The following is a 142,647-nucleotide window of genomic DNA, read 5'->3' as shown; positions in this document are numbered from 1 at the left end:
CCAGAAGCTGAGGGAAGCTTTGGGAGGGTAGGGAATATTACTACAACGAAAGACATCCCCCACATATATCAGGCTGAAGGAAGGAAGACACAGAGAGCCACCATGGAATCTCTACAGGGCACAGCTGGACTTAGAAATCTGAATGGGAATTTTGCCGCTCACTGCAGCAAGGTGAGTAACAGGTGGGAGACAGCAGAGGGCAAGGGTGGGGTTGGTTAGAGCTGCATGAACGCGATCAAGATGCTTGAACCCAGGTGGTGGTGGTGGGGAAGGGAGACAGGCGACAGATTTGGAAAACAAGTTCAAAATATTTCTTGAGCACTTTTTTCATGGCCTCTGATCTCACCATGTCTGCTTGGAGCCATCCTTCCAAATCTTCGTTGGCAGCTATGTGATCATTTCATAGCGGATCAGATCACACCACCCCCTGCTTTAAGTCTTCTTGACGGCTTCTTATTGCCCTTGAGGTTAAAGCCAGAGTCTTCAGCCTGGTCTGCAGGCCCTCCCTGTTCTCTGCCTCTGCTCCCCATCTTCCTCCTCCTCCTCCTCCTCCAGGTTAACACCTATTCAGGTCTCAACTCAAGTAGACTTCCTGACCTCCAGGGTGCGGTTAAATTCTCCTATGTCGGGCAAGCACCACGTCACTCTCTTGGTGGCCTTTGTCCCAGCTGTTCTTTCACAGTCATGAGTAGCCCCCTTTTCCACTAACATATAAGCTCCACGAGGGTCAGCCCTGTGTGTGTGTTCACTCCCTCCGTGCACCCCCAGTAGTCGGCACAGAGCGTGCTCAGTGAACATGGGCAGAGACAAGGAGCCAAGGAGCCAAGGAATGAGCGTGTGTGTCCACCAGCACCATGCTGGGCTCTCGGGGAGACGTCCACAGGCAGGGACCGTTCAGGAGCAGAGAGCCAGCCCGAGGAGGGAGCTGTCCTCCTGAATCCTGTCCCTGCTCCCTGCTCCTCCTCCCCAGGGTCCACAGCCCTGGAGCCGCTCAGAAGCTGACATTCCCTTGGCAACGTGGCCACCAGCCTGGCATGATGAGATGCTTTAGCTGGACCTCGCCGGCTGAGCCCAGCCTCAGGGAAGCTAAGGCAGATGCCATGGCAACGCCTAGCTCCCAGGAGACCCTGGACGCTCTTTGGGGATGCCAAATCAGGCTTCTCTGTTCTCTGGGGACTGAGCCCAGGGTCCAACCTGAAAGAGACAAAGTCTTTGAGGGAGAAAAACCACGGTCAAGCTGGCCAGAGATGCGTCACGGCAACCAGTTGTCTCTGAGAGTTCAGGGGGCCATGGATCAATTAGTCCCACCTAGAGGCCTGACCACATGTCTGTGGTGTGATTGTCATGGTGAGGACAAGACTCCTAGGTGGAGAGGAGGAGTCACCATTAAAGCAGGTGATGGAGGAAGGGGAGGGTAGGATGAATGGAGAGAGAAACATGGAAGCATATGCACTACCACGTGTGAAATGGATAGCCAGTGGGGATCTGCTGTATGACCCAGGGAGCTCAAACCAGGGCTCTGCAACAACCCAGAGGGGTGGGAAGGAGGAGCGGGCAGGAGGGAGGCTTAAGACGGAGGGGACACGTGTAAACCTGTGACTGCTTCATGTTGAAGCATGGCAGAGACCAACACAATATTGTGAAACAATTTCCTTTCAATTAAAAATAAATAAGATTGGGGCAGGATGAGGGAGAAGGTCATGAAAAATTCTCGTGCAGGGGAGGGAGAGCCAGCATGGCGCTGAGGAAACAGGTGAGCATCCTGGCTTCAAGTCTTGGCTCTGCCTCCTAAATGCCTCCACTTCTCTGAGTCCCTGCGTCCTCACTTACACAGCAGGGATCGTAATAAGACTTACCTTGCGGGCTATTGTGAGGACCAGGTCTGCTGAGAGACAGAAGTTCCCTGGGACACGAGAGCGCCGCTAAATCACAGCTGTCTTCGTTAGCGTCGCCGTGGACACTGTAAGCAGGACGCTGTCAAGACGTGTGATGCGCTCTCAGGTGGATACTCGGTGAACTGGGCTGGCGGCCTGTTAGAGTGACCTGCCAAGGTCCTGATTCCGATACAGGGGCTGAGACCAAGGTGGGGGGAGTCCTCGACTGTGGAGCCCTTGGTCTACCTGATCTCACCTGTCTTCACCACCACCTGTGGGGCAGGGATCACTGCTCCTACTTCCAGAAAGGGATTTCCAGGTCCAGAGAGCTACATAATTTGCCCAAGTCCCATCATGGAATGAGTTTGTGGATTCTCACAAATGAAGCTGAGAAGGAACAGTAGTAGCCGCTAGCCCCGCGGGACATAGCAGACCCCTGGGGGCACCTCTGGCCTCTTCCTGCAGCCCCTTCCCACCCCAAACAGAAGTGCTCCTTGAGAAAAGGGAGCGCTCCAACACTGTTGGTGGGGATGCAAGTTGCTGCAGCCACTGTGAAGAAGAGTATGGAGATTCTTCAAAAAACTAAAAATAGAGTTGCCATATCATCCAGCAATCCCACTCCTGGGCATATATCCAGACAAAGGTACCATTCAAAAAGATACAAGCGCCCCATATCTTCATAGCAGCACCATTCACTGCAGTGAAGATGTGGAGACAACCTGAATGCCCATCAACAGATGAAAGGGCAAAGAAGGTGTCACACACATACACACACACACACACACACACACACACACACACACACGGGAATATTACTCAGTCAAGAAAAGAACAAAGTCATGCCAGTTTCAGCAACATGCATGGACCTAGAGACTATCATACTAAGTGAAGTAAGCCAGAAAGAGAAAGACAAAATGTTACTTATATGTGGAATCTAAAGTATGACACGAATGAACTTATCTATGATTCCTATACATAGAGAGTAGACCTGTGCTTGCCAGGGAGCAGGAGTGGGAGAAGAACGGACGGAAGTCTGAGACTGGCAGATGCAAACTATTGTACATAAAGTGGCTAAAAAACGAGGTCTTGCTGTATAGCACAGGGGACTAGAAATATATTCAATATAGGGCATCCCTGGTGGCTCAGATGATAAAGAAGCTGCCTGTACTGTGGGAGACTCGGGTTCGATCCCTGGATCGGGAAGATCCCCTGGAGGAGGAACTGGCAACCTGCTCCAGTATTCTTGCCTGGAGAATCCCATGGACAGAGGAGCCTGGTGGGCTACAGTCTATGGGGTTGCAAAGAGTTGGACACGACTGAGCAACTAACACACACACACATACACACACACACATCTTGTAATAAACCATAATGGAAAAGAGTATGAAAAAGAATTTATATATCTGGTATATATATCTGAATCACTTTGCCATCCAGGAGAATAACACAACATTGTAAATCAACTATACTTCAATAAAGTAAACTTTAAAAAAAAGAGAAATGCTTCTTGATAAGGAGGAAGACTAGAAATTGTTTTATCTGGACCATGCTCCTAGCTGGACCTGGACCCTGGGTACCTTTGCCAACGTGGGCTGTTCCGTCTGATTCCATAGCAGGGATTCAGGAACTGGAGCAGACAGGCACTCACCTTGGGGATGTCTGGGGCATCCAGGAGTTAAATAGGTGAATGGGTATCCTTTGGTTCTTAAGCATCACGCCCTCCTTTTTCACCTTGAAATAACACGTTCAGCATAGGCCAGAAACTTCCTGCAGAAGCCAGTTTAAATTCATGCTTTTTGCTTATGTTACACTGGCCAGTGAACACCTGCAGAAGACAGGAATGATGCACAAGTTGTGAGAGACAATTCTGCTTATGCCTTTTCCCAGAAATAAGTCATGTTGTTTCGTGAAGGCCCTTGGCCTCTGGAAGAGCCAGCTTTCAAAAGGCGTGCTCAGCTTGACTCCCTGTTAGAGGATGCACCTCGGGTTGGAATACAGCTGCAATTAATAAATCCAGATGGCAGTGAATTTACCACGGAGAGCCAAGGGCCACCAAGAAGGGGAGCAACCAACAAGTGTCATCAACAGAAATATACAAAACCCACAGGCGTGGGGCGCCACCAACTGGGTGGGACCTCAGAACCCCGCAGAGTGCCTTCCCTTAAGTGTTTCTGGAAGTCTCGGGGAAGACATAGCCCAGCACACTCCATGCGAGACCATTTGTGGTCGCCCGAGGGCTGGATGCAGTTTCTGTGGGTGCTTGAAACGCTGCCCTCGAGAGCACTGTGGTCCTGTGGGCCCCACACTGAAGCCTCAAGATACCCAAATGGCCTTCCTCCTCCCTCTGTCTTCACTGTGTTGGAGCCATGCTGGGGTCCGTTCCAATTGGGGAGGATTTATTCATGTAAGGACCATTTACTGAGCATCTGCTATGTTCTAGAAGATTCACTGGGGAATAAACGTGGCATGGTGTTTGTTCTTTGTGGAGTTCATGGTCTAGCAGCTGATGATAAACACATGAACAGACAAAAAATTGCAAGGAGAGCTACTAAAGAAGTCAACAGGATGCCATTCAATGATATAAACTCATTGGAGGTTGTACTTTGGGATCAGGTAGTCATGGAGGACCTCTCTGAGGAGGTGACATTTATGCTGAGACCTGAGAGCCATCCTGCCCAAAGTGAGGGATGGAGCATTCCAGGCGGAGGGAACAAGGTGGGGCGAGGCCTGAAGGCTGGGCCTGAGGAGTTGAGAAGAGGAGAAATGGGTGGGACTCCGGTTGAAGAGAAAGAGGTGGAGGTGAGATTAGAGATGGAGGCTGGGCCAGGTCATTCAAGACCAAAGTGAGGCATTTGGATTTTATTTTGAGCATGATGCAATCCCCAGAGGGTTCTAAGCAAGGCAGGGATGTGAGTTAATTTATATTTTTAAAATGTCATCCTGTTGCGCAAAGCAAGAAAGGAGGCAGAGAGCAGTGAGGAGACTGCTGCAGAGTCTTGGGGATTGGCCAGGGGAGGGGGTTGGAGGGGAGAAGGACTGGGGGGCCAGAGGGGGAGGGGGAGAGGTGGGTGGACTTGAGGGATATTTTGGAGGGAGAATCAGCTATGCTTGCTGATGTCCATGTATATCCTGATTTTTTTTTAATTTTGGCTGTGCAGCACATGTGGGCTCTGGAGAGCAGGGGCTCAGTAGTTGCAAGCTGACTTCATTGCCCTGCAGCATATGGAACTTTACTTCTGCAACAGAAAGCCAAATCCACGTCCCCTGCCTCGGAAGGAGGATTTATAACCATTGGACCACCAGGGAAGTCCCTTGATTAATTCTTACTGTAAAAATAACATATAGTCTTTGTCTCAGCATTTTTCTCCACCAGGCACTTTACCAACCTTTCTACCTCTTTCTACTTCTAACCTTGGGCATTGACTCAAAGCTCAATCTGCCTTCCCCAAGAAGAGGTACCTTAAGTACCCTGCCTTAGCCTTCACTCAGCCAGGACCCTCCTCGCCACCCAAATCAATTCAGTTCAGTCACTCAGTCATGTCTGACTCTGCGTCCCCATGGACTGCAGCATGCCAGGCCTCCCTGTCCATCCCAACTCCTGGACTTGACTCAAACTCATGTCCATTGAGTCGGTGATGCCATCCAACCATCTCATCCTCTGTCGTCCCCTTCTCCTCCTGCCTTCAATCTTTCCCAACATCAGGGTCTTTTCAAATGAGTCAGTTTTTCGCATCAGGAGGCCAAAGTATTGGAGTTTCAGCTTCAACATCAGTCCCTCCAATGAATATTCAGGACTAACTTCCTTTAGGATGGACTGGTTGGATCTCCTTGCAGTCCAAGAGACTCTCAAGAGTCTTCTCCAACACCACAGTTCAAAAGCATCAATTCTTCGGCGCTCAGCTTTCTTTACAGTCCAACTCTCACATCCATACATGACTACTCGAAAAACCATATCCTTGACTAGAAGGACCTTTGTTGGCAAAGTAATGTCTCTGCTTTTTAATGAACACGTATAAACTCATGCATGCTACAGATGTTGCCAACCCTTTCTAGGCTGTTTAGAAGAAACCAAAACCCAGAGAGGCTCAGAGACTTATTCCAGATCACACAGCTACCACATAATACGTTTTAAAACCCCCAATGTAGTTCTGTTGCCATTGGATCCTACATAGTAATTTTAGAAAGTATCACCTAAGAGAGATCCTTAAGGAATTTGCTTCAATAAATAGCTAAGAATTCATTTATTCAATAACCCCACTGAGCTATTGTGAGTATTGGTTACCTGTCATCTGTCACGTGCCCAGCACCCAGCCAGCCTCTGAGGTTATGGAATCAATCAGATAAAGCCCTCTACCCTTGTGAAGCTTTTGGTTTTGCGGACAGAGAGGGTGTTGGGTCAGAGGATGTAAGGGTGTCTCCAGCGTAAAGGCCTGCAGGGCAATAAGACAAGTGCAGTAACAAAGACACAGACGTGCTCACGAAAGCAAAGCAAACGGTGCACAGACCCCCTGAGCACACAGCAAATCCTTCCAAAAGGCTTAGAAGTTGCTTGTTCTCAAGTTCTTCAAATGTTTGCCTCACAAGTGCACTTAGCCTCTTAGTTTGGACCATCCAGCAGGGCAGGCTCTGTGAGGCTAAGGCAATTGCTGACCCTGGCTCATCTGAATGGCCCTGGATTCCAAACTGGTCCTGCAGCTTTTCTGTTCTGTGCTTTTGAAGCTGTGTTTGCTTCTGAATGGTCTCTTGTAATACAGGCTCCTTGAAGAAAGGGATCACATCTTTGCTTTTTCAGCGTATTCACCTTTCAGTCTTCCATAATGCTAGTTGGTATTGGGGAGGGAGCAGAGAGCAGAGACAAAGACAGGCATGGTCCCCGCCATCACGGAACTTGCAACTGGCCATCAACCAGCTCAGTCCACGAAGGGTCCTGCTGGGTTGTTCCATCTACAGCTTTGTGCCTCTGGAATCTTATCTTCCGCCGAGTGTTATCTGAGCTCCAAACTCATACATCCAACCACAACCTCTGCCTGGTTACATGATTTGCCCTGAAACCTTTACATTCAAAACAAAGTCTAGATTCCCACTGATGCCAACTCCCGCCTGGTTCTCCCTGCACCTTTCCTACCGCTGTGCATGGCACCATCACCATCTATTGCACAAGCCCATAACCTAGGAAGCACCCTTGCCTCTGCCTGGACTCCCACCCCCAGCCATGCCCTGCTTCCCATCACCTCTGTCACCAGCCCTGGCTGCTGCCATCTTGCACTTCTGTTACCACCATAGCTTCCCACTGACCCTCTCTCAGCTTTGAATCCATTCATTACACAGTGCCTAGGTCAATCTCATAAAAGTAGACAGAAGCATATCTTCTTGTAGCCTTGCAGGGATGGTCCGTTGCTTTCAGAGTAAAATTCCAACCCCCAGTGACCTGCACTGGTCCTCGTCACCTCTCAGCTTCCCTCTCCTTTGCGTGGGTCCCTCTCACTCTGCTCCAGCCTGGCTCATCTCCTCTCTTCCTTGGGTCCTTGATGCCCCTTCCCATCCTTTGCTCCTGCTGCTCTATCACTGACTGCTCCTCTGCAACCCCATTCTTTCAACAGCTGGATCCCTCCTCATCCTTCAGGCTTCAGCTCAGATATCAACTCCTCCAAGAAGCCTCCCCTGACTTCCCAATCCAACACACCACCCCCTACCCTGGTGACTCTGTGTCCCATCACTCAAACTCTTCCCTTTATAGCATCAACTCTCTCATGGTTTCAGGGACGTAGAATGTGGGACTCATGACAGCAGGGATTCACTATGGAGGCCCCGGGGCCCCGAAGAGACGCTCACATATTTGTTGAATCCAAACAGAACAGCAACAAAAATCTTCCCAGGGCTATTCTGAGGATTACATGAAACTGAAAGCCCCTGCCACGGGGCCAGGTTCATTGCAGGCTTCCGCAGGCTCACTCAGGGTCCCAGGCTGGCCTGTAGATTTCAGGCACCAGAAATGCATTATCCTCATCTCCCAGGGGGACAAAAGCATGAGAGATGAGAGGGCAAGAAACATAAAAAAGTGCTTCTGACCACACTTGAAAGAATTTATTTTCTTTGTTTGCCTCTTCCCCCTCTTTGCTGTGTGTCTATTTTTAAAGAGCTGGAAGGGCGCTGCAAGACGATCGCTCCAGAGATGCAGTCCTCCCTCGCTGCCTTCCACTGGCTCTCAAGTAGCCACCTGTTCCATGCCATCCGCATCGAACCCAGCCCGTGCCTCTTCCTGGCCCACTCAACTACACCCTGGGGACCCTGGCCAGACCAGGCTCTGTTCCTGCCCCCAGGATGGCTTTGAAGCAAGGAGCTGTGTCTGCCTGTTTGTTTGCAGCTAAGCTCCTTGTACGGTAACAGATCATGAATAAGAAATAAGACCCTGATGGCAGAGCAGACATCTCCCGCCAGCACTAACTGTCCCCCGCCCAGCAGCATCTGCAAACTCCAGGCAGCCCAGCTCCTGGAGAGGCAGCAAGGTGCAGGCAGTAAGCACCAGAGATGGAGGCAGAAGCTACCTGAGCTCAGCAGGCAGGAGTCAAACCCCTCCCTGTGTTGGGAGCTATGTCTGGGTTCCAGCCCCGGCTCTACTGCTAAGCCAGGAGACAGGAGGAAGTCCCTTCGCTTTTCTGTCAGTTTCCTTATCTGTACAGTGGGTAGAGGAATACTCCCAAATTGGTACCTAGGATTTACATTTTTGATAAAAATCTTTCCTTCTAATGTTTTTATTTCACTTGTTCAGTGAAACTTATTTACTAGGTGCCTACTCTGTGCCAGACACTATGCTAGGCATGGAAGATACAGCTGCCCAAAGAGATAAGGTATCGGCCTTCACTGGGCTTGTATTGCAGGGAATAAAGACATGCACTCAGTTCTCCCATAATTAAACGCTAAGTTACGGCTGTGACAGGTTCTAAAAAGTCTACAATGGACAGGTACTTGGGGCAACGAGAGCCTGTAACTGGAAAATTTGACCTTGAGGGTCCCCTGAGGAAGTGATGCTTGAACTGACATCAGAAGAAGTAGAGATGTTAACTAAGAAAGGAGGGAAGAATGGCCTGGGAAAGGGGAACAGCTTGGACAAAACATGGGTCAGGAGTAGCTCAGAGACTGTGAGGGCTTGCAAGGAATCTGATCTTTCTGGGGGTGCAGAGTGGAAATGAAGTGGGAAAATCGGCAGGGACCAGACGTGGTGGTCCTTGTTGTCAGAGGTAAAAAGGAATTGTGTCTCCATTCTGAGAGCAATGGGAAACATTTGCTGGTTTCATCAGGGTGTCCTGAGATCAAGTTTAATGCTTTCAAGGTTCACTCTGGCTGCTGAGTGGAGAGTAGACTGGCGTGAGGGGGATGCTGAGGGAAAGCAGGAGCCTGAAGTCTGTTGAAGGCAACCTGGAGGAAGATGAGGGTGGTTTAGTAATGACCGTGGCAGCAGAGCTGGAAAAAAAGTCCAGGTAGCTGGTTGCATGGCGCTGGCTGGGGGCAGTGGAGTGGGAAGGGGTGGGGGAAGGTGAGGATGGATAGGGCTGCCATTCACTGGGGGAAACAAAAATTACCATCTCTACTTTAGAGATAGGAGAATCAAGCCTCAGAAAGGGGAAATGGTCCCCCAAAATAGCAAGTGATGGGACCAAGCTCACAGCCAGTCTTCCAGGAGACCAGTAACAGGTATCATGATTAGGTGAGTGCCAAGTGACTAAAGACTGGTCCCCATGGCCAGGGCTGGCCTCTGCCTCAAAGTTCTGGCTGCCAAAGGTGAGGAGGGCAGCGTCCAGGCTGACCCAGTCCCACCCACGGCAAATGCTGTGTCCTCAGCCAAACCCAAGGGTGTCAGCCATAGCAATAGGAAGAGAGCAAGCCTGAGGGCCAGCTGGAGACAGGACCCCGGGGAGGTGAAGATGACAGGCCCTGAAGGCACGCAGACCTGGGTACCAATCCTATTTTTGCCACCTGCCACCTATGTGCCCCCTGATGCTGCCAGTGGCTTCCTGGCATGTGACCAGAACTAGAGAGCATTGCACCAAGACTGTCAGCCTTCGTGAAAACCCAGGCTGGGCTCACCAGAGACACAACTGCCCTGTCTCTCCAAGGACATCCTCTGATGTGGCAGACTCTCGTGGGGATGAGAGCACCAGGGATAAAGGGAGGGTATCTTCCCCATGGCAGGACATCAAGGCGGAGGCAGATGGAAGGGTCTGCTCAGTGGGGGAGGACCTTTTGATCATGACATTGAACTTTCCAATGCATGCTGCTAAGTCGCTTCAGTCGTGTCCGACTCTGTGCGACCCCATAGATGGCAGCCCACCAGGCTTCCCCGCCCCTGGGATTCTCCAGGCAACAACATTGGAGTGGGTTGCCATTTCCTTCTCCAATGCATGAAAGTGAAAAGTGAAAGTGAAGTCGCTCAGTCGTGTCCGACTCTAGCGACCCCATGGACTGCAGCCTACCAGGCTCCTCCATCCATGGGCTCTTCCAGGCAAAAGTACTAGAGTGGGGTGCCATTGCCTTCTCCGTTCCAATGCATAGTGATAATTAAATGCAAACTGATTTTACCTTTATTGTTTTTAAACTCTCTACACACAAAGTAACTCTTCTTGGCCAGACTCAGAGGAGATGATTCCCGCCACACTTGCCCCCACAATGATGGATGCCAAAGCCCCCTCACCCACTGCCACCTTCTCTGGGGAGACGGGGAGAAGCGTATGTGACTCTTTGGGACATGCACATGTAGGGTCATGCACTCGTTTACTCACTTATTCAACAAATATTCATGAAGCCCTGCTATGTGTCAGGATGAGCATTAGATGCTGGAAATACAGGTATCTGTTAGACATGATACTGCCCATGAGAAGGGCTTATTCATTCATTTCCCCATTCATGCATTCCTCCAATGTGATATTAATTGAATGCCAACTGTGCCCAGCATGGGAACTGAGGCCCCTCAGGCAGATTATCTAACTGGGATGGTTACACTTTCTTAAGGAGGTGCCTTCCAAGGTTGCTTCAGCTCTCCTTTTCAGGAAAAGTGGAAGACAGCTAGATGAAGGGAAAACTCATCCACCAGATGGAGGGATCGACACTGGCTAAAAACCCCAAAGGTATGAAGCAACTTGAGGTTCAGGGAACCACAGCAGTTCTACGTGGCTGGAGGAAAGGTTCACATGGAGACTGGGCAGGAGCAGGGCCAGAAAAAGGGAAAGATCATAAAGAGCCTTGAATGCTAAGGCAAGAAGGGGAACTTTTTACTAAGAAGCCATGGCAGAGTCACTGAAGGGTCTCAGGCTGGGTGGAGAAAGGGGATAACAGGTAGGGACAGCCCCCATCAGATATCACAGAGACCTGGCTGCAGCCGGGGGATGAAGGGGAGCACAGGACACTCAAGACAGGGAGCCCAAGTCTGTGAGGAGGCCAGTACTGAGGCAGGTGGGATGGAGAGCAGGGGGGTGTTCCAAAGACATCAGGAAGAGGAAATCTACAAGAGGTGGCTTATCAATTAACTCCTGTCAGAAAATGCTGCAAACCCAACCACTCCAAACTCAGTGACTTAAAAAACCATTGATCCCAGATCAACTGAGAGCTGGCTGATCTTGCCCAAGCTTGATCAGGCTTGACTGGACTTGTGCATACATCTGCCGTTGGGTGATATCAGCTGGGCTTGCTCGGAGCAGCTTGGTCCTGCTCTGTGGGTTCCTCATCCCCCTCCTGGCACCAACAGGCATGCTCATCACATGGCAATGAGGTCAAGGCACAAAAGAACAAGCCTAACCAGGCAAGACTTTTATAAGCTGTTAGTTATGTTATAGCCACCAATATCCCATTGGGTAAGTCAAGGAGCTGAGCCCAAGATGAAGGGATGGGAACTATATTCCATCTTTTTGGAGGACGAATTGCCAAGTCACATGGCACAAAGCAAGGATTCAAGGAAAAGTGAAGAACTGGGTCGTTCAAGCTGTTTCCTGTCCACTACAAAGCCTGGGAGGAGAGGAAGAACATTCATAAATTCTTTTGCCAAGAATGGGACCCATGTCAGTCTCCAAAGCTTGGACTTATTGCCCTCTAGACCTCAAAGCTGCATCAAGAATTAAGTGTGAGACAGAGATTGTATCAGATGCAACGTCTTTGTCGCCTGCCCACCCTGCACAGAATGTTCCAGGGGAAGAACCGACCCTCAGCCCCATAACCCATCCAGACTTTCTCTGATCTTTCTGCCAGCCCTGCCCTGAGCACCCCCCTACTGCTTACCTCCTGGAGGACTGGCATTCCTTCTCACTCAGACTGTGTTGATTACACATTCTGGAGCCTTGTTTTCCTCCGTGTGGGCAGAAACCGTCGCACAACTGCTCCAATCCTGCAAACAGAGGGGCGGGTAGGAAAAGAGGTCTGTGTTTGGGGCAGGTGAAATCTGCTGCTGCTGCTCTCCATCTCACTGGGATCCTCCCTTCCCCTTTGCACTCTTGCCCTCCTCTCGGGCTGCCCCTCCAGGCCATCCGCCTGCTTCCTCCAATTGCACAGCAAATGCGAGGAAGAGTTTCTCTCCACTGAGAGTGACTCTAAAGGAAAGAAGCAGAAATGGCCTGTACCCTGGGGAACCTGAGGGGTGTCATTTCCCTCTTCTGGATCTTAGTTTGTTCTTGTTTAGTTGCTAAGTCATGTCTGACTCTCTGCACCCCCATGAACGACAGCCCGCCTGCAGCCTCCTCTGTCCACGAGATTTCCCAGGGAAGAGTACTGGACTGCATTGCCATTTCCTTCTCCAGGGGACCTTCCCAGCCCAGGAATCGAACCTGTGTCTCCTGCATTGGCAGACGGGTTCTTTACTGCTGAACCACCAGGAAAGCCCAAGGATCTTAGTTTTCACACCTATAAAACAGTAACATTGGTTTCAGTTTAGTTCAGTTCGGTTCAGTCGCTCAGTCGTGTCCGACTCTTTGCGACCCCATGAATCGCAGCACGCCAGGCCTCCCTGTCTATCACCAACTCCCGGAGTTCACTGAGACTCACGTCCATCGAGTCGGTGATACCATCCAGCCATCTCATCCTCTGTCATCCCTTTCTCCTCCTGCCCCCAATCCCTCCCAGCATCAGAGTCTTTTAGCAGACATTTAACGTTTAACAGACACTCATACACTGTTTACTAAGTGTCCCGCTATCTTAAGTGCTTTGCAAATATTTGCTCATTTAATTATCATAATGACACTTCAAGTCATCTCTATTTTACAGTGGGAAACTGAGGAGCATAGAGCCAGGGAATGACAGAGTCAGGGCTTCAGCCCAGGCAATCCAACCCCAGAGCCCACATTTAACCACATATTACTCAGCCAGGTGGTGCAGTGGTGAATAATCCAGTCGTCAACCCAAGAGATGCAGGTTCAATCCCTGGGTCAGCAGGTGCTGGGAAACCAATACAATGGTTAAAGTCTTGAAGGTTTCAAGCAGAGGCAGCTCCAGAGAGTAACTCCAAGCTGGCCTCCTTCTCTACCCCCTAGGGCACATCCAAGATCCTCTGTCTCCCACCACCTCTCATGGAGTCACTCAACCTGGCTGACCTTGATTCCCAGAGAGCTTTAATCCCAAAATGCAAACTCTAGGCTGGGGAAGGCTGAGTGGAAAGGATGGCCAGAGAATATGGAACCTGAATGGTAGGAGAACAGAGACTTTGAACTATGTGGGGGCTGAGAACTGGACTTTGGGAACCTAGGGAATAGGGAGGCTTGGAATTCTGTTTCCAGTAGTCATGTATGGATGTGAGAGTTGGACTATAAGGAAAGCTGAGTGCCGAAGAATTGATGCTTTTGAACTGTGGTGTTGGACAAGACTCTTGAGGGTCCCTTGGACTGTGAGGAGATCCCACCAGTCCATCCTAAAGGAAATCAGTCCTGAATATTCATTGGAAGGACTGATCCTGAAGCTGAAACTCCAATCCTTTGGTCACCTGATGTGAAGAACTGACTCATTGGAAAAGACCCTGATGTTGGGAAAGAGTGAAAGCGGGAGGAGAAGGGGATGACAGAGGATGAGATGGTCGGATGGCATCACCAAGTCAATGCACCTGAGTTTGAGTAAGCTCCAAGAGTTGGTGATGGACAGGGAGGCCTGGTGTGCTGCAGTCCACGGGGTCACAGAGAGTCAGACACGACTGAGAGACTGAACTGAGCTGATGCTCTGTAAGCCCAGTACCTAACCTCCAGGAAACTGGGACTCTTTGAGCTGAAAATTGGCTCAAAGCCGCTGCAGGTACCAGTGCTGGCGCTTCTCTACGTCAGTCTCCCAGCCTGTCTGGGGCAAGGCTGACCCTGCCTGCTGCGCCAGCGATGGTGGGATGAAATAGTGTGTGTGCAGAGGCTTTAGGGGACAGCTGAGTGGAACAAAAGCTGGTTGGGATCGCTTGTGCCTCGCCCCACCTGACCAAGCTGCTGCAATCTGAGTCTTGCTCATCGTTCTGTTCTTTAAGCCCTGAACCCAAAGCCTAGTTCATCATGGGTTTCAAATTTCAGTTTCAAACTGAAGTGAATCATGGTGAGTCTCCATTTTGACGAAGGCAGCATTCCATTCCCAAAACCATCATTTTCTACTCAGGACCGATCTTACACCCCAGCAGGCATTCAGAGGTGACCCAGGCAAAACAACCAACTTGGAGAAGTTTGTTTGCCTACAAGCTACCTTCCTGTCCTCTCTGCCCCTTCTCCATGCCCTCTGCCCAGCAATACCTACCACCCAACACACCACACACACAGAATTGCTCCCTCCAAACTCTTCTCCAGAGTTCTCTTGCTGGGGCTGCGCTCTCAGCTGGCTGACACCTACACAGATGTCTACCAGGGCTTCAGGCAGACATTCAGCGAACGTCTGATGGGACTCAGAGCACTCGAGGATCCTAAGACATGACTTCTTAGTGGTGGAATCACTGACTATCAGACTCCTGGCTGAGATCGCGTGTCACACTGGCAGGGAGCTCCTGCATCCAACTCCGTGTCTCTGCTCCCTTCAGACCTTTCTATCCCACTGCACCCACCACTGGCCCCATTCCATCCTCAGATGTCTCTCTCCTTAGGCAGAGTTCAGAAAAGGGATAGGTCCTCTGCCCTGGATGTGTAGTGGAGGAGACAGGGTGGAAAGATGGAATCAGACAAACCTGGCCTTGAATTTCATCTCTTCTACTTGTTCTGTTGCCTTGGGCAAATTGCTTCGCCTCTCCGAGCTCATTTTTAAAAATCTTTGTTTTATATTGGACTGTGGTTGATACACAATGTTGTGTTAGTTTCAGATGTACAGAAAAGTGATTGTTATACACATACATACATCTATTCTTTTTAAAAATTCTTTTTCCATGTAGATGATTACAGGATATTGAGCAGAGTTCTGTGGCTATGCAGTAGGCTCTTGTTGGTTATCTATTTTAAATATAGTAATGTGATTATGTCAATCATTCTGAAATGAAGATCACAGCGTCTTTCTCCCAGGGTTTCGTGCAGAACAGCAGCATGCACCTCTTCCAGGCCTTGCTTGCCAGGGCCTGGCACACAGTGAGAGCTATAAAAGGCCATTGGGGTGTGATGGGGGGTTCCCAGGCGTTGGCATCTGACAGGCAGGAATTTGAATTCCTACTCCGCCACCTTCTAGCTGTGCAGCCTTGGGTTAAATCACTCCAGACCTCTCTGATCCGCTGTTTCTCTATGAGGACAGAAGGAGAAGGGGACGACAGAGGATGAGACGGTTGGACAGCATCATCGACTCAATGGTCATGAGTGTGAGCCAACTCCAGAAGAGGGTGAAGGACAGGAAGCCTGGCGTGCTGCAGTCCATGGGGTCACAAAGAGTCAGACGTGACTGAGCGACTGACCAACAACAACATGGGTTTTTGATCGTTTAGTGTCATCCTATACCTAACTCCAGACTCCAAAGCTAGGTTTCACAATCCCAGCTAGCAGACCTCTTGGCTTCCAGATCTGCTGTCCTTGATCATAAGCCTCTGACTCACTGGGCCATCCAACTTTGTACTCAGAGCTCGTCTCCAGTCTGATGCCTCCTAGAATTTACCTGAAAGCCTAGATGCTTCCTTTGTGGCTTTGGCATGACCAGAGGTAGGAGGTAACATCTCAGGACTCTAAGGCTGGATGGGCACGGCCAAAGGTCTCGGCAATAACGTGCCTGTGATCAGCAAGATGACCAGAGCCATCTGCTTGGCTAATCGTGGCCACAGCAGGGCAGGGGCAGAGCGTGGAAACAGATGGTCAGGGTCTATCATTCGGTCCTAGAATGCTGGGGGACACTTGCTGGGGGTCAAGGAGATACAGATGAGGCCAGTCTGGCTCTGATCTCGGGCAGAGGGCCCCCCCAGGGCCCAGACAGGCCCCATCAAGTGCTGCCCTGTTCCCCAGGGAGGGGCTGCCCGCAGGCCTGTGACTGTTGGCCAGGCCCTTTCCATCAGTCCCAGCAGGAATTAGCAGAGGCTGCTAAGTGGCCTCGGCCTTCTCCTGTGCTCCTGAGAAGAGGGGAGGGAGAGGGCGAGGGGGAGCCGCACCAGCGGTGTGCGCATGGGGTGATTGTCATGGTTACGCTCTGACAAAACAAACGGCCCTGCTTCCTGCAGGCCACCAAACAGCCACTGCATGTGGGCATCGATCAAGCCGCTGCCGGGGCCACGGGCGCTGGGCTCGGCACCGGAGCCCTGCCCTGAGTGCCCCTCCAGCAGCTCTGGGCTCCGAGAGGCAGCGGCTGGGGCTGTGGACAACAGGGAGCATTTAGCCAGCCACCTGTTGCTTTGGGGGTGAGGTAAGGGCTGGCCCAGTTTGTGTGAGGATGAGGACGGGGCCGCTGGGCTGTCCCCAGTGTGTGCGTGTGTGTGTGAGCGTGTGCGTGTGTGTGTGAGCATGTGCATACATCAGCGTGTGTACATTGTGCGCGGGCACTAGTGGGATGGACCCGCCGGACACAGGGCTCATGATGCTCCAGCGATAGAAGTGAGAGCTCACCGGACCACATGTTGCTGCCGGGTCCCCTCCCCTTTCCTCCCCCCCCTCCACTCCCCCCCTCTTTCTGGAGCGCTCCCCGTGTGTGTGTGTGTGTGTGTGTGTGTGTGTGTGTGTGTCTAGTTCTCTTTTTCTTATCCTGTGGATGAATCTCACCTTCTCCCACCCTCTATGTGTTTCTGCACCCTCTTCCCCCTCTCCACCCGCCCTGACACCTGTTCCACCGTCTCCTGCCCCCCTCCCAGTCTCCAGGGCCCTGGGGCCATCAGGAGCTCTGCGGGCTGTCCTCCCCTGGCTGCTGGGCTCGTGCCCGCTGCCCTCCGGGTACCGGGCGTGTGACTGTCCCCAAAGCCAGCCGCTAGCTGATCCGAGAGCCCTTCTCAGAGCCCCGAACCCCCAGGCTCCTGCCAGGTAAGTGGGGTTCTGGGAGGGAGCAGGGGTCCGCGGCAGGCTGGGGGAGGGGAGGGGAGCCTGGCACCCTCGCGCAGCAGTGGCGTCTGCCAACACGTCAAGCCTGGGCTGGAAGTCCCGTCATAACATCTCCCGCATCTCCAGCGGCGTTGCCAACAGCCCGAGCCGAGGCTCCCTCTGCCCCGCCCGCCCCGCGGCTCAGACCCAGGCTCGGTGGGCACCGGAGTGGGGGTGGGGGAGGGGGGATGCTAGACCCTCCCCACCTCTCCTCCCAGAGCCGCAGGCACCTTCCTGTCTCTCTTCCTGCTCCCCTTCCTTCCTGTCTTTTCCTTTTTTTTTTTGAAGATTTAAGAGCGGGCTAAGCGCCCTTCCTCCTCTCCTCCTCCCTGGATTCCCCGGCCGCTGGGATCTGGGCAGAGGCTCAGGGGCGCTGGATGAATCCTGACGTCCTGCCGAGGATGGAGGGCAGAAGGCACCCGAGGCTCCCTCGCTTAGCTGGAATTGGGGGAGGGGGCCTGGCTGTAGGGGAGGGGACCTGAGCGCGGGGGGCGGGGGGAGTAGGGGGGCGGGGGGGGGGGCGTGGTGCCCGCAGAATGTCTGCTCTAGACACCTGCGGAGCGGGGATGGGGGGGGGGGCTGTGCGTCCCTAGAAGGTGTGAAGGGTAGGGAGGGAGCCTCAGGGGTTGGTAAGGGGAGGGCATGGTGCGTGGATAAACGTGCTGACTTGTTTAGGGGCACGTGTGTGGGATCCCTGTGTCTGCTGGTGTGCAGGGACAGTGTGGGGTGTATCTGTGTGTGTGTGCGCACGCGTGCCCGTACATGCACACGTGCAGGCAGCTGTGGACTGAACTTGACCCAGAGGCTGTCTTCCAGGATTCCCAAGACCTGACAGGTTGGCTGCAGGCAGTACTTGTCACCCAGCCTCGGTCAGCATCCCTCCCCAGGGACAGAGCTTCCCCTGATTCCAACCAAACCCTCCCCACCGCCCCCACAGGTGGTGATCCAGGGCACCAGGGAGGCAGGCACTGTGCCCTGATGGCTGGCCTGCATACCCCACTGCTCTTTTGACGTGAGACAGGCCAAGGGTCCTGGGCTTAGGGGGACAGGGATGCTCCCTCCCCAGCCTTAGGTAACTCCAGGTCTAGGAAACCAGCCCCAAATCCCAGCCAGATAACTGCCTAAGGGACTCCAGCCATTGGCCATGGGTTTGTTGCCTGGTGGATGGGTGCTGCTGGTGGTCCTGGCCCGGAGGCAAGAGCAGCGTTTCCCTCACTGAGCAGGACTCACTTGCTCACTGACCTCCCCTCACCTGATAGAAGATGCTGATGCTGTTCTGGGGGAAAGGGCACCTCTAAGGGAATGGGGACAGCGAAAGAGGCACCCGGGGAAGGCACCCTGCCCCTCCAGGATCCTGGCCTCGGGTTCCTGCTCAGGTTCAAATTGTCCTCTCTCCTGGGTGAGCAGGTCTCTCTTAGCACCCCCTGGCCAAACCCCTCCAACTACGTGACCCGAGTAACCCATGGCCAAGCTGACTTAGGTTGCTTGTGGTCTCATGGACGTTCCCAGTTCAGCCACACTGGGAAGGTGGCTTGGGCCAGGCCAAGCAGAGGGTCACCAGACATGAGAAGTCCACAGACTTCCCTCAGGGCCTGGGGAACAGTCCAGAGGGATCAGCGGACAAAATATGGCTCCAAGTCACCAGAGATGCGCAAATCTTTTCACCCCGTGTTAAACTCCTTAAGGGCTTCCCTGGTAGCTCAGTTGGTAAACAATCTGCCTGCAAGGCAGGAGACCCCAGGTCGATTCCTGGGTTGGGAAGATCTCCTGGAGAAGGGAAAGGCTACCCACTCCAGTATTCTGGCCTGGAGAATTCCATGGACAGTCCATGGGGTCGCAAAGAGTCAGACACGACTGAGCGACTTTCACTTTCAAACTTCTTGAAAATCATGTGTCCATGGGGCACTGCCTGATGCAAATCCAGCTGGAACCTTTCCCTAACCTGTGTTCTTCTGGGGTGATTTAGCCAGCAGAATGGCTGGCCCATGAAACCCTCTAAGAGAGGGGGCTGGGTGTTCCGTGTGGAGCTGAGAAGGCTTCCTGGAGGAGGTGACATTCGGGTGGGGACCTGAAGGAAGTGGTGGGGAGATGTGGATACATGGGTGAATGAAGAGGGGCAGGGGAGCATTCACACGTGGCGGGAGGTGTGAGGACAGGCAGAGCTGGGAGGAGCAGGAGTCTTGGTCGGCTCGTTTTAAGTAAATCAGTCAGCATGAAGAGAACCACCTAGGGTGGAAAGAGGGAAAGGAATGAAAACCCTTCATCACTGGGGGCCCGCTTTACACTAGGCTCTTTGCTGGGCAGTGCAGTCCCAATTGTGGAGAGCAAGATGCATCCGTTATCCGGGATGAGACAAAGCAGTGCCCATGACATGAATTCTTCAATTTGAGGTCTCTTCGAGCTAGCCACGAGGAGACCCCGAGGAGGCTTGTAAGAACCTGAAGCCCAGAGCTTAAGGCCGAGTGGAGACAGGCAGGCGGGAGCCATCTGCTCACAGCTTGGAGCAGGGCAGGAGTCAGCCACTTTGAGCGAGAAGAAAGGAGAAGGCCAGAGGCTGGACCCTGAGGAATTTTTGCCTCCACTGACCAGTCCCTTGCCTCACTTTAGTCCTGGCCCTGAGCAATGAGCCTCCCAAAGAAACAGAGAAGCAGCTGGAGGAAGGGGGCCAGTACGGAGGGTCCTCCCCCTTTGTGATGTCTCCTTACCGGGCATGTTCCCCATGGGGTTTTAGTTCATTCTCATTTTACAGATGACGAAACTGAGCCTTGGAGAGGTCCAAGAGCTTGGTTGGAGGTCACATAGCGGACAGCAGAGACATTTCAGCGGGAATGAAGTGAGGAGGTGGGCAGATCCCACAGACAGTTCCTGAGTAGGTGCTGGGTGTCTGGAGAGGAAGCGACAAGGGCAGGCACTCTTGCTTCTTCAGAAGAGATGTTAGGACCACTCTGCCGACGGCGATGATCACAGCAGGATGTGGCTGAGCCAGCCTGCGTCCCAGGGGCTCAGAGCGGGGAGCAATCATCCCCAGATACAGCATCGGGGGAGGCTTCAGGGAGGAGGTGGGACTTGAAAGGGTCAGAAGGATCAGCAGGTTTTGAAACATGTGGACACCTCAAGTGTGCTCTGGGTTGAGGGAAGAACATGGCAAGGACATGAGGTTGCGGGGGGCAAATATTCTGTCTTTTCAGGGACAGAGGGCAAGAGTGGAGGAATGACACCAGACCAGGCTTCAGAGGCAGCTGGGAGGTGACCATCAGGGAGGCTGGATCCGACATGCAGTTCAGACTGTTGACAGTCCAGGAGCAGAGAGCATGGTGATCAGGTCTGGACCTCGGGGAGTGAGTTCAGGCTCAGGTGCTCAGTCGCCTCCAACTCTTTGCTCCGAGAAGTTGAAATTTCACAGCTCTAATCCTCACCAGGATCTGGGTGGGGAGGGGAGGGGGATTCCAGTCCCCAGTTTGAAAACCCTTCGCTGGATTCTTCTCCCTCCTCCTCTAACCATACTAGGGGTCAAACTGCTGGACGCAGGGCATCGGCCAAGTGGTTCCTTCCATGGGTGCCCCTCTGGAGACAGTGAGGTGCAGAGAGTCGGGATGGCAGCTGCAGGGGATTCTCCAGCACAGACACAAAAGGAGCCTGGAGGAGGGATCTTCCTGATCCGTGTGTGCAGACCCTTTGCAGGGATCTGAGTAGTCACCATCTGAGACCCCACAAATGTGAGGCTGTAAGTTACCCAAAAAGTCATAGCAGAAGAACGTTAATGAAACAGCCGCTTGAGTTGTTGTCCCTGTGTGACCGTCTCTCCTCGCCAGCATTGTCCCTGCCCATCACATAACATCTACGTCCGCCAGACCCTCTTTGGTTGTTGGGTGGGGTCAGCAGCTGACCATACAATGCCACACATTGCATGGTGAAACTGCCGTCCTGTGAAAGTTGTGGGTTTTAATGACTCCAATCAAAGGGGAAGATGGAGGACTCTTTTAAGTAAGTGTTAGTCACTCAGTCGTGCCCAACTCTTTGTGACCCCATGGACTGCAGCCCACCAGGCTCCTCTGTCCATGAGATTCTCCAGACAAGGATACTGGAGTGGGTTGCCATTTCCTTCTCCAGGAGATCTTCCTGACCCCGGAATCAAACCCAGGTCTCCTGCACGGCAGGGAGATTCTTTACTGACTGAGCTACAAGGGAAGCCCCTTGTAGGACTCTTTTAATCCCACCCAAATTCATAGACAAATGAGAAGTTGGCAGAGGTAGGCCAGTTAATAACACAAGAGAAAATTGGTCACACTGAGTTTATGATAGGAAACTTCAAGCACTCTGCTGAGACAGTGAAATATGAAATCAAAAAGTCACATCATTCTAGCATATAACGTTCAAAAATGTTACTGCCCCAACCACACTTGTTTTATTCTTTGTAAATTTTTTTTTTTTTTTGGCCACATGGTATGTGAAATCTTAGTTCCCTGACCAGGGCTCAAACTTGTGTCCCTGCAGTGAAAGGGCAGAGTCTTAAGAACTGGACCACCAGGAAGTTCGCATGATCACTGAAAATTTTAGCATGCGGTTACACTTGCAATCTTATTTTAATAATTCAAGATTTTATTTTTAAATTTTTAGTTTCATTTCTTAAAATGAAATCCATGTTGAAAACTTTTTTCCACCATTTCCTATGACATTTTCTACCGTGTCTTAAGTGGATTCACTTGGCCTCTTTCTGGTCAAATTATTGGGGAGATTTGGAGATCTTCTGTGGTCAGTGTTTAGTATTTGTAAAGTTTACGAATGAATGAGTGAATGACTATCCCTGCAAGGGCCATGCACTTTGCTCTTCAAGTCTTTTGCTTCTGCGTTGCCTGCCTCGCCTTAGGGCATTCTTTCATTTATTTAACATTTAATGAGTATCTGTTGATTGCCAGGCACTGGGCATACAACTGTCTACTAAATATGCAAGACTCTGCCTTCATGGAGCTTGTATTCTAGTGGACTCCTTGGCCAATCTCCCCTTTCCCCACCTCTTACTCTCTTCTCAGTAGTGTGGCTTCTGTCCTTGGGACCATAATTACTCAGAGACCCACCCATGGACTGACTCGATAGTAGATGAAGTGATGGTGCAGGAACAAGCAGCGGTGCTCTCATTCTGGCTTGAGCCACACATCTGGGGTCACGCACGCTCTCACTTTTAGGTCCAGGATAACAGAGGCTCCTCGCGTACGCGTGTCTCTGTGGTCACCACAGCAGGAGGTAAGATACGGCCAATTGCACACTGGCTATTACAGCTTCCACCTGGACGTGACCCACTTCACTTCCACGCTGTTCATTGGCCAAACAAGACACACAACCACACCTTCAGAGGGGCGGAGAAGTGTAATGCGCCTTGTGTCCAGAGGAGGGGGATGAGAAAGATCTGCCTAACAACACGAAGGACACGCTCCGGTTTCCCCGAGAGAGGGGCAGCAGAGCCTTTGGGAGGATGTTAACAGCAAATTGCGGGAAGAGAAAAGGTGATCTTGGGCTGGATCCCTTTGAGCATCTTCACCCGCAGCCCCGGTCACTAACTCTGATCAGCAGATCTGAATACCTGTGGCCAATGGAGCTGGCTTCTGCAACTCTCAAGCCCCAGCTGAGCAAAGCAGTAGGTTGGTTTTAACACTGTCTTAGTCAACCTGTGCCGCTGTAACAAAAATACTGTCAACTGAGTGACTTAAACAATTTACTTCACATAGTTTTGGAGGCCAGAAGTCTGAGATCAGGAGACCAGCAAGGTCAAGTTCTTGAGGGAGAAATACTTACTGCTTTACAGACAGCTGGGTGCCTTCTTGCTGTTTCCTTGCAAGGTGGAGAAAGACAGCTCTGGTTTCTTCCTCTTCTTGTATAAACCCATCATCAGTCAGTTTAGTCGCTCAGTTTTGTCCGACTCTTTGCGACCCCATGAATTGCAGCACACCAGGCCTCCCTGTCTGTCACCAACTCCTGGAGTTCACCCAAACTCATGTCAGTCGAGTTGGTGATGCCATCCAGCCATCTCACCCTCTGTTGTCCCCTTCTCCTCCTGCACCCAATCCCTCCCAGCATCAAAGTCTTTTCCAGTGAGTCAACTCTTTGCATGAGGTGGCCAAAGTACTGGAGTTTCAGCTTTAACATCATTCCTTCCAAAGAACACCCAGGACTGATCTCCTTTAGAATGGACTGGTTGGATCTCCTTGCAGTCCAAGGGACTCTCATGAGTCTTCTTCAACACTACAGTTCAAAAGCATTAATTCTTCTGTGCTCATCTTTCTTGACAGTCCAACTCTCACATCCATACATGACCACAGGAAAAACCATAGCCTTGACTAGATGGACCTTTGTTGGCAAAGTAATGTCTCTGCTTTTGAATATGCTATCCAGGTTGGTCATAACTTTCCTTCCAAGGAGTAAACATCTTTTAATTTCCTGGTTGCAATCACCATCTGCAGTGATTTTGGAGCCCCAAAAAATAAAGTCTGACACTGTTTCCACTGTTTCCCCATCTACTTCCCATGAAGTAATGGGACCGGATGCCATGATCTTCGTTTTCTGAATGTTCAGCTTTAAGCCAACTTTTTCACTCTCCTCTTTCACTTTCATCAAGACGCTTTTTAGTTCCTCTTCACTCTCTGCCATAAGTGGTATCATCTGCATATCTGAGGTTATTGATATTTCTCCAGGCAATCTTGATTCCAGCTTGTGCTTCCTCCAGACCAGCGTTTCTCATGATGTACTCTGCATAGAAGTTAAATAAGCAGGGTGGCAATATACAGCCTTGACATACTCCTTTTCCTATTTGGAACCAGTCTGTTGTTCCATGTCCAGTTCTAACTGTTGCTTCCTGACCTGCATACAAATTTTTCAAGAGGTAGATCAGGTAGTCTGGTATTCCCATCTCTTTCAGAATTTTCCACAGTTTATTGTGATCCACACAGACAAAGGCTTTGGCATAGTCAATAAAGCAGAAATAGATGTTTTTCTGGAACTCTCTTGCTTTTTCAATGATCCAGCAGATGTTGGCAATTTGATCTCTGGTTCCTCTGCTTTTTATAAAACCAGCTTGAACATCTGGAAGTTCACGGTTCACATATTGCTGAAGCCTGGCTTGGAGAATTTTGAGCATTACTTTACTAGAGTGTGAGATGAGTGCAATTGTGCAGTAGTTTGAGCAGTCTTTAGCATTGCCTTTCTTTGGGATTGGAATGAAAACTGACCTTTTCCAGTCCTGTGGCCACTGCTGAGTTTTCCAAATTTGCTGGCATATTGAGTGCAACACTTTCACAGCATCATTTTTCAGGATTTGAAATAGCTCAACTGGAATTCCATCACCTCCACTAGCTTTGTTTGTAGTGATGCTTTCTAAGGCCCACTTTACTTCATATTCCAAGATATCTGGCTCTAGGTGAGTGATCACACCATCGTGATTATCTTGGTCATGAAGATCTTTTTTGTACAGTTCTTCTGTGTAGTCTTGCCACCTCTTCTTAATATCTTCTGCTTCTGTTAGGTCTCTACCATTTCTGTCCTTTAAGAGCCCATCTTTGCATGAAATGTTCCCTTGGTATCTCTAATTTTCTTGAAGAGATCTCTAGTCTTTCCCATTCTGTTGTTTTCCTCTATTTCTTTGCACTGATTGCTGAAGAAGGCTTTCTTATCTCTCCTTGTTATTCTTTGGAACTCTGCATTCAGATGCTTATATCTTTCCTTTTCTCCTTTGCCTTTCTCTTCTCTTCTTTTCACAGCTATTTGTAAGCCCTCCCCAGACAGCCATTTTGCTTTTTTGCATTTCTTTTCCATGGGGATGGTCTTGATCCCTGTCTCCTGTACAATGTCACAAACCTCTGTCCATAGTTCATCAGGCACTCTGTCTATCAGATCTAGTCCCTTAAATCTATTTGTCACTTCCACTGTATAATCATAAGGGATTTGATTTAGGTCATACCTGAATGGTCTAGTGGTTTTCCCTACTTTCTTCAATTTAAGTCTGAATTTGGCAATAAGGAGTTCATGATCTGAGCCACAGTCAGCTCCCGGTCTTGTTTTTGCTGACTCTATAGAGCTCCTCCATCTTTGGCTGCAAAGAATATAATCAATCTGATTTCGGTGTTGACCATCTGGTGATGTCCATGTGTAGAGTCTTCTCTTGTGTTGTTGGAAGAGGGTGTTTGCTATGACCAGTGCGTTCTCTTGGCAAAACTCTATTAGCCTTTGCCCTGCTTCATTTTGTATTCCAAGGCCAAATTTGCCTGTTACCCGAGGTGTTTCTTGACTTCCTACTTTTGCATTCCAGTTCCCTATAATGAAAAGGGCATCTTTTGGGGGTGTTAGTTCTAAAAGGTATTGTAGGTCTTCACAGAACCGTTCAACTTCAGCTTCTTCAGCATTACTGGTTGGGGCATAGACTTGGATTACTGTGATATTGAATGGTTTGCCTTGGAAACAAACAGAGATCATTCTGTCATTTTTGAGATTGCATCCAAGTGCTGCATTTCGGACTCTTTTGTTGACCGTGATGGCTACTCCATTTCTTCTGAGGGATTCCTGCCCACAGTAGTAGGTATAATGGTCATCTGAGTTAAATTCACCCATTTTAGCTCATTTTAGTTCGCTGATTCCTAGAATGTCGACATTCACTCTTGCCATATCCTGTTTGACCGCTTCCAATTTGCCTTGATTCATGAACCTAACATTCCAGGTTCCTATGCAATATTGCTCTTTACAGCATTGGACCTTGCTTCTATCACCAGTCACATCCACAACTGGGTATTCTTTTTGCTTTGGCTCCATCCCTTCATTCTTTCTGGAGTTATTTCTCCACTGATCTCCAGTAGCATATTGGGCACCTACCGACCTGGGGAGTTCCTCTTTCAGTATCCTATCTTTTTGCCTTTTCATACTGTTCATGGGGTTCTCAAGGCAAGAATACTGAAGTGGTTTGCCATTCTCTTCTCCAGTGGACCACATTCTGTCAGACTGCTCCACCATGACCTGCCCGTCTTGGGTGGCCCCACGGGCATGGCTTAGTTTCACTGAGTTAGACAAGGCTGTGGTCCTAGTGTGATTAGATTGACTAGTTTTCTGTGATTATGGTTTGTGTGTCTGCCCTCTGATGCCTCTCGCAACACCTACCGTCTTACTTGGGTTTCTCTTACCTTGGTCATGGGGTGTCTCTTCACGGCTGCTCCAGCAAAGCACAGCCGCTGCTGCTTACCTTGGACGAGGGGTATCTCCTCACGGCCACCCCTCCTGACCTTGAACGTGGAGTAGTTGCTCTCGGCCCTCCTGCACCCCGCAGAACCCATCATGGGGGCTCCATAATCATGACCTCATCGAAATCTAGTTATCCCTGGGAGGCCCCACCGCCAAACACAATCCCACTGGGCATCAAGGCCTCAAAATATGAACTTAAAGGGGACACATTCAGTCCACAGCATAGAGGAGGCTGTGCCACAGGAACTCCAATTCTGTTGTGATACTTTCCCTTTGAGCCTCAGTCTCCTGATCCTTTAGTTCAGTTCAGCTCAGTCGCTCAGTCATGTCTGACTCTTTGCAATCCCATGGACTGCAGCACGCCAGGCCTCCCTGTCCACCACCAACTCCTGGAGCTTGCTCAAACTTATGTCCATCGAGTCAGTGATGCCATCCAACCATCTCATCCTGTCGTCCCCTTCTCCTCCTGCCCTCAATCTTTCCCAGCATCAGGCTCCTGATCCTTAAAATGGGGATAATAATTTATTTTGCCTCTAGTTAGAAAGCTCCAATTAATTTATGGATGTGAACACGCTTTGATTATACATTGCTTCCTATGAGGTGTGGATACTCTTAATCATTCTTCTAAGGCTCAGTGGTGGAGTTGAGAGGATGAGCTGGTCAGGGATGGGAACCCCTCACTACTTTTACTTCAGTCCTTTCGATTCTTTGGACCTTGAAGCCTTTCCTAATATATCCCCTTTCTAAGAGATTCCTCACAAGCCTATTGGGAGGTCTGGCCTTGACCAACTTTATTCCTCATCCCATCTTCCCCAACACAGGCCAAAGCTGCCCACTCACCTTTAACACTCAGCCCTGTTTTGTTCACACACCTTTAGCTTGGCCCCTGACACCCTGTTGCTGAATCAGGCACACTGTCCAGACTTGAGGACCCCTTACTCCAGGCCAGGTACTGTGCTTGGCACATCACTTCATTTTGTCATAATGATGCCAGGAGGTAGGCCTCTAATGTACCCGTTTTACAGATCAGAAACCTGAGGCTCAGAAAGGTGAAGTCACTTGTCCGTGTGACTCAGAGATACAAGTCAGAGGCAGGCTTCCAACCCAACTCTGTTGGGACTGCAGAGCCTGAGCTCTTGACCCTCAGGCTGGTGGACTCCTACTCACTTGCCTCTGGTTGGTTTCATCTCTGTTGCTGACAGCCCCACTCTGCATCAGGAAGGCTTTTCTCTTGCTTCTGTGGATTTAGCTCCAGCAGCGTAGTAAATGCAGAGGCACTGGAGTGAGACTGCCAGTTCAAGTCCCAGGCGTACCACTTACTAGCTCTGTGACTTTGGGCAAGTTTTTTAACCTCTCTTAGGTTCAGTCAGTTCAGTCGCTCAGTCGTATCCAACTCTTTGTGACCCCATGGACTGCAGCATGCTAGGCCTCCCTGTCCATCACTAACTCCCGGAGTCTACTCAAACTCATGTCCATTGAGTCAGTGATGCCATCCAACCATCTCATCCTCTGTCATCCCCTTCTCCTCTAGCCTTCAATCTTTCTCAGCATCAGGGTCTTTTCCAATGAGTCAGTTCTTTGCATCAGGTGGCCAAAGTATTGGAGTTTCAGCTTCACTCAGATCATCTGTTTAAAAAATAGTAATAATAATATAGGGTTAGGAGGAATCAGTGTGGTAATCGACATCAATTACTTAGCATAGTGCTTGACCCAGGGACAGCTTGTTACAAGGGTTGGGAATGTCCAGATCATTCAACTGGCTCCCCACTCCCTGCCAACTGTCAGCTGGCACTTTACCACATGGAGTCCTAACAAAAAAAGAGACACCGCAGACCTCTTCCGAGGTTCTCCTGCAAGTAAGCTGCCCCTTGAGATCCATTTCGAGGCCGCTGCCTGCATCCTCTATGGTCCATTCACCTCTTGGTTCAGATGACTTCCTGTGGGAGTCACCTCAATGGTGCTGATGCTGCAGGAAGAGAGCCGCGGGGCAGATCCAGCATCTGTGCCTGAAGCGCAGGGAAGGATGCGCCCATCCCCGCTCCCATCCCTGCCCGCTACTGCTGGAAGGAACGTCAGAGGGGCAGGAGCCAGTGGGACGTGGAACCTATGGGTTTTGCCCCAGTCTGAGCCAAAGGATCACAGGCACCGAGTCAGAGCAAGCAGGGTCCCTGGGGGCCACTGACTGGGCCTTGGCACATGGACCTGACCAGCAGACCCCAGGGAGACTCCATGGGCAACCCAGGTTTTGGAACCAGACTGCTTGGATTCAAATCCTGACTCTACTATGACTTGCTGTGTGACCTTGAGAGTTACTTCACCTCTCTGTGTTTTGGTTTCCTCTGCTGTGAAGTGAAGCTGATCTTCCTCATAGGGTCTTTTTTTATTATTATTGTTTTGGCTGTGTTGGGTGCTTGTTGCGGCGGTGTGGGAGCTTTCTCTATTTGCAATGCCCAGGCTTAGTAACTCTGCTACACGTGGGATCTCAGTTTCCTGACAAGGGATCAATTCTGTGTCCCCTGCACTGGAAGGCCAATTCTTAACCATTGGACCACTGGGAAGTCCCCATAGGGTCTTTATGGGGATTAAATGAGATATGCCCCCAGGTTGGGCAGAAACACTCAGGACTGCCTCTGGGCAGGGACTCAACAGTCAGACGTGAAAGTGAAAGTGAAGTCGCTCACTTGTGTCCGACTCTGCCACCCCATGGACTGTAGCCTACAAGGCTCCTCCATCCATGGGATTTTCCAGGCAAGGATACTGGAGCGGGTTGCCATTTCCTTCTCCAGGAGATCTTCCTGACCCGGGGATTGAACCTGGATCTCCTGCATTGTAGGCAGATGCTTTACCATCTGAGCCACCAGGGAAGTTAGACGTATGGCCCGTTTAAAAAAGGAATCTTCAAGTGAGGGGCCAATGCCCAGGCTTCAGCTGCCTTAAAACAGCAGAGAACTCTCTTCTTTCTAGAGAGAAACGTGGACTGTCAATTTGGGAAAGGGGTACGGGATTCATTCGCCAGGCCCATCTCTTCATGATGTTAAATGAAGATGCCAAGACTTGGGTGGAGTTGGAAAGTGACTTCTTATTTCCTTCTGCAAAATATTGAGGGAATGATGCGGCCTTATGGTTAAGACATTGATCTCTGAAGCTAGAGTCCTAATTCCAGCTCCACTTATAAATATATCACCTTGAACAAGGGATCTAACCGCTCTGGGCCTCAGTTTTCTCATCTGCAAAATGGGGATAATATCCATGCCTTACTTCACAGAGTTGTCTGGAGGGTTACCTAAGCTAATTCATGAGAAGTATTTAGAACGATGCCTGGTAGGTCTTCATTGCTCAGTATCTTTAGTATCTTTATTCTTTTTTGAATAACTGTTGCAGCCACTGCTGTGCATGCTAGGGGATAGAACAAGGAACCAGACAGCTTTGGTCCCTACCCTCAAGGCGTCCACCCTCAGGGGTGCTGGACAAAGACAGACACTAAGCCAGCAGCCACCTGTGGTGCCAGAGCTGAGACGTGGGCAGAGGCTGTATGTGTGACAGCAGGGTCCCAATCCAGGGCCCACGTGGAGTGGTTGGCAGAGCTGGCACTCAGGCCTGGGAGCCTTGACCTGTCCAGTGGCCTCAGTCTACACAGCCTCTCTCATGTGTGAAGTTGCAGCCTCACAGCTTGGCATCAACCAGCCTTGGACCTCAAAGGGAAACTGAGGCAATGAATATATTCTTCAATCCACACCTTGACTGGGTGCCTTAGGAAAGGGGGTCCTTGGGGTGGCTGAATGGCAGGGATGGGGGCTAGGGGTGGCCATGGCCACAACTCTTCAGTTCAGTCGCTCAGTCTTGTCCAACTCTTTTTGACCCCATGAACCACAGCACACCAGGCCTCCCTGTCAAACTCCTGGAGTCCTCCCAAACCCATGTCGATTGAGTCTGTGATGCCATCCAACCATCTCATCCTCTGTTGTCCCCTTCTCTTCCTGCCCTCAATCCTTCCCAGCATCAGGGTCTTTTCAAATGAGTCAGCTCTTCCCATCAGGTGGACAAAGGGTTGGAGTTTCAGCTTCAGCATCAGTCCTACCAATGAACACCCAGGACTGATCTCCTTTAGGATGGACTGGTTGGATCTCCTTGCAGTCCAAGAGACTCTCAAGGGTCTTCTCCAACACCACAGTTCAAAAGCATCAATTCTTCAGTGCTCAGCTTTCTTTATAGTCCAACTCTCACATCCATACATGACCACTGGAAAAACCATAGCCTTGACTAGAAGCACCTTTGTTGACAAAGTAATGTCTCTGCTTTTGAATATGCTGTCTAGGTTGGTCATAACTTTCCTTCCAAGGAGTAAGCATCTTTTAATTTCCTGGTTGCAAGTGATTTTGGAGCCCAGAAAAGTAAAGTCAGCCACTGTTTCCCCATCTATTTGCCATGAAGTGATGGGACTGGATGGCATGATCTTCATTTTCTGAATGTTGAGCTTTAAGCCAAGTTTTCCACTCTCCTCTTCCACTTTCATCAAGAGGCTCTTTAGGTCTTCTTTACTTTCTGCCATAAGGATGGTGTCATCTGCATATCTGAGGTTATTGATATTTCTCCCAGCAATCTTGATTCCAGCTTGTGCTTCCTCCAGACCAGTGTTTCTCATGATGTACTCTGCATAGAAGTTAAATAAGCAGGGGATAATATACAGCCTTGACATACTCCTTTAAATGGGAAATGCCAAAAAACATAGGTGCCCAGATGCAGTCTGAGTTTGGGGGAAAAGTAAGATTAGGAGGAAATCCCAATGGAAGAAGGACATGAAAGTGGTCATCAGCATTCATGGAGAACAAGACACTGGGGTGAGCAAGAACTTGCTTGTAACCCTCACAGTGGGCATCCCTGGCTGGTGGCTCAGTGGTAAGGAACCCACCTGCCAATGCAGGAGACACAGGAGACGCGGGTTTGATCCCTAGGTCAGGATGATCCCATGGATGAGAAAATAGTGACCTGCTCTGGTATCCTTGTAGGCTTCCCCGGTGGCTCAGAAGGTAAAGCATCTGCCTGCAATGCAGGAGACCTGGGTTCAATTCCTGGGTCAGGAAGATCCCCTGGAGAAGGAAATGGCAACCCACTTGGGTATCCTTGTCTGCAAAATCCCATGGACAGAGGAGCCTGGTGGGCTGCAGTCCACAGGGTCACAGAGCATCAGACAGGACCGAGTGACTCATACCTCCACTTTCACTTCTCCTGAATGTCACACGGCAAAGATTCTCATCAGTAACTCTACCCACTGGCGCTCACGAACCTGGAGGTTTCAAATCCGAATGTGCCCCTTTCTCCCTCCTCCAGCAGGTCTGGACGCAGCCTCTTAGCTGGAAGTCTCCCAAGGTGTGGGCGGCTCAGGCCTCGGCCACATGCACAGCTGGCCGCCCTGGATGCCCGTCCTGGCAGCACTCCAGGTCCCTCAGGCCGCATGGGTACGCCGAGCGCCGCTCCGACCCGACTGACCCGACCGTCCCCCAGGCCCTCTCCCACAATGGGACCACAGCTGTGTCTGGGATGGAATCCTCCCGGTGCTGGGCTGAGATAGAGGGACTCCTTCCATCGCCAAGGCCTCTTCCTACCCCTCCCTCATCGCCCCTAGCCATTCACTCACCCACTCATGCACTGAGTCCACAAACGGAGCACTTGCTGTTCGCTTCCCTGAGTTCATTGTCGAGCAGTCTATGTGCCAGATGCATGCTGGGGAGAGAGAGTGCCTGCCCTGAGTTCTAGGAGCTGACCACCTCCCTGCTCAGGAGGGTGGCGTCTCTGCCTGGGGGTGCAGCCCTTGCCTGCCCAGGCCCGCACCGTGTCCCACACGCATTGGCTGAAAGGACACGCAACACACAGATAATGAGATGGCTGATGCAACAGGGGCTGACTGCGCTGGGGGTGGGAGTGGGGTAGTTCTATTCAGCACAGGACCCCCGAGACGGCTTCATGGAGGTGGTGGTATTTGAGCTGGGTCTTAAAGGATGAGTCAGATCTCCTCTAGAGGAGGGGGTTGGCGTGGGGATGGCATTCCTGGCAGAAACTGGCAGCCTCAGAAGAGATATGGAAGCTGGAAAAGTCAGGCTCGTTTGGACGAATTCAAAGGGTCTTAACTGGTTGGAGCGTGGGGTGAATAAGGTGGGGAGAGGGGATGCCAGAAGCACCAATTTGTTTACCCATACCAGGGGGATATGAACCCAAGGTGGGAGGTTTAGATGAAGTGGGACCAGAATTTGAGAGCCCCAGAATTCTAGAAGCTTAGAACAATCAGATCGGATCCTAGGAACCCATCAGTTCTGCCCCCACTTTGATGGGAGTGTCAGTGTTGGTCAGTGGGTGGGGTAGTCCTTAGGGGACAGACCCTGAGTGAGGGCATTATGGCATGGACTTCCGAGAGGCGTCGACCGCAGGGCAGAGGAGGCGTACCCCCGAGCCCGAGGTGAGTGGGCCAGCTCGCCGTCTGCACCTCTCCTAGGCCTGCCTGAGGCCCCTCGGCTGGGGGCCTCCGACTCTGTGGACATAATCCAGGGGCGATCTGACTGGGGCGAGGGGTGAGAGGCCTCCAGAATGACTTTCCAGGTGGGGGGAGGAGGCCTCCCTTTAATGACCCGGGATGAAAGGAGATGGGGAAATGTCAGCTTTGTTGGAAGGACTGATGCTGAAGCTGAAACTCCGATACTTTGGCCACCTGATGGGAAGAACTGACTCATTGGAAAAGACCCTGATGCTGGGAAAGATTGAAGGCGGGAGGAGAAGGGGACAATAGAGGATGAGATGGTTTGATGGTATCACCAACTCAATGGACATGAGTTTGAGTAACTCTGGGAGTTGGTGATGGACAGGGAGGTCTGGCGTACTGCAGTCCATGGGGTCACAAAGAGTCAGACATGACTGAGCGACTGAACTGAACTGAACTGAACAGCTCCAAGGGCAGAATCAGAGGAGTTACTGAGATGAGCACTTGGGCAGAGACCCAAGGACATTTCCAGTGGAGCGGTCTGCCCAGGGGTCAGGAAGTGGCCCCTTGGGGAGGGCTTATGAAGCAGGGGAGACAGGAGAAGCCCGCAGCCCCACCAGGACCTGCCTGCTCCCACCCACTCACTTGACAGGCTTTCTCTCCTTTATCGTCCCAGTTTCCTAGGAGTGGGGCAGGGGAACCGGAATGGGCCCATTTTACAGATGTAGACACTAAGGCACAAAACTGTTAAGTCACTTGCTTGAGGTTACACAGGAGGTACTTGGCAGGGCACAGCTGAGTAACTGGTCCAAGCTCGCCCAGAAGTAGCTGTCCAGGGACTCTATCCCCAGGCAGTAGGTTAGTTCCTGGGACCTCGCTGCGGCCCCAGAAGCGTCTTGCTTTCCAATTTCTTTCTGAAACTGAAAAAAGTAAATGTCCCCTGGCAGGGAAGGCATGCAGCCACACTTCTTGACCCAGGACCCCAGTGCAGGCCGTCATCACGACTGAGGCCAAGCAGGGCCCAGCACTCTTTTCCTGGCTCCTTCCCCCCTCAGCCGCCTTCCCACATCGCATCTGAATCAAGTCACACCGCTGCAGTGATCTGTCAGCCAGCCTCTGCGCTCCGCCTGGAACCCTGCACCCCAGGCTGTTCCAGGACAACCTGGAGGTGGGGGGGCGCTGGTGGGGCTCACGATCCCATTGGGGTCCCGGCTGCATCTTGAGAGGCATCAGAGCAGAGGAAGCCCAGGGTCCCTGGCACTCACAGCCCTAGCTCACCGGAGTCCTGGACTTCACTCCTCCTCCCCCTCCCTCCCGCCTTCCTTTCCGCTTCCCTGTGCTCAGCATGGACCGTGAAGCAGCTGGGGAAGGGAAAGCACAGGTGCATTTTTTTTTAATATTTACTGAATTATTTAGCTGTGATGGATCTTACTTGCGGCAGGCAGGATTTTTAATCTTCACTGCAGCATTCAGGACCTTTTGTTGCAGTATGCAAACTCAGGACTTCCCAGGTGGCTAGATTAAAGAATCTGCCTGCAAGGCAGGAGCCCCGGGTTTGATCCCTGGATCAGGAAGATCCCTGGAGAAGAGAATGGCTACCCACTCCAGTGTTCTTGCCGGGAGAATCACGTGGACAGAGGAGGACCACAGTCCACAGGTCACAACGATTTGGACACGACTGAGCAACTAATATATTGACTTTCGCTTTTGAACACTTAGTTGAGGCCTGTGGAATCTAGTTCCCTGACCGAGGATTGCACCCAGGTCCCCTGCATTGGGAGCATGGTGTTTTAGCCACTGGACCACCAGGGAAATCCTGAAGTATAGGCTTTCGAGGAAGGCTGCTTCCTATCTCAGCCATCCTGACCCCTCACCAGCCATGTGGTCCTGGCTTCCAGATCCCTAACCCTCAGCTTCCCTACCTGTAATGTGAGGGTGCGTGTGAGCATTAGTGATGATCACAAAGCCCTTGATGACCCTAGGAGATGACTCCATTTCAGACCCCTCCTCTGCAGGGAACTGGGTTGCAGGAAAGGGGAGGAGCACCCCCTGTTCTTCCTGTGCCCACAACCCTCAGGGGGAGACAAGCCATTGCAGATGGGTAGTTACAGAGCTCCACGATGTGCGAGGTGGCAGACAATGCCCAGAGACTGTGGAGACCCCGAGGAGGGCATGTCTGATGGGCTGGGCTGTCAGGGAAGGCTTCGGGGAGGAGGTAACAGGGGAAGTGGGTCTTGAGTGGTGAAGAGGACTTTGAAAGGCAGAGAGGAAGGTCACGATCATTGCCGGAAAAGGCTCCAGTGTAGGAAGGGCACGGTGAGAAGGTCAGTGTGTTTGGAGCAAAGGGAACACTCGGGACGTAATAGGAGCTGACTCGGGGTGGCGGCAGGGAGCTGGCGGGGAGGAGCCTTGAGTGCTGTTCAGGAGTTTAACCTGCAGGACAGACACAACGGGGAGCCATGAAGCTCAAGGGAAAGGGAAGGCATGTGTGTGCCTCTGTGTGTGTGTGTGTGTGTTCACACTTGCTTGTGTACCTATGAGATGAGGGAAGGGACTGGGAGGAAATCAGCCTGGAGGTTGAAGGAGCAGGTAGGAGCTGGTAGAGATGGTCCAGGAGAGAACACTGAAGCTGCTGCCCCCATGGGGGTGGAGAGCAGAGGATGTCAGGAGGGTGTGGGCAGAAGTGCCAAGACTCAGGGAGACGCTTTCTGCAGGAGGCAGGGTAGCCTCACAGTTAAGGACCTGGGCTCTATGGTCCTTCTGCTTTGGTTAACGCCCAGCCCAAGGTTGGGTGGGCTTAAGGAAGTTGCCTCACCTCTCTGAGCTTTGGTGTTTTCGATCTGTAGCACATAGATGGTAAGAGTATCTGCTTCTGAGCTGGTGGTGGTGTTTTAGCCTCCCAGTCATGTCCACCCAACTCTTGGTGACTGTTCTTTGGAAGAAATGATGCTGAAGCTGAAACTCCAGTACTTTGGCCACCTCATGCAAAGAGTTGACTCATTGGAAAAGACTCTGATGCTGGGAGGGATTGGGGGCAGGAGGAGAGGGGATGACAGAGGATGAGATGGCTGGATGGCATCACCGACTCAATGGACGTGAGTTTGAGTGAACTCCGGGAGTTAGTGATGGACAGGGAGGCCTGGTGTGCTGCAATTCATGGGGTCGCAAAGAGTTGGACACGACTGAGCAACTGAACTGATGGACTATAGCCCGCCAGGCCCCTCTCTCTCTGTGGGGTGCTGCCCACATTGTATTGGGTTGACCAGAAAGTTCATTCAAGTTTTCATACAGAAAAACTCAAATGAATTTTTTTGCCAAGCAGTATACATAAAGCACTCGCAATGATATTTCAGCTACTTGACAAATATTTATTGAATATCTAGTATACCCCGTAATATTCTTTGGGTGGCAGACAGAGCCAAGAAACAAGCTAAAAATTCTTGCCCTCACTGGAGGTTATACATCATCTAGACAGTTGGGGAGACGCATTAAACAAATACAGAAGCAGAAGATACAGTCTATCTGAGGATGATGACTGCAAAGGAAAAAAACAAATAAGAAGAGAGAGCTGGGACGTGTTGAGAAGCTGCTCTTACAAGTGCCAAGTGACTCAGGTTCTGGAGATGGAGTGACCACGGGCTGTGCCTCAAGTTCAAGGACTGCATGGCAATGGGAGGCTGAGCTGGAGTGGCAGCAGAGGCTCCTGAGATGTGGGGTTTGGAGGATAAAAGCCCGAGACGCTGCATGCACGGTTCCCACAGCAGCTGAAGTCCCCCTGGGTGATGGCAGGGCTTGAGGAGCAGGGAAGCCAGGAGCCTGGGGCCAAGTGTTTGCTAAAAGGAGGGCGTGGTTGGAGTCTTGAGGATGGCAAGCAACACAGAGCGGGTGGGATGTAGCCGAGAGATGTCAGCCTCCCAACCTGGGGGGTGCAAGAAATAAGCACCCCCTGCTGGAAGGAGGGAAGCAGGTCCTCGGACAAGGACACGGACAGCCTGTCAAGGAGCCTGCCGGCCGCCAAGTGGTGGGCAGTTAGGAGAGGGAGAAGCTAGCCAGGGGTTGGTTCAAGGGCAGGACAACAGAGCACCCTCTGCGGTTGGGTGGATGGTCTGTTCAAAGACAGGCGGGACCGCCGTGCTGGCTGGGAGGGTGTATCTGGGCCCCTGACTGATAAGCTCTGGGAGGGAAGCCTAAACGATGGATTTAATTCCAACATTTTCCCTGAAGAGCTGCCCTGGACCTGGTGGTCAGGGGATATCTCTCCCTCCCCTGGAAAAATGGGAAACTCGGAAATGGCCAGCTTTGCCCTGTGACCATATGTATCGATTGATTCATTCGGCAATATTTATTCACCACCTACTAACAGCGCCAGCACTCCTCAAGCCACTAGGGACGTATCGGTGAGAAACACAGGCCCCCAGAGTCTGCCCTCGTGCGGGGAGATGGACGATAAGCAATAAACATAATAAATGCTTTACATGGAGTATGTTAGTAATATGTGCTTTGGGGAAAATAAAACAGCAGGTTGAGGGTTTGGAAGTGAAGCCGGGGGAACAGGTTACAAGTTTAAACCCAGGATTAAGAAGAAGGCGTCCTTTGAGCGAAGACTTGAAGGAGGGAGGGAGCTAGGGGAAAAGCATCCCTAGAAGTGGAAACACCCAGCTGGAAAGCTGTCCAGTGGGGGAACAGCCAAGCAGAGTCAACAGTGGGGAAACCAGAGAGGAAACCGGTGCGGGGCCTGGATTGGGGTCTCCAGGGGCGTGGAGAGCTGGCAGGGTGGCGAACTCTGGGACCACATGACTGGACCCATGACTTCTGAGGACTGCTCTGGCTGCTTTACTGGGAGTGGACGTCACTGCGGGACAAGCGGAGGCAACTGTGGCAGAGACAAGGACTCGGGTTTTCAATCTGTTGGCTTGCAGCTGTATTTGGGATCTGTGACCTCTGTTAGTTCATATCCCTCATCTGCCTTGTCCTCCCAGCATGTAGGTGAGCACTAAAGGTTAGTGTCCCTGGGAGACTGCCTGGATTCATTCGTTCATTTCACTTTACAAATATTTATTGAGTGCCTGCTACGTGCCAGGCACTGTGCTGGGTACTTTATGCTTACTCGGTTTAACCTTCAGTGCCAGGGAAATAGGACCTATTGGCCTTTCCACTCACCTGGGATTTTTTGTTGTTGTTGTTTTTCCTTTTTTTTTTTTTTTTTTTTTTATTTGTGGCTGTGTTGCACAGCACAGGGAACTTCCCCAACCAGGAATCGAACCCACACCCCCTGCATTGGAAACATGGAGTCTTAACCACAGGTTCACCAGGGAAGTCCTCACCTGGTTTTATAAAAGAGGAAATGAGTAGCCAGGGATTAAAGTGGCTCCCTCTCTTAGAAATCCTCTTCGTTACCTTCTCTGCACCCGGTGTTCTCTTCATGGCTCCTCTAAGGTCGAGGGGCCCCTCCCATTCTTTCTGCCAGTCCATTCATCCCCTTTTCCCTTCCCTCTCACCTCACCAGCCCATTTTCCAGATCCTGCATCCCAGCAGTTTGGGGAAAGACAGGTGCTCTGGCCAATCAGGAAGAAGACGAGGAGGGTAAAGGGCTGGCTACACACTGACCCATGAGATCAGCCCCTGCCGCTCTCTGGACCAGTTCACACCGCTCTGTTCCTGCAGTCGAGCCGGGCTTCTCACACTGTCCAGGGGACGCTGGTGCCTTCCTCCCCGCGAGGTGTCTCCTGGGTGATGCCCACCGGAGCCCCAGGCTGGGATGATTGGAGGGATGATGCTCAGCGTTCCTGGCGCTGGTCCCCATCTCTTGCAGGGATGCCCCTGGGGTCCTCCAGGAGAAAGTCCCACCCACGCATCCCTGGCACCCATATGTCCTTGGGGGACCCCAAACTCTTGTGCAAAAAACAAACACACCTCTTTGAGACCTTGATGTCCTCACTTGCAAAGCAATGCACTTTATAAGGTTGTGAGAATTAGATGAGATAATAGGTGTGCCTGGCACAGTTTCAATTTTCAACAAATTCCAGCCGCTGTTACTATTACTTCCCCCACTCCTCGTCCCCTCTACCTGAGGATTGTAAGTTCCTTAAGGATGGAGCCGTGTCTTATCTTTGCATCCCCAGTGGCTAATTCAGGACCCAGAATACAGTAGATTCCTATCAATGCTGGAGGAATTGATAAAGATGACGCATGAAGTAGACCCCGCAGAATTTCAAGTGCACTCTTTCCAAGAGGGCAAACGGGAAAGAGTCAGCGCTCAGTGAGTCTGCCTGCATTAGTGATGTCCATCACCCAAGCCCCATTCCCTGGGGGAGAGTGGCCCCAGGAAACTGGGTGGGCACAGGGCGGTGTGGCATGACTGGGCTGGTTGAGGCGCCCTTGGCAAAGCTCCACCCCGTGCATGCGTGCTTTGTCGCCCAGTCGCCTCCAACGCTTCATGACCCCATGGACTGTAGGCCGCCAGCTCCTCTGTCCATGGGATTCTCCAGGCAAGAATACTGGAGTGGGTTGCCTTTTCCTCCTCCAGGGGACCTTCCCGACCCAGGGACTGAACCCAAGTCTCCTGTGTCTCCTGCATTGCAGGCCGATTCTTTACTCACGGAGCCATCGGGGAAGCCTACTCCCCACCCCAGGATGAACCCAAGCTGAAGTTCAAGTTCCCCACACATCTGGAGGCTGGCTCGCCATCAGCCTTCTGGACAGGAGGGAACCAGGAAGAGGAGGTGGAGGGAAGGAGTGTGGAGGGCCAGGGAGGTGATTCTCTCAGGAACGGAGCCCCACCATCTGGTTCTGCCCCCGGCTTTGCCCTGGGCTTTGAGACAGAACTCCCGGGAGAAGGTGGCTGGGAATCCAGCCCTCTCTCCTGGCTCCTTATCTGCCTCCTGCTGTCAGACAGCCTGCCGCAGAGATGCCAGGGGGCTGAGAGCTGTCTGGGCTGGAGCCACAGACAGAACATAATTAAAACAATACTCCTGGGCCGGCAGAGAGGGTGGGAGCACCCGAGGATCCTTGCTTGGGAACACAAGGAGTATGGAAAAGCACAGAGTTCCCTTCTCAGAGAAAAGACAGGGTCATCAGCAGTCACAGAACAGCCTTGCAAATAAACGGCAACAGGCTACTAGCCCGCTGTGGCTCCCGCAGCCATCACCCAGAAGAAGACCCAAAAAGGACCTCAAGTTCATATTCCACACCCTTTGGACAGCTTCTCTTCCTGCTCCTTCCCCCACCTCTCGAAGGCAGTTGATTGCTTGGGAGGGTCTCAGGAACCTCATAGAGAATCGGCACCTGCCCTGAAATGCGCTCAGCAGTCACTGGTGTTGGCGTGATGACAGCCATCTTTTTGTTGTTTCTGGCTGTGCTGGGTCTTCTTTGCTGCACACGGGCTTTCTCTAGCGGCAGCGAGGGCGGAGTTCCTCTTTGGTGCAGTTTGCAGGCTTCTCACTGTAGCAGCTTCTCTAGTGGTGGAGCACAAGCTGTCGAGCAGGTGGGCATCAGTACCTGTGGCCCATGGGCTTGGTTGTTCCCCAGCACGTGGGATCTTCCTGGCCCAGAGATCGAACCTGTGTCCCCGGTATTGGCAGGCAGATTCTTAACCCCTGGACTACCAGGGAAGTTCCCAACCATGCTTTTATTTATTCATTCAGCACTTAGGATGCCATGCAAAGCAACAATAGACCAGGAGCGTGCTCTCCAAAGGGGATGATACTTCTGCTGCTTGGTCCCTCAGTCGTGGCCGACTCTTTGTGGCCCTGTGGACTGTGGCCCGCCAGGCTCCTCTGTCCACAGGATTCTCCAGGCAAGAATCCTGGAGTGGGTTGCCATTTCGTTCTCCTAAAGGGGAGGATAGACGTGAATAATGTAATCTCATGGAGACAAGATGAATCCCGACAGATTGCTGGAAGGAGAGAAGCTATGTTCTGTGAGAAGCCTGGCATGGTGGACTGGCTTCCCTGCAAAGGGGGCCCTGAGTGGACACCTAAGGGCAGTGGGAGGTGGCTGGTTTATTTTGGCTCACGGGCTGAGCCTTCCAGATAGAGTGTGGCAAGGACAAAGGTTTGAGAGCACACAGGTCACATCTGAGGGATGAGGTGGAAGCTGGGAGACCCACAACGTGAATCCAGCCAGGCCTCGTGTCTGCAGACCTCAGTTCCTCTACTGTGAGGTGAAAACAGAGGGAATAATCACGCCTTCTCTTCTGAGGGGTGGTCGAGCATCACTGTAGGAAGTGGTTGGGGGGAAATGGAGAGAATGAGGCTCTGCTTGCCTGTGGAGGCTGAAGGGGGAGAACTGAGCTGGGCGGCATGACGGCAGGGGGTGCCTCTCCCCACTTCTTGCCTTGCCACCTCTTGCAGGTCCTGAAGGCCGAGTAGCCCGCGAGATGCCGGGTCTGCTGAACCAGATCACAGGGGCGGCCCTGCCCCTCACCGCGTCCGACGTCACCTCCTTCGTCAGCGGCTACGCTCTGGGGCTCACCGCCTCCCTCACCTATGGAAACCTGGAAGTCCAGCCCTTCCAGGGTAAGGGTCCCTGCGGGGGCTTCCCCAGGGCCACGGGCATGCTTAATCCCCCGTCCTGACACGCATCAGCTAGCTGACATCAGACAAGTCACGTCACCTTTCTGAGCCTCGGTTTACCCACCTGCAAAGTAGGAATACCATTTCTGCCCAACAGGTCTTAAAGCTGGGGGCAAGTCATGTCAGGATTTGAACCCAGCTTTGGGCTCTGCCCCAGCCCTGTCCCAGCCCTACTGATGTCCACAGATCACGCCCACCGGTCAGATAGTCAGTCCTCCACATCCCCCAGGGAGTCTCACAGGAGGACAGGCGTCCGGACTCCCTGGAGGCCCAGAGCTCCCAGTGCTAAGCGTGGCTCTCGTCCCCATGACCTTGGGGAAGCCGCAGTCCTTCCCGATGTCAGGATGCTCCTGTGTCTGTCTGGATGCCAGGGTTTGAGGGAAAAGCAGATGAGGTAACACGTGAGGAAGGGCAGCGTGGAACGGAAAACAGTCTGCGATGTGAGTCATCAGTGTTTGGCAGTCAGGAGTGTGCACCCACGTTCCCCTGCAAGGGCTGTTGTAAACTGCGCTCTAGTCTTTGCATGTAAGGAAGGGAGTTACCAGAAGCCTGGCCAGGAAGGTCCTGAATAAAGGATAGTTATGCTTCGCATCCCTTCTCATCCACAGTGATGGGGGCCTCCGAACTCCCAAACTTCACCTCTTGGGGCACCCACCCTTCAACCTGACCTGAGTGTCTGAAATCCTCTGAGTTCCCAAAAGAAACCTACAAGGGAAACTTTCCTCCCCACAGAAATCTTGCAGGCAGAACAAAGATCATGTCCCTCTGTTTCAGGAAGCCTACAGAGGATAGCTTAATGTGAGACCGACGGGGAACCAAAGAGACTGTATTACTTGAACAGCTTTAAGACAGTCCTTTAGCTTTCCATGTGCGGAAGAACCAGTGCCCCCATTTTATAGATGAGGAGACTGAGGCTCAGAGGGATGGGAAACTGGGATTTATGGAGAGCTCACCATGGTCCTGCCACTGTGCTGCCCTGGGTTAGTGGGCTGATTAAATGAGATAGGATCTCAGTCCTCCGAGCGTGCTCCCCCAGCCATCGGCATCACCCAGAGCTGGTTAGAAACACAGAATCTCAGCCTGCCCCAGAACTACTAAATCAGAATCTGCATTTTAACCAGACCCGCCCCCCTCCCCCAGGTGACTCGTGTTTTCTTGAAGTCTGAGAAGCGCTGCCCTGAGACATAAAAATGTAGGACACACACTATGGGGGTGGAGCTTAGTGAATGGTGGCTCTTTCTCCCATTTTCACAATGACCCTGAGTTTGACTCTATCATCCCCATTTTCACACGGGGCTCTGAGGTTTCGAGATGCTGAATGTCACCAGACTGGGGCAGAGGGCAGGGCTCAGATTAGAAGCCTAGTCCTCTTCCTCCAAAGACCAGCTCCTGGGCACCACGGGTGATAATCCACCACACAGGAGTGTCTTCTTAGACCCACACAACAGCTCACATAGAAATCCAGATTGCCACTCTCTCTTGAAAAATCAGAAACCCTGGCCACACCAGTGAAGCCAGGAGGATGGGGGAATCTAAAACCTGGGAGGAAGGAGGAGGCAGATGCTCTGGGGAGGAGGTGGTCAGGACGTTTCTCAGAGGCCCCGGGTCCATGTAGGCATGAGCGCCCCCTTCTCCCAAAGCCTCAGCAGAGACCAGCCCCAGGCCAGGGCCATCGGGGGGCCAATCTTGACACCTGCCCCACGGTGAGTGCAGTTCCTCCCTGAAGTGGGTGGATGAGGCTGCCTGTTTTAGAGGTTCAGTCTCTTCATTCTCTTTTCTACTCCCTGGGGCCGCGAGGGTGGGGCAGGTGGGCAGAGTGCTGGGTGGTCGTGGTGAGCTTGCAGCACGGCGCAGAGTAAGAGATGGCTGGGACAGCAGAGCAGCGGTCCCTTTACTATCCCGCCGCTGACACGGAGCCTGCCACTCTACGCATCCTGTCCAGCCCTAGAGCCGGGGGGCAGCCAGCCCGAGTCCCCTCGGGAGCCCTCTAAGTGGCAGTGAGCGCCATGGTGTGCTCAAACGGCAGACCAGGGGCTCTAGGTCCATCCCGGGGGGCGGGCAAGCCGAGCGGCGCTGGTTCACCCCGTGACCCCAGGCCCTGCTCCGCCAGGTCTCTTCGTGTACCCCCTGGACGAGCACACCACGGTGATCGGCTTCGAGGCGGTCATTGGGGACCGTGTCGTGACGGTGCAGATCAAGGACAAAGCCAAAATAGAGGGTGGCCACTTTGAGGCCACCGGCATTCGGGCTGCGACTGTCACAGGTAAGAGGGCTGGAGGGGCTGTGGCAGGACCTGGGCGTGGCTGGAGCCTCGAGCAGACCGAAAGGGGAGCAGTGGGATCGGGTACAGAGAGCGCTGTACTAAGAGTCGGGAATCCTGTGCGACCGTGGCCCAGTAATTAACCTCTCTGAACTTCACCTTACTGTCTGTAAAACAGGCAACTGTTTCTCCCCTCACTTGGGAAGAGTGGTAAGGGTCAAAGGAGGCAACCGAAGGGTATTTAAGAATCTCTAAACACCAGAAAAGCATATTATCATTCAAGCTCAAAGGTTGTAGAATGAGTCATACCAGGATTTGACTGCCAGTCCTGTCGCTTGCAAGCTTAAATAAGAAATGAAGACTTGCTTTGTAAAATGTAACTAATAATCCATCGAAATCTCACAAAGAGCGTGCAGAACGCTCATCATGGTCACTGGTGCAGAGTTGGTGCTCACACAATGGCTGTGGGTTCCTGCTACGGACGATACTGAGGCTCAGAGCGGGAGTGCCCAGCCCAAGGTCACAGAGCATGTTAGTGGCAGAGCCAAGGCTTGAGTCCAGATCAAGGATCATATGATAGAAAAGATTCTCACCATTGGCTCTGTAATGGAAATGAAGTTTGTTCACCTGATCATCAATGTTCAAGAATCTTTGAACACCCATGCTGTGTAAGATGCAAAGTTGCCCCCCAAGAGTTTAGGACTTATCCCAGCCTGGAAGAACAGCTAGGGCATGCCAGGGAGTGACTATGATAGGGAGTTGAACGTGGCCATGCCAAAAACGGTCCAGATCATGTCAGAGGGGGAAAAGAAGGGGCCACATTGGGACCAGGGAGGTTTTCGTGGAGGGGTTGGGTGGGTGGATAAGATGGGCTTAGAAATAATGAAGGATGGGCCTTTCCGATGAAAAGAAACAGCACGGATTCTGAGGGAGGTGAGATGCTCCAGTGTAAATCCTAGGGGGACATAGAGTCTGAAGATGGAGATGTGACCCTCCATCAGGGATGAGTGGGTCCTAGCCTCCCATTCCCGGCAGGGCACAGTGTAAAGTACACAGGCCTGGCGTCAGACGCACGTAGGTTCAGATCCTGGTTCAAGAAATTAGTTGTTTGTTGAATAACTTGAACTCATTGCGCCCCCACGCTAAGCCTCAGTGTTCCCATCAGCGCACAAGCTCCTCTAACCCAACACACAGCAAGCTTACAGGGGATGAGAGAGAAGCGGCTCACGGCCCCTGACTCCAGGCCTGGCACGTAGGAACCATTCTGCAAACGTTCCATTATCCCTCCTTCCTGCCAACCAGGAAAGGTGGCTCTGGACGAGGATTTGGAGCGGATCCTCTTTGTGGTCAACCTGGGGACCATCGCCCCGATGGAGAATGTCACTGTGTTCGTCAGCACCTCCTCGGAGCTCCCGACGCTGCCCAGCGGGGCTGTGCAGGTCCAGCTGCCTGCTGTCTGTGCCCCGACCGTGCCCCAGTTCTGCACAGAGAACACCAGCGCCCCCAGCCAGCAGGTCCACGGGTGAGGAGCCCCTGCCAGACAAGGCCAGGGTCTTGGAATGGGGGATCAGGGTGTGGGGGAAGATAAAGGATAGGCGGTAATGTTAAGCTCTGTAGCTGCCACCTCTTGAAGACTGTCAAGGAATCTCCTTGAAATGGCTGATGTTGGTACTGATCAGAAGTGTTGGAGTTGGGATCAGAATATCCAGGCTTGATACTTTAATGCACTCAAGGGGCATTTTTGGAGCACCTACTATGTGCTAGTGGAGAAGGAAATGGCAACCTATTCCAGTATTCTCGCTTGGAGAGTCCCACGGACAGAAGAGACTGGCTTGCTACAGTCCATGGGGTCACAGAGCATCAGACACGACTGACACGGCTTAGCACGCACTATGTCTAGACACTGGGGTGGGTGTTAGGAACACAGAGCGCACAAACGCACTCGGTTCCTGAACTTTTCGGAACTTGGTGGAAGAGATCATTATCCAGCCAATAACACGACTAAGGTGAACTATTTGTGAACTTGCATGCATAATTAATTATGTGAAAGTGCAATGGAAGAGACGTTCATTGGCTAAGAATATAAAAGAGGGACCCAACCCCTGGGGGTCCAGGGGCCAGGTCAGTCTTCTCTGAGCAGTGATATTTCAGCTGAGGGCTGAGCCAGGAGGCAGACAGATAAGGCACAGGGAGAAACGTTCCTATAGGTGGGAACGGCAGGGGCAAAGGCCCTGAGGCAGCAAGGACGGGGCCCCAGAGGAACTGAGGCACAGGTGACATGAGATGAGGCTGCAGAGATACAGGACACCCTGTGGCCCTGACCAACTCTGGATTGCTCCCCAGAGCAATAAGGAGCCATTAACAAGGGTTTTCAACAGGGTCGGGTAGGACGTTGCAGCACAGTTTCTCTGTACTCTCCCCAGGGGTAGGGAGGAGGGCAAAGGGGGTCACAGCCTGAGGCACCTGCAGCTGAGATCAGGGATCCTCCTATTTCCCCCACTGTGGACCCGGGGGACCAGCGTCTCCTCCACAGGGAGAGAGGAAGCCCGGTTTAAGAGGCCTGCTGCATACGGGAGGTATCTTTTGATGCATCTTATCATTTGTTCTCCCCTGGTGGCTCAGCGGTAAATAACCCGCCTGCCAACGCAGGAGACGCAGGTTCAATCCTTGGGTCAGGAAGATTCCCTGGAGGAGGAAATGGCAACCCACTCCAGTATTCTTGCCTGGGAAATCCCATGGACAGAGGAGCCTGGTGGGTTACAGTCCATAGGGTCACAAAGACTCAGACATGATTTAGTGACAAAACAACAAACTCTTTAACTCCCCCTCCCCTACTCTTGTTCTGAATCTTTGAGTCAAGTTGAAATCTGGGAAGATATAAACACTGTACATATCCAGGAGTTTCATACATATACCCGGTAGGGCTCTGGGGACAGCTGGGAGCACGTGCCCACTGGATCACAGAGGACAATGTCAATTAGACTCCTGGACACCGCAGGTTAAAGGGATGATCTGTGACTAGGCTGGGAAAGGGGAGAAGGAGAAGGGGATGACAGAGGATGAGATGGTTGGATGGCATCACTGACTCAATGGACGTGAGTTTGGGTAAGGTCCAAGAGTTAGTGATGGACAGGGAGGCCTGGCGTGCTACAGTCCATGGGGTTGCAAAGAGTCGGATACAACGGAGTGACGGAACTGAACTGATGGCCAGGCTGGCGGGGAGGGGTTACTGCAGCCTCCCATAAGGGGCCAGCCTGGAGGGCACTCCTCAGTCATTCCACAAATTAAACACTTACTATGGGCCAGGACCAAGCACACAGATGGGCCAGGCACTGTTCTGGGTGCTGGGAATACAGCAGTAAACCAGAGAGGCAAGGTCCCTGCCCTTAAGGAGCTAGCATGCTAATGAAGGCGACGGACAATAAAGAAAGAAGCTCATAAATATGTCGCATGTTAGGTGATGAGTTCTATGGAGATAAACGCTACTGAGGCTGGAGAGGGACAGGATGGGGCGGGTGCTCGTTAGAAGAGACAGGGCTCAGGCACCATCTGAGAGCTGGACCGTAAAGAAAGCTGAGCGCCAAAGAACTGATGCTTCTGAGCTGTGGTGTTGAAGACTTCTGAGAGTCCCTTGGACTGCAAGGAGATCCAACCAGTCCATTCTAAAGGAGATCAGTCCTGGGTGTTCTTTGGAAGGAATGATGCTAAAGCTGAAACTCCAGTACTTTGGCCACCTCATGCAAAGAGTTGACTAATTGAAAAGACTGCTGAGTAAGATGGAGGGCAGGAGGAGAAGGGGGCGACTGAAGATGACATGGTTGGATGGCATCACTGATTTGATGGACATGAGTTTGAGTAAGCTCCAGGAGTTAGTGATGGACAGGGAGGCCTGGCGTGCTGCAGTCCATGGGGTCACAAAGAGTCAGACACGACTGAGCAACTGAGCTGAACTGAGGCAACCTCTGAGGCCTGATCTGAATGAAGGGAGCAAGCCGTGGAAATCATCTGGAGGAGGAACATCCTGAGCTGGGAGTAGAGCAGGCAGGAAGTGCAAAGGCCCTGAGGCAGCTCCAGGCTTGGTGTGTTTGAAGAGCAGCAGGAAGGCTCATATGAACAAAGCAAACGGGAGAGGAGTGCTGGAGTCAGATCATGGAGGGCCTCGAAATCTAGAGTGAGGACACTTGCTGGCACAAAAGAGAAGCTGCTGGCACCATCCAGGGTCAGGCCAGGGAACACCAGCTCGTGTGCCAGCTGTGTAAACGCTGCCATCGTGCATTTGTAAATGCAAAACACCTTGTAAATGCAAGCCTGGTACATTTGAGAGGCAGGACTAGCAGAGCTGGGGACATTCAGACCTCGGTGGATCAAGGAACAAGAGGCTTGGGAGTGCACAGCTCCCCTGGGGTGGCCCTGATAAATTTTTGATTCCTGCCCATTCCAGCAGGAAAGAGTTAACAGAGGCACCCTTGGGACTGCAGGGGATGCAGACACCTGGCTGCATCAAATTCTGATGAAAAAGTGGCTTAGATAGAGTGACATGAGAAAAGGTAAGAAAAACAGACCATACCAAATGCTAGTGAGGATGAGGAGGGAGACTCTGGTTCACGGCCGGTGGGAGTGAACACTGGCCCAGACACCTTGCAGTGCAATCTGGCGGAATTTGGTGTGTGCCCTTTGACCCAGGCACCCCAGAGAAATCCTTCCATACGTCCAAAAAGGGAACACGGATGAGGATCTTCATGGGGGTGGCCTGTGGACGCCGGGAGGTGGAGGCAGGAAGAAACCAGGACAATGTAACAGAGGCCCTCAAGTCGGACCATTGTTGTTGTTATTTAGTCGCTAAGTCACGTCCGACTTTTTGCGACCCCGTGAACTGTAGCCGGCCAGACTCCTGCATCCATGGGATTTCCCAGGCAAGAATACTAGAGTGGGTTGCCGTTTCCTCCTCCAGGGGATCTTCCCCACCCAGGGATTGAACCGAGTCTCCTGAATCGGCAAATTCTTTACCGATGAGCCACCAGGGAAACAAGATGAATCACAGCAGCAGCAAAGACTTTGGTTTTCAGACCTTTAAAACGCAGCATTGGGTGAAAAAAAAGGGAAGCTGCTGAATGAGATTCCTAACACAGTGCCATCTTTTCAGCCAAATGTCATGGTGTCTTTTACAACGCTCTGTGCATATTCAGAACAAAAACCTCAGAGGGCAAGGCTGTGGAGGGGAGGGAAATAGAGCGGGATAAGAGCCCGGGTCGGCACAACAGACAGAGGGCCAAAGACGATCGAGCAGCAGATGACTCTGCTAAGCACTCACGAGAGACAGCTGTGTTGTCATGGTCCCTATTCAAGGAGAAAACCGAGACTCAGAGGAGGAGTGGCTCAGGCAGGGGTCCCCAGCTCCCAGAGACAGAGCAGGGATTCCAGATGTGATGCAACACTATGTAAACTGTCCCACGGCTGAGTCCGAGAGACCCGGGTGAGGATGTACGCTCTGCCAAGTGCGAGTGTGGGAACTGAGGCCAGTGCTCCCATCTTGCTGAGTCTCCTCCCCGCTCCCCTCCTCCTGGCCCCTTTCCCAGCAGAGACAAGCACTGCTTTGGCAGCCGGGCCCTGGACTCCTGGAACAGACTGTGCCTGTCGACTCTCCTGGACACCGACGTGTCCAACCCCATGGAATACGAGTTCAACTTCCAGCTGGAGATTCGTGGGCCCTGCCTGCTCGCAGGTGAGCGGAGCTACCTAGACCCGGATAGGGCTGGAAAGAAGATTCCAGATCCCGGGGTGGGGAGAGGAAGGGAAGGAGGGAAAGCTAGCCGGCCCAGGTGGATGACAGCCTGCGGCCAACCTGCCGCCCAACAGGACTCTTTCCCAAGGACAGATTTCAAGACTGTCCCCACGCCCGCCCCCCATGGCTTCCCTGGGGAAATGTCCACAGGGCCTAGCAGTCCAAAGTCCGAGGTCAGAGGTCCAAGGTCCTCTCCGGGAGGCCACAGCCACAGAGATGCTTCTCGGGTCCTCCCCTGGGGTGGAGGTGGGGGTCCTCTCAGTGGAGTAACTTTCCAAATCCAGCCACCTAGATCCCACCCTAGAGCTTCTGATGATGCCACTGGTCTGGGGTGAGAGCCCTGGGCACCGGAAACATTGAAAAGCTCCCCGGTGATTCTAACTGGGAGCCAGAGTCAGGCACCACTGTTCTGATGGTTCCCCTCCCCCTCCCAGTCAAGGTTTTAAAAGAATGTGGTTTCGATCCATGAGTGTTCTCCCAGAGCAAGCCGACATTCAACACGAGAGGCATTTATGGAGTGCCCTCCGATGGAGCGTGAAGCTCCTTTTGTCTCTGTGGCCTGAGAGGAAGCCACCCCTTTAACCCCCACTGGGTCCCAGGGTCAGGGCAGGAGAGGTTATCTGACCCTGTCTAGCTAAGCTCCCATTTTGCAGACGGGGAGACTGAGAAGGGCTGTCCACAGTTTTGCATCCCGGAAGGCCAGGAGCCCCTGATGGGGCTGGAGTGGCAGTCACCTCCAGCCTGGGTCTCCGGGTCCCCCCACCAAGCTCCTCTCTCTCTGGGGACCCCTGAACCTATCCCATCTTTCTGCGCCACTCAGGGGTAGAGAGTCCCACCCACGAGATCCGAGCCGATGCCGCCCCTTCCGCAAGCTCGGCCGAGAGCATCATCGTCACCCTGGCCAACAGGCACACCTTCGACCGGCCCGTAGAGATCCTCATCCACCCCAGCGGTACTGTGCACGCAGCGGGGGCCCCAGGGCTGCCGGTGGGAGGGAGGAGGTGCTGATCCCAGGGCACACAGACTGCCCCCGCCCCAGGGAGAGGGTAGGCTACGTGGCAGAGGAGAGACCAGCCAACTACTGGCTTCCATGTAAACATGGCTCTGATTAGCAGAGTTGAGTGTCTCCTGCCCCATTTCAGCGCCTGAGGCCCCACTGTCTCATCCACCCATTGGTGCACTTTGCTCTCAGGCCAGCTGAACACCTAAGCTTGCTTGGTGAGACCCCAACAGTTCTTTACCCCCAGGGAGCAACTCTTTTATCTCTTTAAGAATTGATAGAATGTCAAGATGCAAAAAGATTGGAGCCCAGGATCACTCCCATTTTACAGATGGGTAAAGTTGAGTCACGCACTCTCCTGACTCCCAGCTAAGGATCTTCATGGCCCCACATGCCTCAAGCGACCAGGGTTCCCATCCCCCTCTTTCAACTGGGCGTCCTCCCCACAGCAAAGATCCACCCCTCACCCAAGGTCCCCTACGTTGCCCTCACGCTCAGACAGTGCCATCTCATCTCTGCAGAGCCCCACCTGCCACATGTCCTGATGGAGAAAGGGGACATGACCCTGGGGGAGTTTGACCAGCACCTGAAGGGAAGAGCGGATTTCATCAAAGGGATGAAGAAGGACAGCAGTGCAGAGCGAAAGGTGAGGGTGGCTGAGCAGCGCCAGCGGTGGCAGACCTGGGGTGGCTCTGGGCACCGGGCCTGCGCTGGGCCAGGGAGAAGCCTGAGCCTCAGGGCGGGGGTGGGGTGACTCGCCTGAAGTCACACAGCAAGCTGACGATCCCACCTCCTGCCAGGTCACCTGCTCCCAGTGCCATCCAGGTGCCTGAAAGCATGAAAGTCACTCAGTTGTGTCCAACCCTTTGCGACCCCTTGGACTGTACAGTCCCTGGGATTCTCCAGGCCAGAATACTGGAGTGGGTAGCCTTTCCCTTCCCCAGGGGATCTTCCCAACCCAAGGGTCGAACCCAGGTCTCCTGCATGGCAGGTGGATTCTTTACCAGCTGAGCCACCAGGGAAGCCCAAGAATACTGGCGTGGGTAGCCTATCCCTTCGCCAGAGGATCTTCCTGACCCAGGAATTGAACCAGGGTCTCCTGCATTGCAGGTGGATTCTTAACCAATGAGCTATCAGGGAAGCCCTTCAAGATGCCTAAGCTAGAAAAATTTTAGGCTGGTGGCAGAAATGACCTTGGTCTTCTTCAGGATAGTCTTCCCCCAAAAGGCACCAAGGGCCCTACGGCTGGGTGCCCTCCCGGCTCCATCTCTACTTCTGGGTCTCCCTTTACCCATCTGCTGAATGGGTCTCTTGATTTGCCTTCCTCTGGGGTCATTGCTTGCTATTAGGTAAAGAATAAAGGCAGAGCCGGGGAAGCCAGAGAAACCCTCTCCCTCAGCCCGCCCCTCCCCCATGAAGTTCAAGGGTAAGGGGGTCCTCAGCAGGGGCCGGGGGTGGGGAGGGGGGTAAGAGGATGCTGAGCCTCAGCCACAAGCCACCCCCGCAGTCTCCCTCCTGCTGCTATCACCACACACCGCCCTGGGTCCTGAGTGCCAAGGTAGGCTCAAGAATCAGGGCACACTGCTTTCTATCATCTCCCTTTTTAGGTGAGAAAACTGCAGCTTAGTACCCACAATAACTGGTGAGCTGGGAAAAGGGAGTTGGCTTTCATGACACTGAGGCTAAGGACATTGCCCCGCTCATGTGGGGTGGTTGTGCTGAATTTAAGGGCCTCTCTGGCCCCTGCTGGTCTGACGGGCAGAGGACGGTGGAGAGGAACAGACAGGAATGCAGAGAAAACCTACAGCTGATATCCTCCCCTTTGGTAGAGATCCCACCTGAAGGTCCCCGCTTGTAGGGAGGTGGGGGATGGCGCAGGGAAGGTACAGATGGCTCAGTGCCCACCCCCACCTTGGAGACCCTGCTGGAAACATCTGCCCTCCCAGAGGTGCCCCCAGATGAGTCAGTTGGGAGAAGAGGCTGGAGCCAGGTTCTCAGAGTAGGGGTGGCAATGCCAGGGTGCCACTGGGCTCCGAGAACTGCAGCATGCAGGCAGGGGGGATCAGCAGTGAGCCTCCCTGCCTGCCTGCCTGCCAAGCCTTAAATCAATTAGCTCTGGGACCCCCGGAGCAAATGAGAATTAATTTGCCACCTTGGGTTGGTTATGCAAATACCCTGTATTCTCATGAGCTTCAGGGATGACAGCCATCAACCCGCAGCTGCTAAGAAGTGATGAGTTTATTGTAATTGGATAATGGCAGCTCAAGGAGACATCAGAGAATCCTGAGCCCGAGGCCCCCACCCCAATCCTCCGAGAGGCAAGAATCAGGCTCCTGTCACTGATGTGGCCGTTGCTGCCTCGGGCTCTGTCATCTAGAGAACTCTGTTGGGCAGTAGCTTTTGGCTAAGGACCTCGCTGTGGGAGGGAGGACCTGATCCCTCACCAGGGAGGGAGGACCTGATCCCTCACCAGGGAGGGAGGTGAGCACCCAGAAGCATCAACCAGGGAGAGCTGGGTGGGCTGAGCTGTCAAAAACTGTGATTTAACAAAGTGGGGGCAAATGACACAGAGGGAGACACAGATGGAGATGCAGAGAGAAGCAGAGACGAAAGAGAGACAGACTGAAAAATTTTTAAAAATGATGTACACGTGTCAGTAGCAGACAGAAAAACCCACGAGATTCATCTTCTCATTTATTCATTCAGCAAACAGTAAGTGCCCTGTTAGGCATCAGGCTCTGTTCTAGGCACTGGGAAGACTGAAAATGTCACATCCTTTCCTCCTGGCGCTTACATTCTAGCCCAGGGAAACAGACAAGAAGCAAACATACGAGCAAGATCAGTTACGCAAGGACCAGGGTCTGTGAAAGACCTGAAACAGAGTGATGAGGCCTGGGTGCTGAAGCCAAGTGTTTGAGGAAGCTTATCTCAAAACGAGACCTGGTGGGTTGTGAAACCCTGGGAGGAGGTACAAAGAACTGGAGGCAGAACAATGGTGATGTGCTTGGAAGACAGAAATGTGCCCCCTGTGGCCTGAAATGTGGGGCAAACACAAGGTGGACAGGCAGGCAGGGGTCAATCCATAAGGGGCTTCATGAGCCCTGGTGCGGGAATGAGAGGACGCTGTTGCTTAAGCATGAGAGTAACAGGAATGATCACACTGCCTGCTCTGTATGGAACAGATCACAGGGAGAGAAAAGGAAAGAGGCCAGGAAGGGGCTACTGCACAGGTCCAGGCAAAGGTCCTGAAAAAAGAAAGTGAAGTGAAAGTATTAGTCACTCAGTCATGTCCGACTCTATGCAACTCCGTGGACTGCAGCCCACCAGGCTCCTCTGTCCATGGGATTCTCCAGGCAAGAATACTGGAGTGGGTTACCATTCCCTTCTCCAGGGGATCTTCCCGACTCAGGAATCAGACCCAAGTCTCCTGCATTGCAGGTGGATTCTTTACCATCTGAGCCACCAGGGAAGCCCAAGTTGGGTGTTTACAGTGGGGACAGGGAAGAGGACACGTTCAGAAGGTATTTGAGCTACAGAACTGGCGGTCCTCTATTGAGGGAGTAGACACACAGAATGAGGAAGAGGGAGGGGTCAAGGACGACTCCTGGATCTTTGCTTTAACCCACTGGGCAGGTGATGATGTCATCTATTGAACTGAGGAAGGGACCCAGACAGACTGAGAAATAGACAAAGAGAGACGTGTACACACAGAGACAGTCAGAGACAGAGAAAGATGGGGTGGTGAGAGAGGGTGGCGGTGAGAATGGAGAAAATGAGATTTGGTGCAGAGATGACTGCAAGAGTCAAAGACAGTTCAGTAGCAGCATGACAAGGCCAGCTAAGAGAATCCATGAAAAGATACGGAATTGTGGTGGTATCCTTCCTTTAATGTTTCCTGAGCCCATGTTTATACCAAGCTCTATGTGGAGCCCTGGAGATGCAAGAGACTCAAGCATGATCTGCCTTCAAGTAGCCCCCAAATTAGAGGGGAGACAGAGAGATGAGCAAAAAACTCACAGTGTGAGAAATGCCTGGGTCCTCAAGGCAAATAGCAAGAGCAGCGATGGTTGCTGTCCAGCAACAGTTCCTCTGCTGAGTGGTGCCCTACAAGCGTGGCATTTAGTCCATACAACTCAGTGAGGTATGTGCTCTTGTCCTCATTTCATGGGCAATGAAACTAGGTAATTAAGTTCATGTAAGATGGGGGCAGGATTTCCAAAGAGGTAAAACTTGAAGCGTGAGTAGGAAGTTTATCAGTGGGAGAGAATCGGTAAACCAGAGAAGCCAAGGTGAGCCCGAGAGTGGCTTATCCCTGGATGTGAAAGGGAAAGAAATGGCTATTCAGCTGAGGGCCTGCACGTGTGTCAGGGCCTTCCCATCTGCAGGCCAGCCCAGTTCATCCTCAGAACCACCCTGAGAAATGGACCTTATTTGTCCCATTTTCCAAAGAAGCAACAGACCCTGAGGAGGGACTGACCCAACATCACACGACTGGACAGTGATAGCTGAGATTCAAACCCGGGTCTTCCCACCTCCAAAGTCCCTGTTGCTATTGCAACCTGTGAACATCTAGCAGAAGAGCCAGGTAGGGTCAACCTGGAAGTCTTATACGCAGAGGATGAGTGGAATTCTGATCAAACTTGGAGAGTGATGGGGGCCACCAGGGTGAGCCCCCAGCTCTGGGCCCCTTGAATGCTCAAGTGAGAGTTTTCCTTTCTCCTCCAGACAGAAATCATCCGGAAACGCCTTCACAAGGACATCCCCCACCATTCTGTCATCATGCTCAATTTCTGCCCCGACCTCCAATCAGTCCAGCCGAACCTGAGGAAGACCCGTGGGGAGTTTATCTTCCTTGTCGACAGGAGTGGCAGTATGAATGGGACCAACATCCAATGCGTCAAGGTACATTTACAAGGACCCCACCCCCAGGATCTAGGGTTCCAGGGTAACCAGCTTCTCAGCACTTTCTCCTTCCACACCTGAGCCACTTCCTTAAGTGACTATCTCTGGCTAAGAGACATGACGAGCAATTTCTTTTGTATCAGTTTAGACAGAGATCTTTCTGCTCAGTAATATGAACGGAGGTTAGCTGCTGTCCATTTTCAAGGGATGAAGGCATCAGTAACTCCCCTCGGAATTCTCCACAGCTTGTTGTGTGCCTGCTCTGGCTAAAACGCCTCGCTAAGTACTCAGTGGAGAGGGATGTAGAGCAGAGAGGAAGGAAATTAGCATTTGCTGAGGACCTGCTATGAGTCAGGCTCTGTGCAGCCACTTAATGCACAGCTTGGTGTTTAATCCAGACAGTAATCCTGTGAGGTTGGTCCAGTTGTCCCCATTTTCCAAATGGGAAAACCCATCCTGAGAGTTTCAGTAATGTACCCAAGGTCATGGTCTAAAATTAAACCCCTATCTTTCTGTCTGTTTCTACCATGTGACATCAGAGATTCATTAGATATGGCCCCTGCCATCAAGGAATGGGTCAAATCCAGTGAAATGATTTGATTCATCTTTTCTTTTTTTTTTCAAATGCCTAATATGTGCAAAGCCCTGATGCTTGGAAATCCGGAAAGAGTGAAAGTGTTCATTGCTCTGTCATGTCCAGGCAACCTCACAGACTGTAGCTCACCAGGCTCCTCTGTCCATGGAATTCTCCAGGCAAGAATACCAGAGTGGGTAGCCATTCCCTTCTCCAGGGGATCTTCCTGACCCAGGGATGGAACCCAGGTCTCCTGCAGTGTAGGCAGATTCTTTACTGTCTGGAAAGAGGGCAGGTTGTAAATACAGTTCTGCCCTCAAGGACCTGACAGTGGAGAACTCCCTGGTGGTCCAGTGGTCAGGACTCCATGCTTTCAGTGCCGAAGATTTGGGTTTCAATCCCTGGTTGGAGAACAAAGGCCCTACACACCATGTGGCATGGCCAAACCAAACAAAAAACCCAGAAGCTCACAGTCCAGTGAGGCTCACAGCCCTGTCAACCCAGCGCTCCTGGGAGTGTGGTCTTGATGGTTTGAGAGTTCTGAAGGAGAGCAGGTGAAAGAAGAATAACCCCACACACACATCCAGAAGCAGCCCGGCTCCTTCAGAAGATCATTCACCTCAAATCTGGCATTACCCAACTCTTCCTTGTGTTTTCAGTTGTGCAGATGTCTGCCTCCTTCTCTGGAATTATTCCCTTATTGAGGGGAAAGACCAGATCTTCCTCGTCTCTTTCTCCCCATAGGGTCTAGCTCTGTGTTTGTGCATAAAGAGCCCTTGGTCGCTGTTTACTGAACTGAGTAAAGGATTACAGTTCAAGAGAGCAAGGGGTGAGTGACCAAGGAGAGGGCTCTGCTGTTGCCTGAAATTTTATCCCTCCCCCTAGCTTGTCCTTGGAGCAACCTCTTGTTTCCAGGGCAACAAGATCAGCAGGGAGGGATGGGGTTAAGTGGGATCCATGACGGCAGCTGTCTCCTCGGCCTTGCCATGACTGGGTTTGCTCTTGAAGTATGACAGAGCAGTCATACATCAGATCCAAGTTCCTGTTTGAGGCCTCTTGACACTCAGGTGCAGGACTACCCCTGCCCACCATCAAAGGCAAGCAGCAAAGTGGGGAGCTGTCCACAGTGCTAGAGTGCTGAAGCACACGGCAAGCCTGTGTGGCCATGGGTATTCCATTCCACAGCTGTACCAATTTGTAAGACATCTCTTCAGCTACTCTAGAGTATCATGGGATCACATACCTAAAACATCTCTTAGAGAGTATTTAATCCCCTTTCCCCACCATTTTCCAAGTAAAGAAATTGAGTTCACAGAAGGCTAAGTGTTCTTCCCAACATCACAGAGCTGGTGCAAGAACCTAAGCCTTCTGGATCTTGACTTGGTGCTCATTTTCCTTACATTGCTGGCAGGGGATTATACAGACTCTTCCACTAAGAAAACCTCTCTTCTCTGATTGTTATTCTTGCGTCATAGCTCTGTGGGAAAAGCAATGCCTGGGTTGCAAGGTCACTTCTGCCACAGACTTGCTATGTGGCTTTGGACAAGTTGATTCTCAACTCTGGGCTTTATTTATTCTCCATAAGAAGGGAGGATTCATTCAGGGAGGGCAAGCATATGTCACACATCATTCCATTCCCCTCTCCCAAGTCCAGACAGACATCAATAATTGACCATGATGTCTAACGGTTTATGATGTCCATCTTCTTTGTGAATTATACCTTTTATCATTAAAGAATATTCATCTCTGTTTCATTTAAAAATAAAAATATAATTGACCATGACATTTTATTCAATGCTGAGCCTGGTCTCAATCTGTATATCCTTCTTAGCTTGGTGTTCCAGGCAGTTACTACCAGTTCAACAGAGTTTGTTGATGAGTGGAAATCCAGTTCCTGAATAAAGACCTATTGTCAGAATTCCCTGACAATAGCTTTCTCTAGCTCTGATTCGTGTCTCAGTCCCTTTCCCCTTGGAGTCACTCATGCTTTCTTTTCCAGTTCAGCTCAGGGAGCTCAAGGTCATCCTTTCACAAATGGCTTTGTGTTGGCACAACTCATTCTGCTAAATGTGCCCCTGTTAGAAAAAGTCACAGAAATTACTCAAGCCACATGTCCCTTTCCCCATTGACAAGGAAGCCATTTTGGGGTTGCTTAAGTCTTTAGGTGGCCCATTAGGTTGAAGTTTTAGGAAAAGCTAGGCTTCGGGATATAAGAGAGAATAGAAATCTAAACAGTCACGCCAAAAGGCAAAGTTCAGCCAATTTAATTTCCTGCAGCTGGTCTCCTTCTTCAGCTACCAATTGCTGCCAAAAACATGGCTTTAAAAATTGTAATAGGTGTGAGCAGAGACAGTCTATATGGATCAGCAGAATCTCCTGCTAGCAGCAATACACATTAGCAGCTAATGAAAAAATAAACAGATATTGACTTCTTTTGCAGAAAAACAAAATGTATTGACACAAGTAATAAAAGGAGAGGGACAGAACAGTGATGTTAATATTTACAAAGCGGGGTGGGAGAGGGGCTGCAGGGCTGTGGAGCCTGAAAGACCATATGGTGTGAAAGTTGCCAGGATCTACTTGCAACTGTTTGCTTCTAGATTTTGGAGTATAACAGTTTGTTTCTGTGAAGCTATGCCGAGATCCCTGGGATGCCATCAATAAACTCTGTGAGGGTGGGGAAAAGCCCCTCATTCCCGAGTTCTGTGCCAAGGCAGAACCAACATGACTAAAGATCTCAGTGCTGTGCTTTGAAAGCCTCAGCCCTGTTTTTAGGTTTTATGGCCCAGTGCAATTCCTCAGTTTCCTTATCTGTAAAATAGAGGTATTTTTATTAATATGTATTTGATAGGGTAAGTAATAATAACCATTTACTGAATATTCTACTGTGTGGCATGCTGAAGTTCATAAAAATAACATAACTAACCCAAGGTCAGGTTAGTAAAGGTGAGATTGAAAGTGTATCTTCTTAACCACTATGCTGTAATATATATTATAGAGATGAAAAGAGATAATATAAAGTGCTTAGCACATAGTGATTGCTTGACATTGATCATTGCATTATAACCTCCTCATCATCAATACCATCATTTTCCCGCTTGTCATCACCACCTTCTCTCTGCGTCATTATTTTTAGAATATACCTTGATGAAGGTCTCCTGGTGTTGCCTAGTCAAATAGGGTCAGACCCTTTAATGTTCACAGGCTTGGAGTCAGAGTGACACATTTGAGTCCTGGCTCCACTAATTTACAATCCAGATGCTCACAAACAAGTCACTCCACCTCTCTGTGCCTCAGTTTTCTCTTGAATAAAATGAGGATGATATCGTGCCCGCCTCAAAGCATTATTGTGAAGATTATGTGAGATAATGCATGTAAAATACATTCTGGGCATTCAACAGATGAGCTAAAGAGACTCTCCCTAAGAAATGTAGCCCTAGTTCATGACAGTGGTGGGGGGCGGTTTCTGATGAGGCCCTGGATGAGAGCCAGACAGAAGCCTGTTCCATGGCCAGCGAGACCAGGCCATGTGTCTCCCTTAGATGTCAATTTTGTTTTGGTGGAAAGGAATGCATACTTCCGGCTCTCCTTACCGCTCAGGGTCAGTAGGAGGTGAAATGGAACTGGCAAACTATAATAGAATGGCTTTGAGAAATCAGACTTGCTACACGGATGAGGAGTTTTATGATGATGGCTTTGGCCCAGCCTCTGGTCAGCATCAGTGAATTTCTTGCTCTGGGGGAGGAAGCGTTATCGGGTGCAGGCAGAGGGCGAAAGGTTCCCTTGGAGGCTGCCTCTCTGCTGGTATGAGAACACTGCTGTGTAATGACCAAAGGAAGAACCCCTTCTGGAATCCTAAAAGTTCCTTCCTTCCCTATTAGGATGCCATGCTGGTGGCTCTTAAGAGCCTCATGCCAACCTGCCTCTTCAATGTCATTGGGTTTGGATCCACATTTAAAACCCTCTTCCCTTCCAGTCAGACCTACAGTGAGGTAAGGAGGGGGCATGGTTGGGACGAAGAGGGGTTGGGTGGTGAGGAGCAGAGGCAAGGGAAGAAAAGGAAAAAGGAGGTAACCTCAAGGCCTGCCCTCAGAGGACCCTAACCCCGTGGAGAACCTAGCTGGTGAGGCCAGGAGCAGAGAACCATAGGGGAGGTTCTCCCCTTGCAGGCCATCTGCTGACCTCCCCCTCCCTAAAATAAGGAACAGGTGGGGCAAAGTATGGGTGTGCTCAGCGAGGGAGCACAAGGAAGAGGGTACCTTAGGCTTCCCACCCGCTGAAGCCTCCCTCTCATAAGAATGATGGACTCACGCAAGGTTGAGTGAAGGCGTGAATGGCAAGGGGCAGAGGAGTGAATAGATGGGCAAGGGGGCTGAGCATGGTGTTCCACACAGCTCCACACAGCCACCACTCACGACGTGCTAACTTGCTGTTGCCCTTTCTTTGTTCCTCTTCAAAAATGTAAACATCCCTGGAAAAGGTAGCATATCAGATCCTGATTGCTCAGCACAGAGGAGGTTTCCTTTTCTGATGAATGAGGCAGGAGGTGTGGCAGAAAGACCACTAGTCTAGAAATCTTAAGATTTCTGAAGATTTCCAAACCACAAGGCACAATTTGGAACAAGAAGACCTTGGCCCCAGCAGGATGTTCAGAACGGGAGCATCCTAGGGGATTCCCTGGTGACCTAGTGGTTAGGATTCTGGGTTTTCAGTGCTGTGGCCCAGGTCCCATCCCTGGTTGGAGAACTGAGATCCCACAAGCTGTGCAGCAAGGCCAAAAAGAAGGGGGAGGAGGGTGTGTCCCTATACAGGTCTAGACACAGGGAAGAAGGAACAGAAGGATGGAGGGATGGATGGAAGAAGGGAAGAAGGAAGGAAGAAATGAAGGGAGGGAAGGAGAGAGAAAGAGGGAGAAAAGGTGTAGGAAATGAGAAAAGAGGGACATAGGAACCCCTTTTCAATTAAAAATAACTTCTTTATGGGTTTCTTCAATACAGAAATAATATATATTGATTGTCCCATGATTTTTAAATCTAGAGATGGTTGAAAAGAAAAATTTGAAAATCTCCCATCATTAGTTGGAAAAAAGAGGAAAAAAAAACACTATTAAGAGCTTAGTATAAATCCCTTCTTGTTCTAAGCATTTGCACACATTTTCAATAAAGATAGGATTAGACCTCCCATACTGTCTGTATAACCTATTTTTCTAACAGAACAGCCTATCCTGAGCATATGTCCATGCCAGTAAGTATTAATCTGCAACATAATTTCAATAGTTGCCTAGTATCTCACTACACAGATAGACTGTGACTTATTTAACTAAGCCCCTACAGTTGAGCATTTAAGTCGTCCCCATTTTTTTCTATTTAGTCATCTTTGCAGCAAAGGCCTTGCATCCATCCTTAATGATTCCCTTGGAATAAATTTCTAGTCTTGCTGGTTCAAAGGGTACATATACATTTGAGGACTTTTGATATATTCCATCACTCCAAGTGTGCATGTTGGAAGAGCTTCTTCCTGAGTCAGGATCAGGAGGATGCAACATCCAGCAGGAATCTGTCCTTGCTCAGTGGCATCCCTCCAATGCCAGGAACCCTTGGCCAACTGGGTCTCACAGTACTGGCCCACAAGGGTGGAAATCTGAAGCCCAGATGAGGGAAATGGTTTCCTCAAAGGATCCTAGGAATTCAGTGCCACACTCAAGCCAGGACTTGAGTCTTAAGATTTCTAGACTACTGGTCTTTCCACCACACCTCCTGCCTCACTCATCAGAAAAGGAAACTTCCTCTGTGCTGAGCAATCAGGATCTAATGTGCTACCTTTTCCAGGGATGTTTACATTTTTAAAGAGGAACAAAGAAAGGGCAACAGCGAGTTAATACATCATGAGTGGTGGAATCTGGGGCATTGGTAGATGGTGTTATTAGGCACCTCACACCAGAAAATGACCACCTGTTCTTCCTGCACGTGGGGCAGAGATGAAACCAGGAAGAGGAGTCAACTCTAGTGGGGCTGAACTAAAATTCAGGGCAACAAAGGACTCATCCTCCGGGTTCTGGGTGTCTCCATGCCATATGACAACCCTGGGGACGACCTCCCTGCCCTCGACCTTTCTCTGTAGGAGAACTTGGCCATGGCCTGTGATAGCATCCAGAAAATGCGAGCTGACATGGGTGGCACCAACATCCTCTCCCCGCTCAAGTGGGTCATCCGGCAGCCAGTGCTCCGAGGCTGCCCGAGGCTTCTCTTCCTGATCACAGACGGCGCCGTCAACAACACCGGGAAGGTGCTGGAGCTGGTGCGAAACCACGCCTTCTCCACCAGGTGGGCACAGGCTGAAGGTCTAGGGCTCGGTTTTTCTGGGCTGCCCTGGGCTGGGGATGCCAGACCTGGGGTAATGTGGAAAATGCCAGAAGGAAAAGCAAGGACCCACATTCCTCCAGTGCTTTGCTTCCAGGGTGGTGTCCAGTTCAGTTCAGTTCAGTTGCTCAATCGTGTCCAACTCTTTGTGACCCCATGGACTGCAGCAGGCCAGGCCTCCCTGTCCATCACCATCTCTCAGACTTTATTCAAACTCATGTCCACTGAGTCTATGTTGCCATCCAACCATCTAATCCTCTGTCATCCCCTTTTCCTCCTGCCTTCAATCTTTCTCAGCATCAGGGTCTTTTCAAATGAGTCAGTTCTTTGCATCAGGTGACCAAAGTACTGGAGTTTCAGCTTCAACATCAGTCCTTCCAATGACTATTCAGGACTGATTTCCTTTAGGATGGACTGGTTGGATCTCCTTGCAGTCCATGGGACTCTCAAGAGTCTTCTCCAATACTGCAGTTCAAAAGCATCAATTCTTCGGCACTCAGCTTTCTTTATGGTCCAGCTCTCACATCCATACATGACCACAGGAAAAACCATCGCCTGGACTAGATGGACCTTTGTTGGTGGTGTGGCTGACTTCAAAGTTTACCTTTTCCCCACAACAGTTCAGGAAGGATAAGATGCTCACGACCTTGCATCCAGGTCCCAAAGAGTAGCCTCAGCAGAGGAAGCCCTTCCTGCTTTGGCTCTGCACTGGGGTGGGAGGTGATGGGCTGTCCATGTGTGAATGAGTGTCCCTGGATGCCCTTCTTCCTTTTCCCTCACCCTCTGCCTGAAGCCAGGGCCAGCTCTGAGATAGCTCATGATCTGCCCCTTTCCTATCAGGGGACAAAATAGCAGAGAGGGTGGGAAGTACCAGTCTCTTTTCTCCTCCTCTCCCAGGTGCTATAGCTTTGGAATTGGACCCAACGTCTGCCACAGACTGGTGAAAGGGTTGGCAACTGTGTCCAAGGGCAGTGCTGAGTTCCTGGAGGAGGGGGAGCGGCTGCAACCCAAGGTAGGCAGAAGGACCTCAGTCTTTTCTGGTGCTGGAACCTCAGAAGCCCAGACTGGCCACACAGCAACTCAGTGGTGGAACTTAGATTTCACCCCAAATCTGAGCTCTCCACTAGGCCACATTGCACCTCAGGGAGAATCACAGGCGGAGGCACAGAGTGGGCAATTTCTGGAGTTAGTGCAGGACATTAGATGCCCTTGTCTCCATCCACTGGGTCATATGTTCCATTCATCCTGGGTGGGTTGGATTGGGGCTGTCAAAGGAATCATTGCCTCTTGGATATGAGTTGTGTCTGGGGTCCTTTCTGGATGTGTTCCTGATGATGATAAAAGATGGCTCAGAAGAATCTAAAGGGCCCAGAAGAAATCAAGGCAATTAGTCTTCTCTCCATGTCCTGTATAATTGGCACAAGTAATCCAGCCCTTAGAGAGTCTCTGTGTTGGTCCATATCCTCCAGGGACAAGAAACAAGAAAGCTGAAGAGCAAGAGGTTTCTTGAGGGATTAAAATCTGTGGAAGGGAAGAGGAAACAGGGAGGAAAACTCTTTAGTCCATGTGCAGATGCAGCACTTGTGAAAGGGAAGGAGGGAAACAGAATTGAGCAGGGAGAGCCTCAGACGTCAGTGCGGGCCTGGCAAGGTCTTAACCAACCCACCAGGGATCTCTGGAGCAAGAGTTGCCCATTAGGTCATCTGTGTTGGGTGGAAAGGCCAGGCAGCGCTCATTTGTTGCCTTGGAGCTTCCAGGGAGCCGTGCTCTCTTGGTTTGAAAGATGAGGCATTGCATGTGGAGACTGCCATCTAACTGTATTCCTTGCAGCAAAAGAGCACACTCTGTCTCAAAGGAAAGATTGAAAGTGCATCTCTACAGCTGCCATACTCCCCATATCATTTTTCCTCCACCTTTGTAGTACATTTGAGGAAATCACTCTAGGGGATGCTAAGCCACTAAGTGCTAAACTAGCTGTCATTTATTGAACACCTGTCTTGTGGCAGATACTTGAAATGCAGTATCCCAAGTAGTCCTCTCAACTACACTGAGAGTGGAGAATTACCAACTCCCTTTAACAGAAAGGGGCCCAGGAAGGTGTGTGGCCCAGGAAGACAAATTGGCTTGCTCAAAATCACTATTCGGGCCATGTTTTGACACAACTTGCTGTATGCCCCTGACTCATCATAATCCTACTTTGAGTCTTGGGTTTTTCTCATTTATAAAATGCTAAGCTTAGAGGTGACAGCAAAGATCTGCTCCAGCTCTGACATTCTAGGAGCCTGAGACGCTCAGATGCACGTTCACCGCTGAACAGGCCGCCCCAAGGTCTTTGTCACTTCCTCTCTGCTACTCCTCCTCATGCTCACATGGTCTTCATGCTCCTCATGTGTGCATATCCCCACACACACATCCCCCCCAACCTGTGTTCTGACCTTGCCCAACAGATGGTCAAATCCCTGAAGAAGGCTATGGCCCCGGTCCTGAGTGATGTGACTGTGGAGTGGGTCTTCCCTGAGACCACCGAGGTCCTGATCTCACCTGTCAGCACCAGCTCCCTCTTCCCTGGAGAACGGCTGGTGGGGTATGGCATTGTCTGTGATGCCTCTTTATACATCTCCAATCCCAGAACTGTAAGTATTTTAGAAATTCTAGGAGTCGGTGGGGGTCCAGAACCCTGCCCACAAGGCCATCCTTGGCTGGAAAGACTGTTTATTTGTGGCAGCCAGGAGCCAACTGGATTTGGGTTTACTGCTGTGGGGTATGGTTGTTAGGCCGTAGGCATTCAGTCAAGGGCTGGCACTGCTTGGATAAATGCTACCATCTCAGTCTGTGGTTCTCTAGGTCCCCTGCAGCTGAAGACCTTGGGGAACGTGTTTAAAATGTAGAGCCCTTGCTCCAACCCAGGTCTACTGAATAAAACTTAGCAGCTAAGGCCCAAGAACATGCATTTTACATCATTGACCCAAAGTAGGTTATGGGTATATTCGATGAACAATTCAGTTTAGAACAGCACTTATATGTTTCCTTCCCCCAAACACTCTAATCCAGCCATATGTCCTTAGGAGAATTTGTGTTTTACTTCTTAACATGGATAATTCTGTTGTATGTGGTGGCAGAAGTGGGATAAAAGTGAGGAGCTTCTCAAAGGGAGATGAAACCTAAACGCTAAAATGTAGAAGATTGCCCGAAAGCTATTTTCTCACTTAGCTTCCCTCTTTGCTCTTTAGTAAGTCTCTCAACTCCCCTTTAAAGGATTTGTCATCTTATTTTCTTTTTAAACCAGAGTCACAAACTCAATACCCAGAGGGACTGGGCAGGTATAAAATGAATGAAATGAACTTGTTATAAAAATTGAAGGGGAAAATATCATGAAGGATAGCAGACATTCCTGACAGAGAGGAAATGAGTGGTGGTGAGGAATATAGCAAACAGGACCACACGGTTCTGTTCAGTTCAGTCCCTCAGTCGTGTCTGACTCTCTGTGACACCATGAACCACAGCACGCCAGGCCTCCCTGTCCATCACCAACTCCTGGAGTTCACCCAAACTCATGTCCATTGAGTCGGTGATGCCATCCAACCATCTCATCCTCTGTCATCCCCTTCTCTTCCCGCCTTCAATCTTTCCCAGCATCAGGGTCTTTTCAAATGAGTGAGCTCTTCACATCAGGTGGACAAAGTATTGAAATTGCAGCTTCAAAATCAGTCCTGCCAATGAACACTCAGAACTGATCTCCTTTAGGATGGACTGGTTGGATCTCCTTGCAGCCCAAGGGACTCTCAAGAGTCTTCTCCAACACCACAGCTCAAAAGCATCAATTCACACATCCTGTCTAAATTGTCAGCCCCTACTCAGGTCTAACAAAGCTTTGCCATGGAAGAATGTAGACCTTGTGTTAAATGTATTTCCAATCTTTCAAGAAAAGTTAGGATTTCATTTGAAATTTTCAGATGTTATAAAGATATGGAATCTCCTAAGAACCATGGTCAGTAATATTAAGTGTATTCTGGAGAGTGGGGTGTTCAACTGCAGAGAAAACATGCTAAACCAAACACTGGTCAAGACTTTGCACAGACTAGATCCTTCTTGGAGGTCTGGGAGGTAGTAGGTCATCCCCAGACTACTACTACTAGCAGGGATTATCAAGTCCATTCTCTTGTCCTAACGCACGAGACTTGCAATGCTTTCTCCTCCTACTAGAAGAGTTGTTGGGTAAAGAGTGTGATTATGACTTACCCTCCTGAAAGGCAATCTGCTGCTAAGTCACTTCAGTCATGTCCCACTCTGTGCAACCCCAGAGACAGCAGCCCACCAGGCTCCCCATCCCTGGAATTCTCCAGGCAAAAACACTGGAGTGTGTTGCCATTTCCTTCTCCAATGCATGAAAGTGAAAAGTGAAAGTGAAGTCGCTCAGTCATGTCCAACTCTTAGTGACCCCATGGACTGCAGCCTTCCAGGCTCCTCCATCCATGGGATTTTCCAGGCAAGAGTACTGGAGTGGGGTGCCATTGCCTTCTAGAAATAACTAATAAAATTAGACATATATAACTATTCAACCCAGCAAAATCTAAGAGTCAAATACATAGAAACAAAAGTGATATAATAGATTTATGGCCAAGAATTTATTGTAGTATTTTTTATGGTGGCAAAAACATAAATGGCCACAAAGCAAATGCTTTATAATAAGGGGTGGTACAGTATCGTACAGTCAAATGTTTAAAAGAGTAGTTGATATGAAAGATTTCCAAAATGTTTTAAGTGTGAAATTCAAGCTACTGACAAAATGTAAGTAATATGGTCCAGATTTTGTAATACAAGGTGGCCACAAAAACCTTTATATTTTTTATAGTTTATAACATGGGGAATGGAATGAGGGCAACAGATAGTTCACGCTGCTGTTTTTGTTTATCTATTTGGAGACAGTAATAGCATTTAGAATTACACTTTTAATTTAACAAAGAATATAATTATAAATATTAACAGCATAAGTGATATGAAAAGCCATTTCCATTCATCATGCCTTAAACAGCAGTCTGCCTAAATTCCCCGAGCAAGCAAAACCGTTGCCTATTTTTCTGGTTCTTCAAAGGTGGAGCCTCCACCATCTCCTCTCACACCCCTTGCTGCCCTTTGGATGTCCTTCTTGACACCTAGCTTCACTCTAAGTCCTCTTTTCTCTCCCTCCCTCCAGGACAAGAGAAGACGATACAGCATGCTGCACTCTCAGGAGTCTGGCAGCTCTGTCTTCTACCACTCACAGGACGAGGAGCCCAACCCAGACAGCAGGGACTGTGTCAGGAGCGTGGGGGCACCATTCAACCCGAGACAGGCCAAAGACGCCCAGCCGTCCAGCGGAGACGCCACCCCCAATCCCGGTTAGTTGGCTGCTGTTTGTACTTCAGCTTCAGGGAAGCCATGATTGCTACATTTTTACTGAGTACCTACTATGTGCTAAGTACTTATTAACAATCTCAGTGAATGGTTAGCCGCTGCAGAGGCGGGTTACTATTACATCCACTTTACAAACGAGGAAACTGAGACTTGGAGAATTTTAGCAACTCAGCTAACTAAGCTCATGGAACTTGAAAGAGGTAAAGGACAGATAAAGAGTCTGTATCCATCTTCCTCCAAAACTTCTTTATGGCATTAGTTTCCATCCGTAGGGTATTTACTGATCACCTACTAAGGCTAGGTCCTGAGCACAGAATGGGAAGCAAAGATGGCTCAAACGTGGCACCTGTCCCTCAGAAGCCTTCTGACTTTGAGAAAGACACAATTGTCCTTAATTCTGTTAGAAAGCAGAGTGACAAGGACCATAGGAAAGCTTAACAAACTGTAGGAATCCCAGGGAAAGGGACATCTGGCAGAGGATATTAGCAAAGACATAAAGAGGGCACCAGTTCTTAGAAGTGGGGAGAGGAGATTTCAGGCAGCAGGGACTGCCTGAGCTAAGACGTCGAGGTGTTGTGGCTAGAGAACACACACACGGCCGGTGTATTTGGAGCACAGATGCCTGGAAAAGGAGTAGCAAGAGTGGCTGGGCAGATAGATTAGAGCTGGGTTAGGCAAGGCTTTGGATGCCAGGTGAGGTGAGAGACCGCACATGTTTCAGCAGGTAAGTGAACATGAAAGTCACTCAGACGTGTCTGACTCTTTGCAACCCCATTGACTATACAGTCCATGGAATTCTCTAGGCCAGAATACTGGAGGAGTAGCCTTTCCCTTCTCCAGGGGATCTTCCCAACCCAACAGGTAAGCAGTGGAAACCTCAAGAAGTATCCAAGCAGGCAAGGGGTCTATAAGCCACTCTCTCTTTTTCCACCCTGATGGCTTGCTTCTCTGTCACCACTCCTGCCCAGGTCTAGACCTCTCCCAGCGACGGCGGGCATATAGCACCAACCAGATCACCAACCATAAGCCCACCCCAAGGACCCTCATAGCCAGTGACCCCACAGTGGCTACCAGGAGATACCCGCTGCGGAAAACCAAGCTGCAGGACCTCACCAACCAGACCAGCCTGGATGCTCCTTGGTGGCAGATTGATTTGCAGGTACCCTAGCAGGGAATTTTGGAGTTAGGGGTCGCCATAGATGGGAGGAGCTGTGTCTCCTGCTTCAGTCAGAAGGATGGAGCTTGATTGCAATTTACACCGACATGAGTCACTTCCTCCTCTTTCCAAATCTTTACCTACCTGACATCCAATTGACACCTTCCTAATAATGATACCCACCAGTCAATGACATCACATATTGTCTTCTCATAGAACTTCCCAGTTGTCAAACAGCACCGCATTTGCACTCTCATTTGAAAGGAGGGAATGTAGGAGCTAGCCACCCCCACTCTGTACAGATGTGGAAAGTGAGGGTCACAGAGGTAAAGTGACTTACCTAGGGTCACTCAGCCAGTCAGGGGATTGCAACCCAGGACCTTTTGCCTGCAAAGCCCTTGCTTTCCCCTCTTCATCCCTTTCCGCACCCTCTGCAAACCTAAAGGGTTGTACATTCATCTGGGGCAGAGATCATCTCAGAGTTAGAGGCACAGCAGGACCAATTATCCAGTGTCCAGCTCGACTAGGGTTTCTCAGCCCCCACACTATTGAAGCGGTAACTCTCGGTTGCGGGGCTGTCCTATGTACTATAGAATGTGGAGCAGCTTCCTTGGCCTTTATCCACTGGTTGCCAGTAACACTACCATCCCCAGTCGGGACAACCAAACACGTCTGCAGACACTGCCAACCGTCCCCAGGGCAGGGCAGCAAAATCACCAGGTTTGAGAAACACCGTGGTAACCCGAATGGATGTTTGCTATGATCTGTATGCCTCAGCCCATTTTCTTACAAATGGGCTTTGCATAGCATTGTCATTGTGAGTCTGTGGTTCCATAAAAGTAGCCTTTCATCCTCCCATTCCCCTCAATAACCCCATCCCTCCCTATCTGCACATATACATAAGCCCTCTGCGCTCCCCAGCGATGGAAACACCGCCACCTTGTCCCTGAAGGTGCTTCTCTGTGCTTAGCCAGGAACCATTCAATGCGGTTAGAAGACACTGACTTTGGAGTCAGACAGGCGTTGCTTAACCTCTCTGAGTCCCAACTTTTCATCTCTGCAAAGGAGAGACTAGCTTGTCAGACGACTGGACTAAGAGTCAGCAACAGATGTTTACTGGGAGCCAACCGTAGGTGGAAGACTCTTGCAGCATCTGCTGATAAGAGATAAAGTAGCTAGTGCAGCACCTGGCACACAGTAGGTGTCCTTTATTTTTTTAGTTTCTTTTTTTAATGCATCTGTTTGTAACTGAAGGGTAATTGCTTTGCAACGTTGGGTGCACCAACATGAATCAGCGCAGGTAAACGTATGTCCCTCCCTCGAGAGCCTCTCTCCCACTTCTCAGCCCAGCCCACCCCTCCAGTTTGTCACAGAGCACTGGTTTGAGCTCCCTGAGTCACCCAGCAAATTCCCACTGGCTGTCTATTCTACATGCGGTAGTGAGCACGTGTCCAGCCTGCTCTCTCCATTCGTCCCTCTCTCTCCTTCCCTGCCTGTGTCAACAAGTCTGTTCTCTACATCTGCGTTTCCATTGCTGCCCTGCAAATAAGTTCATCAGTACCATCTTTCTAGATTCCATATACACACATGTTAATATGTAACATTTGTTTTTCTCTTTCTGACTTACTTCACTGTGTATAATAGGCTCTAGGTTCATCCACCTCATTAGAACTGACTCATGTATTCCTCTTTACAGCTGAGTAATATTCCATATTGTATATGTAACACAGTCCTTTATCCATTCATCTGTCAACGGACATTTAGATCGCTCCCATGTCCTAGCTATTGTAAATAGTGTTGCAGTGAAGGTTGGGGTACATGTGTCTTTTTAAGTTGTGGTTTTCTCAGGGTTTATGCCCCGTGGTGAGATTGTTGGGTGAAATGGTATCCTTTATGCACAGTTCTGCTTGGTGAGAGCTCTGGACAGTTTGGCTTCTCTCCTGCTCACTTCTGACCCATCTTTGTTTATTGTTCCCTATCCCCTTCTTGATTTCTTCCACAACGTGATAATCCCCAGTATACTTACGTGAATGCATATGTATGCACACACACACACATACACACTCCCTGCAGCCTACGGATGGGTGAAGGGGGCTGAGTCTTAGACTAATTTGTTGCTGTGGAACCTGTAGCAGTCTCTATTTTTCAGTGTGGGTGGTGATTTTGGAACAGGAGTGAGGGGAATCCCAGTCTCTGATGGCGATAAAGAGGTTAAGGATGTCCCGGGACTCAGCAGCCTTGTCTGGGTACCAGTTCCCACTGAGGCCATCCTAAAAGGGACCAGTCTCTTTCATCTCCCAGACCCTTGTATCATCCCCAGGACCTCAGGCCCAGAGGAAACAGGAAGGCCATCTCTAACCCCTGCCCCCAAGAAGCCCCCTCTACTTGGGGAAGTACAGTCCTCTTTCCAGTAAATATTTGATAGAGATGAGAAAGACTCTGTAGTTAACCATTAGTCTAAAAACTAAGGGGCAGTTTCTCTCTGTTACACCCAAGTGTCTTTGTTCCCCTACACCCTCCTCCTTCCAGGCAGGTGTACATGTTCCCAGAGGTACAACTTTTATTTTTAACTAATTTAATATTCTTTAATTACAAAAGTAATACATACTTCAATTCAGTTCAGTCGCTCAGTGGTGTCCGACTCTTTGCGACCCCATGAATCGCAGCACACCAGGCCTCCCTGTCCATCACCAACTCCTGGAGTTCACTCAAACTCACGTCCATCAAGTCAGTGATGCCATCCAGCCATCTCATCCACTGTCGTCCCCTTCTCCTCCTGCACCCATCCCTCCCAGCATCAGAGTCTTTTCCAATGAGACAACTCTTCACATGAGGTGGCCAAAGTACTGGAGTTTCAGCTTTAGCATCATTCCTTCCAAAGAAATCCCAGGGCTGATCTCCTTCAGAATGGACTGGTTGGATCTCCTTGCAGTCCAAGGGACTCTCAAGAGTCTTCTCCAACACCACAGTTCAAAAGCATCAATTCTTCGGTGCTCAGCTTTCTTCACAGTCCAACTCTCACATCCATACATGACCACAGGAAAAACCATAGCCTTGACTAGACGAAACTTTGTTGGCTAAGTAACTTTCCTTCCAAGGAGTAAGCGTCTTGTAATTTCATGGCTGCAGTCACCATCTGCAGTGATTTTGGAGCCCCCCAAAATAAAGTCAGCCACTGTTTCCACTGTTTCCCCATCTATTTTCCATGAAGTGATGGGACCAGATACCACGATCTTAGTTTTCTGAATGTTGAGCTTTAAGCCAACTTTTTCACTCTCCACTTTCACTTTCATCAAGAGGCTTTTTAGTTCCTCTTCACTTTCTGCCATAAGGGTGGTTTCATCTGTATATCTGAGGTTATTGATATTTCTCCCGGCAATCTTGATTCCAGCTTGTGCTTCTTCCAGTCCAGCGTTTCTCATGATGTACTCTGCATATAAGTTAAATAAGCAGGGTGACAATATACAGCCTTGACGTACTCCTTTTCCTGTTTGGAACCAGTCTGTTGTTCCATGTCCAGTTCTAACTGTTGCTTCCTGACCTGCATACTAGGGTTCTCAATAAAGAAAAACCCTTAAACAGTTCGGTTGAATATAAAGTCAAAGTACCCCTCTCTTGTACCTTGTGCCCACTTGGTTGGGGCATTTCCTTCCAAAAATACTACACACACTCAAAAACACACATATGCAACACACGTATATGTTTTGAATAATCACATATACAAACTGCTCTCCAATTTACTGTTTAAATGTCTTTTTAATTCACTTCTTATATCCAGTAAAAATTACTCTGCTTGGTGAACATCTCTATGAGTTTTGACAAATACATGTAGTCATGTAACTCTCTCCACAATCAAAATATGGAACAGTTGAAATTTTTTAAAATATAAATTTTATCTTGGATATCTTCCTGTATAGGTGTAGAAAAAATCTACGACTTTCATTTCAGTGTTGTATGATGTTCCACTGCACAGAGGTACCGTAACGTATTTTGGCTTCCTAAGTGGCTCAGTGGTAAAGAATCTGCCTGCAATGCAGGAGGCTCAGGTTCAGTCCCTGGGTCGGAGAGATTTCCTAGAGGAGGAAATGGCAACCCACTCCAGTATTCTTGCCTGGGAAATCTCACGGACAGAGGAGCCTGGTGGGCTACAGTCCACGGGGTCGCAAAAGAGTCCAGTGTAACTTAGCGACTGAACCACAACCACCATGATGTATACACTATCCCCTATCAATGGCCTTTTAGAAAGTTTCCAGATTTTCACTTTCTCAAACAGTCCCACAACAAATATACAGCACATGCACATGGATATTTTCATCCTTGTGTGTTGCCACAGAATTAAATTCCTAAAAGTGGAATCGCTGGGTCAAAGTAGCTTGTGCATTTTCAATGCTGACAGATGGCACATTGCTAAATCGTTCTCCCGCAGGAGTGCTTCAGCGCAGTGGCCCATCAACAGTCCATGAGAACTCCTGTCTCCTCCTTGGCAACAAGGGTGTCGTCAAACATTTAAATATTTGCTAATCCATAGATGGAAAAATTATAACTTATTTCAATTTAGAATATGCTCCTGAGACTGAGCATTTTTTCACAGGCTTATATAATACTTTTCTCATAAAAGCATTTTGTTGAAAATGATGTTTGTCATGCATGCTGCAAATATATTTCCCAGTTGACTTCTTGCCTTTTGAAGTGTTTTGTACTAGCATTGGACAGATTAAATCCACAAAACAGAAGTCCAGAAATAAAACCAAATGTTCATGACAGCTTTGTTAGGATCGAGGCGGAGAACTGATAAACTGCAGGGACTCGATGAACGAACTGTCATCAGTGAATCGTGATGACATTTGTACTATTCAGAAAACCAAAGAAAAGGCTGTTTTCTATTTCCTCACACCAAAATAATTTTTGTTTTTGTGTGAATCAAAGATTTAGACAAAAACAGAATCACAAAAATTCTAGAATTTTTTTTTCCTATTCGGAAAGACTTTTTAGCATGACAAATGGGAAGACATAAGGGGAAAGGTTGGTAATTATAACCACACACACAAAGTTTTAAACTTTACGGCCAAAAACAAAACCAAAAAAAAAAAAAAAGTGGGTTTAGAATATTATCCATGGTACATGATTTTCCCACGGTTTTCTGTGGTTTGGACTTTATCCACGATTTGGGATTATTTGTGCTGATGTTTCTCATGGGTAGTGGAGAGCAGTTCACGTGTCCTTGGGCGCTATGGGGGCAGTCCCCAGGGAGGAGCTGTGATGTGCCAGGGAAAGAGCTGTGGCTGGGGGGCAGAGGGGAGGGGGCCCACCGCCAGGAGCTCAGCCTTCTCCTCTTCCTCTTGCGTTCTTAGCCCTTACTGAACGGTGGCCCGGACCTGAGCCAGGGTCCCAAACTCCGGGGTCCAGGGGCCCGCAGGCCCTCTCTGCTGCCCCAAGGCTGCCAGCCCTTCCTGCCCTCCAACCAGGAGACCCAGGCCTGGAGCCCCATGAAAGAGTTGGATCTTGGGTCCAATTTGAAGCCTCCCTCAGAGAGCCGCAGCCCTGGGGACCTGGGTAAGTGTCCACAGGGCCTAAGACCTGATTGGGGACACGGAGGAATCCTAAGCTGGAGCCCATCCTGGGGGAGGTGGGGCGGTGTCTGATATGGCCCATCCCTGCCAGGGACCTCACCAACCCCTCCTTCCCAATCAACCTGGTCTTTGGGCTACCTGCGAGGCTCCCATACTTCCTCCCCGCAGAGTGCTCCCCACTCTCTGGCCCCCTCAGGTACTGACTTCCTGGGAGGGGGGTCTGCCCTACTCTTGGGGACAAGCCCGTGCTACCCCTGTTCTCCTAAGGAGCATTGTGGGTTCCCTGGGGCGGGAGGAGCGAGGCGGGACTGTCCTTGCTTAGTGTCTGCATCCCGGGGAGTTATGTAATGTCCTCTGGGAGTGGACCCTCTGTCCTGCAGCTCAGCTCTCAGCCCGCTTGTTCCTCCGCCCGCAGAGCCGTCCCATCACCCCTCTGCCTTCGCGACGGAGACGTCCTCCAACTGGGAGCCCCTGGCCGAGTCTGAGGAGCGGGCCAGCCCCAGCAGGCCCTCCACCCCAGGCCCCGTGCTGGGCAAGGCCGTGGTCAAGGGCCTGCGGGACAGCCAGCATTTGCAGTGGGAAGTGAGCTTCGAGCTGGGGCCTCCCGGCCCCGAGAGGGGCGGCGCGCAAGAGCCCGACCTGTGGAGCGAGACCTTCCACCACCTGGCGGCGCGCGCCATCATCCGGGATTTCGAGCAGCTGGCGGAGCGAGAGGGTGAGATTGAGCAAGGTGAGCGCCGCGGGCCCGCCCCTCCACGCGGCCCCGCCCCCTCATCACAGCCCTGCCCCCGCTCGGCCCCGCCCCCTCACTACAGCCCTGCCCCTCACAGCGGCTCCGCCCCTTCCGCGCAGCTACCCCCTCAACGCGGAGCGGCCCTGCCCCTTGCCTCTCTCCCGCCCATCCTCGCGGCCCCGCCCCTCCGATAAGCCCCGCCCCTTGCCTCTCCCCCAGGGGCCGCCCTCTTTCCTGGCCCCATCCCTTACTTCTCTCCGCAGCCCTGCCACCGCCCAGCGCTCCACCTCCTTTCCCCATCGCTGCCTCCAGTTGCATCCCTTGAACCCCACTGTCCGCCTCCCAACACACACACACCCCGACACACACGGCCGAGGGCTCCACCTCTTGCTTGATCTGCCCGATGACCTGTTCTCTCTTCCCTCCTTTCCCCCTGCTCCCTGCTATGGGTCCCTCAATAACCTCAGATATGCAGGTGACACCACACTTATGGCAGAAAGTGAAGAACTAAACAGCCTCTTGATGAAAGTGAAAGAGGAGAGTGAAAAAGTTGGCTTAAAACTCAACATTCAGAAAACTAAGATCATGGCCTTCCGTCCCATCACTTCATGGCAAATAGATGGGGAAACAGTCGCAGACTTTATTTTCTTGGGCTCCAAAATCACTGCAGATGGTGACTGCATCCATGAAATAAAAAGACGCTTGCTCCCTGAAAGAAAAGTTATGACCAACCTAGACAGCATATTAAAAAGCAGAGACATTACTTTGCCAACAAAGGTCCATCTAGTTAAAGCTATGGAGAAGGAAATGGCAACCTACTCCAGTATTCTTGCCTGGACAATCCCAGGGACGGAGGAGCCTGGTGGGCTGCCGTCTATGGGGTGGCACAGAGTCAGACATGACTGAAGCGACTTAGCAGCAGCAACAGCAGCAGTCAAAGCTATGGTTTTTCCAGTGGTCATGTATGGATGTGAAACTTGGACCATAAAGAAAGCTGAGCACTGAAGAATTGATGCTTTTGAACTGTGCCAGGGAGGCCTGGCATGTTGCAGTCCAAGGGGTCACAAGGAATTGGACACAAATGAGTAACTGAACTGAACTGAACTGGACTGTAGGACTCTGGAGACAGTACCATGAGGACCACCCTATTCCACCTCCCTAGCTCCTCTTGGACCACACCTCTCCTCCCACAGAACCCTCTAGGCCTAATCGGTCCACCCGTCACCCTTCGAGGCCATTTATTGAGTACAGATCAGCTGGGGGTCAGGCTGAACAGCATAGTGACCACCGTCATCCCCGTCCTTACTTATGAGTGCTTGACACAGACCAGCTGGAGGGCCAGCCAACATAAATCAAATAATTATCAGTTCAGTTCTGTTCAGTTCAGCCGCTTAGTCGTATTCGACTCTGCAACCCCATAAATCGCAGCACGCCAGGCCTCCCTGTCCATCACCAACTCCCAGAGTTCACTCAGACTCACTCATGTCCATCAAGTCAGTGATGCCATCCAGCCATCTCATCCTCTGTCATCCCCTTCTCCTCCTGCCCCCAATCCCTCCCAACATCAGAGTCTTTTCCAATGAGACAACTCTTCGCATGAGGTGCCCAAAGGACTGGAGTTTCAGCTTTAGCATCATTCCTTCCAAAGAAATCCCAGGGCTGATCTCCTTCAGAATGGACTGGTTGGATCTCCTTGCAGTCCAAGGGACTCTCAAGAGTCTTCTCCAACACCACAGTTCAAAAGCATCAATTCTTTGGCGCTCAGCCTTCTTCACAGTCCAACTCTCACATCCATACATGACCACTGGAAAAACCATAGCCTTGACTAGATGGACCTTTGTTGGCAAAGTAATGTCTCTGCTTTTGAATATGCTATCTAGGTTGGTCATAACTTTTCTTCCAGTAAACATCTTTTAATTTCATGGCTGCACACCATTAATTGAGTGCATTTGTCCTAATGCTATTAAGAAGAAACTTAGGAATTCAAGCAATTGTATAACAGGGATGGTGGGGAGGCTCATTTACTCCAGCAACTGGGGCAAACTTTCAAGAAAGTGATTGCTGAGCTCTTGATGAAGCATATTTGGAGAACAGATACGGATATACATAGAGAATATTTCTATTGTTTGTTATAATTTATGCCTTATTTATATAATAATATTACATGGTTTTTGTTTTATATTATTTGTAGTTTTGTATGTTATTTTTTTCTTCCCATGAGCACTTTTCCTTATAGTTTACAGGACATTTGTCCATCATTCATGCCAAGAAGACTCCTCACCTGTTCAGTAGGAAGAGTCTGGACTTTGGGGTCAGGCCATCCTGTGTCCTGATCTCAGGTCCATTCCTAAGTTGCTGTGTGACCCTGTGCGCCCCACTCCCCCTTTCTGGTTTGTCTCTATGAGGCGAATCTATGGTCCCCATGCAGCCAGGAGACCTGCAGAAAGATTCTCAGCACACAGCTGCAAAATGAAAATAGAAAATACTGCCAACACAGAGATTTGGGTTTTTTTAATAACACTAAAGTTATTTAAGGAAAGCAACTGTCATTTTTATTAGCTATCTTACCTCTTTTACATTAAAATAGCCTTATTTTATGAAATGATGGTGGAGGTTTTAATAATTTTGAGAGTTTATTTTTTTAATGTCTTTAATGGCAAATTGGTAACCCCTTAATTATAAGGCCTGATTGAATTCTGAAGACGGGGCCACCGACCTAGCCCTCCTTTTAGCCCTCTGGGGAGGTAGGACTTTCCGAGCCCGCACAGTGCCCTCGGCTCCTCCCTCTGCAGGGTCCAGCCGCCGCTACCAGGTGAATGCCGTGCACACCAGCAAGGCCTGCAACGTCATCAGCAAGTACACAGCCTTTGTGCCCGTGGACATAAACAAGAGCCGTTACCTGCCCACCGTGGTGGGATACCCCAACTCCGGTAAGGCAGATGCAGGGTCCTCCCAGTGGGCTGGAGGGGGGTCTGGGGTGCAAAGGAGCCTAGACCGGTGGGAAGGGGTGCAGGGAAAGGCCTAGAAGTGAAAAAGCCCCAGGCAGAGAGGGTCTGACCTCCAGGGGGTGGGAGGCTCACGAGCCCCCAGCCTACTGCTCTGCAGAGGGCTGTGAAACTATCCTGCTCCCTTTTTTCCTACTAAATGAATTTGACTTTATTGTCCTTTTTCCATTTGGCATGTGTCACTGTAGAAAATTCTAAAATATTGAAAGATGCAGATGGACCTCGAGGTGATCGTACTAAGTGAAGTAAGCCAGACAGAGAAAGGCAAATATCATAGGCTGTCACTTATATGTAGAATCTACAAAAAAACGATACATATGAACTTACTTTCAAAACAGAAACAGACCCACAGACAGAGAAAACAAACTTGTGGTTATCAAAGAGGGAAGTGGGGGAAGGATAAATCAGGAGTTGAGGATTAACAGATACACATTGCTGCTGCTGCTGCTGCTGCTAAGTCACTTCTGCTGCTGCTGCTGCTAAGTCGCTTCAGTCGTGTCCGAGCCCACTAGGCTCCTCGGTCCATGGGATTTTCCAGGCAAAAACACTGGAGTGGGTTGCCATTTCCTTCTCCAATGCATGAAAGTGAAAAGTGAAAGTGAAGTCACTCAGTGGTGCCCGACTCTTAGCGACCCCATGGACTGCAGCCTACCAGGCTCCTCCGTCCATGGGATTTTCCAGGCAAGAGTACTGGAGTGGGGTGCCATTGCCTTCTCCGGATATACACACTACTGTATATAAAATAGGTGAACAGTAAGGACCTACTGTATAGCATAGGGAACTATACTCAATATGTCATAATAACCTAAATGCAACGGATATAATGTGTATAACTGAATCACTTTGCTGTATACCCGAAACTAGCACAGCATTGTAAATCAACTACACTTCAATGGAAAATAAATAAAAATAAAATATAGAAAGACATTAAGCACATAAAAGTGACTGGAACTGACAGTCATCCTGAAATGAGTACTAATTACCCCCTTGGTGTGATCATCCTTCCAGACTTCTATGAGTATCTATATGTAGAGAAATCAAAAGATAGATCATTTTGTGTGAATTGAATCATACCAATATGTGCTATATCTTACAAACTCTGGGTGTGGGAAATATGTTTCCACTTTTCATTTTAATAGTAACAATTCCAGTGGTAAAGAAGCTGTTGGCTAATGCAGGAGATGCAAGAGACATGGGTTCAATCCCTCAGTCAGGAAGATCCACCGACTCCAGTATTCTTGCCTGGGAAACTCCATGGACAGAGGAGCCTAGTGGGCTGCAGTCCATGGGGTCACAAAGAGTCAGACATGACTAAGCACATGGCAGGGAGCAATCTTCATAACAGCCAATTAGACAGTGTTCCAAGCACTGTATATATATTAAATCATTTAGTCCTCAAACAGCTCTGCAGAGAAGACACCATTACCCTCGTTTTACAGATGCGGAAGCAGAGGCAAAGGGGGTGAGTCATGCCCACAGTCACGCAGCACAAACAGCAGTCAGGCTTTAACTCGCAGCGACCCGGTTTCAGAGTCTGCGCCCTCTGCGATCGCGCTCCACTGCCTCTTAAGGTTTATCTCAACCTATTTAACCAGCCCTGGGCCAGGAAGATCCCTGGGCCAGGAAGATCCCCTGGAGAAGGGAATGGCAACCCACTCCAGTATTCTGGCCTGGAGAATTCCGTGGACAGAGGAGCCTGGCGGGCTACCATCCATGGGGTCACAAAGAGTCAGACACGACTGTGCAACTAACGCTATTATTATTAAACCTTCTGTTTGTTCCCCCTTTTGATTATTGTAAATTATGCTGCAAAGGACATCTTTGTACATGGTCTGGTTATCTCCTCGGGGTTAATTGACATTCAGAATTAAGATTGCATATCAAAGGATTGGCCCTTTAAAAAAAAAAAAACAAAATCTTTTGGCCCCTCAACCAGAGATCAAACCATGCCCCCTACAGTGGAAGCATGGATTCTTAACCACTGAACCACCAGGGAAGTCCTGACCCATCTTAAATTGTTGTAACGTAAGCTATCAAACTAGGCCTACCTTCAGAGGTTATCCTGTGTTATCCACTCTCGCCAACACTGAAAATTGTTTATCCTTCTAAACCTACAATCTGAGAGGGGAAGAAAGTATCTTTGGGGAATTTCTTTAGCTTCTTTGTTGAAAACTTTTCAGAGGTTTATAAACTCTATGTACTTTTTCTTTCCTAAATTTCATTTTCTGTCCTTTGCAGCAGCTTTTTCTTTTTAAAGCAGACCTCTTGACAGAATTGTATTTGGAAATAAAATACGCCTTTTCTCATTCCTCTTGCCCCTCTGCCCTGCTTTCTAAAAATCTATGGCACCAAAATTTTCAATATTCCACTCCCTCTCTCTCTGCCTCACTTCCTCTGATTTCAGATTCTGACCAGCCGCCCAAGCTGTCACTCCACTGGCCTTCTCACCCACTGGGCACTGTCACCCTGAATGATGCTCACCCCCTCCCACTCATCTCTGACCATTTGTAGCCCCTATAGCTAAAAAAACAGTCTGGGAGTTTTAGGGACCAGGCCTGTGTCTTAACCCAAGTCTCATAGCCCCCTGAGGTCTGGATCAACACTTCCCAAAGTGTGTTCTAGGAGGCTGGAACCCCAGTTTCATGTCCTGTTAATGGCCATTCAGCACAAAAAAACAGGAAATACCAGATAAGGGGAAAACATTTCCCAACCACTGGATTAAATAAAGCTCAAAAGTTTTCTTTACTGCAGGACTTCTCAGAGCCTTTAGGGTGCTAGCATACATCAAGAGGCCCAGAGAATGGACCACAGGATGAGTTCAGTTCAGTCGCTCAGTCATGTCCAACTCTTTCCCACAGACTGCAGCACGCCAGACCTCCCTGTCCATCACCAACTCCCAGAGCCTGCTCAAACTCATGTCCATTGAGTCGATGATGCCATCCAACCATCTCATCCTCTAGTGTCCCTTCTCCTCCTGCCTTCAATCTTTCCCAGCATCAGGGTCTTTTCTAAGGAATCAGTTCTTCACATCAGGTGGCCAAAGGATTGGAGCTTCAGCTTCAGCATCAGTCCTTCCAATGAATATTCAGGACTGATTTCCTTTAGGTTGGACTGATTGGATGTTCTTGCAGTCCAAGGGACTCTCAAGAGTCTTCTCCAACACCACAGTTCAAAAGCATCAAGTCTTCTGTGCTCAGCTTTCTTTATAGTCCAACTCTCACATCCATATATGACTACTGGAAAAATCATAGCTTTGACTAGACAGATCTTTGTTGGCAAAGTAATGTCTCTGCTTTTTAATATGCTGTCTAGGTTGGTCATAGCTTTTCTTCCAAGGAGCAAGTGTCCTTTAATTTCATGGCTGCAATCCCCATCTGCAGTGATTTTGGAGCCTAAGAAAATTAAGTCTCTCACTGTTTCCCCTTCTATTTGCCATGAAGTGATGGGACTGGATGTCATGATCTTCATTTTTTGAATATTGAGTTTTAAGCCAGCTTTTTCACTCCTCTTTCACTTTCATCAAAACACTCTTTTGTTCCTTTTCGCTTTCTGCCATAGAGTTGGTGTCATCTGCATATCTGAGGCTATTGATATTTCTCCCCTCAATCTTGATTCCAGCTTGTGCTTCATCCAGCCTCGCATTTTGCATAGAAGTTAAATAAGCAGAGTAATAATATGCAGCCTTGTCGTACTCCTTTCCCAATTTGGAACCAGTCCGTTGTTCCATGTCCAATACTAACTGTTGCTTCTTGACCTGCATACAGATTTCTCAGGAGGCAGGTCAGGTGGTCTGGTATTCCCATCTCTTTAAGAATTTTCCACAGCTTGTTGTGATCCACGCAGTCAAAGGCTTTGACATAGTCAGTAAAGCTTCCCTAGTGGCTCTGATGGTGAAGAGTCTGCCTCCAATATGGGAGACCTCAGTTTGATCCCTGGGTTGGAAAGATCCCCTGGAGAAGGGAATGGCAACCCACTCTGATACTCTTGCCTGGAAAATCCCATGGGCAGAGAAGCGTGGTGGGCCACAATCCATGGGGTTGCAAAGAGTCAGACACAACTGAGCAACTAACAGTATGAAACGTCTTCAAAATTTACTCTTCAGGAGAACTCTTCATGTTTAGGAACAACTTACAAATTAGTGTTCTCCAAGAATGGAGTTCCCCAAAACACACTGTTGGGTGTTGTAGCTTCATCCCTGATGGTGATGCTCTGGGATGTTCTGGTGATGCTCTGGGGAGGCGGAAACTGGGACCTCAGTTTCTGAGGTGGCAGACTGGGAGGAAGGGAAATGGGGTGCTTCTGAGAAAACCAACATTTTCTAACTAACACTGCTGCTTTCTGAACATTATCTCAGCAATACTACTTACCTGGCAAGGTGAGTATTATTATCCCCATTTTCCAGGTAAAGACACTGAGGCTCAGAGTGGTCAGCAGTCCACCCAGCTAGTAAGAGATGGGACTGGGGTTCAAACCGAGGTCATTCTGGCTCCAAAGCTCACAGTCTTGCCTTCTGCAATGCCTTCCTCCTTTTAGATAATTGACAGGCTAAAGCTAGAACCATTCCTGCCAGCCTTGAACGTGTCAGTCGCTCAGTCGTGTCTGACTTTTTGAGACCCCCATGGACTGTAGCCTGCCAGGCTCCTCTGTCCATGGGATTTTCCGGGCAAGAATACTGGAAACGGTTGCCATTTCCTCCTCCAGGGGATCTTCCCGACCCAGGGACCAAGCCTGGGTCTCCTACATTGCAGGCAGATTCTTTCCCATCTGGTCCACCAGGGAGACCCTGGGGACAAGGCAAAAGCCTAGCACAGTTGTACCCACCTGACCACCTTCTCCTCATCCTCGCAAAGGTGCTGCGTTGCGGATGGTCAGCTCTCGGGTCCTGACTCGACAGTGGAAGGGCACTTCTGGATTTGGGCGGTCCCAGACCATGCTTGGAGAAGACTCAGCTGCAGGGGACAGCAAATATCAGAATCTAAGTAAGAACTGCCTCAGTGTGTTCTGGAGTCTGGGCCTCTGGGTCCCTACACCCTCGTGTCCGAAGCCATGACGGACTCTCTCTGAGTCTCCAGTCCGGGCCTTCGGAGCCAGAGCAAGGTCAGGCTTCCTGAATTCTCTGAGGCCTGAGACAGGCAGAGGGGCTGAGCACGGCCCAGGTATGCCGCCGGGACCAGAGAGCAGACTGGCCTCCCTGCCCACGTGCCCACACCACACCCCAGCTCTCCCCTTGCAAGGTGCAGTGACCCCAGGCTGTTCCCTGCTTCCAACGTCTGAGTCCTCCCAGGCACTGAATGCCAGGAAACCTAAAAGTCAAGGGAAAAGGCAGCTCCATCTGTTCAGGTCCCACCGTCTGCTTACTCTAGGATTCCCCAAAGCTTCCTTTTGACCATCACCAAATTTCATTGTGCCTGAAGCTTGGGGCCCTGAAGATCCATGATTTGGTCATTTGGCGATCTTGCGCACATTCACAGGACACCCTGTGTCCTGGAAGTCTGCGTGTCTTTTTGTCCTGCTACAGACAGCCTGACCGCTGCACCCATCCCAGCCCCTTCCTCCGTGCCCTCACGTGTACCCTGAGCATCTCCTGCCTTCCTCTGAGCGTGGGAAGAGCATCAGAGTCCCACCTGACTGCCAGCCCCAACATCCAGACAATAGCCCTATTGTACCTGAGGGATTAGAAAGTACGCACGGACACTGATAGGTTCAAAAAGGAATAGTGTGAGAGGGGGTGAAAATCCGAGGATTTCCTCAGAGATTAAGGAGTTTTGCCCACTCCTTGGTCCCTCAGAGCCTCCAAGGGGAACCTGCTCTATCGCTGAGTCAAGCTGGGCTCCCAGCCTAGAAGAAACTTCTGGTCTACCCTTTCCAATCTCTGTAGCTCAGCTCTTGGTGGCCCATGACTCCAATCAAAATCACAAATCCCTCCTTTTCTAATTGTCTTCTAATTCATACCCGGTGTGCATGACTGCTAAACTCTTCGTGTACCCCACGCCCTTCCCTCCCTTTCCCTCCCCAAGGAGGGAATGCCTAACACTCACAGAGGGTTTTCTAGGTGCTCAGCACTACTCATTATCCATGACTCTTCACCCCCATCTGAGAGAGTTTCTTTCATTTTCCACATTAAGAGATGAGGAAAGCGAGGCTCAGAGTGGGTAAGTGGCTTACACGAGGGCACGCAGCAGAGGCTCAGTAGAGCCAAGATGCGAACAAGCCCTGTCGGCTCCAGAGTCCATGAGATTGATTAACCACCATGTTCTTTGCCTGCTGGTTGCTTCAGTCATTCGGCCACCGGTTCGCTTTTGTGCTAACCTTACCCCACCCCGCACAGGCACCCAGCAGTAGACAGAACTTCTTGCCCTCAAAAGCTGCTAACAGTCTCAGAGGGGAGACAGAGGCTCAGCAGAACATTTCTGTGTGTGAAGTTTTTCCCATAATTTCGATCATTCCTGAATAGTACATTGCCCATCACTCTCCAGCTGTTAAATAATAATCATAAGAATAATCACCCCAGTACACATATGTGTAATTATTATCCCCATTTTACAGATGGGGAAACTGAGGCTCAGAGCCCTCTGACAAGTCAGTGCCACATTCTGGTGCCTCCTGGAGAACTGACGTGAACCTACCTCTTCCCCCACCACCTCCAACCACCACGTTCAGGCCTCTAACCTGCTCCCACTAACCTGCTGAGTGCATAGCTCGGAGCTTTGCAGATTACATACCACAGGGCAGGCACTGAGCACTGTGTATTATCTCATCTAATCCTTACAACACCACCAAGCAGTACTATTAGCCCCGGTTTGCAATCGAAGCTTATAAAGGAAGTAACTTTCCCTGGGGTCACACAGCTATCCATTGGGACGGCTGGGATTTGAACCCAGACGTGTCCAACTCTTGTGGTGGAGCCGTGGCGGTGTCTCTGGGAGGTGAAGACCCATCCAAACAGGGACGGAAACCTGGACATTGCTCTCCCAGTCCCCCTCTAGGTACCGTGAATTCAGACCAGCATCCTCCTGGGGAGTCTGGGAGGTGCGAAGGGGAGGGCCAGGTAGCTCAGGCCTCACTGGCTCCCTCTGTTGTAGACGTGGAGGAAAGCACCCTGACACCCTTCAGTGAGAGCATGGCCCGTGAGAAGTACGCTACTCTTGAAGGTGAGCTCAGTCTGCCAGTGCTCCTGTTTTTCATTTTGATATTTATTTACTTATTCAGCTGTGCCAGGTCTTAGCTGCAGTACCTGGAATCTTCAATCGTCACAGCATGTGAACACTTAGTTGCGGCGCATGGGATCTAGTTCCCCGACCAAGGATGGAACCCAGGGCCCCTTGCATTGGGAGTGCAGAGTCTTAGCCACTGGACCACCAGCAAAGTCCCTGCCAGCTCTCCCTTGAGTTAAAATAGTAATTGATCTTTGGGCCGAGAGAGTGTCTTAACCCAACAAAGTCCTTGGTTCTTTTAGTCTCCAAACAGCTCCATGCATGATCAGATCAGATCAGATCAGTCACTCAGTCGTGTCCGACTCTTTGCGACCCCATGAATTGCAGCACGCCAGGCCTCCCTGTCCATCACCAACCCCCGGAGTTCACTCAGACTCACGTCCATCGAGTCAGTGATGCCATCCAGCCATCTCATCCTCTGTTGTCCCCTTCTCCTCCTGCCCCCAATCCCTCCCAGCATCAGAGTCTTTTCCAATGAGTCAACTCTTCTCATGAGGTGGCCAAAGTACTGGAGTTTCAGCTTTAGCATCATTCCTTCCAAAGAAATCCCAGGGCTGATCTCCTTCAGAATGGACAGGTTGGATCTCCTTGCAGTCCAAGGGACTCTCAAGAGTCTCCTCCAACACCACAGTTCAAAAGCATCAATTCTTTGGCGCTCAGCCTTCTTCACAGTCCAACTCTCACATCCATACATGACCACAGGGAAAAACCATAGCCTTGACTAGACGAACCTTTGCTGGCAAAGTAATGTCTCTGCTTTTGAATATGCTATCTAGGTTGGTCATAACTTTCCTTCCAAGGAGTAAACGTCTTTTAGTTTCATGGCTGCAGTCACCATCTGCAGTGATTTTGGAGCCCAGAAAAATAAAGTCTGACACTGTTTCCACTGTTTCCCCATCTATTTCCCATGAAGTGATGGGACCGGATGCCATGATCTTCGTTTTCTGAATGTTGAGCTTTAAGCCAACTTTTTCACTCTCCACTTTCACTTTCATCAAGAGGCTTTTGAGTTCCTCTTCACTTTCCGCCATAAGGGTGGTGTCATCTGCATATCTGAGATTATTGATATTTCTCCTGGCAATCTTGATTCCAGCTTGTGTTTCTTCCAGTCCAGCGTTTCTCATGATGTACTCTGCATATAAATTAAATAAACAGGGTGACAATATACAGCCTTGACGTACTCCTTTTCCTATTTGGAATTAAAGCTTTAAAGGAAGGAGACTGAAACTCAGAGCAGGTGAAATGACTTGCCCAAGGTCACACAGCAGGTTGGCAACAGAGCTGGGCCAGGAACCAGGCCTCCCCGTCCCCAGCTGAGGGACCAGTCTCCCACCTCCCTTCTCCCACCTCCTTCTCTCACCTCCCTTCTCCCACCTCCCTTCTCCCACCTCCTCCCGCCTCCCTCCTCCCGCCTCCCTCTGCCCAGAACCTTCCATCAGTGCCCGTAGAAGAAAGTCAGTGCCCCTGCTTGGGGCTGAGGGGGGTTGCCTGCAGCTGTCACTGTCCCCACAGGTAAACTTGCAGAAAATGCAAGGGCTGCCAGCCAAGGGGACTTGGAGGGCTGCTTCTTTACCCAGGAACCCACATCTTTCACCCCTCCCCACACCCACTGGCTCAGAAACAGCCTCATCATTAGCTTGGATCCCTAGGCATACAGGCAAGCCCCCTGCCCCTCTCTGGGACTGTTTCCCCAGTGGGGTGGTGAGCAGTGGGACAAGGTCATCTCTCAGGTCCTAACTTGCATTCTATGGCTCTCCAGGTCCCCTGCGAGGTTTGGCCACCAACACTCTTTCTTCCTTGAAGGCCTCAGACACTCTCTTTGGATCCAGGTACGTGGGGATTTCCACTGGAGGATCCCTCTACTGCCATCCATTTTCAGGGGACTGCCCCTGGTTTGGGGGGCCAGAAGATGGCCCAGCCTGACAGCTGCACAAACGTGAACACTTTGAAGGGTGGCAGGAAGGACCCTTGCCCAGAGACAGCATCGTCTTCAGGTGTCACACTGCTGAAGCCTCCCCCCCACCCCAGATCCCCTTCCCACACCTCCACAATCTCTTTACAAGTGCAGGTCCCCCCGGGAGGGCTGGCATGTGACTGTCTGACACTGGGCTGACCAAGAACATGGTGTCAAAAGAGGGTCCCGGGATGGGATGGAGGGTCAAGAGAGAGGTGGGTGTGCACTCAATCGTGTCTGACTCTTTGCGACCCCATGAGCTGAAGCCCACCCGGCTCCCCTGTCCATGAGGATTCTCCAGGCAGGAACACAGGAGTGGGTTGCCATTTTCTCCAGTAAAGGATCTTCCCCACCCAGGGATCAAACCCGCGTCTCACGATCCTGCATTGGCGGGCGGGTTCTCTACCACTTGTGCTACCTGGGAAGCCCTCGCGTGGGAGGGGACAGATGGATACCTGTGGCTAATTCATGTTGACGTGTGGCAGAAACAAGCACAGCATTGTAGAGCAATTATCCTCCAATTAAAAACATTTTTTTTTTAAATAAAGAGGGTCCTAAAAAGAGTACTACCTCGCCCCTCACTCGAGCTGCTGCTCTAGTGAGTGCCTTGGGGAGACACATTCCCTGGGCCTCAGTTTCCCCCGCTGTCAAAGGAGGAGATCATCTGTCAGACCCCTTCTGGCCAGGACTTTCAGAGGCTGTCGAGGGGCTTCTGGGAAGTGGGGGGAAGACCAGGGACACCCCCGGGATGGTGGCGGTCACTCCTCCTCGGTTCTGCCCACACAGGCTGAGTCTCAACAAGTCTAGGCTGTTGACACGAGCAGCCAAGGGCTTCCTGGGCAAACCGCTGACCAAGACTCCAGACTCAGCCCAAGGGAACCAAAGCTCCAACTACATCCCACTGGTGAGTGCCCTAGACCCCAGACCTCAGCCCCACACGCAGCAGAGGGGCCACACTGGTGCTGTGTGTGTCTGTTTTTCAATACATTAAAAAAAAAAAAAAAAAAGCCTTGAAATGAGTCACCAGAAAGTGAAAAGAACACCCTGGGGACGTGTACTGTGTTTAGCAAGTGGCTCTGCAGACACACCAGCCTGCAGGGCAGGGTGAGGAGCCCTAGCCAGGAGTGAGTGTCTCTGAACTGAGAAGCAAGGGGGCCTGGTCTTGCCACATCTGGGGCTCAGCAAAGTTGGGGAAAGCAGGTGCTGGAAGGATGGACAGGGTGGGAGCTTCTCTGCCCTGTCCCAGCCCCTGAACACCCAAGTGCTTACGATCACTTGTAGTCTCCAAACATCCCGGACAACAGAGCAGGAGGCATGTAGTCACAAGGATCTGTTGAGTCAGGCACCGTGCTAGACCCTGGGAGATAACCTTGAACCAGGTGAGTGTTATCTCTGAGCTCCAGTCACTCAGTGTCCAGTGGGGACACCTCAAAGGAACCAGGCAGCTCTGATCGCCGGGTGCTGTGACGGGAGACACCGGGTTTGGTGGGGGAGAATGAGGGAAGGGTTGGGAAGATCCCCTGGAAAAGGCAATGGCAACCCACTCCAGTACTATTGCCTGGAAAATCCCATGGACAGAGGAGCCTGGTAGGCTACAGTCCATGGGGTCGCAAAGAGTCGGACACGACTGAGTGACTTCACTCACTAATGAGGGAAGGAGGAGACACCAACTCCAGGCTTGAGGATGGGGAGACATGAGGCATGGCTTCTGGAAGGATGCAAATGGTTAAGCCAAGACCTGAAGGGCGAGGAGTTGTGGCTGACAGTTTACAGAGGAGAGGGCGCCTGGGGGCTGGAGAATAGCGGGGAGGGGAAAGAGTCAAGCACAAACCAGAGCTCTGGGGATTATAGCTTGGATTTATCCCAGAAGAAAATTGAAACTACTGAGTGGATGGCCTCCAAAGAGTGACGTGTCCTATGCCTTGCAGAGACCCCTCAGGACACGGAAAGGATGGGGGGAGGTGGGGGGACAGGGAAGGTAAGGAGGGTTAGGAATAACGTGAAGTGGCAGATGGCGGATTGCAGAGCTGACTAGAGAGTGGGCTCACTGGGACTCGGAAACCAGTGGAGGCGGAGGGAGGAAGCAGGTGGTGAGCTGCCTGGACCACAGTGGATGGTCCCAGCAGCTGAGGTGGGTCCAGCTGCCCGGGACAAGAGGCAGGTTTGGAGTGAAGAAGTTGAGCTGCACTTGGAAGAGCCATCAGAGTGAGCACCAGTGGGATAAGGTGTGGCGATGCTCAGCTGGTCTGGGGGTCCCACAAATCCCACGGGTGGGCAGGGTGAGCTGGCTGGGGGAGGTGAACGGGTGGGCTCTGTATGCCCAGGCTCGGCCATGGCCTGGGGCTCCGTGGGCTGAAAAGCATGAGGCCTACTGAGGGGCTTCCCCCACACACACACAGGTGTCTCTGCAGCTGGCTTCCGGGGCCTTCCTGCTCAACCAAGCCTTCTGCGAGGCCATCCGCATCCCCATGGAGAAGCTCAAGTGGACCTCGCCCTTCACCTGCCACCGGGTGTCGCTCACCGCCCGCCAGCCCCCCAGTCCCCAGCCGTGCACCAGCCCCACGCCCCTGCACCCCTCCTGCGATGGCCTTTCCCAGGAGCCCCTGGCCGAGGGCAGGCCGGGCCAGGAGCCCAGGGCCGTGGTGGAGCACATGGGGAAGCTGTGGGCCACCGTGGTGGCACTGGCGTGGCTGGAGCACAGCTCCGCCTCCTACTTCGTCGAGTGGGAGCTGGTGGCCGCCAAGGCCAGCTCGTGGCTGGAACAGCAGGAGGTGCCTGAGGGCCGCACTCAGGGCACACTCAAGGCTGCCGCCCGCCAGCTGTTTGTACTCCTGCGGCACTGGGACGAGAACCTGGAGTTCAATATGCTCTGCTATAACCCGAATTACGTATAGGGGGGCGGTGGGGAGGCTGGGGTGGCGTGGGAGAGTGAGGGGAATCCCGTGGGCCTGGTAAGCGGCACTCTTGAAAACCATAGCCAATATACTGTTGCTAGAAAGAGTCCTAGACTGGCAATCGGGAGGCCTGAATTCAACATCAACTTTGCTACCACCTACCTGTGTGACTTTAGGCCAGCCTCTGCCTCCTTTCTGGGCCTCAGTGTCCCCACCCATAAAAGAAATGGGTGAGGTGAGGGAGTTGGACTAGGTCTCGAGAATGTCAGATTCCTTTCTGCCTGGACTTCTGGGGAGCCACGGAACTGACTGCCACTGGGGGTTGGAGAAAGACTACATACAGTTTAAATCTCAGTTCTCTCTGGAGGAGGAGCACATGGGCAGACCACCCCCCACCCCCGACCCAGATAAAGGATGGATGAACAGACCCCAAACCTGAAAGTAACCAGACCTGCAAGCTTGCATCTAGGCAGGGGGAGACCACCTCTGCCAGTTGCATTCTGGGACAGGCCCTTGACTCCATGGTGACAGTCCAGGACCCTAAATCCCACCAACAAACAGCCTGGAGAACCATCCTCCCCAGCACTTTACAACAGTCACCTGGGGAACTTTTATTTTGGCTTGGAAGCCCTTCCTATATTTCAGTGTTGGTTTGCAGATTGTGATTTCCTATTCAAAAAGAGGACAAGGGAAGATTCCCTGCAAGGTGAGGTTTAGCATAAAGCCACGTTCTGTGCAAAACCAGTCCCAAAAGAAGAGCCATGGTCATAGAAGTCAGTGGAGAAATGAGAGGACTCCTTAAGTAATTGATATACACTTTCCAGAATTATGTAATGCAAGCTCTATCCACTTGTCTTGAGGGGCTAGAGAGGCTCCCGGTGTCAGCTGCACTCTGGGATAGTGGAGGCCTCCTCTTGCCATAGCATGCGGTGAGAGAGAGAAAGGGGCCTTCTTGGCAACAGAGCTCCATGCTTGGCTGCAGTGCATTTGGGGATGGTGGCTTCAGCTGGGGGCTGTGATTTAGTCAATGAAGTGAAAGACTCTTGAAGCTTCAAAGCAGAGAGCCCCTGGGGACTTCCCTCTCTCAGGCCCGCCGTGTTGGGGACAGGTGTGTTCTAGCCTAGGATTCCCTCATGGCCGGTGCCCAGTCACCTCTGCCCTGTAGACTCCCTTGGGGGTGGGTCTGGACCTCACCTGGGAAGCCCACCAGCTTGGGACCCCAGGCTGAGTCCACACCCTTGCCCACCCCCCTCTCCAAGGCCTTAATCTCTCCTCACCAGGTGGTCCCTTCTGGCCCAGGACCCTGGCATGAAGCCTGCCCCTGCCAGATGTCCCCTTCAGGGGGACCCCACGGATCAAACACCTTCATGAAGCCCCAAGAAGACTCAGTGCCCGGTCTTCAAGGGCTGAGAGAGAGGGCAGGGTTAGCAGGATGCCCATCACACATGGAGAAAAGGCAGTCCCCTCAGGACGGGGCGTGCCATCCCCGTGAATGGAACTACTGTCAGGCTGAGAGCTGAAATGCCTGGCACTAGTTTGGGCAAGTGGCTTCCCCTTTCGGGGTGACCCGGAGCCAGGAAGCAGGGGCTTTCTCCTGCTCCGATAGTCCAGGATTCTCCATCTCTGAGATGGTGACCATGGCGTGCTTGTCTGTGTGACCTTGAACAAGTCCCCCATGCTTTCTGGGCCTCTCTCCCCCTCCACCATGACCAGCTTGGGACTGGGCTGTCCAACTTCCTGTGTTCGGCTGCTTCTGGGTCTCTAAGCTCAGTGCGGACAATGACCTGGGCTCAGGTGGTCCAGTACCTGCCCAGTATGAAACCTGTGCTGTAAGACTCCTAGAAGGAGGAATTGAGAAGCCCAGCAGGGTGGTGGGCATACCACCCCCTTCTCCAGGGAGCGGTTCCCCTACCCAGCACCCAAAGGTGCAGAGGAACAGATCCTCCTTGACTTCAGATAACCCAAGGGCTTTGGGGGACATCTGGATAAGAGGCTTTGTTTAAAGAACTCCAGTGGTATTGACAAGACATGGGTCTCAGAAATCCGCCCCCAGGGTTGCCAAGCAAAGGACCAAAGGGACTGGTTCCAAGGAAGAGGGAAGAACCTTAGGTAACTAGTACAAAAGGTCTTGTGTAGACGAACCATTGCCCCTGTAATCAGGATTGATGTGGATTCCTCTGGATTCTTTGTTAACCTGGCCCCTGCTTTCTAGGTCATGCAGAAGGTCGTTTATGTCCTGCCTGGCTCAAGAATCAGGAGGATACAAATGCTTAATGGCACCGCTCAAAAGAATGCGGAGCTGAAAGCTGGGGAATTTAAGTGCCATTCTAAACGCCGCCGGTAGCGTGCTGTGTGACTTCTGGCAAGCCGCCCACCTCCTCTGGGCCCCATGTCATCTTTTGCAGGAGGAGGAGGTGACGCTAGCTCGGCATTTCCACACTGTTTCTTGGTGGACAGGTGAGTTAGCCATTCATGAGAATCTGTCCAGCAGGCAAATATGCTGGGGAAACACTAAGGAAACAGATTTCCTGAAGTCAGGACAACCAGTCCCACGAATATATAAATACGCATTGCCCGTCTCCAGGAGGTGACGTGAGTCTCTCTCCCCAGGTCATTCAGTTGAGAACATGCTGCTAGATCTCCATTCAGGTTCTTCAGGCGCTGACATTCAAAAAGCCTTTCAGTTCAGTTCAGTCGCTCAGTCTTGTCTGACTCTTTGCGACCCCATGGACTGCAGCACGCCAGGCCTTCCTGTCCATTACCAACTTCCAGAGCTTGCTCATACTCATGTCCATCAAGTCGGTGATGCCATCCAACCATCTCATCCTCTGTCCACCCCTTCTTCTCCCGCCTTCAATCTTTCCCAGCATCAGGGTCTTTTCAAATGAGTCAGTTCTTCACATCAGGTGGCCAAAGTATTGGAGTTTCAGCTTCGGCATCAGTCCTTCCAATGAATATTCAGGACTGATTTCCTTTAGGATGGACTGGTTGGACCTCCTTGCAGTCCATGGGACTCTCAAGAGTCTTCTCCAACACCACAGTTCAAAAGCATCAATTTTTCGGCACTCAGCTTTCTTTATAGTCCAACTCTCACATCCATACATGACAACTGGAAAAACCATAGCTTTGACTAGATGGACTTTTTTGGCAAAGTAATGTCTCTGTTTTTAATATTCTGTCTAAGTTGATCATAACTTTTTTTCCAAGGAGCAAGCGTCTTTTAATTTCATGGCTGCAGTCACCATAAAAAAGCCTTTATTGAGAGCCTACTGTTTGCCAGACACACTGGGGTGGTGTGGTGTTCCTGTTCTTTTTGGAGGTTGGGGAGAAGCATTTGAAGGGTGTCTCCTCTGTGCACGTTTCCTCACTTCCTGGCAATCCAGGTGGGTGTGTCTTGACGGGCCACGCCCCCTCCCTGTGGTCCTGCCACCTGTGGGTGTGGCCTCAGGCCCCATTGGCCCTGAAGACGGCCCTAAACTTGCGTTTTCATTGGTGGGTGTGTGGGGGTAAAACTGACTGTAACAGCCCCCAGCTGTTACAGCTGGGGGCCTCCTTGTCCCGGCCTCAAGGGTCCAACCTGCTGCTACACACAGAAGCAGAGCCCTCTCTCTGAGAACCCCTCATCCGAGGAAACCAACTCCAGATCCCAGGAAAACTGGGCCCCTCACGTAGGCAGACTTACACTGGACTTGGAAATAAGTAGCATCAGTTTCCAGCCAGCACTCATGCTTTCCCAACCTGTCCCTTGCCTGTGGACCAAACCAATGTCACCGACTGTCCTCTGCTACTGTGACTGATGAAAAGAACAGTTGATTCCCAAACTAGCTGCTGGTGGGTTTTCTTCCGCTTCTCAGATGTTTAAGAAGGCCAGGTTCCTCCTCCTTTCTTCCTGCTTTCAGAAAGGCCTCTGGAAGTTTCCTCTAAATCCTGACTTGCCCCAGGTTTTGTCCCTACCCTTATTTGGAGGGGTCTCCTGAGATCTGAGTGCAGCCTACCCCAGGGGACCGGCCACCCAGCTCACCTGCCTAGCTGGAACCTTCATGACACTCTGGCAACTTCCATTGTGGGGTCCAAATACTGCCTCAAGCTATTTGCATATTGGAATGTAGGTGGTCCCCAGACACAAATACATTCTTCGCCCTTACGGTGCCCTGGGGCGGGAAAGAGAAGGCAGCCGCTACCCCAGGAAGTAGGTTGTGTGTTCACTGCTATGGCATTTGGAAGATCTTTTTTAACCGCCCCCCCCCCCCACCAATCTAGCAGGGGCTAGAGAAAACAACAAAAATGGGCACGTGGCTCGGCTGTGCCACGCTCTGCGGAGCCCGTGTAAAAATAACCAGGCCAGGGGCGGCTGCAGCACTCTGCAGCTGGATAGTCTGATCCACTGAGATCCATCCCAAGGTCAGGAACTTGGCAGCATCTCCCAGCCGGGCCTCCAGCCCCCACAGCGGAGCTCCCTGACCCACGTGTTCACCCAGCCCCCAGCCTCTCCACAGCACTGCCTTCCAGGTGACCTGACAAAGTGGGATTTCTCCTGTTCATGCTGCAAATCTCCTTGGCTAGGAGCCAGCTGTCTTGAGCCTACAGCCGCTTCCCAAGGCAAAGCGCCTCGTCTCACTGTGGCTGAACACGGGTGCCCTGCAGTACAGTCTCACTAATCGCCCAGACGGCTTTCGCTCAAGTGGCATGGCCGGTGCTTGTCCCCCCCGACCCCAGAGCCTCAAGTGCCTACAACGCGCCACCCACCCCCTGCCTGCTCACTGTAATATCCCCACACTTCTCGTTCTTGGATCATGTCTCACCTTTCTGCCTGGTAGCCAGTTCTGTAGACATTGTGGAATCCCGGACACCAGCGTCTAACGTCCACCAACAGTTAGTGCATCCCACCCTGGAGCTGTATGCCTGTGCCTATTCCCAGCAGAATGGCTTCTTTGTATATTACACGGTGGCTACTGTTCTCTTAAAGGCTTTTAGCTCATAAAAACTGTTGACGATGTGACAAAAATTATACTTGAGTCTGCTCTTTTGTTCTGGAAGCTCACACTTGGCTTTCAAACTAGGTTCAAGGGATCTTTCTGCCTCACTTAGTGTGGTTGCATCACTCTTGATGTGGGTTCTCTTTTGGGTGACCAACTGTCCCTCCAGGTTGCCTGGAACGTAGGAGTTGGTGGGGGGCGGGGGGGGGGCTCCCAGGATGTGGGACTTTGAGTTTCAAAACTGGGACAATCCCAGGAAAATCAGGGCAAGTTGGTCACTGAAGTTCCCCCAGATGCAGAGTCTGAGATAAGGATTCATTGTAAATAGTGTATTCATGTGCTTCCAGGAATGTGAAGCACTGCACTTCCTAGGCACGTGAAGAATTAAAATAATAACACAGAGGACACCCATAGAAGGATCGGTACTAACCAGCTTATGACTCTGGGTGTGGACCCTCTTTTGTTCTCAGAGCTCATGCTTGGCTTTCAAACTAGGTGCAGTGACCTTTCTGCCTCACTTAGTACAGTTACATTGGTCTTGATCTGGGTTCTCTCTCGGATGACCAACTGTCCCCCAGGTTGCCTGGAACTTGGGCATGGGGTGGGAGTCTTCCCAGGATGTGGGACTTTGAGTTTCAAACTCTCTAGGAAGGAGAGTGATGCCCATCTCAGCGCTCACAGGGATGGAATGGGGGGCGGCACGCCAGCTCCACTCGGCCACTGCTTGAGGGTCCCTCCCAGGGACCTTCACGCCTCGGCATCCATGGCCAGCCACGGGGGCACTGGCCGAGCTGACTTCTGCAGCTAGAGAAAGCCACCTGGCAAAGGGCAGGTGCCAGCAGGTCTTCAGCCCTGTTGCGCCGAGCTGAACGGAGCTGAGAGGGTGCTGACCCTGAGAGGCACTGGCGGCCCCTGCTGCGGCCTCTCTGCCGAGCTGCTTTCATCTCTGTTTTTTTGCAGCGGTCACCAGTGATCCCACAAAATATGTTCCTTAGAGGGCCACCGTGTTGCCTGGGAAGCGACCCACACTGACCCCCGAGTCAGGACGCTAAGGCTCCTTCGGAAGTCCTCTAGCAGCTGGCCTCGTTTCTTCAAAATCAGTCATCGCTTGGCAGAGTCCAGGGAGAACAGTTGATTAAAACAGGAACTCCCAATGGGCCAGAAGCAGCATGCCAACAGCCCCTCGTGGAAACAATTCCAGGAGCCAAGAGGCTGAGCTTAAACGGTCAGCCGAAACACTGTTCACGGGCAGCCCCCGTGGGTGATTTCTCAACCAGGTTAATGGCTTTCACTGAGACAGACCAGCCCTTTCCTCTGATCAGCACCACAGCTCCATGCTGCTGGAGGATGCAGAGTCCTTTCAGACCTCACTGACTTAACATGAGCCAGGCACCATCTACCTTTGCAGGAAACTTGCAGTTGGCTGCTTGGTCCTCTTCATCCTGCAAAAGCCAGGTGTGTGTGTGAACACGCGCGTCCTGCTGGGATGGCTGTACGGGTCTCCTGGTCCCTCGCACAGGGAAAAATATGTGCAGTGAAGTAGGGACTCCGGGTCTCCCCAGGAGCTCTGTAGAAGGAGAGAATGAAGTGAACCCTGTGGTCTCTGAGCCTCTGAAGTCCTCTGGACCACTCCAAGGCACTGAGCTCCCTTGTGCTGTGTGCTAAGTTGCTTCAGTCATGTCCGACTCTGCGCCCCCATGGACCGTAGCTCCCCAGCCTCCTCTGTCCATGGGATTCTCCAGGCAAGAATACTGCAGTGGGTTGCCATGCACTCCTCCAGGGGATCTTCCCAACCCCAGCATTGAATCCATGTCTCTGATGTCTCCTGCATTGGCAGGAGGGTTCTTTACCACTACCGCCACCTGGGAAACCCCAAAATGCCACCTGAGCTCCTTAAGGCTCCATTCTCCTGAAACGGAGAGAAAACACTGAGACCCAGCCTGGCTCTGCCAAGCTCTCTTGCTCTTCCATCCAGCACACTTGCTCTCATTCCCGTCTGAGTCCCCCTACCATCAGTCCCTCCTGGAAGCACCCTGACCATCCACCCAAAGTCCACCCACCCCAGATGCCAGGTTGGAGGAAGAAGGGGACACATGTCCCCTGGGATATAACGAGACATAGGGGATCTGCTGGGAGGGGATCCTGTCTCATGATCTGGGGTGGAGAAGGAGTCCTGGATACCCAGGGTGGTGGCCACCCCAGCTCCTGAACGCCCCCTGAGATCTGGGGGACAAGGTACCCCGATGGCTCCCGCAGTCATCCCAAGCCAAACTAGCCTCTCCCTTCACTACTCTCAAGCCCCCAAGATCCTCCCAGACATGGACCCAGGGCCTGTCTGTCCTTCCTACCCGACTTCAGAATTTCTCCCCCAGAGCCAGAAACCAGGGGGCTGGCTGTCCAGCAGAGGGTGCTGTGGGCATGCACTGCCTTCCAGACCCCGGGCCTGCGGAGACATCTGGGAAAAGAGGAGCAGCAGGGATGAAGGGAGGTTTTAGAAGCTATTCCTGTCCCCTGCCAACAGTCTTTTTTTCTCTCCTAAAAATGGGTGATTCGTGATGGCCAAGAAGCCCACTGAAAGGCTGTGCAGGCCACGTATTCACCCGTGTGTCCAGACACCAGACCAGCTCACCTGGGACTGCAAAGAAGAGGTGACAACCTGGTCCCTCCTGTCCTGCCCACGCCTCCCCCTCCCCACCACGGAGAACCCCCTCCTGCCCACCCCAACTCTGTGCAAACCCATTTCCTTCAGGACGCCTTTCCAGGCCTCCCGGGAGCAGCTTCTAATGGGCTACTTTATTAGTGCACCTATGCATGTATGTCTCCCCCATCATCCTTGAAAATCTCTTCCCCCGGGGCAGGGGCTGTGCACCCACATCAGGTGGGAGGCTCTCCAAGGGCACAGATCTTATTTCCTCCCTCAGACCAGGGCGTTTCCCAAACAGGGCTCTCTTCCCACCATCCGTCTCCGCCCTCGGATGGTGCACTCTCTGAGGCAACTCCTGTGTAGCCCATGGCCCCTATTTCGGGACTCTGTTCACAGACGGTGAGCAGACCGGGGCCAGTTCTCTTCCCCCACGCCCCCAAGGTGGGGGCATCTGAGCTGCCCCCAAGTCCCATGAGCTTGGCACACTGGGCAAGAGACAGATGGAATCTGGTCGGTAAGAGCTCGCCTCTGGAAAGCAGAACAGAAGGAGGGCAGACGGGCTTTGTAAGGGACGGAGCCACCAGCCCCTGGTCTGCCCCACGCCTCTGTCCTGTCCTGAAGGTCCTCTCCTCCAGCTACATGGTCATCCAGGACCTGGTCCTCCTCACTGCATGTCACCAGCAAGGTTCGTTCATTCGAGAACCATGAGCGACTATGTGTTACTAAATGCTGAGCCCATTCTGGACTAGAACTGGTGCTTTTGAGCTGTGGTGCTGGAGAAGACTCTTGAAAGTCACTTGGACTGCAAAGAGATCAACCAGTCAATCCTAAAGGAAATCAATCCCAAATTTCACTGGGAGGACTGAGGCTGAAACTGGAGAACAAATACTTTGGCCACCTGATGTGGAGTAAGTGAAGTCGCTCAGTCGTGTCAGACTCTTTGCGACCCCGTGGACTGTAGCCTGCCAGGCCCCACAATCCATGGGATTTTCCAGGCAAGAATACTGGAATGAGTTGCCATTTCCTTCTCCAGGGGATCTTTCCAACCCAGGGATCGAACCCAGGTCTCCCACACTTCAGGCAGACTCTCTACCATCTGAGCCACTAGGGAAGCCCCCAATGTGAAGAGCAGACTCATTGGAAAAGACCCTGATGCTGGGAAAGATTGAGGGCAGGAGGAGAAAGGGACGACAGAGAATGAGATGGTTGGATGGCATCACCGACTCAACGGACATGAGTTTGGGTAAGCTCCAGGAGATGGTGATGGACAGGGAGCCCTGGCGTGCTGCAGTCCACGGGGTTGCAGAGTCAGACACAAACGAGCAACTGAACAGCAGCACTCTAGATGGGATATAGTCGGGGAAGAACTCGGGCTGTCTTAAAGCAGCACAGACAAGGAGCTTAAATAGCAGAAAAGAGTTGTCCCACAGCTCTGCAGGCTGTAAGTCCAACATCAAGGTGTCTGCAGGTGACTCCTTCTCAGGACTGAGGGAAGGATCTGTTCCAGGCCCCTCTCCCAGCATCTGGCGGTTCCTCGGCTTGGGGCAGCATGACCCCATCCTCAAACGGCATCCTCCCTGTGTATGTGCCTGCCTCCAAATTTCCCCTTTGAACAAGGACACCCGTCATACCGGCTCAGGGCCCACCACGATGACCTCATGTTAACCTGACTACCTCTGTAAAGAGCCCGTCTCCAAATATGGTCACATTTTTTAGGTAGTGGGGGTTAGGAATTCAATATCTGAAAATGTTTTTGGTGGGAGGAGACTCAATTAAATTCATAGCACTGTGTTCATGGGGTTGATGTCCTAGTGCCAAGATACACAAGAAACACAAAATCAAATAAATATAGACTGGAGCAAAAGGTAAGGCAGAAAAATGAAGCTGTATGGGGGGAGGGAATAACAGGGAAGGGAGGGTGCTGTGTATTCAAGCGCAATTAGAGAAGTCTTCCTGGGAAAGTGACATAAGGCAAAGACTGGATTCTGAGTGTTCCCCAAGCAAGCCATTCATGTCTGCCACGTTTTCTCTGCCTATGATGGAGGTTTACCAAAAGCAAAGTCCTTCTGAGCTCAGTGCAGAGCACAGCTCCTCCAGGAAGCCTTCCCTGACCTGCACTCCCCCACCCCAGAGCAGACTCAGCCTCTCCCACAGCCCTCTGGACTCCAGGTAGCAGCTATTATGTGCACTTCTCAGGGGATATTTCCAGACTGTGTGTTCAGATGTCTCCCTTCTCAGACTATAAGCAATCTGAGAGCAGAGATTGGGCCTCAGCCATGCCTAGATCCTCTGCAGTGCCTGGAACATCATACAGGCTCAGTAACAGCAGACTGAAGTGCAAGGTTAGAGGGCGACCCAGTCATTCTCTCTTTAGTGAAAACAAATAGAAGCTCTGATTTGGGGAATCCTAAATGTTAGAAGGATTCTAAGACCTGATTCTAAGACCTTCCCATTGACTCATCTTGTTCGCTCCTCACAACTCTAGGAAGTACCATTTCCATGTTATAGATAAGGAAACCGAGGCTCAGAGACATGAAGGAATCTGCTCAAGGTCACCCACCAGAAACTGGTGGGCAGGACCCAAACCCAAGTCTGCCCAACTCTAGGGCCAGGTCTCTTTACTCCAAGACACTCATTCATTCATTCACTCCGCCATGTCTACTGAGTGCTGGCTACCCCAAGGCCAGGCTAACCCAGCCAAGTAGGAGAGGGAAGTGTTTGAGAGTGCTTCACTTCCTCCGCATTAGATGAAGAACTGCCCTTCCGAGTTCAGGTCCCGGGACTGCAGGCTCACTACCCCTTTGCCCACTGAGTCCTCTCTTGCCCACCCCATCCCTAGAAGGCCACCATAGCCCAGCTCTTGCTGTCTGTTACCAGGAGGCAGCCAGGAGCCAGGAAGCTCAAGACACAAGAGCAGGATGGGTAACAGCTCCTGCCTCTCCCTGCTCTTCATGCTGCTTCCTGGGGCTCAGAAGCCCTTGTCTTTTCTCCACTGTTTACACCCCAGGACGGGAAGCAGCAGGTGGGCCCGGGCCTGGGACCCAGATCCCAGCTGCTCCTCCCGTGGTCAGTCCTGAGAAGGAAGAGCTGCAAAGGGGTGCTTACGAACCTCCAAATGTCCACAGCACCCCCACTTTACAGACGGACACACTGAGGCCCTGTTGGGTGTGGGAAAACATGTATGTGTAGGTCAGAGCTAGAGACAGGTGATTTCAGAGGGGCAGTACCCGCAAGCTAGAAACCTAGGCCAGTGAGGATGGTCCTAGGCCGCCGAGGGGACTGGGTGAAGGGGAGCAAGGACTGGAAAGAAGACTGGGAAATACAGGAAAGAAATCTTGCGGCCTGCCCCATTCTGTAGTAAAACCCAGATCCCCGAGCCTGAAATAAGATGGGGGAGGGGCCATCCACGTGTGAGCTCAGTCGTGTCGGACCCTCTGCGACCCCATGGACTATAGCCCGCCAGGCTCCACAGGCAAGAATACTAGAGTAGGTTGCCATGCCTTCCTCCAGGGGATCTTCCCAAACCAGGGATCGAACTCCCATCTCTTACATCTCCTGCACTGCAGGTGGATTCTTTAACCGCTGAGTCACCGGGGAAGCCCCAGGGCCATCTGCACCTCCCAGCAATCATTCAGTGACAGAGGACTGGATATGCTCCAAGGTTCCCTTCACCTCTGAGGCCTGAGTTTAACATCCTGATCCCAGACTCCAGAACTTTACAGAATGAAAGGGTGGTACAGATATCTGCACTTCCCCCCCCCCGCCGCCCCGCCCTGGACTCTCAGCCCCCATGAGGTTGGGTCAGCTCTCCTGAGGATGAGGATTCCTCCCCATGGACCACAAGGCCCCCAGCATTCAGGCGGCAGCACCCAGCATGGCCGCGTCTGGTCCAGGCATGGAGAAATCTGCTCTGGGGACCTGGGGAATGTCCAGTGTACACAGCACCCCCGGAGCCTCCTGCAACCACCAACCAGGCAGATCGACCAGCTTCGGTTCCAGAAGGCTCTGCGGCCACCCCAACATCCCTCAAGGCCAGAAGCCTGATGAAATTACAGCCACCATCAATCAGAGGTTTGGCCCTGGGTAGTGGAAAAAAACGTGAGCTTCTGGGCTGGCCGCTCCATCCAGCCTCTGCCTGTCACTAGCTGTGGGAGTCACATCACCTCTCAGAGACGCTGTGTGTGCTTCTGGAAAACCATCACGCCTACCTGCGCGGTGTTTACAGAGGGAAATGCACTTGGCTCACTGCAGCTCAGAAGAGGGACCCGAGATCCCTGCACCGCCCCTTTAAATCAGTCTTTGGGGTGGGGTGGGGGTGGGGCACAGTACCCTGGGCTTTATCAAACTGCAGTTCCCATCCAGCAGACACAGTTTCAGGGTGACACCAACCAGGCCTGAGAGTTGGCAAACACCATATTGCACCCCCATGGACTGTAGCCTGCCAGGCTCCTCTGTCCATGGAATTCTCCAGGCACGCATACTGGAGTGGGTTGCCACGCCCTCCTTCAGGGGATCTTCCCAACCCAGAGATCGAACCCAGATCTCTGGCATTGCAGGTGGATTCTTCACTGTCTGAGCCACCAGGGAAGCCCGATTAAGCACAGTACCCACAGTACCGGCAATAAAATTAAATGAATAAAGGTCCTCAAAGTAACTGGCCTCCCATTAGGCCTGCTGCCTGGGGTGGGGCTGGGCTGATCAGGGAGGGGGTGGTCCCGGGCAGAAGCTGGCCGCCGGCAGCCCCCTCTCCTGGCCACCTCTCCAGCCTCCAACTCGCCAGTTTGGGCCCAGCTGTATCTTCTGTCCCCTTCCTCTGCCTCTGTCTCCCAGTCGTCGCCTCCCCTTGTCCTATCTCCTCTCTTCAGGGGCGCCCAGCCGGGGTCTCTCCCAGTCGGTTCCGCCCGCTCCCCTTCCCCACTCCGACCAGGGCCCGCCCCCGCCCCCGCGCGCCCAGCCTCCAGACCCAGGGAAGCCACATCTGTCCTTAACCCAAAATCCTGCCAATTAAACCGCTCCCTCCGGCTTCGGCGGCTGCTGCTGACGTCGGGAGAACCAGGCGAGGCCAGGCGGCTGCCTACGCGGGTGGGGCGCAGGTAGGCGATGTCGCCCCCGCGGCCCCCGCCGTCTGTCAGTCCGCCCACAGCCAGGTGAGCCTCCAAGGTCCAAGCGCAGCCCGTCCGAACCTTAGTCCCATCCAGCCTCGTGCTCGGAGTACCCACCTGCTCCAAGACCCCCCAGCTGGGGCCCTCTGCACCGCGCCTCCATCCCATGATCCCCCACCTGCTCCAAGAACCCCCAGCTGGGTCCCCCGCAACCCCCACCGCACTCCCAAGACTCCAAACTGCGCTAGGCAGGCCTCTCTCGCTCTGGCTCAGGGACCCCCACCCCGCGCTCCCCAGGTCCCCAGCCCTTCAAACGCGCACATCCTAAGCACCCTCTGCGCCTCGCCTGCGCCCGCGCGGGGCCCACCCGCCGCCCCCTCCGCGCGCAGGTCCTCGGTTTCCCCGCTGCTGCGGCGTTGCCTCCGCCGCCTCCACAAAGGCGTCTCCGTGGGAACCGGGAGGGGGCACATTAAGAGCAATTAGCCCGCGCACAGTTGGCAGCGATACCTTAATAAATAATAGTCTGAAAGGCATGTAAATAAATATTAGAGCGCATTACGCGGGCAGGAGGCGCGGCGCGGGGGCCCCAAGCGGTTTCCAGACGAGACGCGGGGAGATTGGCACGTGCCGGCGGCTGCGGGGGGACGCCCGCGCCCCAGAGGCTGAGCAGGGCAGGGAGAGGGAAAGGACATAAACCAGGCAGAGGGCAGTGAGGACAGAAGTCACAGGCAGGGTCGAGCGCCCCAGGATAGAGAGGTGAGCGCCTTCTCCCTTTGGATTCTCCTCCTCTCTCTCATGGCTCCTCCTCAGTCCTCTGCTGGCCTCAAACGGCTCAACCTTGGGGCCCCCCAGCGCTCAATCCCAGGGCCTCTTACCCTTCCTCACTTGCTCACTAACTGCCATCGTGGGTGAAGGCCTTCCATGGACACACTCCAGCCAGACCTGTCTCCTCTGAGCCCCTGGCTCACCTGCCTCTTGGATGTCCAGACCTTCACATGGCAGGTCGGCAAACTGCCCTCCCTCCCCTTTGCCCTCAAATTCTCCCCGGGTGGGAGCAGATGGGTCGGGGCAGCTCTCTCTTTCCCTGTTGTTGAGACAAAAACCTTGCAGTCATTCTGGCTGCCTCTCCCTCCCACCTCCGATCTAGCCCATCAGGGAATCCTGCCCTCTCTACCTTGAAAAGGGTTCTGAAATCTTTCCACACCGCCCAGCTCCCGGTGCCCTGTAGTCCAAACTCCCATCCTTTCTCACCCAATTGCTGTAACGACCTCTCCTTATGGGGTTCCCTCAACCCCAACAGCCTCTCTGCAGACAGAATGGAGATTTTAAAATAAACATACAGGATTTACTTAGTGGTCCAATGGCTAAGATTCCACGCTCCCAGTGCAGGGGTCCAGGTTGGATCTCTGGTCAGGGAGCTAGATTCCACAAGCTGCAATTGAGAGTTCACTTGCCACAATTAAAGATCTCACATGCCACAGAGAAGACCCAGCGCAGCCAAATAAATAAATTTATTAATTTATTTTAATTGGAGGCTAACTACTTTATAATATTGTGGTGGTTTTTGCCATACACTGGTGTGAATCAGCCATGGGTGTACATGTGTCCCCCATCCTGAACCCACCTCCCACCTCCCTCCCCATCCCACCCCTCAGGGTCGTCCCAAAGTACCGGCTTTGAGTGCCCTGTTTCATGCATCGAACTTGGACTGGTGATCTATTTCACATATGGTAATATACATGTTTCAATGCTATTCTCTCAGATCATCCCACCCTCCAAAGAACTAAACAGACATTTCTCCAAAGAAGACATACAGATGGCTAACAAACACATGAAAAGATGCTCAACATCACTCATTAGAGAAATGCAAATCAAAACCACAATGAGGTACCATCTCATGCCGGTCAGAATGGCTGCTATCAAAAAATTAATAAAATTTTAAAAATATGTATATGAGTGTGTGTGTGTCAAATTAAGCCACTCCTCTGCTTGAATGTTTCATTCGGAGGAAAAGTCAACATCCTTAACATGGGCACACCAGGCCTAAGCACCTTGAACCCTCCAACTCCCCATCCTGGCACTGACCTCCTCCCTGACTTCTCCCCACTCACTCCCTCTGCACCAGCAGCCCGGCCTCCTCTCTGTATCTGGGACACACCAAACTTGTTCCTACCTTAGGATCTTTGCACTACCTCTTCCCTCTTCCTGGAAAATTCTTTCCCCACACACCATCAGAGATTAGCCATCACCTGCAAGTCTTCAAGGCTTTAGCCTTCAAGTCTTTGTTCAAATCTCCCATTCTCCATGAGGCCAGCCATTCCATTAGAACTGTGAATTTCTCTCTCCCCCACCACAAAGAACAGCTCCCCGTCCTCAACACTCTGCTTGATTCCTCCAGAGCACTCAGCCCCTTCTAATGTGCCATGTAACTGAATTATCTTGTTCTTGGCCTCTCTCTCTCTCCCAGGTAGAAAGTCAGCTCCACGAAAGCATGGATTCGGCCCTTTCCCCTCCCCCACCGCTGTGTCTCCAGTATCTTGCAAAGGGCCAGGTACCTAAAAGAGACTCAAAAATATTTGAAGGAAAGCAAGAACCGTGTAGAGTTGGTGGGAGGGAAGGAAGGGGAATAAAAGAGGAGAGACAGTCCCGGGAGGAGGGAGCGGTGCCTGTGAAGGCAGGGTGGCCTGGGCAGGCACAGCAGCCTGGGGAGACACTTGGACAGAAAGCCCTGGGGCTGCTACCTCTGAGCGGCTTCCTCACCAGCCTGATCTTCGGCTGGAGAAGCACCGGTGGGGGACACGGCAGCCCCATCTCTGCTGAGCCCCCAGCCCCATGGCAGGGAGCACCAGCCCCACCTCAAGCCCCATCTGGGTGTTGGACCCTAGGGTTTCGGGCGGTACTGCATGGGTAGGCCCCTGGTAACAGCCACAGTAATTACTGGTTGTATGCGATTAGGGGATAATTATGCTTAATAAGTCCAAAAGTAATTACCATGCAGGCTGCTTGCTGCTTTGGAAAACAGAGGCCCCCGGTGAGCTGGAGCCAGAGACGTGAGAAGGGGGAGAGTGGGCATCATGGAACCACAGAGGCGCTGGTCCGTTTCTCCAGCAGATGCCTGAATCCTCTTGGGGGCACCCACCGCAGGAGCTTGCTCCCCTCTGGTGATGGGGAGCCCACTGTCGCACAGGTAGCTTCATCACTGGAGGCCTGCACCTTCATTTTGCATACAGTTTTGGCTGTTCCTGGCTCTTCACTTTCTCATTCAACATCTTAGCATGTGCAGAGACAAGGAACAGAAGAACTAATTGCAAAAGGAGCGAAGTCCATATCGCTCCTAGCTAATTGACTCACGACATCACTGAGGCAGCGTTCCCTATTAGCCCCACTGAGCAGGTGAAGAAATCCAGCCTCTTGGAGGCCAAGCTCTTAGCAACGGTTAATAGCAGAGTCAGAACTCGTATTTCAGCCTGTCTGATGCCAAAATCTATGTTCCTAACACCTAACTTTTACTGCTCCCCCCGGGAACAACACAGAACCAACCCATCTTCCCAGAAGCTAACCCACAGCCCTTCAAATCTTTCCTTTTTTCACTCTGGACTGAAGCAGCAGCTGGACTCATGGCACTGTGCCCAGGAGGCCGTGCGGCACACTGAAAGGAAACTTGATTCTTTCCATTGGTTCTGCTGCCCACTGACTGAGGCCTGGGACAGGTCAGCTGGCCTGTATGGGTCAGGTCATTTTGCCACGTGCACAAAGTGGGGATGGGCCCCCCACTGCTGATTTGATTCTGTTCCTCCAGGTCAACCCTAAGACCTGAGCAGCTCCAGGCCCCCACTTGCACAAGGCTTCCACACCAGGTGCCTGGGAAGACTCAGCGACTTCCTCCAATACCTGGGACAGTTCCCTTTCTTCCTCTGGGTTGAATTACCCTTTGGAGGCAACTCAAGAAGATGCCTGAGAAGGGGCAATGACCAACACTGCTCTGGACACACAACCTTGCCCTTCCACTACCCCAAACATCTACCTTCAACTTCATTTTTAGACTTCTGTCTCCAGAGAAAGGGGAGAGAAATGGAAGTTAGCAAGACATGAAGAATATCATAATAAAATGCAAATAAATGCCCCCCTTAAGTTTGCAGCCATCATCTGGGTTCAGATTCCTCTGTATGATTATAATATCTTATGGGGGCTTCCCTGGGGGCTCAGATGGTAAAGAATCTGCCTGCAATGCAGGAGATACAGGTTCAATTCTCGGGTCAGGAAGACCCCCTGAAGAAGGGAGTAGCAACTCACTCCAGTATTCTTGCCTGGTGAAATTCATGGAAAGAGGAGCCTGGCGGGCTATAGTCCACAGGGTCGCAAAAAGTTGGACACGACTGAGTGACTGAAACTCTGACTTTCCATGGTGACTTACAGGATGACACTTTGATGTCCATTTTCTCATGCAATCTCTCCATCAGCCCTGTCGAGGCATGGATAGCACTGTCCATATTTCACACACCAGGCAAATGAGGGTCAGGAAGTAGGAGCAGCTTGTCCAAGATGGCACAGCTAGCAAAAAGCAGAACCAACTTTTGAATCTGGACGTGACACCAAAGCCTGTGCTTGCAATCACTATTCTGTACCTCCTGACAACCTCAAAGCCAGCTGCTCTGGAATCTGGAAATCAAATAAGAGGGTAATGCAGCTTACAAGGGTCCAACCCACCCTCCTCCTCAAGGGGGCCGTCAGAAGCTAGTGAAGCTCTCTGGCCCCATTCTGCTGGCATCTGTTTTGGTAGAATGTCCGTTGTGACTATTCCTCCACCGACAATTTTCTCTTCAGGGTCTCACAGGGAAAGAGAAGTATCTAGAAGAGTAAATACCACAATAAAGGCATCTCATCTCTGCCTGGAGCAGTTCAGTGTGGGGATGGAGAGCACATGAACATAATTAAAGCCACTCCAGCTCCCTGAATCTCCAGGCCTGGAGGCGAGGGAAAGAGTGGAGTGGAGTTCAGAGGACTGCAAGTATTGGATCTGGAAGAAGTGTGCACCCTCAAACCCCAGAGTAGAAAATGGTTGCCACTGCTATAAAAGTAATTGAACGGCTAACACCCATAAAATCTGCTCTATTAATATGAAACATATAAAAACGATTTGCTTTTCTCTGAGAGCATTAAAATTACAAATTTATTAAGAAAAATCAGAAGATAATATAACTGAAAAGCAATGACCCATGGGAGAGGTGGGCTAGGATTGGGATATGGAAACATTCCCCGAAGTGGGGTATGAAACCACACTCATGGAAGAGTCTCAAATGTGCAGAAGCTGAGCACTGACCCCGGGAGATTCTGATTCAGTGAGTGAGAGGCAAGACCTGGGAATCACAATAATGATGGATTCTCCCCGGGAGATTTTGCGACAGCCATTCTCCGGCCAGGTCTGGAGTTGAGGACCCCCACCCAGGGGCCAGCCGTATTTCAGCACCAGGGACAGTTACACACGCATTGGCTCTCCCAAACGTTCAGGTCACCCTGCCTGTTGGGGGTGGGCGGGGTGGCGGTAAGTTTAGCTCTTATACTTTCTTTGGTAGCAGGGAGAAGAGTGGGAATTTCTCACCTCCTCCCTCTCCCTTGGCGGGGGGAGGAAAGCATGTATTCTTTATGGCCACTTGCAGAGCATGAAAAACGAATGGAAGTGGGGCAGAGGGGACCACGTCAGTCTCAGAGATGAGGGACACTCACTCTTCCCCCTAGAAAGGATCTCACGCTTCTGCTTGACAGTCAGGAAGAAGGGAGGGGAGAAGTGGAGGAGTCCTGGGCTGGGAGTCCTGCGTGTGAGCCTCGGGTCTCCCTCCAGCCAACTGTACGGCCTTGGGCAGCCCACTTGTCCTCTCTGAGCCTCATTGTGACATTTATTGAGCCCTGTGGCTGGTAGGGTAAAGCTGGGGGTGACCTCAGATCTCTCGGATGACTCAGATAGTGCTTTCTCCCTCTACCTCGGTCACCATGGTCTCAAAACAGTGACTAATCTCAAATTAGTATGTCTCAGGCTATGACCTTCAAAAGTGGGTGTGTTCTAAGAGACAGGTGTTCTGTGCTTACAAAAAAGGAAGGGGGAGTACTCTGAGAAGTCCAAAGGTAAGCAAAGGCCAACAGATCTTTTCGCTGTAGGGCTCCTGGGGCCTCTCCTGTGCTGTTCTGTGTTGATGACTTCCAAGATGATGGGTTATTACAGAAGAGCTCAGTGTTTCTCAGACTTTCTCTCATGGAATGCCTACAGGAATAGCTAAGAGTCATTCAGCACTTATTATGTGCTAGGCACTGCTCTAAGATCTTTGCATTCTAAGGCATTTACTCTTCACAACAACCTATTGAGCAGATGTTATTGTTGTTACCATTCTCCAGAAAGGGATACCCAGGCACAAAAGGGTCAAATACTTATCCAAGGTCATGGCTCGTGTGCTGCCGAGCAGGGGTTGGCACCGAGGCAGACAGGCCCCAGTGCCGGTGCTTCAACCACATCTCTGAACGGCATCTCCCATCTTGAGGACCCGGAGTTCACAGGCCACAGTTTGGGAAATGCGTGTCTATTAGCTTTGGAAAATTTTAGCAATAGAGTTTCCTTTTCAATTTTGCTGGCTTTGGGCTGATGTTTTGATTGCCTGAGCAAACAGTGTTAGGGGAAAGGAGAGATGGGGAGAGTGGCTGGAGGAAAAAGAAAAACAGAAGAGAGGAGGTGAAGGAGAAGGAAAGAGGGGGAAAGTAGAGACAGAACGGGGGTGAGAGAGAAGGAAGAAAGCACCCCGAGGACTAGAGGGAGATGGAAGGGCGAAAAGAGGGGAGCAGAAAAAGACCCCCTCCCCTCGGCTCCAGTGCCAGTGTCCCCCCACCACTCCCTCCAAGGCCGTCACCCTCCCCCATGCTCTCCCGTGAGAGCACCTCCCTTCTCCACAGCCCAGGTGAGCCCCCCTTTTCGGGCACCTGGGAAGCAGGATCTGGGGCTAGCCCAGCCTGTGGACCTCAGCACTGTGTCTTGGGAACCCCTCCATTCCCACAGCCCCATTCTGGGCCCAGTCCTCTCTCCAGGCACTTTCTGCACAGTTTCCTCAGAGCAAACCAGCCTGCCTGTCACCCACCACCACCAGGAACCGTCGCTCCCTTGCTGTCCCCCTGGAACTTCAAAAGGGCCCGACATGCTTTCTCTCCAGCAGCTCTTCCCTGCTAAGGTGGCTCAGCTGGCTCCAGGACTCAGCTGTGCTGCTCATTTTCCGATCTTAAAAAAAAAACCCAAAACACGGATCCTGTTTCTCTTCTCACCCGGAGCATCAGCACCAAATTGGAGCATGACTGGTGACAGTCCCTGCTCAGAGCCCAGCCCTGGAGCATCCTCGAGGGCATGGGGGTGATGTCATCTCCACGGCCTGAGACATGGGCGGACTCCAGCCCCGTCCAGGTCAGCCCCCACCCAGTCTTAGGCTTCTCGCAGCCCAGGGCACCTCTGGGAGGAAATTCAGGGCCAATGTTGCCATGGTAACCATGGTACCAGCAATTGGTGCTCACTATGCTCAGCTTATAGAATTATATGACCTGGAATTTAAGATGAGAAGCAGCTAACGTTGCAGAAAGAGCCATGGACTGGGAGTCAGGAAGCCCACCTCTGGCAGTAGCAAAGTCATCACCAAGCAAAGTGACTCTGACGAGTTCCCTGTCCTGGCTGGGACTCGGATGCCCACCTGTCAAATGCCTATCTGTGTGCATGTGGGGAGGGTTGGGTGAGATGATCCCCAAGCCAGATAAAATTGCTGGCTGCCTCCTATAGCTAAGTGACTGCATGACCAGTTCCCAGGAGAGGGTGAAAAAACAGTCCAAAGTGTATTATCAAAAGCTCTGATTTGGGGATTCCCCAGGTGACCCAGGGGTTAATATTCTGCCTTTCAATGCAGGGGACACAGGTTTCATCCCTGGTTGGTGAACTATGGTCCCAACTGCCCCAAAGTGTGGCCAAAAAATAATAATAACTTTAAAGCTCTGTTTCTATTCTAATTCCCTCAACTAGAGATCAGGATAGTATTAGTCCAAAGGAAGCCAACGACCCTCACGAGTTGGTCTCTCTCAGAAAACAACTACCTCCCTGCTGTTGCTAGGAAGCTTTGGTCCTCTTCCCATCAACCCAGCCCTAAAAGCAGTCCATCCTTTGAGTCAGTAACCCCTCTTCCAGAAATCTATGCTCAGAAAATCACTTAAAGTATAGGAAAAAAAAAGCTTGAACACAAAGAAATGCATCACTCTGATGCTTGCTACAGAGAAAACTTAGAGTCTATTCAAATGTCCAAATGTAAGAGAATGGCTTCCCTGGAGGCTTAGATGGTAAAGAATCTGCCTGCAATGCAGGAGACATGGGTTCAATCTCTGAGTCGGGAAGATCCCCTGGAAGAAGGCATGGCAACCCACTCCCGTATTCTTGCCTGAAGAATCCCATGGACAGAGGAGCCTGGCGGGCTACAGTCCATGGGGTTGCAAAGAGTCAGACATGACTGAGCAACTAACGCACGACAGCAGAAGGGAATGGTGAAGAAAATTAGGGTACATATCCCCAACCGGAATATTGTGACTATCATTGGCAATTACCCTTACTGAGAGTTTTCACTCACAGGAAATTGCTTTCTCTCTAATGTTAAGCAGAAAAAATAAGATGCCAGCAGAGTGTGTTGTATGATTTTTTTTAAGGGCATAGAAAAAAAAAATTCGTTTAGGGTAAATTTTATTTCTTGAACTCTACTTTCCAAATCTCTACAGCTAGCATGCATTATTATGTTCTAGAAAGATTCATAAATCATGTTTAAATGGGCCTTGACCGAGAGACAACAGGGCTTGACAGCGCTTGGTTCACACCCTAACTCGGACACCCTCCAGCCGTGACTTCCTTGACCTCTATGCACGGGGATGACACCCAGCGTGAAGCTAGGATGAGACAGCACCCCCTAGGGCAACTAGCACGGGACTGGACACGTAGTGAGTGCACAGGAAAATAGCTGGGTGCTGTGTGGCCGTCGCCCCAGACCCAGGCTGGCTGAGGCCTCGCGGCCTTTCTGAATCTTGGCCTCTGCCGCTCAGGCTGCAGTCTAGATTCGCTCATGCTCTCCTGGCTCCATCTCTGGCCCCATTTGGAGAGTCTGTCCCCTGCCCCCTGGCTCAAGCCCATTCCAAGATGCCAGCCACCCCAGATCCTGCTCAAGGAGCTGCTCTAAGGATTCCTCCAGGATGCCCAGCTGAGTCCAACACTCCCCCAGCCTCTTGCTGCTGGCCAGACCACTCCCCAGTCCTCTCCAGCCTGGTGGGCTGGGGTCTGCCGCCTGGCCAAGGATTCCCCAACCCAGCTGCTCCAAAGAAATTCTCCAGCCCTGGGGACTCTTCTCATAGCCTTTGCCGCTTTCTCCAGGGCCTCTGGGGAAGACGCAGTCGGGCCTGAGCCCGCCTCTACACCCTGAGCCCGGGGCAGATAAGCATCTTCCGATGAACCAGCCAGGAGCAACACCCCACCCACCATGCCTGGTGACAGACGTGTTTTATCTCTGATAATTCCACCGCTTTTTGGCACCTATGAGGCAGGGAGAAACGGAGCTGAGCAGGCAAGAGAACAGTGAATATTTTGTGGGAGCCGGAGGCGACTGAAGATCTCTGCTGATGACAGATAGGAGCAGGCTGGGGAGACGTGTCGGCGCTGTGGGGGGGTGAAGAATGGGTCCCCGCAGGACATGAGCCCGAAACCCATCCTCCCCGCCTGCCTTTTTCCCCTTTCATTCCTTCTTTTCTCCTTCTGTTTTCTTCCCTCCTGTCTTTCCTTCTCCTTTTCCTTCCCTTCCCCTTCCCTCTTTTCCTCCTTCTTTCTTTCCTTCATCCCTTCTTTTGCTCATTCACTCATTCCTATTTTTATTTTTTTAAAAAACTTTTTATTTTATATTGGAGCATAGCTGATTATGTTGTGATGGTTTCCGGTGGACAGCAAAGGGACTCAGCCGCACATACACGTGTTCCACTCTCCCCTAAACTCCCCTCCCATCCAGGCTGCCACATCACATTGAGCAGAGCTCCCTGGACTCATCCCTACTTTCATTCCTCTTCCCTCTGTCTGTTAAAAGGATATTCCTTCTGCTCCTGCTCCGTGCTGAGTCCTGTTGCTGGGCGCTGGGGACACAGATCAACCAAACAGAGCCCAGGTCCTGAAGGACATGGACCCCAACAACCCCACCACTCCAGAGCACCGGGGAGGGCAGCAGCAGAAAAGCCTGGACCAATGTATCTGGGAAGGCTTCCCTGAGGAGGTGCCCGTCGTGGAGAGCCATGAGGCCTCTGCCAGCGGGCAAGGCAGGGCAAGGCATCCGGGCAGAGAACAGCCTGTGCAAAGGCACAGAGGAGGAACTGCCCGGGTGTGGCCAGATGTGAGAGTGTGGCCTCACGGCAAGGAAATGATGCCACTCGAGTTACTTCCCGTGGGCTGGGCATGTCGGTAAGCACTGTCCCTTGTGCAATGGGGAAACTGAGGCTCAGAGAGTCGTGGGACTTGCTTAACATCACACAGCCAGTGAATGGTAGAGCTGGGACTTGAATTCAGACCTGGGTGGTTCAGAAGGCCATGACCGTGCCTCTTGACCATGATAAACCCCAGCTCAGTAGTTCTCAAAGGTGCCAGTGGCAGCCATCAGGTGACTGGTGAAGCCCGCTTCTGCAGCCTTGGGGCACACATGGTACTTTTCTGCTGTCCACAGAGGTAAGGAGCCTGTGCCCTGCAGGCAGGAGCCCTCCTGCCACCTTCAACCACTGGGAAGAAAGCAGATCTCCCCATTTGGAACATGGAGCAGGGTCTGGCCCAAATGGCTTGAAGGGCAGTGCCCTATCCTAAGCACTTTCACCCCCTTCAGGCTGGGCATCCTCCCTGGCACCTCCAGGAGTGAGGGGCAGGAGGAGGCAGCAGCTGCTTCCCCTCAACCCTGCCCTGAGCCTCCCGGAATCACAGAGTTGCCAGAGGTGAGAACTAGGAACAGGCCATAAAGAAGGCTGAGCACTGAAGAATTGATGCTTTTGGACTGTGGTGTTGGGGAAGACTCTTGAGAGTCCCTTGGAAAGCAAAGAGGTCAAAGCAGTCCATCCTAAAGGAATTCAACCCTGAATATGCTGAAGCTGAAGCTCCAATACTTCAGCCACCAGATGTGAAGAGCTGACTCATTGGAAAAGACTCTGATGCTGGGAAAGATTGAACGCAGGGGAAGAAGGGGATGACAGAGGATGAGATGGTTGGATGGTGTCATCAATTTAATGGACATGAGTTTGAGCCAACTCCAGGAGAGAATGAAAGACAGGGAGTCTGGTGTGCTGCAGTTCATGGGGTCGCAAAGAATGGGACACAGCTTCGAGACTGAACAACAGGAAACAGGTGGAAGGTCACTCCACCAAAGGCCTGTAGGTGGAGGTGCTGGCTGCCACCGGCCAGGAGACCCCAACTTAAGCCTGAGCCACCACCTCCCCACTTCTCAACGCAAATCATAACCCCCACCTCCCACTGCTGGTGTCGCCTTCTGGCTCAGCAAAACAGCAGCCTTGGATGAGGAAAGACTAAGAGCTTTAGAGGCAGAATCCTGGGTCCGGGCCTCAGCTGAGGAACCTCACCACTCAGAACCTCAGTGTCCTCAGGTGTAGACCTCTAACAATAACATCTCGCTTCGGTAAAGAACCCGCCTACCAATGCGAAAGGCATAAGAGATGCGGGTCCAATCCCTGGGCTGGGAAGATCCCCTGGAGGAGGGCATGGCAACCCACTCCAGTATTCTTGCCTGGAGAATCCCATGGACAGAGGAGCCTGGCGGGCAACAGTCCATGGGGTCACACAAAGTCAGACACGAGTGAGTCCACTTAGCGTGCCTGCAACAGCTGATAAAAGTAGGTATTCCTGATACCTACATGAAATCTCACAAATCAAATACCAACTACTCGAGCTGCGTGTGTTCATTCATTTTATTCAGAAGATACACAGGGTCTATGTGCTCCAGGCACTGAGGGAGACATGGGGTGGGGTTGGAATACCCCGGAGTCCAGAAAGAACAAGGTCCCCTCCTTAATGGTCAGCACATGCTGGGGGGTGGGGAGAACAGAGTGGTGACAAACAAAGCTGGCTGACGTGATGGCATGTGACTGGGAAGCCGCTTGAGGCAGGGTGACATGCAAGGCTTCTCTGAAGGGACGAATGACAAGAGGGAGCCGGTCACGCCAAGACCTGGAGAGACATTCTGCAGAGGGGACAGCATGTGCAAAGGCCCTGAGGAAGCAACAGGCTTGTCGTCTATGAGGCTGGTGTGGGTGAAGACAGGGATTGGTTGAGGTGGTAAGTATAGCCAGGTCAGGGTGGGGCCCTAGAATGTGTACAAAAGGAGCTGGACACATGGTGGGTGCTCTATGTCAGTAGCTGTAAGATCTCTGGTCCCATGCCCTCATTTAGTAACTGGGGAGATAGGCCTCACCATTCGCCTACGGGGGCTCCCTCTGGCCTCAGTGACTGCCAGTCCATCTGCTCATAGCCTCGTGGTCTGTCCTGACGCAGAGGGCCTCTGGGCCACCAAACATCAGGTCTTGAGTTCTGAATAAAATAAAGGGGGTCCCTGGGGTGAGCACCCTTCCCAGTCACCTCCAGCCTCACCTGTTTCACACACTTTTAACACTGTTGGTTGCTCAATCGTGTCTGACTCTTTGCAACCCCAGGGATGGCAGCCTGCCAGGCTCCTCTGTCCCTGAAATTCTCTAGGCCAGAATATTAGAGTGGGGCGCCATTCCCTTCTCCAGGGGATTTTCCCAACCCAGGGATCAAACCCAGGTCTCCAGCATTGCAGGCACATGCTTTACTGTCTGAGCCACCAGGGAAGCCAAAGAGTGATGGACACCAGGAAGCGGTGGCCCTTGCATCCAGATGAGCCCTTGGGACCAGCCAAGCCTGCTCAATTAGGCAGAGAATTCACCCCGAATTGGCTGAGGTCTGTGAAGCTGAAGGGAAGGGACCCTTTCACAGCAGCTGAAGCCCTGAACCCCAGGAGGCAGGTGGGGTGAGCTGGGGTGAGGAGAAGGTTTCCCACAACCTCCCTCAACACCTGTGAGCTGCGCTCAGTTTCTGGCAACCTCCACAGAGTCCCGCCAACAAAGGCCTGGCTGTCAGGGGCCCAGAGCTGCTGCTGCTCGGACAGTCCTCCCAGGACCCCCAGCCCCGTCCACTGTGTTCTCTTCCCCCCCAGCCTCTCCCCATCTCTCTGGACCCTCCCCCTCTCTCCCCTCACTCTCATCTCCATCCTCAATCTGTCTCCAACTCTTCTCCTATTGCACCTTCCTCCTAGCTCAGATGGTAAAGAGTCTGCCTGCAATGCAGGAGACCTGGGTTCAATCCCTGGGTCAGGGAGATCCCCTGGAGAAGGAAACGGCAACCCACTCCAGTATTCTTGCCTGCAGAATCCCATGGACAGAGGAGCCTGGTGGGCTACAGTCCGTAGGGTCACAACAAATTGGACACAACTGAGCAACTAACACACACACACACACACACACATCCCCTTGTCTCCACCCTTCTCTCTTGTTCCTCTTTTCTGAGTTAACCAATTGTTGGTTAGTTGATTGATTGTTCTCTTGCATGCGCACGCACGCTCTCCCAATTTTCAGCAGACTTCCAGGGGGTTTGTAGGAGTATATAAACCAGAAATACAACAAGGATCAAGTCAATGTTCTCGGGGGGTCCGCTGGCCAGGCTCTGTCTGGGAACTAAGATCTTCATCACCAAAGGAAGAGAGGACTGCTGGCCCTTGGAAGACCCTCTCCCAAGAGGGTTCCTCTCCACAGTGCTGTAGATGAAGACTGTGGTGCGAGGCAGTGAGTTCCAGGCAGGCGCCCCAGCAAGTCTCTGCAGGTCAGCAGCGCCCTGCACGCCACCCATTACAGGCTGAACTGTTGTCTTCCGGGGGTACCCAGGGGACTGCCAAGCGAAGTCAGAATCACCTGGGGAACTTGTTGAAAATACAGATCCAAAGGCCCAAGCAAGAATTGCTAAACTGGGTTTTTCAGGCTGGAGCCGCAGCATTTATATTTTTAATAAGATCCCTGGGGATTCTGATGGACAGTGAGACTGGAGGAAGCCAAGCAGGGCAGGGCTGTTCATTCTTTCACCACCACCTACTCCGTGCCAGGCAGTGTGCTCAGAGCTGTGTGTTCATGGGTGACGAAAACAGACACAGCGCCTGCCCTGGGTGGGGCTCATTCTACCAGGGTCCTGATCTAAACCCTAGCATTCCCACCAGGCCCTGAGCAATCCGGTCCTGTCCGTGTCTCCCCTGCCATCGTCCCTCATGCCAGCTGCACGTGACCTCAGCCAGCTCCTGGAATGCTCTGTACCCCTCAGACCGCCAGGCACTTTCCACTAGCTCTGTTCCATCTGCCCGCCCCATCATTGCCTCGTTAAATCCCCTCGTCCACCAGAAACAAACGGAGAAAAGTGACTAAGACACTGGATTCCAAAGCCAGGGAGCCTGGTTTCAAATCTCTACCCTGCTGCTTACTAACTGTATACATTGGACAATTTACTTTCTGTGCCTCAGTTTCCCCATGTGTAAAATAATGATAATCACCCTCAAAGAGCCCCAGTTCCCAAAACCACTCCTCATTCCGTGTTTTGTGTTTTCTTAGCCGACCCTACTTGGTGGAGTAGTGCTTCAATCTGTCATTTCCTTCCATTCATAACTATTGGAGTCATGTCTGTTCTCCCCAGGAGGGCAAGGACTGCTTCTATTCTGTCCTCACTGCCGAATCCCATTCCCAGCACAAGGCCTGATGCTTCCTGGGAGTTTAAAAAATATTTGTTGTCTGAGCATTTGCCAATCAAGTGTAACTCTCTTCAAGCCAGGCCATCCCGGTTCCCCTGAGTCAATCTCAGCATGAGTTACAAGTCAAAGCAACATCAGTCTTATACCCAGAAATCGCCCAAAGGCCACTTGAAGGCTTTACTGCCCTCTCTTATTGTTCAGTCGCTAAGCCATGTCTGAGTCTTTGTGACCCCATGGACTGCAGCCCTCCAGCCTTCCCTGTCCTTCACATCGTTCATGTCCCAGAGTTTGCTCAAACTCATGTCCATCGAGTCAGTGATGCCATCCAACCATCTCATCCTCTGTCGTCCCCTTCTCCTCCTGCCCTCAATCTTTCCCAGCATCAGGGTCTTTTCCAATGAGTCAGTTCTTTGCATCAGGTGGATAAAGTATTGGAGTTTCAGCTTCAGCGTCAGTCCTTCCAATGAACATTCAGGACTGATTTCCTTTAGGATGGATTGGTTGGATCTCTTTGCAGTCCAAGGGACTCTCAAGAGTCTTCTCAAACACCATAGTTCAAAAGCATCAGTTCTTCAGTGCTCAGCCTTCTTTATGATCAAACTCTCACACCCATATATGACTACTGGGGAAAAAAAACCCATAGCTTTGACTATATGGACATTTGTCAGCAAAGTGATATCTCTGCTTTTTAATATGCTGTCTAGGTTTGTCACACCTTTTCTTCCAAGGAGCAAGTGTCCTTTAATTTCCTTTTTTTTTTTTTAATGTCTCTTGAGAGAATGACAAAAGTGTGGAGATACAGTAATCAGCCAGACCCAACATCCTTAAACCCCTTCAGCTCCCCCTCTGGCCAGCTCAGCCCCTCAGGAGAAGCCACCAGGCTGCTACTCTGGGAAGGAAGTGCATAGTTCCTCCAATGGAGACCACACCATGATTCCTGGAACCTTCCTTCCCCAAGGGAGGGAAGGATTCCCTGACCGACTTGGGGATTATGAACCCTTGAAGGACTGGTGAACAAAAAGCCCTCAGCCCCCTTTGCCCAGGCCCAGCCAGCTTGTCTCGAGGTCCCCTTGAAGGAACTGAGGGAGGGGCCCCCTCTCCCCCACCCTCAACTGACTGCGTAAACCAGCAGATGACAGAAGACAGTCTTCACGTGGGTGCTTCTGCTTTCATTCTTGATAAACTTAGAGTCCATACAGTCCTGGGAGCTGGGAGGGACCTTGACAGAAAAAAACATTCCCTCTGAGCCTTCAGTAAGTCCTGGTGGGGTTCAGACTGTAAAGAATCGGCCTGCAATGAGGGAGACCTGGGTTTGATCCCTGGGTCAGGAAGATCCCCTGGAGAAGGGAAAGGCTACCCACTCCAGTATTCTCGCCTGGAGAATCCCATGGACAGGAGAGCCTGGTGGGCTACAGTCCATGGGTCACAAAGAGTCAGACATGACTGAGCAATTAACACAAGTTCAGTAAGTCCTTTCCCTTCTCAGAGTTTGTTTTGTCCACCTACACGGGGGCGACTAAACTCCCTTACTGGAAACCAAGGTGGCCCAGGCAACCTGGAGCAGCAAGAGAAATTGGTCCAGGGCTTTGGCACATGGAGTCAGGCAGCTAAGTCTTCCGTCAAGTTGGGCACCCTCCTAGGGCAGTCATAAAGACCACCAGGCTCTTAGTGACCAGAAAGCCTAGGATGGCTTTTATCAGAACACATGTAGTGGAGCAGTGCCTCTAGGTATGAATCTTAACCACGCAGGATCTTTCTCTCCTGTGGGTATGTTTGCCTATGTTCTCTGAAACGCACCTTTAAACGGCATTGTATTACTGACGTGTCCAGCCCCCTCAGAGAGCTCTAAACATCCCCCGTAGTCAGGAATACACTTATATGTGTGTCCTGGGTAACAAAGTACTGTATCTTGTGTGCCAGTGGACGCTCATTAAATGTTTGCTGGCTTGAGATTTTTTTTAATTGATTTTGCAGTTTCTGGCTGTGTGATATCAAGCAAGTGTCTTAACCTCTCTGAATTCAGTTTTCTCATCTGTAAGGTGAGAATAAAAAAATACACCTGCCTGCAGGGTCCTTTTGAGGCTTAAATAAAATTATGCGCACAAGGTGCTTAGCTCTGCATCTATCCCAGATAAAGATCTCAGAAAATGTTGAGACTGAGTGGCAGTGACGATGGTGGCGATGGCGACGACGACGGCAGCAACAGTGTCCACGGTGGTGGCCGTGGTGGCCGTGTGGGTGGCAGAGTGACCATGATGGAAAAACTGGTGGTGACGGTGGTGGTGGCCGTGGCAGTGATGAAGACAATACGATGCGGATGCCAGCCTCGCCTAGGTCAGCTCAGGCGAGCCCAGAATCAGCTCCCCCACCGGCCCCCGAGTCCAGCCCATACTTGGCAGGCAGGCGCTTGGAACATGGACAAGGCCTTTTGGCCTCAGGCACTGCCGCCGAGACGGAAGCAGAAAGCACCCACCCATGGTCAATAGGAGGCTGTGATGTTTCATATGGCATGTTCTGCCAACAAAAGGTGAGTCTAATAATTTTGAAAAGGATATTTGTGCACTTGAGCCGCTGAACATCCAGTTAATAGAGTGCTCAGCAGGGAAGGCGAGACACGTGAGCAATGAGAGATCCGTATCCATTACACCCAGAGCACGGCCGCCCCATGTGTGGATCAGGGGCTGGATTCCATTTGTCTGGGAAAAGGCTGACTACAAAATCAAGCCCAGACCTTTGCTGAGCTCCTCCTGTGTGTAGGCTGGGCTTTGTGAAGGGTTACGACTGAGCATGAAGTCCAACCGTTACCTTAAAAAGCCAGCTGCAGGGAAGGGAGGCAAGACATATAGAAAAAGGACATTAGCATATGTCCATTCATTCAACAAATGTCCACTGAACACCTATTATGTATCAGGGCTGTCATAGATCCTGGGATTACTGGGGAGGGGTGGGGGGTAAAGGGCTCCATCCTTCAAGAAGTTCCCAGCCTGGTGGAGAAGACAGATAAGTAAATAAATACAAAAAGTGGACCCTGAGCCATTCAATAACCATCACTCACTGAGGCTCATACGGGCTCACACTGGGCCTCCCACTGGGATAAAGGTCTTATTTTCATCTCAATTATCTTACCATGAGTCTATTAAGTCAGGGCCATTATGATGCCCATTTTATACAGGAGCAGACTGGGACCCCCAAGAGCTTAAGCAACCTGCCCTAAGTCACAGAGCTCCTAAGTGGAAGAGTCAGGATTTGAACCTGACTCGTGCTTTTAGGCACAAGAAGGACAATGGCAACCTACTCCACTATTCTTGCCTGGAAAATCCCATGGACGAAGGAGCCTGGTGGGCTACGGTCCACAGGGTTGCAAAGAGTCAGACACGACTGAGCAACTTCTTTTGTATGTGTGTGTGCTTTTAGGCACCTTCCTGATGCAAGAGAAGGAGGATCTCACCTCTGCTGGGAGGATCAGGGAGGGTTCAGAGGAGACCCCTGAGCTGGGTCACAAAGCAGGAGGAAGAATGCCAGGAGCTGGGTTGTGGTGGGCAGGGCGTGGGCAGAACCAGGCATTCTAAAAGGGGTCACAGCAGGACCATGACTGGAGGCGAGAAAGCACGGGGCACTCCCTGGGGACAGTGAGCAGAGCAGGGTGCCTGAGTGGAAAGTTCCTGCAGATGAAGGGGGAACAAGACCACTAATAGAAGGGAGCCCCAAACAGACTACTGGGCCGAGAGCAGGCCCATCAGGAGACTGAAGCTGCCAGCAACGAAGCTCTAGGCTCCTGCCAGGCAGCGTGTGAGTGAAGCGTGACTCCCTGCACTCCTGGCACCTGGTCCAGACCTCTTCTGGGCTCCAGATTAAGCTTCCACTTTCAGATACCAATGTGGCAGAAAGAACACGAGCCTGGATTAGAATTCCAGCTCCAGTCCATACTCTCTGAGCAATTTGGGGTAAGTTGTCTAACCTTGTGAGCATCGGTTTTCTCACCTGTAAAATGGGCTCATTAATACCTACCTCACTTTTGTGAGAATAGTATATAGTACTAAAAGGGAAAAAAAACTAACATGAAGTCTGGCATGCAGCAGATGTTCCTATATGACAGATCCTCTGCTCCTTTCCCTTCCTCCCTCTTCCTTCCCTTCTGGTGGAAACCACATAACCTCAGTTTTCTGAGACTGTCCTTATTTCAAATATACTGTCTTCTCCTCACCCCCACAAGCCATCAAAAGATCCCCCAAATTGTAAAGCTTCTCCATCTACATCATGTCCTTCAGAATGTGCCCTGGTCCTGGAATCAGCCTGGAATTCCTTTGCAGGTGCTGACATGGGATTCAGAAGATTCCATCCCTACATAGGGAAGATGCACGTTTAATACACATGATGGGGGAGGGTGCTTATCACATTCCCCAATGCTCTGCCCACCCTAGGATTAGAAATAAGCCCAAAGAAATGCTCTCATTGGAAAAGATCCTGATGCTAGGAAAGACTGAAGACAAAAGGAGAAGGGGTGGCAGAGAATGAGATGGTTAGGTAACATCACCGACTTAATGTACATGAATTTGAAAAGACTCCTGGAGATAGTGGAGGACAGAGGAGCCTGGCGTGCTCCACGGGGTCGCAAAGAGTCGGATGTGACTTAACAATTGAACAGCAACAACTGATCTAAAGGGGGCTTCCCAAGTGGCTCAGTGGTAAAAAATCCACGTGCAGTGCCAGAGACTCAGGTTCCATCTCTGGATCAGGAAAAATCCCCTGGAGAAGAAAATGGCAACCCACTCCAGTATTCTTGCCTGGGAAATCCCATGGACAGAGGAGCCTGGCGGGCTACAGCCCAAGGTGTCGCAAAAGAGTCAGACATGACTTAGAGAAGACAGGTGAGGTTGGTTGCTTCTGGAAGGTGCTAGATGCAGAGGGGCTCCTGAGGATCTGTCCTCCTGGGGCTGGGGGCTGGGAGGACACAGAACCCCCATCCACCTCTTTCCTGAGCTCTAGACCCTCTGCCCATCTGTCACTAGGAGGCCTCAAAGGCAATGCAAACTCAACGTGATCATGACTCAATCCTGCTCTTCATCCCCAGACCCGGGCTTCCCCCAGCCCCATGTCTGCCTCTTCGTCAATGGCTCAAAGGCTGTTTAGAACTCTAGAGGTCGCTGTCTACACCCCTTCTCACCCCAGTCCCCTATACGCCATCCATCACCACGCCTTGTCCAGGGTGCCACCTGCGGATCTCACAGCTTCATCCCCTTCCTTCCATCCCCACCTTCATGACCTAACTCCAGCTCCTCTTACCTGGACAATCCCACAGCCTCCTGACCAGTGTTCCTGCTCTCACACCACCCATTCTTCACAGTCCAGGCCACCTTTGTAAAATGCAAGCCTGACTGCCACTGCCTTGCTTAATGGCTTAATGGTATTGCTCTTAGAATAAAGGCTTCATTGCTTTAAAAACAACCTTTTCTAGATGAGAAGTGAAGTGAAGTCGCTCAGTCGTGTCCGACTCTTTTCGACCCCATGGACTGTAGCCCACCACGCTTCTCCATCCGTGGGATTTTCCAGGCAAGAGTACTGGAGTGGGTTGCCATTTCCTTGTCCAGAGGATCTTCCAGACCCAGGGATCAAACCCAGGTCTCCCGCATTGTAAGCAAGACGCTTTACTGTCTGAGCCACCAGGGATGAGGGGAACTGATAATTAGAGAGTTTGGGATGGACATACAGACACTGCTATATTTAAAATGGATAACCAACAAAGACTTACCGTATAGCACAGGGAACTCTGCTCAATGGTATGTGGAAGCCTGGATGGAGAGGAGTTTGATGGAGAATGGATACATGGATATATATGGCTGAGTCCCTCCGCTGTTCGCCTGAAACTGCCACAACATTGTTTAGTTAATCGGCTGTGAAAGCCAAAGTGTTAGTCACTCAGTTGTGTCTGACCCTCTGCAACCCCATGGACTGTAGGCTCCTCTGTCCATGGAAGTCTCCAGGCCAGAACACTGGAGCGGTTAGCCATTCCCTTCTCCAGGGGATCTTCCCGACCCAGAGACTGAACCTGGGTCCCTGTGTTGCAGGCAGACTCTTCACCATCTGAGCCACCAGGGAAGTATCAGCTATACCTCAATACAAAATAAAAAGCTTAAAAGGTGGGAAAAAAAAAAAAAAAAAGGAACCGTCCCTAAAAGATCAGAAAGGCCCTGTGGGTTGGCCCCACCCGCCCGTCGGTTTTCACTCCACAGCCCCCTCACTGAGACACAGCACCTTCCTCTCCCTTCTGCAGCCACTCTGCTGCTTCCCACCTCAGGGCCTCTGCATATGCTTTTCCTTAGCCCTGGAAGGTTCTTCCAGCCTCTCTTTACATAAATAACACCTTACACTTAACAGCTCAGCCGAAGGATACTTCACCCAGGAAATCTTCTGTGACTTTCCAGACTAATTCAGGGCTCCCATAAAGCACCGCATGTCTCTATAATATACAGCACTTATCATGGTTGCAATTGAACATTGATTTGTGTGGTCATTTGATTAATGTCGGTCTCCCTGAAACTCCCCAGAGGTATGGATCATGGCTGCTTTTGTTCATTTCAGAACAGATGGTATTGGTACATTATAAGCACACAATGACTTGAACCCAGTGAATGAATGAAGTGATGCTTCTTCAAGGACACACCCTCCACTTCTTGAACTTCTGTAAACAAAAGACAGATGGAGACACGGAGAGGAAATGTGAAGCCGCACAGCCAGTATGCAGCTGTGCCCAGGAGAGCCCAGGCTTCCTGACTGGGACGCCCTCCCACTTCCTGACTTGGGGTCCAAGTGCCACATGGGGCGGTTGGGGGGTGGGCAGGGATGCAGGAAGGGATTCCCTAGAGGAGGCTTGAGAGCCAAAGGAAGAAAGAATTTTATAGCCCTGGTCTCTGTGCACCTGAGCTCTATCTATTCAGAATACAGGCACCCTAGAGACCAAAAGAATGTGTTTTCCCATGTTATTCCAGGCCCTGCTTTCACTACATGCAAATGTATGCAAATTATGTGCACACACAGTCTCTGGCTCAGATGAAAGAAACCAAAGGCCTGGTACAGGAGGAGCCATCTGAGACTAGACCAAGCTGGCAGGCCCTTCTGGCCGTGAAGCTCTGACGCAACCCTGTTGGCTACACAGTTGAAAGAGATGGAGGGGGGATTTGCAGATGGGAACATCTCTCCCCAGTAACCCCCATCCTCCTGCCCTCCCTAAACACAGACCACCAACCCCAGGGGAGCTGGGTACAGTGAACTTTGGGTTCTTTTTCCAGGAGTAAAGTCATGCCCCCTGCCCACCCATCCTTGGCACAGCTATAAGCAGAGTCTGCTCTGAAGGGACCACGTCCAGAACCCTGCTGGAAACGGCTCAGTCAGTAGGTAGTGGGTCCTCACGGCCTCACTCAAGCATTCTCAAAAAGAGGTTCCATGGCCCAACCTCAGAGAGAGAACTTGTGGGTCCGGAAGAGTCCTCACCTTTTGCTGAGCTGAACACACTCCTGTTCTGCCTTGAGACTCAACTCAAGGATCTGCTGTGAAGATTACTCCTTAGTCTCCTCACTTTTCCCCTTTGGCATGGACCTCCCCCCGCCCTTAGCCCCCGGAAGCCCTCCAGCAGAGCCTGGCCCCTTGGGGAATTTTCCTGTGTAGTGATCAGTCTCTCCCACTGCTCTCGAAAGGCCTTGGGAACACTTGATCAGAGACGGGAGAGGCTTGGTGAGTGAATGAATGGGTAAGAGTGATGGGGGAGGAAAGAATAAATGGAGCATCAGTGATCTCTTAAGGAAAATCCCAGAAGGTCTGAGAGAGCCAGTGAGGCAGCCAACGGTGCAGCGTGGGCTAGGGGTGTCTGGCCTCCCGCCTCCAGGTGCCCCGGGGCCTGGCTCTGCCTCAGCTGAGATTTTCCGTGGCTCCTGTTCACCCTCCCCCTGGCCCCAGCATCAGCCTAATCGGCTGTCAGCACCTTCTTTTGCCCAGAAACTGAGCTGTTCCTTGAAACCTCACAGCCATGATTAGATCTATGACAGCTTCCTAAGCAGCTCAGCGGTTCCCATGGCAACCCAACTGGTACCCGACTGGCAGTGGGCCACCTGGAGGAAAGGGAGGGAGGAGGGAGAGACAGGTGTGAAGCTGCTGCCTGAGGCAGGGAGATGATGGAAGGAGGGAGATTCAGAGAGGACAGAGGAATCAGGAGAGCCCGGGAAGAGGGGAAAGCCCACAATCACGGGTACCCTGGAGCAAGCAGGTGTGAGCTGGGGTGGCCAGGAGACACAGTGAGAGGTCATACCGAGGCAGTTGGAGGAGACTGGGGAGATGTGATGAACCTGAGATCAGGAAACAGAGTGACTGGATCTGGGGAGATGAGGAGGGTGAGACTTTGAACTAGGAGATATGGGAAGGCTGAAAGTGGAGGGAGCGGTGGGCAAGATCAAGGGAGAACCATGGGGGTGACCACAGATAGCAGAGAGAAGCTGGTCAGGCTGGGGCCGGAAGCAGGAAGCAGAGGCTCGCTAGCTGGAAAAGCTGCGGCCGAAGAAAATGGCCTCTGGCTCTCGCCCCACCCCTCAAACAAGGAAGGAAGGAGATGGACACGGCCACTGCCCATCCTCAGCCTCTGACCTCAGCCCGTCTCCAGCCTGAGGATCCAGGCATCACTAACGAGGAGGCCCAGCAGCAGCTGCATAGGGAGCCTGGCAGAAGGAAGCTCTGCTTGACTTAGAAAGGCCAAGGAGCCTCATCAGAAAGTCCCCACGTGACTAAAGTGCCCAAGCCCATGGTGGGGAGTTACAGATCAGCGTGTCACCCCATCTCGGGAAGTGTGCCGCCCCTCTCAACAGTGATGCCCGGCAGAGAAATACGGCTGTTACCAAATGCAGGTCCACGTGCCCGACGCACGGTGAGGCCAAACAAGACAGACAGGTCTGAGTTTGGAGCAGAGAAAGTCTCTGGTCCTGGGCGCCTGGCTCCCTCAGAGATGATGGCTGGGCAGGGTCTGGGGGCCTGACGCTGAGGGTGCCACCAGCTGAGATCTGCCTCTTCACCAGGGTCTGGGCACTGGTGGGATGAGCTGGACTAGGTGTTACATGGACACTCCTGGGAGGGGTGACCAGCCCAAGCAAGAACCCCTCCTCTCGGCCAGGGCCTGGACCTCGGAGGGAGAAAATCAATCATTTGGACCTTGAACAAGTGAAATGTTGCTTTACCTACAGGATTTGTTAAGTGTTAAAAGCTGCGAGGATTGATGCTTTTGAACTGTGGTGTTGGAGAAGACTCTTGAGAGTCCCTTGGACTGCAAGGAGATCCAACCAGTCCATTCTGAAGGAGATCAGCCCTGGGATTTCTTTGGAAGAAATGATGCTTAAGCTGAAACTCCAGTATTTTGGCCGCCTCATGCGAAGAGTTGTCTCATTGGAAAAGACTCTGATGCTGAGAGGGATTGGGGGCAGGAGGAGAAGGGGACGACAGAGGATGAGATGGCTGGATGGCATCACCGACTCGATGGACGTGAGTCTGAGTGAACTCTGGGAGTTGGTGATGGACAGGGAGGCCTGGCGTGCTGTAATTCATGGGGTCGCAAAGAGTCAGACATGACTGAGCAACTGAACTGAACTGAAAAGCTGCGAGGAGACAGAATTCAGTGCCTCCCCTTCCATTTTTTGTATAATTCTCAAGGCTATGACCTTTTAGAGTATCATTACTGCTACTGCTAAGTCACTTCAGTCATGTCCAACTCTGTGTGACCCCACAGATGGCAGCCCACCAGGCTCCCCCATCCCTGGGATTCTCCAGGCAAGAACACTGGAGTGGGTTGCCATTTCCCTCTCCAATGCATGAAAGTGAAAAGTGAAAGTGAAATCACTCAGTCGCATCCGACTCTTAGCAACCCCATGGACTGCAGCCTACCAGGCTCCTCCACCCATGGGATTTTCCAGGCAAGAGTACTAGAGTGGGGTGCCACTGCCTTCTCCATTATACCTTTAGATAAAAAAAGTTGCAGAACATACGATAACATTTGTTTTGATGAAAGTTTACAGCAACATTGTGACCTGACCCTAATCTGACCTAGTAGACAGCTACAAGAACAAAGGATTCAATACCAAGAAGTTTACCACAACTAACCACACTCCTCTCTCACCTTTCCTATAAAAGGGCTTTGCTGAAAGCCTTTGAGGAGTTCGGGGGGGTTATGGCATGAGCCACCTGTCTTCCTGCATGGCCCTGCAATAAACCCTTCTCTGATCCAGACTCCGAAGTTTCTGTATTGTTTGGCCTCGCTGTGCATTGAACCCATGGACCTGCATTTGGAAACACTACAGCAACTTTAAGGGTCAGCCTTCCACTGCCCTCCAGAGAGCACTGACCGTTGAGGGCTGGGAGGTAACACCTGGAGTCACCTTGTTGGGACAGGGCAGCCAGGAAGAGGGGCTACACTAGGGGTCAGGCATTTGAGCATTGCCCCCAACTCATCTCTAGTTTCTCAAGACATGGCGGGTGGCGGGGGATCAATGCAGATTTAGACAAATAGCCTGGACTGGAATAACCCTCGAAGCCAGAGCAGAATCAGGCTCTCCCTCCTGCCACTTGTGGCTGAGTTCTAAGCTAGTCCACCCACCAGAGCTGCAGTACACCCAGCAGGGCTGAGAGCCATTGTCAGCTTTCGCCAAGCACTCCCATCTCCCGCAGCCACAAGCGGTGGATAACGAGTGGTATTTAGAAATTGCAGCAATACGTAACTTTTATTCAGTGATTTGTGTAAATGTGTAGGATCTGTATTGGGCACAGGCAGACATGATTTGCACTGCAGAGTGGCTTTCTAAGTGGACCAGCAACAGGGAAGCTGGCCTGATGGTCTGCCTGAAGTCACACGTGATCATTTTATGCTCAAGGACGACAGGGTGTTAGGGTCAAGATGGCATCCAAGATAGGTCTCCAGAGTTCTCCAGGCCAGGCCCCAGCTCCTGGGGTCCCGCTTACCACCCCTTCCACTTCCTTCTGGAAGTGGAGCCAAGTGGTTAAGAACATGGCCTTTGGAGCCAAACATACCTGGATTCAATCCTGGCTCCACCACCCTCTCCCCCAGTGGCCTTGAGTGAGTCATAGCAATTGCTGGGGCCTCGATTTCTTTTCTGTAAAGCAGAGCAAATAAAAAAAGCCTACTTCCTGGGGTGGAGACCTCAGAGAAATAATCCATATATTGGCATGGAACATGTTCAATAAACAGCCCTTAAAACTTTCCACCAATTTTGACTCCCTGGTAGGTATTGCCCTCTCTTCCCCTTTTTCTCCCCAGAAGCGACACCTGGGCCTTGGCACCAAGATACCACCACCCCCTGGCACCTGCAGGCACCACTTGGCACAGACTCTCAGGAAACAACAGCAGGGGCTTATGCCCTGTAAGTCGTTAGGACTCACCTGTGTTTTTTAAATACACTGAGTCTAAACATTTTTTAATCCACTGTTGTACCTTCAGCTCCTAAGACAATACCTGGCACTGAGTAGGCACACACAAATACGTGTTGACTAATGGATGTATTCGTCCACTCACTCATTCTTAAATTATTGGTACTGACTGTGCTTCCGACGGGGGATTCCCAGGTCTAGTGGTAAAGAACCCACCTGCCAGCGCAGGAGACGTAAGAGACACGGGTTTGATCCCTGGGTTGGCAAGATCCCCTGGATGAGGACATGGCAACCCACTCCAGTATTCTTGCCTGGAAAAGTCCCATGGACAGACGAGCCTGGCAGGCTACAGTCCATAGGGTCACAAAGAGTCGGACCCGACTGAAGAGACTTAGCACACATATGTTTCAAACACTCATCACAGGGAGAAACCAAGCATGGCCTGTGCAGGGGGGGCGCACAGGGGCAAAGATAAAATGAAAGTTGGTTCCTCCAAGAGACCTGGCCCCTCTCACGGCCCCAGTCTCAGCTTTGACCTTGGGAAGATACTTGTGGTCTCTACTGAAAGGCAGGGGCATTTGAAAGTCACCCCCTCCCAGATTATTTACTCATTCAAAATTTATTTTGAACCCAAAAATGATGCCAGAAAGCCTAACCGGGTGCTCTTCTTTTCAAGAACTTTTGAGAACAACCAGACAGACCACTCCATCTGTTGCCCTGTATTCTAGAGTCAGTATAAAATGGTTAATGAGGACATAATCCAGGTGTTTGGTTCATGAGAGTAACTGTGTCCCATCTGGTCCTCATCTCTCTCTAAAACTGTCACGAGGAGTGAAGAGGTCCCTTTCTGAAACGCCGATGTTCCACTTGCTCCAAGATCCGCAGACTATCCCTGCTTAAGCCCCAGTTAGCTTCCAGCAGGCACTTGGGCTGTTCATGCAGATTAACTTCCTCTCTTTGACAGCTGTCACCAAAAAAAAAAAAAAAAAAAAGGCTTTAAATCTAAAGCCCTAAACCAGCATTTAAGGACCATGAACAGTCTTGTCCCAGTCCTGGATGGATGGATGATATGTGAATGCATGCATGGGTGGATAGATGGATGGATAGATGGATGGATAGATGGACGGATGAAAGTGAAATTGTTAGCCATTCAGTTGTGTCCGACTCTTCGTGACCCCCATGGACTGTAGCGCACCAGGGGACCTTCCTGACCCAGGGATCAAACTTGTGTCTTCTACATAGTCGGCAGATTCTTTACCTGCTGAGTCATCGGGAATGGATGGATAAATAGATACATGAACAGATAGGTAGATAGACAGATGGATAGATAAAATGACAGCCTGCTCCCCATCTCTCCCTTCTCATGGGCCCACTCCTCTGGGCATGAAAACCTACATCTGGCCCCAACTGTGGATGAGTAGGTGAATCGATGGGTCAGCGACTGTATGAATTGCTGACTCCTTGATCTCCTCTTCCCTCTCAGTTGGCCTGCCCCCTAAGAGTGAAAGCTTATGCCTCAAGGGTTCCCCACAGGCCACTTGCCCAGAGCCCCAGCGGAGTAGGACTCCAACTTTTCTCCATCAGTAAGGAATCTCTAGTCAGCAACAACACCTAGTGAAATAAGTGAGGAGATACAAATAAACACTCGTTCACTCACTCACTCACTCATTCATTCAACCACTCATTCTGTCAACAAATATTTACTGAGGCTTCCCTGGTGGCTCAGGTAAAGAATCTGCCTACAGTGCAGGAGACCTGGGTTCGATCCCTGGGTCAGGAAGATCCCCTGGAGAAGGGAATGGCAACCCACTCCAGTATTCTTGCCTGGAGAATCCCATGAACAGAGGAGCCTGGTGGGCTACCGTCCACGGGATCACAGAGTTGGGCATGAATGAGTGACTTTCACTATGTCCCAGGTACTCTGTGGGACAGAGTGATAAGCCAACCACTTATTGGCTTCAGGAACATGACCAAGCTTGGTAGAAGGGACAGAAGACCCACACCACATTTTATGATGTGGTTCTCAATGTATGCTGAGAATATATTTTAAACAATTATATTTAAAACAAGGAGGGAAAGGAACTTTAAAGGAGGGAAGATTTTGTGCAAACCAGTAAAGTATAAATACCAGTAGGCTGTGATAAGTTATGTATGTATAATGTAACATCTAGAAAAACCACTAAAAATCCATCTATAAAAAGAGATATTCAAATACACTCTAGGTCAATCAAAATAGAATTCTAAAAAGTGTTCAAGTTTTTAACATTGATAGAACAATTAAAAGACAGAGATGAGCATAATGGATTTTTTCAAAAGCAAACATGATCCAACCATATACAATCTATAAGAAATCAACTTCAAATATAATGATACAGACAGTTTGAAAAAAAAGAGTGGAAAAGAATATACCGTGCAAACAATTATTTTTTTAAAAATGGAGCGGCTACATTAATGTCATGGTAGCATACTAGCTTTATTTGTAATAGCCAAAAACAGGGGGAAAAAAACCCAAATGTCTTTCCATAGGCAGATGGTTAAGCAAACTGGTATACCCATACAATGAAATACAAGTCAGCAGTAAAAAGAAACCAATGATTGATATATGCAGCAACTTGGATGAACCTCGAGGGCATTATGCTGAGTGGGGGAAAAAAAAAAAACAGTCTCCAAAGGTCACAAACTACATGATTTCATTTACACAACACTCTCGTAACTATACAGTCCATGGAATTCTCCATGCCAGAATACTGGATTGGTTAGCCTTTCCCTTCTCCAGGGGCTCTTCCCAACCCAGAGATCAAGCCGAGGTCTCCCACATTGCAGGCAGATTCTTTACCAGCTGAGCCACAAGGGAAGCCCAAGAATACTGGAGTAGGTAGTCTATCCTTTTTCCAGCCGATCTTCCCGACCCAGGAAATGAACAGGGGTCTCCTGCATTACAGGCGGATTCTTTATCAACTGAAGTATCAGGGAATCCCGTATATCCATGCAATGAAATACAACTAGCAGTTAAAAAAAAAAAAAAACTATTGATGTATACAGCAACTTGGATGAACCTCAAGGGCATTATGCTGAGTGGGAAAAAAGGCACGCTCCAAAGGTCACAGACCACATGAGTCATGCACACAGCACTCTCATAATGTTGGCAAGGTGGTGGTTTGTGGATGACGGTGGTGCTGGGAGTGGTGATAATGATGATAAGGATTACAGTGATGTTGGGAAGAAGGTGATGTGACGATGATGGTCATAAGGCTGGAGATGACGATGATGATGGCAATGATGTGAAGATGAAGGGGAAGGTAGCAGGAGAAGAGACAAAGCCCGTACTGAGCACCTGCCCCACTGAAGATTAAACTGATCTAGCCATTTCCCAGGCACTATTGATCTGAATACTCACAGCTCACAGATAAGAAACCAGAGGCTCAAATAGGTTAAGCGACCTACCCAACATCACATGGCTCAGTTCCACATCTGTCTGACGCTGGGTCCTTAGCTCTCAACCTGAACCTTCCTTGGTGAGTGGGATGCAGATGGAGCTGTGCCAGAACCCAAGACGTGGCTTCTACCCAGAAAGAACCACTTCTGGTCTACCACCCTCTGCAGCTTCCCGATCCACGCTCTTGACTCATTCACTCAGCAACAAATGTTCACTGTGCCCAGCTGTGGGGTTGGCACACTGGAGTGGCCCACAGAGGCCCTTCCCGCCAGGGGCCCTCAGGTGCTGTCAGGTGAGTTGGGGAGAGGGCCACACAAACAATTTACGATAGAACTCGGTGCTGAGAACCAGTCTCCAGCTGATGGGAGCACCAAGAGAGAGGGGCATTCCACCAGGGGCGGGCACAGAGAGCTTCACAGGACAAGTGACTCTGGACTGGTTTCAAGGGATGAGTAGGAGTTTGAGGTTACGGTAAAGATGGCAGAGAGAGCTCTCACAGCAAAGGCATAAGGGAGGAGAAGAAAATCAGTCCAGGGAAGGATGTGGCCAGAGCAGAGGGTCCCTGGAGAGGTGGGAAGGGCCTGGATTTAAAAGGGCCCTGAATGCCAAACTAGGCCATTTAGACTTTGTGCAGAGGCAGAAGAGAGCCATGGAAGCATGTCAAGCTGGAGAATGAGATGATCAGGCTTGTGTTTTCAGAAGGCCAGCCCTGGTGGAAACGGTATGGAGAATGGATTAGGCAGGGTGGGCAAGAGGAAGTCTGGAGAGAGGCCTGGAATGGGTCTGGGCCTCTTTCCCTGAGGGGAGGCAAGAGAAAGCGAGCTGGAGAGGACAGCTGGAGACGTACAAGTTGTGTGTTCCCGGGCTCTTCTCTTGTATTTGAGCAACCCAGGCGGAGGCTCTGGATGCTGGTTAGGTGCCTGCGTTCTAAAGGCAGACATAGGTTCTGCCACTTAGCAACTGAGTGACCCTGGACAGGTCACTTAACCTCTCAGAGCCTCAGTTTCCTCATCAGAAAGGTGGATCATCACAAAGCTGAGGAAACTGTATGACTCGGGGAACTCAAACTGGAGGTCTGTGACAACCTAAAGGGGTGGGATGGAATGGGCAGTGGGAGGGAGGGTCAAGAAGGAGGGGACATGTGTGTACCTCTGGCTGATTCATGTTGATGTATGGCAGAAACCAACACAACATTGTAAAGCAATTATCCTTCAATTAAAAATAAATACATTAAAAAAAATAAAGTTGAATAAAATAACATATCAAACTGTTTAGGCCCCTACATATAGATCTTCAAGTTGCAAACTTTCAAAGACGTGAGCATGGGTTTACATGTCCACTACATTAGTCCACCTGTTTGTAAGATTACTGTACTCTTAAGATTTAAAATGTTCTTTTTCTTGGTGGGGGGGTTGTTTATGTATTATTTGTGTGAAAATACTGGGGTTTTCCCAGGTGGCACCAGTGGTAAAGAACCTGCCTGCCAGTGCAGGAGGCAAAACAGTCACAGGTTCGATCCCTGGGTTGGGAAGATCCCCAGGAGGAGGGCATGACAACCCACCCCTGTATTCTTGCCCAGAGAATCCCATGGACAGAGAAACCTAGCGGGCTACGGCCCACAGGGTCACAAAGGGTCGGAAGCGACTTAGCACAGCACAGCGCATACAGCCAGCCATGTTTGTTGGCTACCCAGGCTAGCCAGCTTCGTTGGACTTACATACAAACTGAACATACGAACACACTCTCAGAACGGAACTCGTTGGTAGGTAGGGGACTTACTGTACATGGTAAATGCCAGTGAGTGTCCCCACTGGAGAAATGAAGAAACTGAAGCCCAGAAAGACGCTGTGACAACGTCATGCAGCTCGAGAGCCTCCAAGCCGGGGCGCAGACTGGCTCTTCCCACTCTGTGCCTCCCTTTCACCGTGTTTCCCCCGCTCTCGGTGCCCTCAGTGCCCAGCTGAGGGCATGAGGGACCCTCGTGGTACCAGGGCTCAGCGGCAAGAAAATTGGCCAACGCCCCAAGCGTCAGAAGGGATGGAGCAGTTCAGTTAGTTCAGTCGCTCAGTCGTGTCCGACTCTTTGCAACCCCATGAATTGCAGCACGCCAGGCCTCCCTGTCCATCACCAACTCCCGGAGTTGATGGAGCAGGGGTGCCCCCAAACCCTCCTCCACAGCCCATCACATCCTCCGATGCCATCTGGCCTTGATCCTCAAACCCTGCCTGGGCTCCTTCAACACGGCAGCGTTCGGTGGGCACAGGAGGGGCCCCCTCCACCCTCACCTTCCTCCAGGGCGGATAAAACTCTCCTGCCCAGGAGCAAGACTTCCCCAGGAGCCAGGCTGAAAATTTGGTCTACGACTGCTCTTGTTTGGTGATCAAGAGCTCTGGGTTCAAGTCCTGGTTCTGCCTCTAACTCAGTGTGACCTGGATATTTCCCTTCTTGGGACCTCAGCTTCCCCATCTCAGAGTGAGTGGGTTGGACTCTAAGCTTTCGAAGGGCCTGCCCACCTACCTGCTGGAACTCCTTCTGGCAGCATCCCACCATCCTTTCTCTGCTGCTCACCCTGGTTTTCTCTTTCCAAGCTTCCACCCTGCCCCCTGCTCCCACGATCTGTGCTCAGCCTCTCTGGGGCTCCCAGGGTCCAACGGACACAGCCCCCAGCCAGAGCCGAGCATCTCTCTGGCTGGTAAGAGCCCTACTTATTGGCAGGGCACCTCCCAGCACCAAGAAAGCCACCCTGCCTTCCTACTTAGGGCCAGTGGTGCCTAAAGAAAACCCCTGAGCTGACTTCAGAGGTTGGCCTGAGCTGGGGCTTAAAAATACAAGTGCCCATGAACCCCCCAGTGCCAACTGCCCACTCAGCCTGCAGGCGGTGCTGCCCACCACACAGATGCCGTTGTGGCCACCGTGGGTGGTACCAAGGGGACACCAGGGGGTGGGGAGTCCAGAGAGGCCCGGGGGTGGCTGGTGAGGGGGGCGGACATTCCTTGGATTCTAGACTGCAGAGCAGGGCTGTTTACGCCATCTGGCTATAGCTGGTTCTCCGGACTCCGCAGAGAACTAGGCCAGTTCTGTGCAGACTCACAGAGTCAGGGGCTCTGGAGGTGGACAAGCCTGGAATCAGATCCTGGTTTGGCCCCTGAATTGGCCGTGTGAGTCGGCGCAGATCACTGGCCCTCTCTGAGCCTCAGCCACTATGTGTGAAATAAGGATAATAGAAGTACACACCTCCTAGGGCTCTTTATCACAGAGCCTGACCCAGCAACGGTAGCTGTCTTCCTTGCCACTGTTATTATGTGGAGGGCTGCTGGGACTCGATCAGGGGCACAGGAGAGAGTCAGGGATGCGATGTCCTGGCGTCTCCCTGCTGCCCACCTCTGAAACCGCCAAGGTCCAGGCACATCGGGCACCAGTGCAACTGGAAGTGGAGCCCATCTTCCTGTTGGACAAACAGGCAGATGGGGGCCCAGGGAGAGCATGTGCCCGGCTCACGCGAGAGTCAGAACCTAGAAATCGGAAGCTCGCTCTCTCGGGTGTGAGAGACAGCACCCCTAGAGCTGAGAGGACCCCGAGAGATGACCCGAGGCAGCCCTCCTCGGTTTTCCAGAAGAAGAAACCCGAGCCCAGGACAGGGAAGGGATTCGTCCCATTCGCAGGACAGCAGGACTGAGGTGAGGATTCTGACTCCCTGACCGGTGCCACCTCACTTGGCAGGACAGGTGGCTGAGCCTGGACTCCCCTCCCGAAGCTTCTGCTGGGGACTGGGAGCAGGGGCTAGGGAGTGGGGGGTGCGGCTCCCATACCCCAATCCCACCAGGGCCTGTGACATCCTTACATAACCCACATCCAGTTACATAACCTGATGCTGCTTCTTCCCAGAATGGGAGCTCCGGGAGCAGATTCGAGCATGGGGAGAGACCACGAGCTGCGTCCATATGAAAACAGGGTCATTACCAGCTCTTGGACTCCAGCGCCGGCCTTCCCGCAGGGGCCGGGGGCCTGCCAGCCCACCCCCAGGCCCCAAGGAAGCGGAAAGATCTGGTTAGGACTGGAGCCCTGTGCCAGGGCAGGGTGCAGAGAGAGGTCACTGCCTGCAGGGGTGAGGCTGGAATCTACTGCCCCAGCAGCCAGGCGGATACCGGCCCCCAGACTCCAAAGTCCCAGGCAAGTTCAGCAGTCCTAAAGGGTTCCCCAGAGGGAAACCTAGGGGCAGTCCCACTGAGGGGCCGTGGAGCCTAGAATCTCAGGTCTGAGTTTGAGTTGGCTTATGCTGGTCACTAATCAAGTGACTACAGACACATCACTCTACTCCACATCTTGGTTTTCTTATCTGAAGAATGTGATGACTAAACGGACCAGCCTCATTGACTGCTGCTAACATTACATAAAATCCTGACTCGCGGGGCCCTAGTGCAATGCCTGGCCCCAGGTAAGTGCCCATTTGGCAGATGAAACACTGAGGTCCAGACTAGGGATGTGACTTTAGGGGCATATATCTGGCAGCAGAGGATGAGACGGTTGGACGGCATCATCAACTCAATGGACATGAGTTTGCGCAAACTCTGAAGGACAGGGAACCCTGACATGCTGCAGTCCATGTTGACAGATGAAGAACTCAGGCTAACAGGGGTTAAGTGACATCCTCAAGGCACGCCTGTAGGAAGGGGCGGGGCCAGGACGTGAACTCAGACATCTGGCTTCAGAGCACTGCAGCCAGGAGCAGTCAAGCTGGCCCCAAGTCAGGAGGGACACCCCTGTGCCCGTCACCGCCCTTTAAACCGACAGTCACCCTCCCCTCTCCCCGTCTCCAGCTGCCGCTGAGCTATGTGACCTTGGCGAAGCCAGTTGACCTCCTGGGCTCTCATCTCCCCATCTGACACAGGAAGCCTGATCCCTAGGTTAACAATTACCAGGGTTATTGTGAGGACGCATTAAGATAACGAGTTGGAAACTGCTTTTCAGCAGAGAAAAGTCCTGCCCAGCTGTGACGGCTCATCACTCCCCCAGCCTCCAACTCCCTCCGATTCAGCAGGAACAGCTAATGGACACACACCAGGGGCCTCTAAGCATTTCTGGCTATTCAAACAAACACCTCTCCTCTCCACCGCCCCTGCTCTGGGCCGCCCTTTGGAAAGCTTCCTGTCTTCTCTCTAGCTTCTCCATAGTGCTGAAATGGATCAGGCTGGACATCTGAGTCACCACCTTCTTGCCCTTCTTTTAAAACAAGCCTTCATTTCAGCTGAGCCCCCAACTATGTGCTTCACGGGTACCTTCACAATCTTCACAATGACCTCCAGGAAGCTGGGATCCGTCTCGCCCATTTTACAGATGAGGAAGCTAAAGCTCAGAGAGGTAGTCATTAGCCTGAGGTCACACAGCTGTCAACCCAGTGGAGCCAGGATTCACAAACAGTACTCTGTGGCTGCAAAAGTGCAAACTCTGAACTGCCTTGCTAACCCACTTCTCCATCAAATGGGTCGTGGTATACCCATTTTGCAGAGGAAGATGCTCAAGAGGGTTAAGCAGCTGCCCAAAAAGCCCCAAAGAAGACCTAGGCTGCACACTCAGGGCTGCCTTGCTCCTTCCCTGTCACTCAGGGATGATACCCAGGTGGGAGCTATGCCAGGCAGCCCACAGGAGAAGCCAGGCTGGGTGGACCCCACATGGGTTGATGGGGAAGCAGCTTGCCCATGCCACAGGGCAAAGGAGCAAGAGTTAGCGCCAGGCCAAGTCATATCCCTCTCTGGACCTCAGTCTCCCCAAGTGTCCAAGAAGTGCCAGACCCTGGTTTGGTCAGGGAGACCCCTGAAAACCCCCACAACTGCAGGAGGCTGTGTCCTGAGCCGAAGTCCCTAGAATCCCCTGGGAGTGTGGTACAACCCCCAAATGCCAAGCCACACCCTAAGGAGTTAATTTCAGAGGACAGGGAAGGGGCCTGGGGACCAGAATTCATTAAATCCACCAGGACCACTTCCCCACCCCCACCCCAAGCTTCCATCATCAGCCAAGACCAAGAATCCCAGTCTAGGGCAATTTTCCTAAGGCTGGATGGGCCCCAGGCCCCTGCCTGCCCTCACAGAGGTCTCCTTTAGGGTGGGAGCTGGTACTCAGAGGTCCATCGGCATCTGAGATAGGTCAGGGCTGGTATCGAGGGGTCTCCACTGTGGACCACAACTTAGAATCACGGCCTGGGAGAATTCTAGATGTTTCTGGGGCAGAAACTTGAGATGCCCCAAACTTAGTTGACTCATTCCTCATTTAGCAAATACCTATTAGCAGCGATGATGTGCCAGTGACATTTTTAGGCGTTGGGGGAATAGCAGTGAGTAAAGCAACGTCCTTTCTCCCGGAGTGGGACCGTGCTGTGGGGAACAGAGTCACAGCAGACCAGCCCGGCGTGCAGCAGTGCTCAACAGGCTTCCCCATCATGACTCCCTTAAATATGACCCAGTCGTGAGCTGGCAGCTTAGTCCCCATTTTACAGATGGTACAGATGAGTCACTGAGGCTCCAAAGCCATTTCAACAGCCTGTCTCCCTACTCCAGGCAGGCAACACCGCCATGCCTCCCAGCCCAACCCGCATGTGTGTGTCTGCCTCTGAGCACAACTTTCCCTGTTGCCACGGCAACCCCCCTGGGGAGGCCTGCCCTACTTTGCATCCCTGGCATAGAGCCGGCAGCCTCACCCCACCCCCTAAGACAGAGAGATGGGCTTTATCTCACTCGTGGAGAGAACTGGTCCCACCGGGGAGAAGAACGGGCTTTCTCGTTCAGACGTGTAATCAACGACGAGCAGATCCAATGGCCCAGGGACCCAGCCAGGCCCTGGGACAAGAGACAGAAGCCATGGTCTTGCCCTTCTGGAGCACACCACCTGCCAGGGAAGGCTGACGATCACCCGTGCAAGCACAGTGAGAGCTAGAGCAACGGGGACAGTGATGAGAGTGGCTAAGTGCTCGGGGCAGTTCTAAGCCCTTTCCACAGATTAACTCCTGTAATCTTCCCGTTACGGCTCGGGGAAGGTGTCGATGCGATCTTCACTTTACAGTTGAGAAAGCTGAGGCTCAGAGAGGTTAAGAAATTTGCCCAAGGTCACACAGCTGAAACGCAGCAGAGCCGGAAGTAGGACTCAAGGGAGATCCTCAGCTGCACCGTACAACGTGGGAGAAAGGGGCCCATAAAAGTGATCTCAACAGGAGGAGATGAGGCTGGGGATGGGAACAAGATGGGACAGGGGCCCTAAGAGCTGCCAGACTGCTGGCAAAGACCCAGTACTGGGGGGCGAGGTCTGGTTCTCCACTTCCCGCCTGGTGGGGCTCAGCTGGGCCTTGGGGCACATGATTTGAGAAAAGAAAACGCAAGTAAAGTTTTAGAGAGGCTAGCTCTGGAGCCTCACGGCACTGGCCCCCTGAGAAAGCTGAAACGCTCCCAGTGGTTCCCAAGAGGGCGGCTTCCCACCACGTGCCGATATTTATGCCCTGCGCATACTCGCCTGTGCTTCCCGTCCTGTGAGAGGGAAGGACCAGGCTAGGGCCTGGCTTAATCCTGGCAGTGCCTGTCTGCAGAGTGGTTATGAGTATGGACTGTGCAACTGATTGCCTAGGTTCAAACCCCAGCCCTCCTACACCCTAGCTGCGGGAACCTGGGCAAGTTAGGTAACCTGAGCCTCAGTTTCCACATCCAGGGGCTAATATCACGGCCACGTGTATACAATCGTAGTGTCATTGCAAGGGCTCAACTGTTCATACCCTTAAGTTCACAGTGCCTGGCACAAAGGTGTGTGTGACCATCAGCTATCGTGATTACCTCTGTGGCACGTAGATGCACACGGGTCTGCATTTTTACACAGATAGGGGCCTGTGGATATGCAAGCCGCCCACACGTGTGAATCTACCCAGTCGAGTGGACACCCCCTGAGTGGGAAAGGGAGATGCAGCTAAGCCCACAGGCTTGGGACACGAACATTTTGTGTGTGCCTGTAGGGAGGTGAGCACAGGTGCCAGCTTGGGCACGCCCATCCCCGTGTGAACACATGCCTTCCTGTGTGCGCACCGGGCCTGCATATGCCGTGGGCACACGTGCATGCACGGTTGAGGCCAACGCATGGTTCTTAGACCTGTTTTGATTTATGTTGCAGCGGGGAAGGAACTGGCTGCTTCATCTCCTGGAACCACAGTGACGGAAGACATCTCAGCTCTGGAAAGCACAGATCAATCACTAGGGAGAGGGGAACAAAAGGTGCTTACGGCGCAAGCCTCCTCCCACAGGCCCCCAGAGAGTGTTAAAGCCACACTTCAGGAAAGAAAAACAGGATGAAGATTAAAGTCGGGAACCCACAGGGTGGGAATCAAGGCGCCACCAAGCGCTTTCCTGTTTTCACAGACAGGAGGTAGTCCCCGAGGAAGCCACAGCCCCTCAGAAACACTCAAAGGCCGGTCCGGACTCCGTTCACCTTCAACCGATGGAGGAAATGAGTCTTCTTGGGAGAAAAGAGATATCCCTCCCACCCCGCACCACTGCCTTGGATCTCACCTGGACAGAAGAGACTAGAAAGAAAAGGCTGCTTAGCAAGACCTCTCTAGGGAAACGGCCCTGAAGCTCTGCTCCCCAAAGGGGATGTGGAATAGGGAAGAATGTCTGTGCCCTAACCTGGCAGCAGTCATTCAGGACCACCAGGCCAGGCAGCACACAGGATGACAGAGCCTGAACTGAGGAAGGCCCCCTCCTGTTCATTCAGCACTCCAGCACTCTCACAGGTATCATTTCAGGAACCCACGCTGCAGACCTCTGCAGTTCAGAGAGGTCTGGCGACTTGCTCAAGATCACACAGTATTTCATCCATAACATTAAGATTTGATCCCTTGTCTGATTCCTCATCTCCTGGCATATTCTTTACATCACAGCATTGCCCAAATGCAATATACCAACATTAGCTGCAAAATAGGATGGGGCCGGATCTCAAAGAGTGAACTGGGACAAAACCAAATGGCAGGAAATAGGGGCTCATTGTCCAAGGATTGTAAGAGAGAGACAAGCTCAGGTGGCTTAGGAAGGTGAAGAAATACTTTGTGGAGGATGAGGGGCTTCCTAGGTGCACTACTTGTAAAGAATCTGCCTACAACGCAGGAGATGTAAGAGACGTGGGTTTGATCCCTGGGTCAGGAAGATCCTCTGGAGGAGGGCAAAGTAACCCACTCCAGTATTCTTGCCTGGAGAATCCCATGGACAGAAGAGCCTGGAAGGCTGCAGTCCATGGGACTGCAAAGAGTCAGACAAGACTGAGCCACTAAAAACACACACATGCATGGCAGCCCCAGGCAGGAAGGACATCACTAGCCAAAGGGCAGAGACGAGAAGGAGCTTGGTGTGTGGGCAGTGGGCGCAGGGGCAGGGATGGACACTTGCTGATCTCAATGGGAGAATTTCTTTTCGGCAGAAGCAAAGAGTGAGGTGACATAGACTGGATGGCCCCAATCTTAAAAGACATAGGTGAGACAGCTGTGAGCTTCCTGTACTGCTCAGGCCCAAGGTTGTACAGGACATTCAGCAGGTACTTAAAATCTTTCTGAATGGATGGATGGATGACAGATGAAGGATGGCTGGATGGATAGGTGGACGATGGGTGCGTGGATGGATAGATGATGCATGGATGATGGAGAGACAAATGCTGAACTAATAATATGAGGTGATAATAATAATGAGGTAATAACTAATAATATGGGAGAGCTAAGTGTGACCGCAAGGGCTCTGGGCTGGGATTTGAGAGCCTGAAATTCAGAAGGTCCCTGGTCTGCCACTGATCAACCATCTGAAGATGTCTCTGGCCCTCATGGCGGATAGATGGAGAAACAATG

The 142,647-nt window shown here is 51.5% G+C and overlaps 1 protein-coding gene across 3 annotated transcripts; it reads left to right on the top strand.

Annotated features, from left to right (window-relative positions):
* Nucleotides 1-32,736: 32,736 nt before the first annotated feature.
* Nucleotides 32,737-93,173, top strand: VWA5B1 (von Willebrand factor A domain containing 5B1). 3 transcript variants are annotated; one of them, XR_006549064.2, is made up of 23 exons: nt 32,738-33,002; nt 41,372-41,536; nt 43,704-43,856; nt 45,156-45,375; nt 49,430-49,575; nt 50,456-50,587; nt 51,157-51,281; nt 55,361-55,537; nt 59,993-60,103; nt 62,232-62,434; nt 63,368-63,482; nt 64,918-65,103; nt 67,665-67,848; nt 68,833-69,023; nt 74,372-74,573; nt 75,006-75,320; nt 78,116-78,253; nt 83,179-83,307; nt 85,411-85,479; nt 87,302-87,371; nt 88,283-88,400; nt 89,896-92,847; nt 93,001-93,173. XR_006549064.2 is itself a non-coding variant. In XM_044938181.2 (22 exons), exons 2-22 carry the CDS (start codon nt 41,398-41,400, stop codon nt 90,388-90,390), a joined length of 3,549 nt encoding a protein of 1,182 aa, XP_044794116.2. In that variant the 5' UTR covers nt 32,737-33,002; nt 41,372-41,397; the 3' UTR covers nt 90,391-93,173. The 3 variants fall into 3 exon arrangements, 2 of the variants coding, with proteins under 2 accessions (XP_044794116.2, XP_025134600.3); XM_044938181.2 differs by having other exon boundaries at nt 32,737-33,002; nt 67,734-67,848; nt 89,896-93,173; XM_025278815.3 differs by having other exon boundaries at nt 89,896-93,173.
* Nucleotides 93,174-142,647: the final 49,474 nt, after the last annotated feature.

The sequence above is a fragment of the Bubalus bubalis genome, chromosome 2 (genome assembly GCF_019923935.1).
Source record: "Bubalus bubalis isolate 160015118507 breed Murrah chromosome 2, NDDB_SH_1, whole genome shotgun sequence".
NCBI classification, from domain to species: Eukaryota; Metazoa; Chordata; class Mammalia; order Artiodactyla; family Bovidae; genus Bubalus; species Bubalus bubalis.
The sequence above is the reverse complement of the archived record's forward strand: the minus strand, read 5'-3'. Positions and strand labels throughout refer to the sequence as shown.

What these genes read in the sequence shown, in the direction of transcription:
- VWA5B1 (XM_025278815.3), top strand. Translation starts at nt 41,398, where the DNA reads ATGCCGGGTCTGCTGAACCAGATCACAGGGGCGGCCCTGCCCCTCACC. An exon ending in GGAAGTCCAGCCCTTCCAGG is followed by an intron (nt 41,537 to 43,703) that starts GTAAGGGTCCCT and finishes CTGCTCCGCCAG; the next exon opens with GTCTCTTCGTGTACCCCCTG. An exon ending in AACCACGCCTTCTCCACCAG is followed by an intron (nt 62,435 to 63,367) that starts GTGGGCACAGGC and finishes CTCCTCTCCCAG; the next exon opens with GTGCTATAGCTTTGGAATTG.